The sequence below is a fragment of the Amphiprion ocellaris genome, chromosome 14, assembly GCF_022539595.1.
Source record: "Amphiprion ocellaris isolate individual 3 ecotype Okinawa chromosome 14, ASM2253959v1, whole genome shotgun sequence".
NCBI classification, from domain to species: Eukaryota; Metazoa; Chordata; class Actinopteri; family Pomacentridae; genus Amphiprion; species Amphiprion ocellaris.
In genome coordinates, this window is record NC_072779.1 from 31831768 (window position 1) to 31975946 (window position 144179).

General features: G+C 36.0%; 2 protein-coding genes across 3 annotated transcripts; both read left to right on the top strand.

Annotated features, from left to right (window-relative positions):
* Positions 1-2080: 2080 nt before the first annotated feature.
* On the top strand, positions 2081-30543 carry LOC111571320 (hexokinase-4-like). Its single transcript, XM_023274432.3, has 11 exons — positions 2081-2340; positions 7600-7716; positions 15237-15399; positions 20436-20584; positions 21016-21135; positions 24585-24680; positions 24902-25001; positions 26494-26677; positions 28075-28230; positions 28329-28562; positions 30011-30543. Exons 2-11 carry the CDS (start codon positions 7600-7602, stop codon positions 30210-30212), a joined length of 1521 nt encoding a protein of 506 aa, XP_023130200.1. The 5' UTR covers positions 2081-2340; the 3' UTR covers positions 30213-30543.
* A 12094-nt stretch (positions 30544-42637) lies between these two features.
* zgc:77151 (uncharacterized protein LOC337153 homolog) lies at positions 42638-110324 on the top strand. Of its 2 annotated transcripts, none has more exons than XM_055017099.1 (12): positions 42638-42997; positions 69572-69724; positions 77381-77488; positions 91251-91464; positions 93951-94184; positions 95487-95593; positions 97624-97771; positions 98768-98820; positions 101458-101555; positions 101660-101810; positions 104078-104275; positions 105894-110324. In XM_055017099.1, exons 1-12 carry the CDS (start codon positions 42977-42979, stop codon positions 107013-107015), a joined length of 2607 nt encoding a protein of 868 aa, XP_054873074.1. In that variant the 5' UTR covers positions 42638-42976; the 3' UTR covers positions 107016-110324. The 2 variants fall into 2 exon arrangements, with proteins under 2 accessions (XP_054873074.1, XP_054873073.1); XM_055017098.1 differs by having other exon boundaries at positions 42641-42997; positions 101660-101840.
* The last annotated feature ends 33855 nt before the right edge of the window (positions 110325-144179 follow it).

Consider the following 144179-nt stretch of genomic DNA (forward strand, 5'->3'; position numbering starts at 1 on the left):
GTTTTAAAGGTTTGTTCCAACAAAATAGTTTTTAACAAACTACTGATAGTTTTAACAGTTTATTTTCCGCAAAATGCTACTTTCTGTCGAAGCATTTATAGTTTTAAAGGTTAATTTGGTCTGATATACTAACAGAAGTGTTGCAGTTTTAAAGGTTTATTTCACCAAGTATACCATTTTTTTCTGCAACCATTTAATGTTAAAAAAGGCATATTCCACCAAAATAGTTATTTTTAACAAACTACTGATGGTTTTAAAGGTGTATTCCATCCAAAATACTACTTCTACTAATTCTGAATTTCCGCTTTAAGGTCGTAAACTGTGCAGCGAGCATTGAGTTTTCCCACTGAAAATGAATGCAGCAGGGTAAATGTGGCCTTGACATGTCGTTTTAGAATTTGTTTGAAGCTAAAAATGATCAGATTTGCACTAAATCTGCTCAGATGTTCTTTAAAAGTGTTCTGAAAGTGACTTGTTTTTGTTGGGGGACGACTTTTATCAATCGCTGACAAAAAACAACGATAAATGTTGTAATTTCTCTACGTTTTCTGTACTTTTCACTCTCTGTGTCTGCACTTTTGATTGAAATTTTCTTGCAGTTGGAGTTGAGGTTTGTGTTTCCTGTGAGAGTCGGCTGTTTTGTAAGAATCTGACACAATGTTCAGTTGCACCAAACGGGCCAAAGTTTAGGAGAAAAAACTGGAACTGAAGTTCAGATGAAGAAACTGAGAGAAGTGGAGTAAAAACTCACAGATTGTACTCATATTCTAACATGCTGAGCTGCTGTAGGACGACAATGAAAACACTGATGGAGAAAATATTCTTTTATTATCAGTTTTTATGGAGAGAAATCATTTCATTCTTACAGTTTCAGTCTTTGTCAGCACTTTCATTCTTCAGAACCTGCAAATACACAAAAAATAATAATATTTAACTGCTTTTTTTGCATAATTCACTGGTCTTTTACAAATTTGCCCTGTTTTATTAAATTATAGATAATATCCAGAAAAATCACAGAAAATAATATTATTATTGTTAATGTTAACTGTTTTCTTAAGGGTCAAAACTGTGAATATAATTGGATTTTTTGCAAATGCTAATTTGGTCTTTTATGTTGTCTGACCATAAAATTGCACCATTTTTAGTGTATATACATATTTTTTTCACAAATCATTATTTTACAGAGATTCACCATTATTTTAAAGGAAAAAATGTGTATTAGGGTTTGAAAAATGGTAAATATTACTATTTTTTTAGACTGTTATTTTAGAGTTGTCCTGTTTTGTTAAGCTACAAATAATTTCCAAAAAGAAATGTACAATTTCTTAAAATAAAATTCACAGAAAACACGTAGTAATTTACATGTTGACCATTCAAAATTACAAAAACAAAACAAACAAAAACCCAACAAATTTTAAATTGTATTGCATGTATATATTTAGAGTATATATAGAGATATTAGATATGTTATTATTTATAAAAGTTTATAAGGATTGAAAAATGTTATTTTGCAGATTTTTACATGTTGACTAAAGAAAAAGTGTGTGACACTAAAATTCCACTTACTGTATTTAAATCAGATAAAAATATTATTAATTTATGGATATTCTGCATTATTTATCATCATTTTTTGTAGATTTTGAATGTTGCGGTATTCAACTGTTTATAACTATTTTTTGCAGTGTAGAAAAGAAAAATATTTTCTCATGTACATTTAAATTGCTGCACCAGATTTTGAATAAAATAAAGTGTATATTTTATCTAAAAAATATATGTATATAATAGAGGTTTAGAAAAGATAAAATGCTTTAGAATAAGAGAAGTAGAATTCCTGGTAAACTGTCTGTAGTGGTCTCAATGATAAAAACATGTATTTACTGTATGATTCCGTGTTTTACTGGTTCCCATCATTCTTCAGGAGGTGTAGCTCTAAATGTTAACCTGTGTGATGATTAATTTTTTTTTTAATTGTCTTTAATTTCACTTGAAATGAATCACAAACAGGTGGAGCCTCGTGACTGAGCGAGTTGCGGATAAATTCAGCTGCACTTTTACGCAGAGAAAACAAAAAAAACAAAACAAAAGCAAACAGACGCAAATCCGCTTCAGATTCACTTTGGATTCTCGACAAACTCGGTTTTGTTTCGGCAAACTTCGGCTGCAGGTCAGTTTTTTACGTGAAACCAGCTGTTTGGGCTTCGTGCCGCCGCGCGTAAAAATGATCCACGGAAGGACGAACACGGAGCGTCTCCTGTTGCGACACCCGTGAAGTGGGAGGAATCTCACCAGCCTCATTCGTTGAGGAAGTTCACTGTCAGTTGGAGCAGCAGGACGCAAAAGGTGAGTTCCTTTACTCATTATTCACATCAGAGGAGCTTTTTCTAAAGAGAATCTGTCAGATTTTTATTGTGTTTCTACAAGTTTGAGCTCAGAAAAGCATCAGACTGGTTGGTTTCATCCTCAGAGCTCCTCAGCAGCTTTTAGAGCTGCTCCTCCACCTGACGCTGTTTTACATGTAAAGTTGTCACAGTTTGAACATCTCAGGATCTTGTCAAGAACTGGTTTGGTTTGTTTTCTGTCGCCTCGGATCCAGAAGTGGGGATAAAACGAGGCTCAAGAGTAGTTCCAGGTGTCAGATTTAAAGACTGTCCAGGTGGTAACCAGGTAGTTTCTGCTAACCTGAACTCTAACACATGTTCAGGGTTGAATCTGGTGACGTGACGAGGCTGCAGCCTCCACATACTTCATCAGGTGACAGAACATTCAGCTTCAGCTGCATCAGCAATAAGTTCTCTAAGTCCAGTAACTCCTCACTAAAAAGCAGCACAAAGCTCCACAGATGTCACAACGTCTTCAGGGGATTTCTGAGGGTTTTACTGACCTGAGCAGCAGATTACAGGAAGTTACAGTCGGCACTTATTGTGGAACTGAAGCCTAAATCCACCATTAAGACCCACCGATGAAATACTGGTCTGTTAAATCTGACAAGTAAGAGGTGAACTTAAGATTTTTTTTCATATTGAAAGAGCAAAAACAAATCAAATGGTGGCTTTAAACAGCTGAAGTCGGCTTCAAATTGTCGTGTTTAGCATATTTTATGAAAAAACGAAGGTAAACTGGAGGCAATTATAAAAAAAAACCCCACTTTTTTAAAAAGGTTATTCTTTAGAAAATGGAATTCTTTTCCTTTTTCTTCAGCTTTAAAAGATGAGTCTGAGCTAAAATAACAATGAAGTTCAATCTTATATAACCTGAATGTTGATGTTTTTGGTGGTGGAGACAAAAACGGAGCAAAAAGGGCAAATATTGAATTTAGAGGGGGAATACCAACAACTTTTGCAAACACATTCAACTTAACAGTTGACTAAAGTTTGATTTCTCTTCAATGCATTTTCAGAATTTTACTGACTTAAATTAAATGTACAGGGGGTCCTCGACTTAAGGCGGAGTTCTATTCCTACGACCCGACTTAAGTCGATTTTTGTCATAAGTCCGAACTCCATCAGAAGAGTCTGGCTCATGCTTGGCAGCCATAATGAAGAGCAAAAAGTTAGCAAATGTAGCCATCCAAGGTGGCGTACAACCAGTGAATGTAAACAAAGCCATCTTATAGCGCCACCTAACGATGAGTTCGTCTGCTCTGCTCATCAACTAGTTCCACGTAACCAGTTCCAACGTAACAACAAAATGCTGTAGGACGAGGACGTCATAAACCGAGGACCCCCTGTACTTATTATGAAACTGAAGCCTAAATCCACCATTAAGACCCTCTAAACCCCCTTTTCGACCGGGGTGGAGCCCGTTCGGAGTTGGAGCCGGCGCCCGACTTGGCGCCGGTTTTTTGTGTTTCGACCACCGGAGCTGCGGCTCCGGGCTCCAAAAACTGGGGCCGTTTTCGGGCACCAACTCGTTGCTGGGCCAGAGGTGGCCAGAGTTGAGAGCCGAGCATGTCACGGGCAGAGGGCGGGGTGACATCTAAAAACATCTAAAAAGATAAACATAGATATGATCATCAACTTATTGCGCGTGTTTAACCGCTAAGTAATCAATGCAAGCGTAGTCGAAGCTAAGTAGCTAAGCTAACGCTAGCACGTTTATTGTTAAGTATCCAAACGTCTTTGATAATTACCTTTCTTCTCAAACGTGATCGCCGGGCATTGGAACGGCGACGCCGATGGGTAACCCCTAACAGAAGGTTTTGCTGTTCAGCGATGGCGAGACACACTAGCAAAGCCATGTACACCACTCCAATGAAGTCCTCCATTGTTGTTGTGTGGGTTTCCATACGGCGTGAACGCTGTTGAACGGCTACGTACGCAGTATGTACACACGTTTTGTGGTGGCGCAATGACGCAGCTCCAACTTTGCTCCTTGAGTGGAAACACAAACCCGTTCTGGGGCGGCACGAGATTTGAACCAAAAAAGCACTGGCTCTCAACTTTGAACCAACCTAGCACCTGGTGCTCTTTGGTCGAAAAGGGGCCTAATAAAACCCTCCCTGCTAATTTACAGGATCTGAGCTGTCAAAGCTGACAAATAAGAGGCAAACTTTGATTTTTTTATATTAAAAGAGCAAAAACATGACACACAAATCAAACAGTGGTGTTAAACATCTGCAGGTGGCTTCAAATTGTCATATTTAATATCCTCTAACAAAAAACAAGGAGGTAATGTAGAGGAAATTATAATAAAAATAGCTCATTTATTGATATTATTTTTGAAAAAACAACCGGAATGTGGATGTTCTTACTGATGGAGACCAAAAACTGAGCAAAAAGAACAAATATTGGACAACCACACACCAAAAAAATTAAACAATCGTTGCTGTCACTGTATGTCTGCTGCATGATCAATATTCTCAATTGAAGAGGAGAAAAACACAATTAAATCAGCTGTTTCCGTTCTTTTATCATCCAGTTTCACCTTAGAGGTGATTTCTCGTGATTTCAGAGACTTTATTTAGCTCATTCTGGAAGTGGAAGCAGCCGTCCTCAGAAATAGAAAGATTTTTAGTTTGATGAACTCAGGTGAGGACGCTGGCTGTTTTAATGCTTTACAGGTGAGTTTTGTTGAGTCTTTATAGAGTAAAATCAAACCTGTGAGTTTCATTCTTGTTTGTATACTTGTTTATTTTGACCTGTTTGATTAATTATCTCAGGATGAGCTGGTGGAAGTGAAAGAAGCGTTCGTTCCTCTTTCTTGCGTCGCAGCATCTTCCTGTTTGTGGACTTTAAACCACCTTTAACCCTCCTGTTGTCCTCATTTACGGGCACCAAAAAATATTGTTCCTTTCTCTGAAAAAAATCAAAAAATTCAGCAAAAAAATGCCCCAAATTTATTTAAAAAAACAATTGCAAAATCTTCAGGAAGGAAATTCCATAAATTCCTTAAAAGTTGTATCTTTTAAAAAAAAAAAAATAAATAAATAAATAAAATAAAATAAAAAATAAATAAAAATTGGAAATATTTTCAAAAAATTTGTAAAAATCTTCCAAAAATTTCCTAAAAATATATAAAGTGATTACATATTTATCAGTAAACTTCTCAAATTTTCTTTAAGAACATTCAGAAAAAAACAACCAAAATCCAGCGAAAAATCGATTTTTTTAACATTTCTTTTTTTCCACCAAAAAATGTTAAAAAATTTCCCAAAAATGTTGAAGATGTGGAAGTTTTCACTGTGAAAATATATATATTTTCCCACATTTTCAAACTTTAAAGCGGGTCAATTTTGACCCGCAGGACGACATGAGGGTTAAATCTGTCTGACTTTCAGAAAAAAACTGATTTAGTGTCTTTAGTTGTTCCCTTCATGGGAAACTTAGCAAACACTGCATCTTCTCGCTAGTGTCTTTCATTGTTCAGTCAAGAGTGATTAACATTAAATTGGCATCGTTGTTCAACATGCTTACAGTGGCGATGCCGACATCCTGATGAATTAGAAAGCCAGAATTTCTGAGTTTCCAGTCTGAAAATTTAACTGTTAGTTCAATCTTGACCAGTAGTTGGATTTCAGAACCTCACCAACCCCCAAAATCAAAGATGGCCGCTCCACACTTAAACTGTAGTCACAGCTGTAGCTATTTGCTGCTGAGTAGCACTTTTGTCTCATTTGTGTCTGACTAAATAAGTTGTAGACAAAGTACTGTTCAACTTTTATCTGTGGACGTTGCTACGCTGTTTGTGTGCGTAAAACACAGCGCAAAGCATTGTTACAGTATTAGCTAACGATGGCTAACCTGAAGACTTTCTGGGAGATGGTTATTTTTTCTTTTCTGACTTGTACTGCTTAGGTGTGACGTCTTTTCTAGCTCGGAACATGGTGTCTGTTTAGCATACTTTATTTTAGCATGTTACTGACAAATTAGCAAGGACATAGCTAGCTAAAATCTAGTCCCTGTGCAGATATAACAGTAGTTGGTCGAACTGTTTTTCATTTCCTTCATGGCTGTAGGTTTTATTGTTCTGGACAAAAAGCTAAAAGAATAATTCTAGTTTGGTTTTTATTGGATTTATTTCATAATAAAGGACGATTGAATACGAGCTGATAAAAACAAAATGGGTTCCAGACAGTAAGATGAACTTGTTTGTCAGTTTGTTTATTGCTTCTTTTACAATGATTAATGATTGATTAAAAATAATGTAGTAGAATGTGTTTTGCTCTATTAAAAGAATATCATTATTTACAGATAGTTGCTGGTATTTTCAGGGTTTTTAAAAAAAAAAAATTATCGTTACAGTATTCCAACTTTTTTTTTTAAACATATTTTTTCTGGCATTTTTGATGTCAGATTTTTACCTTACTATAATCTGAATTTTTTTTTTTTAATAGTGTGTGTATAATGAACCCATGCGATTAATAAGGACTATGTATTTTTTCCTTCATGGCTATAGGTTTTATTATTATATATATATAAGCAAAAAAGGTTTTTTATTGGATGTATTTCACAATAAAAAGAAGCTAGTGAAAACTTAATGGCTTCTTGACAGTATGATGAACAGTTTTATGGATATTTGCTGATATTTTCAGTGTTTTTTTACTTTTTTTTTTTTTACAGCATTCCACCATATTTTAACATATTTTTCTGGCACTCTTGATGTCAGATTTCTACCTTTTTTAACAGATTGTTTTATACAGTGTGTTTAAAAGCAATAAATAAATAAAACTAAACCTATGACCAGCCCTAGATGGAAAGTCAAAGGATGCTAAAGCATTGAGGACCAATATTGATTAAAGGAGAGTTCACACACAGTTGGTGAAGCAAATATTTAACCATCACGCTAAACCACAGCTACTGAGCAATGGCGTTTATAAAATACAGTAGTAGTGTGGTTTTGGTTGACATGTTTAAATAATTAAACTGTAAAAATGGGACATCCAGCCTGCTCACATTGTCAAAAGTCAAAACTGAACTTGGATGAGCAACAAAAGACACGTTAATATTTATATTTTGTTTATTCTATCTATGTCTTTTATGTTCTTTATTTTCTCTGGCTTTTTATCAAATGCACAACTAATGACTAATGTAGATAAATCACAAACAACATGACTTGCATTTGCAGTTTGAGTGAACTGACCCTTTAACCTCTTCTGTCCAGATGAGCAACATGGAGGCAAACAGCAACAACAGCATTCAGATTTCAAAGAAGCGAAAAATGAGTGGCGACACTTCGACACTTCACCTGGACGGCATCCCTTTGGACACGCTCAGTGAGGTACCCGAGAGAGAAAACCTGTTTTTTGTTGTTGTCATTATAAGAACACTGCATGGAACCCCCCAAGAAAATGGCAACAAAAAGTGTTTTTCTGGTCGTCATTGGGTGTGTTTCATTTAAAAAACACAGGATAATAACAGCTAATTAGCACTGAATAAAGCACAGCTGAATTTTGTGGGAATTTCTTTAGTTCTGCAATTATTTGGAGGTAAACTTAAGTATGAGACCGATGAAAATTTTGACCTAAAATTACTAAGGTTGCGCCAAGTTTCACAGCTGTTTATTCCAGTAGGAAAAAAAACCTGAAGATCACCAAACTCAGTTGGATAAATTGTCTTGGAACCATTAGGATTTGCACCAATTTTCATGCCATTCCATCAGGTAAATGGATGACAGCGAAGTACAGAACTAACGACATAGAAAGAAGCTAACTACACACCTAAAGTCATACAAAGGTGCTAATTACACAGCTAATGTCATAGAAAAGCACTTACCACACAGCTAATGTCATAGAAAGAATCTAACTACACAGCTAAAGTCATAGAAAGACGCTAACTACACAGCTAAAGTCATAGAAAGGTGCTAACTACACAGCTAAATTCATAGAAAGATGCTAACTACACAGCTAAATTCATAGAAAGAAGCTAACTACACAGCTAAAGTCATAGAAAGGTGCTAACTACACAGCTAAAGTCATAGAAAGAAGCTAACTACACAGCTAAAGTCATAGAAAGAAGCTAACTACACAGCTAAATTCATAGAAAGAAGCTAACTACACAGCTAAATTCATAGAAAGGTGCTAACTGCACAGCTAAAGTCATAGAAAGGTGCTAACAGTAATATCTCTATTATACAAAGATAAATACAGTCAAGCGTTGTTTGAAAAACTGCATTTTGTACTTAAATTGAACCCAAAAGAGGAAAAACTGAGATCACAAATAAACATTATAATTAAGACAGAGCAAATTCAGCTATTAGACTTATTTCTGAGGCAAGCTGAGTGAAAAGACTCCAAAAAGAAGTTTCCTGAGCAGCATTAGTGTGATTACATCAGGACTTTTGATGGAAATCAGGAGTGAGCAGCAGGTTTTAGGAAGTCGGCGTCGCTGCTGGGAGGATTCTCAGATTGAGAAACCACAGATGTGATATTAGTGTGATTCATAAAGGAGGATCAGTCACAGGAATGCTATGTGACAGACGAGCGGTAATGACTCCAATCACGACTTTATGACGCTACTTCTACAAGAAAAAACTTCCAGTGTTTGGCTGCGTGACAGGCAGGTTCACCAGGTTTACTGAGACAGAGGAATTCCTATTCATTGCTAGAAAACCTCCCATCTTATTGTTTTTTTTTCTAATTAAGAAGTGTTATTTAAAGGATTTGATGTATTACACAGAAAAAAGAGCATTTCTTCTCTATCAGCAGTTTATTTAAGGTTTTCTGGCTCGTTGTTGAATTTAGTTAAACCTCTATGTAGCTTTATATACATCATTATAGATCAATTAAGACAAATCTCAGCTTCATTTGAGCAGTTTTACGTTAATATAGAAAGAACCGTTTAACACGGGTTCCAAAAGTAGCTGAACACTTGGTGGTGAAAAGATTCTTAGTTAATTTCACCCTGCTGAGAAATATACATCTTTAACACAAAGAAGAAGGTTTTATAAGTAAGTAGACACACATAAGATAAAAAAAACAAAAATGCAATGGTGCCAGAAAAGAACATTAAAAATTGATGGAATACTGTAACATTCAAAAACTGTAAAAATAACGACAAATATGTTAAATAATATATTAAAACAGTGTAAACGCATGGTCACACACAGTAAAAAGAGCAAATAACTATTTGTAAACACATAGATTTTTGATGTTATATTAATTTTTTTTTTACAACTTTTTTTGACAAAATTTTATTAGATATTATCTGCAATTTAACAAAAAACTCTGTAAAATAACAGTTAGAGAAATGAAAGACCATTTTAAATCCTTGATATACATAATTTTTCTTTCAAATAACATCAAGTTGTAATATTTTTTAAATATATTCAAATATAAAAGAACAAGTTTGTAAAAATGCAATTGTTTTTGAAATATGGATTTTATTTACAGTTTTGGCCTGTTTTTTAATGCTTGATTTGCAAATAAAACCTTTTATTTTTATTATTTTACAGCGAAGTTGTACATTTATACTTTTTTCTGTGATTTTTATCGTTCTTTTCTGTAATTTAATGAAACAGGCAAAAACATGCACCGTTATTCAATCCTCACTATGAATATTTTTTTCTTTAGAATTGCATTAAAGTAAATATCTGTAAAATAATATTTTTGCTGTAAATGTGGTCTAATTCTTTGCTCACACATAAAAGAAAGAGTGATTTTTTTCAGTGTTTGCATTATTTACTGTTTTGTTGTTATTTTTACCACTTACGTGTAAATTAAGTTTTTCTCAGTGATTTAACGAAACAGGAAAATCTGTAAAATAACAGGAAATCGTTTGAAAACATTAAAACCAAAATACTTTTTTTCCCCATAGAAAGAGTCTGTAAAAACGGACACATCCGACTGCAATCCCCTTTATTTTAATACCTTTTTTAGTGTGATTTTTTTTAATGCTGTTTTGGTTGTTGTTTACATCTCCTCCCTCCGTTACCCTGTCAACTCACCATCCACTCTGTTACCAAGCTTCCTGGTGTTTTCTTGTAGAGTTATGTGTATAATTTTACAACTTTTACAATCCTGAGTAGTTTATTTATCAAGTTTTAGTCAGTGTGACTCGTAGCTAACTTCATTAGTGAGTTAATGCTACTAATACATTTAAGAACATGACCAGTCTATGGGGGTAGAAGGTAGCGACACAAATATCTGCAGGTTATTTTATTGTTTTTATGTTCGGAAACATGTCCACCACACATCCTGCAGAGCTTTCCTGACTTGCTGAGTGATTTCCTGTGCTCCTTGGTGTGATTTCTGCTCATTTTTTAACCCTCTTTATTATCTTCTTTAGTTTTAAACTTAGTTTCACCTCAACTATAAACTGCAGCTCTCTGTTGAATCTGAGCCAGCTGATGTTGAAACTACAAAATAAACATCTACCGTGGTTGTCAGTTACGTCTGAAAACCTGCAGTTAGTAATAGTTATATGGTCTATATCTATCTAGCACAGTTCTTCCAATACTGATGTAAATCTGCACAAAGTAAAGCTGAGATTTGCCACTTTAATTGCATTGTATTTTATTAAATGTACTTAAATGCACAACCACAGGAGCAAAAAAATAGGAGCTATCCAAAGACTTATGGCCTAAAATAGCCTGTTTTATCCTCAAATAACAACAGTTTGCATGTCCTTTAAGTGATTTTCTTTGTCGTAAATGATCTTTTGCTGTTGCTTGGTGATTCTATAGACTCCCTTTTTAAACTACCAGAGTCATGATGGAGGAATGAAGTCAGCCTCGCCTCCTCTGATGTAAAAGCAGGAACGAGCATGTACAGACAAGAGGCGGAGGAAACTCACGCCTCTGGAAAATTACTGCAACTCAAAGGGGTGGTGAACGTCTAATCTGATCCTGATCTGCAGCCGTGTCTGCCGTGTGTTCCTGAGCTTCACTTATAAACACCATAGCAGCTGATAATGAGCAGTTTAAAGACTTTAAATGTCACTTTTAACACCGTTCATAACAGCGATGATCGGGAAAACATTGCAGACCAGACAGAAAAGTTGTCTTCAGTTGTGTTGTTAGCTTCTTTCTATGTCTTTGCCTCTTTAGTTATTTTCTCTCTGTCCCTTTAGCTATGCAGTTAGCTGTCATTCTATGACTTTAGCTGTAGTTAGCATCTTCCTATGACATTAGCTGTGTAGTTAGCTTTTTTTCTATGTTTTTGGCTCTTTAGTTAGCTTCTTTCTGTCCCTTTAGCCATGCAGTTAGCTGTCATTCTATGACTTTAGCTGTAGTTAGCATCTTCCTATGACATTAGCTGTGTAGTTAGCTGTTTTTCTATGTTTTTGGCTCTTTAGTTAACTTCTTTCTGTCCCTTCAGCTATGCAGTTAGCTGTCATTGTATGACTTTAGCTGTAGTTAGCATCTTCCTATGACATTAACTGTGTAGTTAGCTTTTTTTCTGTTTTTGGCTCTTTAGTTAGCTCCGTTCTGTCCCTTTAGCTTTGCAGTTAGCTGTCATTCTATGTCTTTAGCTGTGTAGTTAGATGCCTTTCTATAACTTGAGCTGTGTAATTAGCTTCTTCTTATGACATTAGCTGTGTAGTTAGCTCATTTCTATGACTTTACCTGTGTAGCTAATTTTTGTCTATAACTTTAGCTGTGTAGTTAGCATCTCCCAATGACTTTAACTGTGTAGTTAGCTTCTTTCCATTACTTTAGCTCTGTGGTTAGCCATCTTTTTGTGTCATTAGCTGTGTAGTTAGCTTCTTTCTGTGACTTTAGCTGTGTGGTTAGCTTCTTTCTATAACTTTAGCTCTGTGGTTAGCCATCTTTTTGTGTCTTTAGTTGTGCACTTAGCATCTGTCTATAACTTTAGCTGTGTAGTTAGCATCTCCCAATGACTTTAACTGTGTAGTTAGCTTCTTTCCATTACTTTAGCTCTGTGGTTAGCCATCTTTTTGTGTCATTAGCTGTGTAGTTAGCTTCTTTCTGTGACTTTAGCTGTGTGGTTAGCTTCTTTCTATAACTTTAGCTCTGTGGTTAGCCATCTTTTTGTGTCATTAGCTGTGTAGTTAGCTTCTTTCTGTGACTTTAGCTGTGTGGTTAGCTTCTTTCTATAACTTTAGCTCTGTGGTTAGCCATCTTTTTGTGTCTTTAGTTGTGCACTTAGCATCTGTCTATAACTTTGGCTGTGTAGTTAGCGTCTGTATGCAGTGAGTGCAGTATTTCTGCAGTGTAGACAAAAGTGCACAAACTGCTCTGTTTTGTTGTCACTGAACAAAGTGTTTTCACAGAAACTGCACAGTTCTTTATCTTGATATTTTTCTCTAAGATCTCAGGAGGTAAAATTCAGGTTAAAATTCAATAATGACAAATATAGTCACAGTGTTTTTCCTGTGCAGACCAGCAGCAGCTGTTGAAACTTGTCTGAGGTATTTTAGACACTTATAATAAAGCATGTGTGATGGTTCGTAAAAAAAATGAGGACCAGACTGCCAAGTCAAATATTCACCGTGAGAACATCTCGCCACACACAGCCTCCATGTTGAAACCTGGATGTACAGACGCATTTCACAACAGTTTCACCCTCAGAGGTTTCAGGGTGTGTTTGGAGCAGATTAGAGGCTCCAGGTGGATTCAGTTTACTTCATGTGGCCTGATGATGCAAAAATACAGCAGAACTACATGAAACAAACACACAGTTTATATAGTTTTAAAGAGATCCACACAGTGTAGATGGCATTAATAATAGAAGAAAAGAGATAATAACAGAAGAAAGACTAAAGATATTTTGCAGTTTGTGTGTGAAGGATTTCTGTCTTCTTTTTATTTTTGATCCCAGATTAATATTCAGGAACATAAACATGCAGTTTGTGCTCTGAGCTTCTAAAAACTGGAAAATTGTGCGGTGTTTTTGAAGGAAGCAGGAAAACAGGAAGAGAAAAGTGAATATAAATAAAATTGAATTGAATTGAATTGAATTGAATTGTTGTGGTCATCCCCAGAGAATCATAAGAAAGGAAACGTTTCATTCAAAACAAACTACTGTGCAGGGAAAAGTCATATAAAACTGAGCTCTTCCTTAAAAATAAATACAACAGTTAAATGCAGCGTCGCTTTCACACCAATGAACTAATAAACTTTTCAGTACAATGTAATATGATAATAAACCTACAGTTGAGTTATTTCTGTTTGTCTTGTTAAAAGTCAAAATTTGTGGTTTCACATTTGATCCTTTACGTCCAAAGTTACCCAATATTTCACTTTTTTTTGTTGCTATTTTTCAATTTTCTTTCCATTTTTTATGCACTGTGGAGACATCTATTGAACTTTTGTTTCCCCTTCTAGCAAACAGCTTCATTATACGTGTTTGAACTGTTTTCTGAAGGATTTACTCCTTTATATCATCATGATCTCCTCCTTCATTCTCGTACCATATTGTGTCCGTCGCTGCCGTCTTTTAAAGATAACGAGCTGCTGTGAAGAATCTCGAGGTCAAGCCACTCTTTTCTCCTGCTCTGTGTACAGCGTGTTCGTACGAAACTACCACAAACACATGAGACAGCCACAAAGAAATGCAAACTGACCATGAAAAACACACAAAAAGACCAAAGAGACACACATCAACCACAAAGAAATGAGCAGTGACCATCAAGAGACGAAAACAATCACAAGAGAAAAACTACCCAAAAATGACTGCAACGACACAAAAACTGAAAAGTGATGAAATCTGCCACAAAATGCAAAAAACCCAGCAATATAGACATAAAGAGATAAAAAAAAAAAATTCAAAGAGAAACAAAAAGAGAATAAAGACACCAAAAACTACCATCAAGATGCCAAATGACTACAAAGGTGAAACACCCAGAGACACAAAACAACCACGAAACGGACAAAAACCACAAAAACACACAAAATAACTGCAAAAAGAGACATAAAACGACCCGAAAGACACACAAAAATACTATAAAGTTACACAAAATTACCACAAAGAACAGCAAAATGACTATTGAGACAAAGAATGACCACAAACAGAAAGCAACAGAAAACAACCATAGAAACACACAAAATTATGACAGAGACAGAAAATAGCCACAAATACACACAAAATGACAGTGAAGAATCACAAAATGGCCTCAAAGAGACACAAAACAACCGACTGAAAATTCCCACAAAGCGATGGAAAAAACTACAAAGATATGCGAAATGACCACAAAGAGACACAAAACAACTACAAAGAAGCACAAAATGACAATAAAGAGGCAGAAAACAACCACAAACAGTCAAAATGACAACAAAGACAAACAGAATTAAAATGAGCTACAAACAGACAAGATTAAAAAAGACACAAAATTACAATAAAGAGTCAGAAAGTGACCTCAAAGGGACACAAAACAACTACAAAATGACAAAAAAAGACTACAAAGCAACAGAAAACAACCACAAAGAGACACAAAAAACTACAAAATGAACCAAACACACTAAAAAGCAACAAAACACAACAATAAATGGATGAAAACCGACCTTAAAGAGACACAAAATTACAAGAAAAAGTCACAAAAAATCACAGCAAAGATGAAAAACAACTACAAAGAGATCCAATAAGAGACACACAACAATCAGAAAAGGATGATTCTTTAGAGAATTTAGTTCTGGAAATCATCTCTGCAGCGTTTTCATTTTGAACTCAGCAGATTGTGATGAAACGTCGCCATCTGGTGATGAATCCAGGAATCACAGCTCTGGTTTCTTTACTTCTACAATAAAACAGGTTTTTATCTGCTTCATCTGCTGTGATTGTGGATAAAACGACACATCCACGTCTGAATCTTTGACTCTAAGGGTTTCACTGATTGTTTCAGGTGGAGAAATACCTGGAGCCTTTCCGTCTGTCTCTGGAGAAGCTGAAGGAAGTTTCCGTCCGGCTGAAGAAGGATCTGATCCGAGGTCTGGGGAAACACTCGCATCACAGAGCCGCCGTCAAGATGCTGCCCACCTTCGTCAGGGCCACGCCGGACGGGACGGGTCAGTTCACCTGCAACACCAGACCAGTTCAAGGAGACAAACTTTACAGACATATTCAATAAACAAACTGTTCAGAGAGATTCAAACATTCAATCTTTAACCCTCTGAAAAGTTTTTAAAGATAACATGTCGTAGTTTTTGTTTCTTTTTGGTCATTTTGCAGATCTTATGGCTGTTATGTGTTTTTTTCTTGTTTGATTTCCATGTCCCTGTGGTCATTTTGCGTCTTTTTGTGGTTGTTTCCTGTTCCTGTTTGCTTGTCTTATGCCTCTTTGTTGTGGTTTTATGTCTACATTTGATCCTTATTTTGCAGATTTTTTATCTTTCATCTGCGACTTGCAGTTCCATCGGGAAAATTAACCAGAAAATAGGTTTAAGATAAGATAGTCCTTTATTTCTCCCCACGCCAGGGGAAATTCACTTTGTTACAGCAGCTTATGTCGCAATAAAGTAAAATTAAGTACAGCCTCAAATCGACCGCGTGTCACAGTGTAGAGAGACACAAAACGACAAAAGATAGATGTAAGACCACCACAAAGAGACGCAAACTGGCCAAAACTGACCAAAAAGACACAAAACCATTACCAACAGACAAAAAAGTACCACAACTTGGTCATAAAGAGACAGAAAACCACCATAAAGAGATGCAAGCTGACAAAAAAGACACAAAACCACCACAAATACACAGAACACAACCAAGAAGAGACACAAAATAACTACAGAGATACAAAAGCAGTCAGAAGAAGACTCAAGAAGACCACAAAGAGACACAAAACAGCAGCAAAGACATGGAAAATGGCAAAAAGATCAATGCAAAACCACCACAAAGAGACAAACCCACTGCAAACAGATAAACAATGACCATAACTTGGCCATAAAGAGACAGAAAACCACCACAAAGATATACAAGACGACCGCAAAGACATGGAAAAAGACCAAGAAAAGACTCACTATGATGACAAAGATACAAAAGCAGTCACAAGAAGACACACAAAGCAATCACATTAAGGACTACAATCATTACAGACAAAAAATTGCCACAACTTGACTATAAAGAGGCAGAAAACCAACACAGAGATGCAAAACAACAAAAGATCGATGCAAAGCCACCATAAAGAGATGCAAACTGACAAAAAAGATGACCACAAAGACATAGAAAAAAACCAAGAAAAGACTCACAATGACAATGACTGCAAAAGGAGTTACTCCAGAAACACACAAAACAATCACAAAGACACACAAAATGACCAAAAAAGCACAAAACTATTGCAAACAGTCAAAAAATGACAACTTGGTCATAAAGAGACAGAAAACCATACAAACCCAAAGAAAATAATCAACAAGCAACACAAAATAATGACAGAGATACAAAAGCAGTCACAAGAAGAATCAAGACGACCACAAAGACAAAGAAAAAGACCAAGAACAGACTCACAATGACAACAAAGATACAAAAGCAGCCACAACAAGACACACAAAGCAACCACATTAAGGACCAAAATCATTACAAACAGACAAAAAATTGCCACAACTTGGCCATAAAGAGGCAGAGAACCAACACAAAGAGACACAAAATGACCACAAAGACAAAGAAAAAGACCAAGAAAAAACTCACAGTGGCAATGACTGCAAAAGGAGTTACTCCAGAAACACACAAAACCACAAAGAGACACAAAATGACAACAAAGACACAAAACCATTACAAACAGATAAAAAATGACCACAACAGACAGAAACCCACCACACACACATGGAAAACAACCAAGAAGCGACACAAAATAACAACAGAGAAACAAAAGAAGTCACAAGACTCAAGATGACCACAGAGACACAAAACAACAAAAGATTGATGCAAAACCACCACAAAGAGACAAAAAGGACACAAAACCACCACAAACCTATAGAAAACAACCACAAAGAGATGCAAAAACCCCAAAACACACAAAACCATTACAAAGAGACAGAAAAATTACCACAACTTAGTCATAAAGAGACAGAAAATCACCACAAAGAGACGCAAGCTGACCACAAAGATATAGAAAAAGACCAAGAAAAGACTCATGATGACTACAAAGATACAAAAGAAGACACAAGAAGACACAAAAAAGGCACAAAACTATTGCAAAGGGTCAAAAAATTGCCACAACTTGGTCATAAAAAGACAGAAAACCACCACACACCCATGGAAAACAACCAAGAAGAAACACAAAATAGCGACAGAGATACAAAAGCAAACACAAGAAGACTCAAGAAGACCACAAAGAGACACAAAACAGCAAACGATAGATGCAAAGCCACCATGGAAAAAGACCAAGAAGACACACATTTCTGTTTCTTTTTGCTTGTCTTGCATCTCTTTGTTGTGGTTTTCTGACATTTGATCCTTATTTTGCCAGTCTTTTTATCTTAAAATAAATTACCAAAATGACATCGTTTATTAGAGGAAGAAACTGTAAAAACCCAAAAGAAATCTGCAGATCTTCACCTTCAGTGGTCTTCTACCTGCCATTCCTTTGGGAAAATTTACCAAAATTCAAGCTTAAAAACGTGATATTTCATCAAAATCCAAACATTTCTGTGTTCTGACGAGACGTTTCATTAATAATTTAACTCCTGGTTGTTTTTAAATCTGCCAGAAGGAGGATTCCTGATCTCAGGGTTCCAGGTGGTTCTCGTGCTTAATCTAAATATATGTTTTAATTTTGATTGTAACAAAATGTCTTTTAGCCACTTTTCTTCAAATCCTACCAGCAGCTTTCCTCTAATAGTCTGTAAATGATCAGTGAAGCTCCATGGCCCTCAGAGAAACGTATGATTCACTCCTTCTTTTTAATTGTGTTTTCTGGATTAATGAGCAAACGATTCCACAGTTTCGTAGTTATTAAACAAACGCTGTCACATATTCACCTGAGCACAGATTACAACAGTCAGTTGCTGCTGATTTTCATGTAAATTTCCTTCATATGAGCCCAAGGGCTCCGTACAGTTCAGATGGTTCATGATTATTAACTTCATGCTGCAAAACACAATGGCCGGATGGAACTTTGCTGAGTTTTCTGAATTTTTCTCCACACAGCTTTTATGAAAAAGCCAGAAAAATAAAAACAGACCCTGCAGCAGCGAGAGATTCTATTGGCTTTCGTGCTTTCACTTGTTAGACGACCTGTAGACAGAACTCAGGGCTGTTTTACGGTCGGAATAATGTTGTTTTTCTGGCATTTTTTTATTTGCAACATTCTCCTGAAAAGATGCTTTAATTAAAAGTCAAAGATTAGACGCTAAAACAGAGTCAGTAGAAGGATATCTGCATTAGTTTCATGAGTTTAAGTAAAATCCACAACAAAGAGACTTAAATCGACTCCATATGACATTGTAGAGTGACACAAAACAACAAAAAAGACACAAAGCTGACGAAAAATGACCATGACTTGGTCATAAAGAGACAGAAAACCACTACAAAGAGATGGAAGACGACCACAAAGACATGGAAAAAGACCAAGAGGAGACTCACAATGACTATAAAGATACAACAGCAGCCATAAGGAGACACGGTTACTTCAAAAACACACAAAACAACCACAAAGAAATGCAAAATGACAGAAAATCTATGCAAAACCACCAGAAAGACAGGCAAACTGACAAAACAGACACAAAACTATTATAAAGACACAGAAAAATGAACACAACTTGGTCATAAGGAGTCAGAAAACCACCACAAAGAGACATAAGACGACCACATAGACATGGAAGAAGACCAAGAGGAGACTCACAATGATGAAAAAACTGCAAAAGAAGCCACAAGAAGACACAGAAACACACAAAACAACCACAAAGAGACACAAACTGACAAAACAGACACAAAACCACCTTAAACAGACAAAAAATGACCACAACTTGGTCATAAAGAGACAGAAAACCACCATAAAGACATAAAAAAGACCAGGAACAGACTCACAATGACTACAAAGCAACAAAAGCAGCCACAAGAAGACACAGAAGATACAGAAAACAACCACAAAGGGACACAAAATGACCACAAAGAAATGCCAGATGACAAACAGACCCTACGTTCTTTCGCATGTAAGATACTGCTTGACAAGCTGGAGTCGAACAAATAAAACAATTTTACAGTCGGTAGAAAAAATCTATAAACAGTCTCTCAAGGTGTTGGATAAAAAGCATAACTCCTATCATCACTGTCATATTCTTTCTAAGTATAAATTCTTTAGTTGGAAGAATATTATAAAATTCTATGACATAGTATTTGTCTATAAAATAATTAATAATCTAGCGCCGCCTCCTCTGCGGCAATTTATCCATCTAAAAACAGGTAGAGCAACACGTTCTCAAAGCAGAGGAGACTGTAACATTCCCTATAGAGACTCCAGTATTGGTAAGTTGAGCCTCTCTGTGAGGGCAGCTGAAACATGGAACACTGTTCCATCAAACATTAGGAACTTATCAACTCTCAAATCCTTCAGTACAGCTCTCAAACTCTGGCTCCTGGACAATCAAACCTGCAGCCATAGCGAAGACATGTAGTGTATTAATCTAATGTTACTAATATCTATGTGTTTTTTTTCTTTTTTCCTATCATTAGTATTACTTTTTATTAAGGTCTGTGTATTGTTTGATTATGTCTTATCTTTGCTATCTGCATGTAAGTTTTTTCTTTTCAATCTACTGTCTACACTGTCTTTGCTCTTTAACCTTTTAACTTTTCTGTTGTGTGGCCTTGTCCTGTGTCATTTTAACATCTACCTGCCCTGGGACTACAGATGAAAATTAGCCCTCGAGGCTAAATCTGGCATATTTACATGTGGACATTTCTTGACTCATGTTGATTAATATGCACTGTCCCATCTTAAATAAATAAATAAATACAGCATCAGGCGATTCTATTGACTTCAGTGGTTTCCGCTTGTTAGACAACCTGCAGACACAACTCAGGGCACAACTCAGGGCACAACAACCAGTTTTATTGTGATTCCTTCGACTGATATGAATCCATCAATAGTTGATTCTTCTCCCTGCAGAAAAAGGCGACTATCTGGCGTTGGATCTCGGCGGGACGAACTTCCGAGTTCTTTACGTTCGTGTGGTGGAGGAGCAGCAGAAAGTGGTGAAGATGGACAGTAAGATCTGCAGCATCCCACAGGAGATGATGCTGGGAACCGGAGAACAGGTGACAGGAACATGTAGAAATAGTGAAACAGTCGATGAATACGACAATCTGACGGAAACAAAAGAGACTGAAGGAAGTAAAAAACACCAGATTCAGCCAATTTTTCAGTGCTTGTTTTGACTGAACCCCAAAATTCTGTAAAATCTTCACAATTTTTAATGCTGAAATATGAAATATTTAATATTTATTGTTTAAAAATGTCTAAAAACTGAAACACTTTCTATCAGATGCATTTGCTGTTAACTAAACATCACGTATCAGGAGCTCCTTGTGAGTTTTATTAGCAGAATTTGTAACTATAAAGTACAAAAAAGATCAATATTCGTCCCTCTGAATTAGAACTATAAGGTAGCAGAAACAGCAAACTTTTAGTGGAGAACATTTCCAGATGTGAGAGAAGCTGAACAACATCTGTCTGTGTGTCCATCCAGCTGTTCGACCACATCGCCCAATGTCTCGGTGAATTCCTCGAGTCTCAGGACCTGAAGGGACAAACTCTTCCTCTGGGCTTCACCTTCTCCTTCCCCTGCGAGCAGAAGGAGATCGACAAGGTGTCACACAGCAAACACACAACAAACGCACAACAAGCACACGACAAGCACACAACAAGCACACGACAAGCACACGACAAGCACACGACAAACACACAACAAGCACACAACAAACACACAACAAGCACACGACAAACACACAACAAGCACACAACAAGCACACAACAAGCACACAACAAGCACACAACAAGCACACGATAAACACACAACAAACACACAACAAGCACACGACAAACACACAACAAGCACACGACAAGCACACGATAAACACACAACAAGCACACAACAAGCACACAACAAACACACAACAAGCACACGATAAACACACAACAAGCACACAACAAGCACACGACAAGCACACGACAAGCAGACAACAAGCACACAACAAGCACACGATAAACACACAACAAACGCACAACAAGCACACAACAAGCACACAACAAGCACACGACAAGCACACGATAAACACACAACAAGCACACAACAAGCACACAACAAACACACAACAAGCACACGATAAACACACAACAAGCACACAACAAGCACACAACAAGCACACGATAAACACACAACAAACGCACAACAAGCACACGATAAACACACAACAAGCACACGACAAACACACAACAAGCACACGATAAACACACAACAAGCACACAACAAGCACACGATAAACACACAACAAGCACACGATAAACACACAACAAGCACACAACAAGCACACAACAAGCACACAACAAGCACACAACAAACACACAACAAGCACACGATAAACACACAACAAGCACACGATAAACACACAACAAGCACACAACAAGCACACAACAAGCACACAACAAGCACACAACAAACACACAACAAGCACACAACAAGCACACAACAAGCACACAACAAACACACAACAAGCACACGATAAACACACAACAAGCACACAACAAGCACACAAGCACACGATAAACACACAACAAGCACACAACAAGCACACGATAAACACACAAGCACACGATAAACACACAACAAGCACACAACAAACGCACAACAAACACACGACAAGCACACGACAAGCACACAACAAACACACAACAAACGCACAACAAGCACACGACAAGCACACAACAAGCACACAACAAACACACAACAAACGCACAACAAGCACACAACAAACACACGATAAACACACAACAAGCACACGACAAGCAGACAACAAGCACACAACAAGCACACAACAAACACACGATAAGCACACAACAAGCACACGATAAACACACAACAAGCACACAACAAGCACACGATAAACACACAACAAGCACACAACAAGCACACAACAAGCACACAACAAGCACACAACAAACGCACAACAAACACACAACAAACACACAAGCACACGACAAGCACACGATAAACGCACAACAAACACACAACAAGCACACAACAAGCACACAACAAGCACACAACAAGCACACGATAAACACACAACAAACACACAACAAACACACTACAAGCACACAACAAACACACGATAAGCACACGATAAACACACAACAAACACACAACAAGCACACGATAAACACACAACAAGCACACGATAAACACACAACAAGCACACAACAAACACACAACAAGCACACAACAAGCACACGACAAACACACAACAAGCACACGACAAGCACACAACAAGCACACGATAAACACACAACAAGCACACAACAAGCACACAACAAGCACACGACAAGCACACAACAAACACACAAGCACACGACAAGCACACGATAAACGCACAACAAACACACAACAAGCACACAACAAGCACACAACAAACACACGACAAGCGCACAACAAACGCACAACAAACACACAACAAGCACACAACAAGCACACAACAAGCACACGACAAGCACACAACAAACACACAAGCACACGACAAGCACACGATAAACGCACAACAAACACACAACAAGCACACAACAAGCACACAACAAACACACGACAAGCACACAACAAACACACTACAAGCACACAAGCACACAACAAGCACACTACAAGCACACAAGCACACAACAAGCACACAACAAGCACACGACAAACACACAACAAGCACACGATAAACACACAACAAGCACACAACAAGCACACAACAAGCACACAACAAGCACACAACAAACACACTACAAGCACACGATAAACACACAACAAGCACACAGTTAAACAGTTAAAAATGACCAAAACCAGAAAGAAAATGACCATAAACTGAAAAAATACCATCACAAAAAGATACAAAACCAACACAAGGACATACAAATGTCCAAATGTCAAATCATAATGAGAAAGCCTACTAAAACAAGACACAAAAGGACCACGAAGAGACACAAAAGGACAATAAAGAGAAAAACAGCCACAAAGATGTAAAAATGACACACAAAAGGACAATAAAGAGAAAAAAACTACTACGAAGATGCAAAAATTAGACACTAAGGGCAACAAAGAGACACAAAACATCCACAAAAATGTACAAAATGTCAAGAAAAAAAGAAAAAAACTGCAACAAAGATGCAAAACTTAGACACAAAATGAGCACAAAGAGACAAAATGATAATAAAGGGGAAAAAACTACAACAAAGATGCAAAAATGAGTTACAAAAAGACAATAAAGAGAAAAAACTATCACAAAAATGCAAAATGAGACACAAAATGATGACAAAGAGACAGAAAATGATAATGAAGACAAAAAAGGGCACATAGGGTCACAAAGAGACAAAAAAGGAGCAAAAGAGACACAAAATGACAATAAAGATGGCAAAATAATACACACAATTACCACAAAGAGACACGTCAATAATGAGAAAAAAACTACCACAAAAATGAGGCACAAAATGGCCACAGACACAAAACAGCCCCAAAAATACAAAAATGAGACACAAGACAACCACAAAGAGACAAAAAAGTAGCACAAAATACACAAAAATGACAATAATGAGAAAGAAATACCACAAAGATGCAACAATGAGACACAAAACAACCACAGAGAGACAACATGATGATAAAGAGAAAAACTACCACAAAGATGCAAAAAATGAGATACAAAACAACCTCAAAGAGACAAAAAAATAGCACAAAAAGACACAAAAATGACAATAATGATGCAAAAATTAGACATAAAAAACCCACAAAGAGACACAACATGTCCATAATGAGAAAAAACGACCACAAAATGAAAAAATGAGACACAGAAGGACAATAATGACAAAAAACTATCCATTCCAACAAAGAGACAGAATTTAATCACAATGAGAACAGAAGTGCTTCAGAGTATGAGTTTGTCTTTTAGGATCAGAATCTGTAGAATCAAAGCAGCTGAGGATGCGTCGCCTTCACATTCACACTGGTTGAACTGCAGGACGTTTCATCTTTTGTGTTAAATCGTGTGTTTTATTTTCTTTTTTACTGCACAGAGCATCCTGATCCGCTGGACCAAAGGCTTCAGCTGCTCCGGTGTGGAGGGACAAGACGTGGTGAAGCTTCTGAAAGAGGCCATTCACAGGAGAGGGGTCTGTGTTTTCATAAAAACTCTGAAAATAAAGAAACACAGCTGTTTAAACGATCACATTTCATCCTCCACCTCTCTGCTTCCTGTTGTCTGAATGCAGCCGATTAAAGGCTCTCCGACGCTCTGCGATGCGACCTAATGTGTGTGTAGGCAGGTTATTAGACATTATAAATAGGAGAGACGTAAACACACCTGTCTGTGTGTGTTTCTTCTTCGCTGCAGGACTACGATATCGGCTCGGTTGCCATGGTGAACGACACGGTGGGCACGATGATGAGCTGCGGATACAGGGACCAGAGCTGTGAGATCGGCATGATCATCGGTAAGCACACATCTGAACGCACCACGCCTGGCTGCTAGTCTGGATGTGGGGAGGAAGATATCTGCATTAGTTTCATGGGTTTAAGCAAAGCCCACAACAAAGACACTCAAATCAACCGCATGTCACAGTGTAGAGAGACGCAAAACGACAAAAGATAGACGTAAGACCACCACAAAGAGACACAAACTGGCTAAAAAGACACAAAATCGCCACAAACAGACAAAAAATTATCACAACTTTGTCATAAAGAGACAGAAAACCACCACAAAGAGACGCAAAACAACAAAAGATCGATGCAAAGCCACCACAAAGAGATGCAAACTGACAAAAAACACATAAAACCACGTCAAACCCACAGAAAACAACCAAGAAGAAACACAAAATAACTACAGATACAACAGCAGTCACAAGAAGACTCAAGAAGACCACAAAGAGACACAAAACAACAACAAAGACATGGAAAATGGCAAAAAAAAATCAATGCAAAACCACCACAAAGAGACAGAAAATGCCCCAAAAAGAGACAAAACTATTACAGAAAAAAGATGACCACAAGTTGGTCATAAAGAGACAGAAAACCACAACAAAGAGACACAAGCTGACAAAAAAAGACACAAAACTACCACAAACACATGGAAAACAACCAAGAAGAGACACAAAATGACCACCAAGAAATGCGAAATGACAAAAAAACCAATGCAAAACCACCAGAAAGACACACAAACTGACAAAAAAGACACAAAACCACCACACACTCACAGAGAACAATGAAGAAGAGACATAAAATGACTACAGAGATACAAAAGCTGTATGTATGTATGTTTGCAATATTTCCTCTAGGATTTTTTCCAGCAGCGGCGGCAGGCTCTCCGGAGCCGTGACGCAGATTGCAGATTTTACTTTTACAACCTATTTATTGAATGGCCAGTTGAAAATGGCGACTCAGGGACACTGAGTTGGCACCGGGCCCAATTAATTGAAGCTACCGATATGCTACGTAACGTTAGCTGGACATCAGTATTTTGCGAATCTCTATTTAACTTGTAAAATCTATTATGAGTTATCTTCAGCTAATAACTTTTCTCCAGTAAGTCGCTGCTCTATTTTCCAAGACGTCACTCCTCTGACTCTCTGACCTGTTGCCTCGTTGCTTAACGTGACGTCACTTTCAAGGCCGCACTCTTGCGAGTAATTCACGTCGTATTAACCGACGTATCAAAGACTAGATACTGAGATGATAGTTATCTGTAGTTTACCTTAGTACTCACGAGTACCTGACACAGTGCAAAACTCTGCCATGAAGGTGGAGACATGCAGCAGTGGTGTATTTGCGACAATAACAAAAAAAAAAAAAAAAAAGGAAATTTGAAGGAGCGGCGGCTAGGATTTAGGAATGGTGGGCCGCCACTCCTAAATGAATGTAGAGGAAACACTGATATGCATGTATGTATGTATGTATGTATGTATGCAAACTGCTCCTCTTCCTCTTCAGGGACGGGAACCAACGCCTGCTATATGGAGGAGATCAAGAACGTGAAGCGTGTGGAGGGCGAGGACGGCCGGATGTGCATCAACACGGAGTGGGGCGGCTTCGGAGACGACGGCTCCCTTAAAGACATCCTGACGGAGTTTGACGAGGTGGTGGACCAGACGTCCATCAACCCTGGTGTCCACACGTATGTAGGATGATCCAGGGGATGCTATGCTAATCTAGGCATGCTAGTGACAAGATTAGGGATGTTTGTGGACAGCCAAATACGCTATTGGTTAGCTTAGAGATGCTAGTGAAGAGCCACAAAATACAAGTCACTAGTTTAGGGATGCTAGTGACTAGCATAGAGATGCTATTCACTAAACCAAGAATGGTAGTGGTTAACCAAGGAACGACTACTAGTGACTAGTACAATGATGCTAGATACTAGGCTAGGTATGCTAGTAACTAGCCAAGAGATGCTATTGGCTTGGTTGGAGATTATAGAGAATAGCTAAGGAAGACTAGTGACTAGCTCAGCAGTGCTAGTTGCTAGCACAGAGATTTTAGACACTATACTAAGAATGCAAGTGACGACCCCGGCAGTGCCAGTGATGTTAATGCCAATGGGAATGTTCCTAACAACCAATGGGGAATGCTAGTGACTAAACAGCATTGCTAGTCACTAGCTTAGCAAAGCTAGTTGCTAACTTATGGATTCTAGACTGGGAATACCAGTTGCTAGCCAAAGGATGATAGCCACTTACCTAAGGATGCCAGTGACAACTACAAAATTATATTTGATAGACTAGGGATGCTAGTGACCAGTCTAGAAAGGCTACTGACAAGTTTAGAGATTTTATAAATTAACTTATATATACTAGTGAGTAGCACACCAATGGTAGTTGCTGGCACAGAGATGCTAGTTACCTGTAGTATGAATGCAAGTGGCAACCCTAGCAATGCTACTAATGGATTGCAATGCCAGGGACTATCGTAGGAGGGCTTGTAATTACCAAAGGGAACGCTAGTGACTATGTAGGATTTTTAGTCAGTAGCCTAGGAAAGCTAGTTGCTAGCTAAGGGAGTCTAGTCTTGGAATGCTAGTTGCTAGTGATGTGATGCTATTGACTAGCATAGGGATGTAAGTGGACAGCCTAGAAATATTGTTGATTAGCTTATGGATGCCAGTGATTAGCTTAGGGATGCTAGTAGCTAGCACAGAGATGCTATTCACTCGACTAGAAATGCTAGTGGTTAATGTAAGAATGCTAATTGCTAGACAAAGGATGATGGTCACTAGCCTAGAGATGCCAGTGACGAGTGCAGAAGTAGAATTGTTTAGCTTGGGACACTAATGACAAACCGAGAGATACTGGTAGATAACCTAGAAATACTATTGACTAGTTTAGGGATGTTCCTAAAGATTTTAGTGACTAGGACAGAGATGCTAGTCCCTATCCTAGAAATGCAACTGACCATTCTACTAATGCTAACGCTAATGACTACCAATGGGAATGCTAGTGACTATCCTAGATGTGAGTTACTATCTTCTAGATGATTTGGTATCTTTTCTGTCCTAAACATCTGTCTCTTCTGTAGTTTTGAGAAGATGATCAGCGGTATGTATCTGGGGGAAATAGTCCGGCTGCTGCTGGTGAAGATGGCGGAAGACAAACTGCTGTTTAAAGGAGAAACATCAGAGGCGCTGCTGACTCCAGGACAGTTTGAGACAAAATACATCTCTGAGATCGAGGAGTGAGTGGCCTTGTCTTCTGTGTCACTGTTAAATGTAATGATTTGACCGATAGTGTCATTAGTGACTGAGTTTTTCCTCCATGTTCCTCGTGCTTCAGGCCAGACAGCGGTCTAGAAAACGCCCAGAAGATTCTGACGGCGTTGGGTCTGAACTGGGATCCGGTGGACGCCTGTGTGGTGCGTCTGGTCTGCGACACCATCTCCTCACGCTCTGCACGTCTCTGTGCTGCTGCCTTGGCAACCATCTCCAACCGTATCCGTGTCAACCGTGGGCTGGACCATCTGAAGACCACCGTAGGGGTGGATGGGACGGTCTACAGAAAGCACCCCAAGTAAGATTTAAGACACAGATAAATAAATAAAGCAGTGACAAGTTGTCAAGAAAACGTAGTTATGTTTCAGCTATACAAAAACACAGAGAGGTATAACAATATTATTTTATTAAATCTGCGTATTGATGATCAGAGTGATCAGAGACAGAACACAGAACAGCTGTATGAGATGTGACTTACCATAAATCATGGCCACTAGCCTAGAATGATGGCTAGTGGCCATCATACTATAATGCTAGTCCCTGCCAGAGCTATTCTAGGGATGCTAATCACTAGCTTAGAGATTCTGGTGACTAGCCTCAGGATGCAAGTCTGTACTCTTGACATGTAGCTTTAGGATGAAAAGGAACACTTGGAACTAGTTTGGGAATGCTAGTAGACTAGCCTTTAAAAAATATATCGCCTACTGTAGGGATGCTAATCAATAGACAAAGAATATTAACGGCTTGGTTTGGGATGGTAATGAACAGCCAAGGATTGTTGGTGACTTGCTTACGGATGGTAGCCACTACACTAGGAATGCTAGTGGCTTGTGGCTAACTAAGGAATGCTAGTTGCTAGGTTAGGGATGATAGTCTAGAAATGCTACTGGTTACTTTAGGAATGTTAGGGAATCACTAAGGAATACTAGTAACTAGCTTAAGGATGCTGTTGACTTACAAAGATCTAGGAATGCTCATAACTAGCCTTGCATTGCCAGTGTTTACCATACGTATACTAGTTACTAGACTAGCATTGATAGTGGCTAGCATAGGGATTCTGATTGCTAGCCTAGGGTTGGTAGTCAATACCCTTTAGATGCTAATGTAGGAATGTTGGTGACTAATCCGGGGATTCTGTTCGCAAGCCGAAGGATACTAGTGTTTGTCTTAAGGATGCTGGGGACTCAGAGTTGTTGGAGAGTGACCTGGGAATGCTAATCGCTAACTGAGAAATGCTATTGGCCAGTTTAAGGATGACATGGAATGTTAGCAACAAACTTTGGGATGCTAGTGGCTAGCACAGGTGGCTAGCCTCAAAATGCTATTGCCTAGCTATTGGCTCGTGCTAGTGGCCAGGCTCGTAGTTGTAGTTGGTAGTATAGACATGCTATTGGATAGTTTAGGGATGGTAGTGACTAGCTTAGGGATGCAAATTGCTACACTAGGAATGCTGGGTGTCTCGTGAAGTTAGTTTCATAACCAGTGAGTTGCTGAATAAACAGTAGAGCTCAATGACCAGGTCACTCATGCTGCCACAGAGGCCTCAACATTAGAGCGAATCAATGTCCTCGACTCACCTGCCTCAGACCGAACACCTCAAATGTTCATCTGTCTCCTAATTTATAGAAAATGAGTTTTTATCGGACATCCTGTACAAGGCGCTCAGTCTCATTAAATCTCCTCTCCCTCTATGATTTGTTAAATTTCTGTAACACGGACCATTAAACGCCTCCTTCCTCCCTCCAGTTTCAGTGAGGAGCTCCAGGCAGCGGTGCGCCTCCTCGCCCCTAAGTGTGACATCACCTTCCTCGTCTCTGAGGACGGCAGTGGGAAGGGCGCTGCCATGGTAACAGCGGTAGCGCAGCGGATAGCTCTCCAGTCCCGGCTGTTGGAGGACAGCGACGGCGAGGATGAGGAGGATGAGGATGAGGATGAGGAGGATAAATAGGAGGCAGAACAAATGGATTTTTTTTTACCATCAAACACAAAAGTGTGAATCTTTAATCCAGCTGCAGCTTTAACATTATGTAAACTAAGGTGGGGGAAGGATTTAGATGTTTTAATACTCATGACTTTTAAAATTGTACTTGAATAAAAGTGTAATAATCAGAATATATAGTACCAAAAGTAAAAGTACTCACTATGCACAACAGCCACTTTTAGAATCAGCATTAATGTGTCAGGTGGAGGTACATTTTATTACTTTATATGTTACTGTGCAGCTTGTGAATTTCCACCAGGGGTCAATAAAGTCTTGTATAAAATATACTTAAAAAGAATTTATTTGTTGATTATATTTTGCATCAGTAATTTCAATCTGTAACTATGGTGGAAAAATATAGTGGAAAAACGTTATATTTGGAGTTGAACTGCAGCAGAGTATAAAGTAACAGAAAGCAGAGTAAAAGTACGGTAAAGTTTTCCTCCTGCAAAACACAATGAGGACACAGACTCAAGACTCTGCTGGTTAAAGTGAGAACAGGTTTAGTATCAGTCATCGCTTTACTTGACTGGAGATTCCTGATTTAATGACATGAATATGAGCAATATCAGTACGAATGTTAATTTCAACAAAGTTAAAGCCTTCACTGTGTCAACAAATGTAAATTTAAATAAGGAATTGTGCCAAATTAATCAGTATCTGTTCTTTTTGTTGACTACTGTCACTAAATTACTGTGAAACTGAAAAAATGTTAAAAACTTAAGGCAACTTCAAAATGCGCCCATAGAGGCTAGTCACTAGCCTAGCTGTTGGCTAGCCTAAAAAGGCTGGTGGCTAGTTTAGGGAGGGCTAATGACTTGCCTAGAAATGCTAGTGGCTTTCTAGGAGATGCTCGTCGCTATCCCAGTCACAGTAGTTGCTAGTTTTGGGATGCTAGTGACTAGCACAGGAATGTTAGTGGCTACTTTAGGGATGTTTGTTCCTCACCCTGGGATGCTAGTGACCAGTCACAGCTAGCATAGGATGCTAGTTACATGCCAAAAAATGCTGGGCACTACCCCAGTAATTCTAGTAACTAGCCTAGGAATGCCAGTCTAGGAATGCTAGTGATGTCCCAAGTGGCTAAATCAACTCCTTAAGCTAGCCACAAGCCTATGAAGGTTAGTCACACTAGCCTATGGATGCTAGGTGCTAGCCTAGAATTGGTAGTTCTTAGCCCTGGAATCCTAGCCCCTACCCCAGAGATTTAAAAAACTAGCCCTGGCTAGTTTTGGAATACTAGCGACTACTTTAGGGGGGCTATGACTCCAGGGTAATGACTAGCATTTCAAGGCTATTCACCAGATTTCTAAGCTAGGAATGCTAGTCATTACCCCAGGGCTTTTAATAAGTCAGCCAGTCTAGCATGTCTAGAGATGCTAGGTGCTAGCTGAGGAAGGCTTGTTGCTAACCTAGGGCTAGTAACTAGCTTTTTTAGGCTAGCTGCAAGCTTATGAATGCTAGTGGCTAACCTAAGAGGGATTCTAGTTGCTATTGTAGTAATGGTAGTAGCTAACTTAGGAGTGTTAGTCGTTACTTCAGGTATTCTAGTACCTAGCCTAGCCTAGGAATGCTGGTGACTAGTCACGGAATGCTAGTCACCTCCCAAATGACTAATGTCAACTCCTTAAGATAGCCACTAGCCTAGGAAGGTTAATCTATGGATGCTAGTTGCTAGTCAGATCGGTCTTCCCCTGCTGGATAGGATTCTTAGTAGTGCTTCGCCCAGGAATCCTAGCCCCTAGTCCAGGGATTTAAAAAACTAGTTTTTTGAATGTTTGTTTAGGGGGACCATGACACCAAGGTAATGACTAGCATTCCAAGGCTATTCACCACATCTCTAAACCAGGAATGCTAGTCAGTACTTCAGGGATTTTATTAAGTCAGCCAGTCTAGCATAGAGATGCTAGGTACTAGCAAGGAGTGCTTGTCACTAGCCTAGGTCTAGTCACTAGCTTTTCTAGAGGGATTCTAGTCGCTATCCTAGTAATGGATAGCTAGCTTAGGAATGTTAGTCACTACTTCAGGTATTCTAGTAACTAGCCTATGCTAGCATAGTCAATACTGCTAGTGGCTACCTGGCTGCATGCTGAGTTTCATTTTTTTGCCCATATTTGTTTACATTTAGTAGCCAAATTAGCAATAAACAGCTAACAGTTGGAATTTCATGATTCTGATTCACAGTCACAGCCTGATCTAGATTATGAGACAGTTGGTTTTCTTATAATTCAGAATAATGTGCAACAGATACAGTGGAGCAGGAATAGAAGTGATAGTTGTCAGTACATACAGCTGTGCAAACAGCTGCTGTTATTAGCAAATTCTGTGTACTTAATATTCCAAATTGTACATAAATATAAACCAAGGTTCATGTTATCATTAGATTAGACTTAACCTGTTTTCATAATTACAGGTTTCTGATTGTGTTTCTATATGACACAGACTGAATAATAATGACAACAGATCACATTACAGGTTCATTCTACTGCTCTGATGCACAGGGAAACGTGTTGCGCTGCTCATATGTTTCTGCAGCTTTAATTGCAGTTAGTTGCTTGTTGCTAGGAGCTTTGAACATTCGAGGTATCCTAAAAAGCTTCCGCCATGCCGCCATAGACAAGAAATGAGTCAGACAGATGTGGATGGGAGGAGGAGGATGAGGAGGAGGATGATGTGTTACATAATGTGTTTTAGTCTTTAAAAATGCTGCTTTTCCAGGTGCCAAAAATCCTCCTGCTGTTTGTTTCGAATGAGAAATAAAGGGAGCGTTTGGTTAGTTGTGGCACCGATGCACTGAAATTTGCATTTTTAGTTAAGTTATATAATAGGAGCAATGAAGGCTGCAGATAAATAAGTAAAATGAATGAAGCTTCCAGTCAGAATGTGTGTTTTTTGGGGTTTTTTTGCAGCTGATTTTCATTCATGAGCGAGTTGTTTTGTGTGATTTGAGGCACAGAAACATGCACAGTGTTTCTACATGCATCTCTGAATGTGTTTTAAAGCTTTCAGGTCTCATGTTTGACAACTGTCTTTATTTTTGACGTGACAACAGGATGTTTAGGCCAAGATTTCTGCATCTTTGAACGCAGATGTGTGGTTCTATTCATAGTACAACAGGTAGCAAAATGCTATGCAAAATGTCTCGTTGCCACTCATTTCAATACAAATAAACACTCCTCGGTATGCTCTGAAAAGCTGTGACTTTGCACTTTTCACAGGATAAAGCAGCCAGTTACAGCTTAATCCTCCTGTTGTCTACATTTACGGGCACCAAAAAATATTGTTTCCTTGTCTGAAAAAAAAATCCAAAAATTCAGCAAAAAAATTCCCCAAATTTCTGAAAATTTGCAAAACCTTCAGGAAGAAAATTCCAATAATTATCCCTTAAAAGTTTTATTTTGAAAAAAATCCCACAAATTTTTTCAAGAAAATTCTTGTAAATATTTTCAAAAAATTAGTTAAATCTTCCAAAAAAATCCTAAAAATATCTAGTGGTTACATATATATCAGTAAAACTTCTATATTCTTCTATTTTTTCAAAAATAACTCTTTTTATTTTTTGTGATCAGGTATTTCATAATAAAAAGTATTCTGTGTGTTTTGTTTTTTTTTAAATATTGTGACATTCAACAACATGATTTAGAACAACCTGCATTCTTCCTCCCAGCCAGCAGGGGGCGACCAATCCGGCTGCAAAAAAAAAAGTCTGTGAGAACATGAGCCTATTTCTCAGTCGATTTATTATCTCCATAAACATTTTCCTAATTAATTTATGGATTTATTTGTATGTTTATTTGTATGTTTCAAGTCTCCTTCAGCACAAAATGATGTTTATTTAGTAAAAAAAGGCATTAAAGCATGTCTTTCACTCCTCGCTCATCACGTCATGTTTCAGAAAATGTTTCCAATTATGAAGCTTAAAAAACAATAATGCACAAACCAGTGGATCTGTTGACCTCTTATTACCACTTATTAGAGTCACCTTTTCAAACTATTTTTTATTGCTGAGACTGTGATTAATTTTAGCATTTGTCTTTTTAATAACGTTTTATAAATTTCTGTATTTATTTGTTCCCATATCTCTGTTTTCTTCCTAAGTTGACCCATTAGACCAAAAAAAGAAAAAAAAACAACTAAAAGAGATAGAAAATGACAAAAAATGAGTCAAAAAATAACAAAAAGATTGAAAATGACAAAAAAATTGACAAAAAAACAACTAAAAGAGATTGAAAATGACCATAAAACATTCACATAAAAACCAACAAAAATCCAGCGAAATTCACTGGATTTTGGTTGATTTTTATGTGAATGTTCTTACAGAAAATATTAGAAGTTTTACTGATATATATGTAATTACTTTAGATATTTTTAGGATTTTTTTGGAAGATTTTTACTCATTTTTGGAAAATATCTACAAGAATTTACTTGCCAAATTTGGGGGATTCAAAAAAAATCCTTCAAGGAAACCTTGAAGGAATTATTGGAATTTTCTTCCTGAAGGTTTTGCAAATTTTCAGAAATTTGGGGAATTTTTTTGCTGAATTTTTTTATTTTTTTCAGACAAGGAAACAATATTTTTTGGTGCCTGTAAATGAAGACAATAGTAGGGTTATAATATAAAAATAAAATTAAATAAATAAACATGTAAAATCTCTTCCATACACAGAAATTCTCCTTTCATTCACTGGGCATTAAATTGTTTTTAATTTGCAGATGCAGCAGCTGCTTTAATCAACAGCCAGTTTTTATTAATAAACGGCATAAACACTAAATGGTGCCGTTCACACGGGCATGACGAGTCTGGATATTTATTCCTGCAGCTTTAATAATGGATACACACTTGGCTGACTGATTGCTGAAGCTGCAGCAGTAAAAGCTGCAGCCGGAGCGTGGTGGCATCCTGCTGCAGCCCGCTGGCATGCACAGGACAAACCGCTGCAGCCTGCTGGCATGCACAGGATAAACCGCTGCAGCCCGCTGGCATGCAGAGGACAAACCGCTGCAGCCTGCTGGCATGCACAGGACAAACCGCTGCAGCCCGCTGGCATGCAGAGGACAAACCGCTGCAGCCCGCTGGCATGCAGAGGACAAACCGCTGCAGCCCGCTGGCATGCACAGGATAAACCGCTGCAGCCCGCTGGCATGCACAGGATAAACCGCTGCAGCCCGCTGGCATGCAGAGGACAAACCGCTGCAGCCCGCTGGCATGCACAGGATAAACCGCTGCAGCCCGCTGGCATGCACAGGACAAACCGTTGCAGCCCGCTGGCATGCACAGGACAAACCGCTGCAGCAAACTGGCATGCAGAGGACAAACTGCTGCAGCCCGCTGGCATGCAGAGGACAAACCGCTGCAACCCACTGGCATGCAGAGGACAAACTGCCGCAGCCCGCTGGCATGCAGAGGACAAACTGCCGCAGCCCGCTGGCATGCAGAGGACAAACCGCTGCAGCAAACTGGCATGCACAGGACAAACCGCTGCAGCCCGCTGGCATGCAGAGGTCAAACCGCTGCAGCCCGCTGGCATGCACAGGACAAACCGCTGCAGCAAACTGGCATGCAGAGGTCAAACCGCTGCAGCCCGCTGGCATGCAGAGGACAAACCGCTGCAGCCCGCTGGCATGCAGAGGACAAACCGCTGCAGCAAACTGGCATGCAGAGGACAAACCGCTGCAACCCACTGGCATGCACAGGACAAACCGCTGCAGCCCGCTGGCATGCAGAGGTCAAACCGCTGCAGCTTGGTCCTGCCGCTCGCCTCATCATTCAGGTGTGAAAGTCAGCCGCCGCTCCAGCTGCTGCTCCTCTGCACGGGGAATTTATTCAGCAGCCAGACGATGCAGAGTTTCACATCAGGATCACGGAGCCTCTGGCAACGTGTGAGATGTTAGTGCTGCTGCAAATTAACCCTCACAGCAGCTTCCTCTCTGCTCCCGTCACATTTTTACTCACCATCGGCTCATTTTTCTCTGCAATATAAAACCTGCACCTCCATGGAAACAGAACAACCAGGACTAGAAGCAGAGAAGACTCAGGAACATCTTCAGTAATGTATTAGACGGATATAACCACATAAATCAGAGCAGAAGCTGAATTTGTTTGAACATTTAATAACATTTAAAAAAAAATAGAATCAACATGAACAGAATTTTTCCAAGTTGTAAAAACTGTTACCAGCTCTGGAGGAAAAAAAGGTCCTTAACCCTCGTGTCATCCTGCGGGTCAAATTAACCCATTTTAAAGTTTGAAAACGTGGGGGAAAAAATATATATATTCACAGTGAAACTTCTGATGTCCACATTTTCAACATTTTTGGGAAATCTCTGAACATTTTTTGGTGGAAAAAAAAGAAATGTTAAAAATGTTTCTTAAGAACATTCACAAAAAACTCAGCCAAAATCCAGTGAATTTCACTGCATTTTGGTTGATTTTTATGTGAATTTTCTTAAAGAAAATATTGGAAGTTTTACTGATATATATGTAATCACTTTAGATATTGTTAGGATTTTTTTGGGAAGATTTTCACTCATTTTCTGAAAATATTCACAAGAATTTTCTTGCCAAATTTGTGTGATTTAAAAAAAAAAACTAAAAACTTATCAGGGAAACTTTGAAGGAATTAGTGGAATTTTCTTCCTGAAGGTTTTGAAAATTTTCAGAAATTTGGGGGGGGTTTTTTGCTGAATTTTTGGATTTTTTTTTCAGACAAGGAAACAATATTTTTTGGTCCCTGTAAATGAAGACAACAGGAGGGTTAAGATATTTCACTGCTCAGATTTTTAATTCATTTAATTCGTCTCCTGCAGTTCATCTGAAAACTCTGAATTTTTGTCATGTGACTGTTAGTCACAGCTGAGTCAGTAATGGATTCTCAGTTGTTTCAAGAAGTGCAGAATTTTTGGTTTCTTCCAGAATCTGATTATTGTACAGTTTATTTTCAAGTGTTCACATTTGTTAGGACAAGGGAGAATAATGGTGGATCCACATGCTGAAGATGTTTTAATATTTACAGTTTTATCATCTCTACAAACTGAGTTTCCCACATTATTCTGCACCATAATGAGATGTTTCACCATGCTGGATGTATCTCCAACAACCTGCTCCTCTGTTCACTGTTTCTGAGCCATGCTGCATTTATTTTATTGATCCAGTTTGTTTTATTTCCTCTCAGTACAAATTTGTCCAAAATGTCCAAAACAACCTGAAAACTGTCCTAAATTACTGTAAATTAGTTTAAAATGACTTAAATTTTTGTTCAAAACAGCAACTTTAGAGTAATTTTGGATCATTTTTAGTCAGGTTTGAGTGAACTCTAGAAAGATGTTTCACCATGCTGGATGTATCTCCAACTACTTGCTCCTCTGTTCACTGTTTCTGAGCCATGCTGCATTTATTTTATTCATCCAGTTGGTTCTATTTTCCTCTCAGTCTAAAATTGTCCAAAATGTCCAAAACAACCTGAAAGCTGTCCTAAATTACTGTAAATTAGTTTAAAATGACTTAAATTTTTGTTCAGAACAGCAACTTTTGAGTAGTTTTGGATTATTTTTAGTCAGGTTTGAGTCAGCTCTAGAAAGATGTTTCACCATGCTGGATGTATCTCCAACTACTTGATCCTCTGTTCACTGTTTCTGAGCCATGCTGCATTTATTTTATTGATCCAGTTTGTTTTCAATAACATGATTTTGATGAAATATCACAATTTTAAGCTTAAATTTGACAGTTTTTTTTTTTAGACAGAACTATACGTAACATGTGATACATTCAAGGGACATCAGACAAAACCGTATATGAAACGTGATTAGTTCAAGAACAGTCAGAAAGCAGAAAATCCGAATTTTTTTTCTGTTTTTACAGTTCCTGGTTCTGATAAATGGCTCTATTTTGGTGCTATTATTAAAGACAACATGTTTTTCAAACACGCTGGTGAGTTTTAGGGTTTGGAGGGTGGATAATTTGCCGTCTAAAAGGCTGTTTCCCGCTTCAGGAACTTACCAACTAGAACTTGAACTTAGCTGAACTTAGTTTTCCAGTGTGCACTTTGAAAACCAGCTCCGGGGCTAAATTTGGCCTCCGTTCAGGACGTGGCACTAAATCAAGACTCAGGGTTGCTGCTGTCGCCTGGTCGGACACATTTCACTTCTGTGTGCGCAACGTTTCATAATGACGAACGACAGAGAAAGAATCAGGATGCATGAGTCATCCGCCTGCTCTTATGCACCTCGGTTACCTCGGAAACCACATAGTAAAGTCATACATCCTGTGACGTTTTCACTGTTTAAATCGGACAAAAACATTCATGAGTTGTTTTGAAACGGCAGAAAATGGTTGTTGATGACAAAAATGCTAACATACAAGTTACCACTAGTAAACAGACATGCTAACATATATGCTAACACACAAACTACTACTGGCTAACATACATGCTAACACCAGCTACCATAAAAGCTACCATTGGCTAACCAACAGGATAACACCAGCTAGCACACAAGCTACCACTAGCTAACATAGATGCTAACCTGGCTATTATACAAGCTAAGATACAGGCTAACACCAGCTAACATACATGCTAACATACAGGCTAACACCAGCTAGCACACAAGTTACCACTAGCTAACATAGATGCTAACATACAAAGTACCACTGGCTAACATACAGGCTCACACCAGCTAGCACACAAGTTACCACTAGCTAACATACATGCTAACATACAAACTACCACTGGCTAACATACACACTCATACCAGCTGCCACACAAGGTACCATTGGCTAACACACAGGCTAACACCAGCTGGCACACAAGTTACCCCTAGCTAAATTTGATGCTAACATACAAACTACCATTGGCTAACATGCACACTCACATTAGCTTACATACATGCTAACACTGGCTATTGTACAAGCTAACAGCAGCCAGCATACAAGTCAACTCTAGCAAATGTACACACTAGCTAAAATACAAGCTAAGATTGACTCACATGCATGCTAACACGAGCTAACATACCATCACCAGCTGAAATACATGCTACCATGCAAGCTACCATTGACTATCATACAGGCTAACAAATGCTAATATACAAGTTACCACTAGCTAACATACATGCTAACATTGGCTAATATACAAGCTAACATACAGGCTAGCACTATCTAACATACAAGTTATCACTAGCTAACAACATGCTAACATATAAACTACCACTGGCTAACATACAGGCTAACACCAGCTAGCATACAAGCTACCACCATACACACTCACACCAGCGAACATACAAGCTACCACTAACTAACATGCATGATGCTACTACTTTACCTACATGCTAACACTGGCTATTATACAAGCTAACAGCAGCTAACGTACAAGCTAACTCTAGCAAATGTACACACTAGCTAAAATACAAGCCAAGACTGACTCACATGCATGCTAGCACTTGCTAACATGCCATCACTAGCTGACATACATGCTAACATCAAAGCTACCACTGACTAACATACGCACTCACACCAGCTAACATACAGCCTACCACTGGCTAACATGCACACATCAGCTAACATACATGATACCACTACCTAACATGCACGCTAACACTGGCTAGCATACAATAGCCAGTGTTACTGCTATGCTAACAGAAGCTAACGTACAAGTCAACTCTAGCAAATGTTCACACTATTCAATACTTGAGTGAATTTACTGAATTACTCTCCACTGCTGTTTATACTGTTGATTTATATCTTGTTTTTGAACCAACTTCTATGAAACTATTCATAGTATGAAGGTAAAATTTTATATTTCTTCATTAATATACTAAAGTTTTGTAGATCAATAAAAATCTGCTGATTCTAAATTGTTCAATCAGTAATATTCCTATAGATACCCATAATAATTTGATTTAATTTGAGTAAATATCATCTCTTTCTGAACTGTTGCTATTATATTCCTTAAATGTATTAATTTTCAATCAATATTAATTTGACTTTTTCTATTTTCTATATAAAATTCTATCAAAATATTAGCAAATGAGACTTTTATGTACCTTTAATACTATTTTAACACTCATTTAAGGGTTTTAATTAATAAAAACACACATTATCTGACTTAATGTTGTTAATCTGATTATAGTGCGATATTATTACTTTATTTTATTATTTGACGTTAATATTCTTATTCATATTTTGTCTGCAGTACAACAGAAGTGAGTTCCTAGTTTCTACATATAACTCTTTAACTTTCCGATAATATAAAAATATATTAATTTATTATCCAAAAAAAAACTTTACGTACGCATATTATGCCTAAAATACTTATATTTAACACTCCCATCATGATTTATATTAAAGAAATACCTATATTGTCTGATTTAATAATGTTATTTATCTGATTATAGTGCAATATTTTTACTTTATTAAATATTAAATAAAGTAAAAATACAATATATATAAGATAATATAAAATATATAAAAAATCTAAAAATTAAATAAAACACAAAAATCTATAAAATATAAGAATTAAATTAAATAACATAAAATATGCAACAAATATTAAAAAATAAATAAAATAATTCTCATATATATATATATAAAAATAAAAAATTTAAATAATATAAAAATATATAAAAAATACAAAAAATAAGTAGAATATATACAAAAATATACATAAAATATAAAAATTAAGTTAAATAATATAAAAAAACAAAATAAAATTAAATAATATAAAATGATGTAAAAAATTACAAATTTAATAAATGTAGCATTAAATATATTAGTGAGCACATTAATTCTTAAAAATAATCAACATACTGCTTTTATTTTTAATATGATATCTTGTGCATAATATGGAGTGAGCATTTTGGTTTGTTTTATGATTCGTCCTGACTTTTCTGCTGATATTTAAATCACAGTTTAATATCAGCAACAGTTTTTGAAGCAAGCAACAACTTTTTAATATATATTTTTTAACAATGTAATAATAAAATTCTAAATCTGGGAGTTTTTTTTTCTATTCTCTGGTTTTTATTTTAATATATCCCAGTGTTTCTAGTTAAAGTAGGTAGTAGCTTTCTGGGTTTTATTGCCACTAAACTGATAAATAAATCTGTTAAATATAGTAGTGAGCATATTAATGGATGATATGATATGGAGTGAGTGTAACTTTTCTGGTGATATTTATTAAGAGATATCAACGTTTTTTGAAGAAAAATTCTTCAGCAGCAACAACTTTGGAATATTTTTTGGGGGAATTTAATGAGAAATCCTAAATCTGGGACTGTTTTTTTCTCTTCCTGATATTTTTATTAATATATTCCAGTCGTTCAAGTTAAAGCAGGTTGTCGCAGGATGGAATCGGGGCAGTTTTTTGGGGTTTTATTGCCACGAAATTGTTAAATAAACCACTGAAATATACTAGTGAGCATACTAATTCTTAAAAATAGTCAACATACGGCTTTAATTTTTTAATATGATGTCTCATGCATTATAGTCAGCGAGTATCTTCCCTTATTTTGTGATTTGTGCTGAATTTTCTGAAGATATTTAAGTCACAGTTTAACTTTAGTAACATTTTTTGAAGCAAGCAACAACTCTGGAATATATATTTTAAAAGAATTTAAAGAGAAAATCCTAATTCTGGGACTTTTTCATCTTTTTGGGTTTTATTTTTACATATTCTAGTTATTTCAGCTAAAGTAGGTCATCACAGGATGAAATCAGGGGCGGTTTTTTGGGTTTTACTGGCAATATAGCGGTAAATAAATCTCTTTAATATATTAATTAGCATATCAATTCTTAAAAATGATCAATATACTGCTTTTATTTTTTAATCTGACATATAATACATAATATGGATTGAATATAACTTTTCTGGTGATATTTATAAACAGATATCAACATTTTTTTAAGCAAAATTCTTCAGCAACAACAACTTTGAAATGTTTTTTTTGAAGAATTTAATAATAAATCCTAAATCTGGGACTTTTTTCTGTTCTTGTTTTTTTTTTTTGTTAATATATTCCGGTTGTTCCAGCTAAAGTAGGTCGTCGTAGGATGAAATCAGGGGCAGTTTTTTGGGGTTTTACTGCCACTAAATTGATAAATAAACCACTGAAATATACTAGTGAGCATAGTAATGCTTAAAAATGGGTTTAATATGATGTATAGTGCATGATATGGAGTTAGTATCACTTTTCTGGTGATATTTATTAAAAGACTAACTTTTTTTGAAGCAAAATTCTTCAGCAGCAACAACTTTGGAATATTTTTTTGGAAGAAAAAGTAATAAAATCGTAAATCTGGGACTTTTTCTGTTCTTGGGTTTTTTTTAATTTATACCTTCCGGTCGTTCCATCGTTCCAGCTAAAGTAGGTCGTCACAAGATGGAATCGGGGCGGTTTTCTGGCTTTTATTGCCACTACAGCGATAAAGTTTTTAGATATCTGTTGTGATTTCGACTTAAACCCCGCCCACCTATTCCGCCTCAGACGGAAGTCACATGACCGCCGTCTCTGAAATATGCTGTTTTTTCTTTCTTTTTTTTTCTTCTTCACGTTAACATTAAGTTTTAGTCTGTGGCAAAAAAAAGTTTAGCCACACCTAGATCTTGTGTGTCCCATTTACGTCCACATTAAAAAAAAAAAAGTGAGAGAGTTTTTTTTTTTTCGTGGTGCGTTTGTTTGTGTGTCGGCGAGTCCCGGCGGTGTAACCGGAGAGGGGCCTCACACAGAGGGAATGCAGGACTGCAATGGAGCACAATGCAATACAGGTAAAGCCGATTTCATTTCCAAATAAACGCCGCTTCTTGTCGCCCGTAAACGGCCGCTTTGTGAGCACTTGGCGGCGTGTAAAATTCTGACCGTGTGTCGCTGATTTCGGAGCCGGAATCCGCGTTTTATTTCATTTAGTTTGGCGGCGTCGTATTGATTGTTTTCCCATATCAGCCCACCGAGAGTTGCTCCGACTGCAATTACAACTTTATTCGGGCAACTTTTTTTCTTCCCTCTCCTTCCTCCCTCGGCGGAGAAACAAACCGATAATATTTGCGTTTTTGTCGGGCTTTTTTTTAAACGGTCGTCGGTGGCAGCCAGCTCCCGTCGCCTCGCTCGCGCACCGGAGCCTTTTAGCCGTTAAATTCCAGTTTAATATTTCTGATATTTTCGCCGCGTTAATGATTAATTTCTTTGTGTGTCGTGTCGACAGCGTCTCCCCCGGCTTACCAACCCCCACCCGGCCGCACTAACGAGCCACATTAGTCGGGTAAAATTTAATTTTTCCGGCCGTTTTCTCACCGCCCCGAAAATATGAGGAAAAACTTTTAAGCTAGTCCGCCTTTTGGGCTAAAAAACTGAGCTAGCTAGCAAAGCCGTCGCGTCGACAGTCTCCATTTTTTTTTTGGGAAGGAAAAATTAATTAAATTTGACGTGATATTAAATATATTTTTTTTAATTTTTCGACAGGGACTATGTGGAGCAGAAGTCTTTGGTTATTGTAATAGGAAGCATATTGATATTTCATTATTAATAATAATATTTTTTTAAAAAATCAAATCCCCACCCCGACATTTTGTCTCTTTTGTGAATCAGTTTTTAGTACTTGGAGGAAGTAGAAAAACAGCTAGTATGGGAAAAAAACAAAATTATCTGCATATTTGTTATTGTTAATATTTTTAAAAAATCAAATCCCCACCCCGACATTTTGTCTCTTTTGTTAAAATACTTGGAAGAAGAAGAAAAGGATGAAATAAACTAATTAATCTGCATATTTATTGTTATTATCATTGTGCCTGTGCTGTTTAAATATTAATTTATTGCAGCATTGACTTCAGGTGAACTTGTGAGCTTTTTTTCTCTTTTCCCCCTTCTTTGAATAACAGGATATACACCAAGGTCAATACTGTGAGGCTTATTTATTTATTATTGTGAAAAGAGACTTTTTTTCTTCTTCTTCATAATTAATTCTTCCTTCCTGGACTTGAAAACTGTGATAAAAAAAAAAAGAAAAAATCTGACTGTATTATTCACAGAAATATCACGAGAACTGACGCAGGCATGGTGCAGATTAAGGGTTTCCATCTTAAATTCCTGTGTGTGTGTGTGTGTGTGTGTGTGTGTGTGTGTGTGTGTGTGTGTGTGTGTGTGTGTGTGTGTGTGTGTGTGTGCGTGTGTGTGTGTGTGTGTGTTCACATTTTAGACAGAGGGCTGCCTCTCACTGCTCAGATTATATTATGTGGCTTTTATTTTTCCTGCCTTGCCGCTAGGCTGGAGCAATGCTTCAGCTGGCCCTCCCCCAGGGCTACACACAGAAACAAAAAAAAAAACAGAAAAAGAGAGAGACTGGAGCTGTGTGATGTTCAAACAACGCTGCTATAGTGGATAATAGCATGTTTAGGATGCAGAGCGCTCGCTGCACGCTGCCATTTATCATATATTCTCACTGTAATCAAGTTAAACACACGTGTGCTGCTCGTTCTGGTGTCTGCGTCGCGGAAATACTGGATTTATGTCACTTTTCTCACACATAAACTCCACCCGAAAGGATTAATCAGTTGGTTTGATCACAAGAGAGCAAAATTTACAGCTTTTAAAGACAAATGTCAGCTGGATTTCCCTTAAATTACTAATAAATTAGACGGTCTTAATGTTGATAATCAGTCAAGACAGCTTGTAAAACGTTAACAAATATTATGTTTATGCATTTTTTCCTGTTTATATGTCAAAAAACTTTGAGCTTTGATGATTATTTGATATAAATGTAAGATTTTTCTTTCTTTGAATGACAAATTCAGCAAAATTTTCTCGTGCAGGCTGGTTGAAAGGGAGCTGAATAGTGGATTTATGTCACTTTGCTGTTGTTTTTCCTGCTTATATGCCCATAAAAGGATTAATTGACTAATTTAAGGGCACAAATTAATGTGTAATTCAGCAAAGTTTTCTTGTGCCAGCTTGTTGAAAGGGAGCTAAATACTACATTTATGTTTATATGTTTGTGTATTTTTGCTTGTTTTTTATGGTAATATGTCGAAAGAAGGCAACCATTTTGATGGTCAATTCAGCAAAATTTTCTTCAGTCAGCTTGTCAAAAATTAGCAAAATATTGGATTTATGTCACTTTACTCTTGTTTTTCCTGCTTATATGTCTAAAAAAATTGGTGCTTTGAGGATTAATTGATTAATTTAAGGACACAAATTAATCAACAGCCATTTTGGTACTTAATGGAGTAAAATTTTCTTGTGCTAGCTTGTTGAAAGTGAGCTAAATAGTGAATTTATGTGACTTTTTTGTGTTACTTTTGCTTGATTTTTATGCTTATATGTTGAGAAAAAGTTGGAATTTCAAGGGAGGCAAACATTTTGATGATCAATTTAGCCAAATTTTCTTGAGCCAGCTTGACAAAATGAGCTATATAGTGTTTTTATGTCACTTTGCTGTTGCTTTTCCTGTTTATCTGTCCATAAAAGTTAGTGCTTTAAGGATTAATTGATCAGATTAGTTTAAAATTAATCATCATCAGTTTTGATTTTCGTGATTTTCTGGTTGCAGTTTGTCAAATATTTGTTGAATGATGAATTTTCTTGAGCCGGCTTGTTGAAAGTGAGCTAAATAGTGCATATATGTCTATATATTTGTGTATTTTTGCTTGTTTTTTTATGGTAATATGTTGAAATAAAGTCAAAATGTCAAGGAAGGCAAACATTTTGATGGTCAATTAAGCAAAATTTTCTTCAGCCAGCTTGTCGAAAGTGAGCTAAATATTGAATTTGTGTTACTTTTATGTTGTTTTTCCTGCTTATATGTCTAAAACGGTTTGCGCTTTGAGGATTAATTTACTAATTTATGAACAAAAGCGTGTTGGCAACCATTTTAGTAATTTATTGAGCGAAATGTTCTTGTGCTAGCTTGTTGAAAGTGAACTAAATAATGAATTTATGTTACTTAGCCGTTGTTTGTTTTTGTTTTTCCTACTTATTTGTACATAAAAGTAGCACTTCAAAGATTCAATGATCAAATTAATTGAAGATTAATCATCAGCTGTTTTGATTTTCATGATTTTCTGGTTATTTTGTATTTGTTGAATGACAAATTCAGCAAGATTTTGTTGTGCCAGCTTATTGAAAGTGAGCTAAATAGTGGATTTATGTCACTTTGTTGTGTATTTTTGCTTGTTTTTTTTATGTGCATATGCTGAGAAAAACTTTTTGAAGACGAATTAAGCAATTTTTTCTTCAGCCAGCTTGTTGAAAAAGAGCTGAATAATGCATTTATGTTACAGTTTTTTTTCCTGCATATCTGTCCAAAAAACATTTCGATAATTAATTGATTAATTTGAAGACACAAAGATATCGGCAACCATTTTAGTTATCGATTGAGCAAAAACTTATTGCACCAGCTTGTTGAAAGTGAGATAAATAGTGGATTTTTGTCACTTTGCTTTTGTCTTTCCTGCATGTCTGTCCAAAAAAGTTGACTCTTAAATAATTAATTGATTAATTTAAGGACAGGGTATTATAATATTGTTTTTCCTGCTTATATGTCCATAAAAGTTAGCACTTTAAGGATTAATTGACCAATTTATGGACACAAACATATTGGCAACCATTTTAGTATTTGATTGAGCAAAATTTTCTTGTGCCAGCTTGTTGAAAGTGAGCTAAATATTGGATTTATGTCACTGCGCAGTTGTTTTCCTGGCTTTTATGTCCAAAGCGTCGAGGATTAATTGATTAATTTAAGGACACAAATTAATCAACAACCATTTTGCTACTTAACTGAGCAAAGTTTCCTTGTGCCAGCTTGTTGAAAGTGAGCTAAATAAGGAATTTAGGCCACTGACTGTTTTTTTTCTATGTTTTCATGCTCATATGTTGAGAAAAAAGTTGGAACGATTGGAACGATCAATTGAACAAGATTTTCTTGCGCCAGCTTGTCAAACGTGAGCTAGATGGAGCATTTATGTTAGTATGTTGTTATTTTTACTTGTTTTCTGCTCATATGTTAATACAAAGTTCATGCTGTATCGATTGATTATTTTGAAGACACAAAATATATCAGCAGCTATTTTGATGACGATTTTAGCACCATTTTCTTGCTCTAGTTTGTTAAATATCCAAAAATAGTTTATTTTGGTGTGTTATTTTCTTTTGATTTTCATGCTCGTGTCAATAAAAAGATCGATCGATTAGTTGATGAACACAAGTGAATCTGCAACCATTTTTGTAATCAGTTAAATATTTTTAAGCAACAATTTTCTTGCGTCAGCTTGTCATAATAGCAAAATAGTACATTTTTATTCCTTTTTTTTTGTTATTTTATCTTTAATTTTCCTGCTTATGTACCAGTGAATGTACAGATTTTAAAGAATTAATAGATTTGTCAATGGACACAAGCATTAATTGACTTTAATTTTGACGAGTGATCAAACATTTTCTGCCAAATCTTGTCAGATGTGAGCTAAATGGTACATTTATATCGCCTAGTTGTGCTATTGTCTCTTGATTTTCCTGCTTATGTATACCTCTAAATGTATAGAATTTTAAGTATTATTAGATGAGTCAGTAGACACAACAATAAAATAAACTATTCACGAAAACGATCAAACATTTTAAGCCAAATTTTGTCAAATATGAGCTAAATAGTGCATGTATATTTCTGTATTGTGTTATTTTCTCTTGATTTTACTGCTTATATTTCAATAAAATTTACAGATTTAAGAATAATTGATTAATTAATTAACACAGAAATAACATTCTCACAATTATTTAAGCAAAAACTGTTTTTGTGTTTGTAAAATATGAGTTAAAAAGTGACTTGAAGTAATTTTTTGTTGTTTTTTCTTGCTCAGATGTCAATGAGCGACAGAAATTAATTGATTCGTTAAAGGATCTTAAATAAATCAGCAACAGTTAGCTTTTTTTGTCCAATGTGAGCAAAATCGTATGTTTTATTGTTGTTTTTAAAAAAAATTTCTGCACATATATGTACAAATATCGAAAACTCAAAGAATTCATCAATCAGATAATCAATACTAACATATTTCTTAGTTTTTTTTGCTCCTATGTGTCAAATGAACTAGTGATATGTCATCATGTTGGGTTATGATTTTCCTTCTTGTATAAAAAGTTGAAGTGACAAAAATGAATTGATTATCAGGAAATAAATCAGCAACAGATTTGATTATGATTTTCTTGAATTTTGTTAAAAAAACAAAACAACGAGCTAAAAGTACATTTATGTTACTTTATTGTGTGTTTTTTTTTCTTAACAGATTTTTCTGCTTATTTTCCAATAAAATGTTTGAACTTTTGAGGATTAATTGATGAGCTGATGGAAAACAAATAAATATCCACTATTTTTTGTAATAAATTTAACATTTTTAAACATTTTTCTTTCTTGCACCAGTTTGTCAAATGTGAGCTAATCTTGCATTTGTTATTTTCTGTGATTTTTTTTCAAATAATTTTTTGCCCATGTAGCTACAAATATTGTGATTTTACGTTTTAGGCAAAAAGTTTTATTTTTCAGCTCGTGAAATGTGAGATATAAACAGTATTTTTTAAATTTTTCTTGGACGTGGTATGATTTTCCTCCTCATATGTATGAAAAGTTATAGATTTAATAATTGGTTAATTAGTTCACTGACAGAAAATAAGTCACTTTGAGGAGCGATTTAGTGCAATTTTTTTGATTTTAGTTCATCTAAAGTGATTTTATCTCACTTTGTTGTGTTTTTTTTCTTAATTTTTTTTGCTTATGCATCTAAAAATATCTACAACTCAAAGGAATTATTGATTAGTAACAACTAAGAAACATTTTTAGTAATTGATGAGAGATTTCAGTGGTACTGAACAAGCGTACACATTTGCATTTGTTATCTTGGACAGGAGGAATTTTAAAATGAAATTTAGATATTTTTTATTATCCTATATTTGTTAAATTTAACTTTAATATAAATTTTGGGTGCTGATGTTTTGTCTGTGAAGCTCAACTTTTTAAGTTTTTCTGTTTTTCTCTTGTTTAGTGTCCAGCTACTGGCAATAACAGTCTCGTTTGTCTCACATTATATTGAAAATCATAATACTTGCTGTTATATTATTTAAATATGTAAACAATATTCCAGTCTGCAGAGCTAAATTTAAAAAATATCAGGCAAGTTTATGTTGCTTTCTCTTCATAGTTTCGCTTTAAATCTCTTTAATATTCCAGTAATCTAAAATTAGACTCCGTTACTAGTAAATAAATTGTTTATTCACCGTATTAAACTTATTAATCCTTTAAACAATCTATAATTCTGCTTTAATGTAAGTTAGATGTTTTTTTTTACCTACTTGTTATTAGTCTTATTATGTTACAAAAGTAGTACTTACAGGGTTTGATATTGAGTAGTTATCTTGTTTTCTTACATTATTTTCATTAATATTCTAATAATATTCTGTTAACCGGTCTTATTTTGTTTGTAGGAGAGTCTTTCTGATAGTAAACCAACCTATAATATTCATATAGGGACCCAAAATAATTAGATTTAATTCCTTTATGGCGTTATTTTTTTTAAATGTCTCAACATTATGTGTCTGTGTGTAGATGAGTTTGTTAATTTCTCTTCCTAGGTTCCACTTAACTCTCTTTAATATTGCTGCAATGTAAAATTACATTAAATTATTAGCAAATATGTCCCTTATGCACCTGTAATATACCTATTATATTACTTTAGCACCCGTTATCCTACTTTACTGTGTTATTAATCCGACTATGGTGCAGTAATTTGATATAGATATCTGTATTACACCTATAGATAGATAGATTAGATAGATTAAACCTGTATTGATCCCACAGCGGGGAAATTTACAGTGTACAATGAACACCCTGAAATTTCTGAAGAAAAGTGCTATTTCAGCAACATTTCACCTCAGTTTATCATTTCCACATTACAACTTCCAGATCACAAAGTATCTATAAAGGAACAAAGCATTTAGTCACAGGTATCTGGAAGTTAACAATATAGTATTTTACTTGATGATCAAAACGACAAAAATCAGACAAAAAAAGGACAAAAAAAATAACAAAACCAAGACAAAATATTACAAAAATGAGACACAAAATGACAAAAATGAGACAAACGACACGAAACAAAAAAGACAAAGGTTGATAAAGTGACAAAGCGACAAAGAAATGGACAAAAGCGTGACAAAAAATCACACAAATGAAACAAAAATGTCAAAAAATAGACACAAGTGAGACAAAAAACCATAAAACGACAAAAAATGACAAAAACATGAGACAAACAACAGAAGCCAGACAAAAAAAGACAAAACAAGACAAAATATTACAAAAATGAGACACAAAATGACAAAAGAACAATCTAGTATTTTACTTAATGATCAAAACAACTTGTCATGGTCTAGAAATTATTTAAAATTTACAGTTTTACAATTTGCAGTTAGTGTCTTCTCTGTAATTTTTACACTTTGAGGGCCGGATTGGACCCTCTGGAGGACCGGTTTTGGCCTGCGGGCCGCATGTTTGACACCCCTGCCTTATAGTTCATGATTTTGAGTGATTGCTGCCTAATTTGTCGTTAATATTCTTAGATTTAGTCTTTCTGATAATAATAAATCGACCTGTAATATTCCTATAGGGACCCATAATAATTAGCTTTAATTGGATATTATGGTGTTCTTCAGGCATGTAGCTGTAATATTGTGTCTCTGCTGCTCTTTCTGCAGCTCTTGTTCTTATTAAAAACTGTTTAATATTCCAGAAGCGTGTTTTAGGTGCTAATACATACATTTATGGTTGTATTAAAATGTGTTATTATAGCGGCTCATGCTGCCTTTGGGGTGATTTTTATTGAACCTAATGTCCTTTTTCTGCTCTTGTATGAGTGTAATTTTAAACATCTGCACCGCATGCTAATGTGCCTGTGGTCATTTTAATATACTCAATCACCTATTTAGCGCTAAATTACAAGTCTAATATCTTCATATGGGCTTGAAATGCCCCTCTGGGATCTGGATATTCCTATAGGGGCTGATTGATCGCCTCTGCTGGGGTTATTGTGCCGTATGGAGCTTTGTGTCGGGTCTTAAGTGTGTTTTATTCTGGGCTGTAGCGGCGCTGCGACGCTTCCTGCAGGGGCGTTTCATTGAATCTGCTGTGCTTCTGTAATTTCACTTCCTATATGCTGAATATAGTTTGACATTCAGCCGCGACCTTGTTTACTTTTAGCTCAGCTGCATCTGAATAACTCAAACGTCGTGTCGCTTTTGTCTGGTTTATTCTAGCAGAGACCTAATTAAACGTCACGAATCTGAGCCCTGGTGAAACATTTTGATGTACGTTAATGGAATAGATGTGATTATTCAGTTAGTCTAACAAAATAAAATTAAGAACTGACAGTTGTACAAATTAAAATTAAACACCAGCTGAATTTTAAAAAAACATATATTTTGAGTTTTCTCAAATATGAAGATTTACTGTGGGGACATTTTTATAGATGTAAATAAATTTTAATTAAAGCATACCCTGCAGGTTATGAAAATGACATTTAAAAGATATCTTAAAAAATCTAGATATTTAATTGGAAATAAATTTAGCTTTTTCTCCATAATTAATTAATTATATTTATTTATTTTATTAGCAAATAATTACTTTTATGCTATTTTAATGAAAACAAGGCATTTGGACTGCAGGGACATTTTATAGATGTAAATAATCAGTTAAATAAAAACATAATCTTCCGTTTATGAAAATTAAAATTAATCAACAGCTGTTTTATAGATGTAAATAAGCAGTTAATTAAAAAAAGAATATCTACAGTCTATGAACATTTTAACTGATGAATGAACTGTACTTTTTCCCCCTATTAAAGAAAAGTTAATTTAATCAGTTTTTATTTTTTTAACCTTTTTTCTCCATTTTTAAAATTTTATTATTATTTTTTTTTATTTTAGAAAATTTTAAACCAGATTCTCCAAATATTTCTACTTCTGTTTTCTCAGATATGAAGGTGTACTGCAGGGATGTTTTAGCGATGTTAAAAAAAAAAAAAAATCGCTTTTAATTTATTTAATTTTTTTAAGCCAAAAATTTTTTTTATGCCGTTTTAATGAGAACAAGGCATTTAAAGACATCACTTTGGCTTCAGGGACATTTTTAGATATGTAAATAATCAATTATTTAAAAAAATAATCTGCAATTTATAAAAATGAAAAATTATCAGCAATTATTTTTAAAATCTGTATGTTTAATTGAAAATAAATTTTACTTGTTTCCACATTTAAATTTTTTTTTTTTTTGCAAATGCTTCAAATAGTTTCTGCTTCTGTTTTCTCAAGTATGAAGATTTAATGTTGTAATAAGTAAAATTTAATGAATTTTACACCTTTTTTATGACAAACAAAACATTTGAAGACATCACTTTGGGCTTCATGGACAGTATTTAAAAAAAAGTGTACAAGTAAGTAATTTATCGATCAGTTAATTAAGCTAGTTTATAAATTTGTAGAAATTTCTTTTACTGTTTTCCCCTTTTTTAAGCAAATATTTTCTGCCTGTTTTTTTCAAATGTGAGGATTTGCTGCTATTCTTTGTCTAATATCACAGCACAAATTGATTAAAATTTTTCCCCCCAATTTAGTTTCAAAGAACGACTGCAATTGGCTTTTAAGAATAGTTTTTTACAATATATTTATTGTTTTGTTTGCACCGGATTATCAAATGTGTGCTAATTTTGCATTTTATTATTTTTATTTTAATAATTTTCAAGTTTTTTTATTAATTTTTTTGCTGATGTACTTCTGATATTGATTTTCTTTGTTTAATATTGTAGCAAATACAAATATTTATGGCTTTCAAGCTGTTTTAAAGCATTTGAAGACATCAGTTTAGGCTGCAGGGATTTTATAGATATGATTATTCAGCTACACTTATTTATTTTGTTCATAAAAATTAAAATGAATCAGCAGAAAATAAGGTGGACTTTTTTCCCCAACTAGTTTTTTTTACTTCAAATGCAGCACTCCTGTGTGCTGCTTTTCTTTACTTTGCTTTAATAATGTAGAAAATAAACATTTTTTGAGTTTGAGGCTGTTTTAAGGCATTAAAGATGTCACTTTAGGCTGCAGAGATTTTATAGACGTAATTAATCAGGTAATTAAAAAAAAAAAAAAATCTGAAGTTCATTAAAATTTAAAACAACCAGCAGAAATTAAATTGGACTTTTTCTACAATAAATATATACATAAATAAATCAAAGAAAGTAATATTTTTTCCTTCTCTGTGTGGCTTTCCCTTGTTTAATATTGTAGTAAATAAATCTTTTATGACTTTTAGGCTGTTTAATGACAAACAATTAGCTGCAGAGATTTTATAGATGTGATTAATGAGTAAATAGAAAAAATACTGCAGTTTATAAAAAAATTAAAACAACAGAAATTATATTAGACTTTTTTCACAAAAAATAAAAAATGAAAGAAGCTAAAGGAAAAGCTTCTTTCATTTATTTTGAATTTTTAAATAAGGTAATAAGTTTTTTTAATGACAAAACAATGACGTCATTTTGAGCTGCAGGGATTTTATAGATGTGATTTATCAGTAAATCTAAAAAAAACAAAACAAAACTGCAGTTTATACAAAAACTAAATAATCAGCAGAAATTAAACTTAAAATTAAAAATAAATGAGAGAAAATATTATATAAAAGTAATACAATTAAAAATAAATAAAATAAATAATAATTAAAATTAAAACTAAATTAAAGAAAATACTTAATCTAAATTATTAAAATTAAAAATAAAGAGTTGTTTAACATTGCAGTAAATAAATCTTTTATGACTTTTGGGCTGTTTTAATAACAACACAATGACATCACTTTGATGTGATTAATCAATAAATCTAAAAAAACTGCAGTTTATACAAAAATAAAATAATCAGCAGAAATTGAATGGAATTAAAAATAGAGAAAAAGATTATATAAAATAGTAAAATTACTAATAAATTAAAGAAAATAATGAAATTATTAAAATAATAATTGAAGAAAATAATTAAATGAAATTATCGAAATCAAAAATGAATTAAAGATAATAATTAAATTATTAAACTTAAAAATAAATTCAAGAAAATAATTACATTATCAAAAATAAATTCAAGAAAATAGTATTTTTTTCATCTGTGTCGCTTTTCCTTGTTTAATTTAGTAATAAGACATTTATGACTTTTAGACTGTTTAATGACAAAACAATGACGTCATTTTGGGCTGCAGGGATTTTATAGACGTGATTAATCAATAAATCTAAAAAACAGAACAAAACTGTAGTTTATACAAAAATTGAATAATCAGCAGAAATGTAATTGTTCAAATTTAAAATAAATTAAAGAAAATAATTTAATGAAATTATTAAAATTAAAATAAATTATGGAAAAAATATTAAAATGAAAAGTAAATCAAAGAAAATAGTGTTTTTGGCTTCTCTGTGTTGCTTTTCCTTGTTTAATTTAGTAATAAATAAGATAATTATGACTTTTAGACTGTTTAATGACAAAACAATGACGTCATTTTGGGCTACAGGGATTTTATAGACGTGATTAATCAGTAAATCTAAAAACAAAGCAAAACAAAACTGCGGTTTATACAAAAATTAAATAATCAGCAGAAATTAAATAGGTAAAATTAAAAATAAATTAAAGAAAATAATTAAGTGAAGTTATTATAATTACAATACATTATGGAAAATAAATTCTTACAATCAAAAATAAATTTAAGAAAATAATTAAAGAAAAATAGTTAAATTTTTGAAGCTAAAAATAAATTAAAGAAAATAATATATATTAAAAATAAATAATTAAATACAACTATGAAAATTAAAATATGAAAATAATAAAGAAAATAATTAAATTATTAAAATTTAAAATAAATGAAAGAAAATGGTATTTTTGGCTTCTCTGTGTTGCTATTTGTTGTTTAATCTTGTAATAAATATTGGGCTGCAGAGATTTTATATACGTGATTAATCAGTAAATCTAAAAACAAACAAAGCAAGACAAAACTGCGGTTTATACAAAAATTAAATAATCAGCAGAAATTAAATAGTTAAAATTAAAAATAAATTAAAGAAAATAATTAAAGAAAAATAGTTAAATTTTTGAAGCTAAAAATAAAGAAAATAATATATATTAAAAATAAATAATTAAATACAACTATGAAAATTAAAATAAAATAATAAAGAAAATAATTAAATTATTAAAATTTAAAATAAATGAAAGAAAATGGTAGTTTTGGCTTCTCTGTGTTGCTATTTGTTGTTTAATCTTGTAATAAATATTGGGCTGCAGAAATTTTATATACGTGATTAATCAGTAAATGTGTAAAAATCAGCTGTAATTTATCGAGTGTGTTGTGCTTGTGTAATTTCTCTTCCTATATGCTGAGTATAATCTGACATTCAGCTCCGACCTTGTTTACTTTTACTACCGCTGCATCCCAGTAACGCATATATTCTGCAGTTTTGTGATGTTTTTTATTTCCCACTGGGCGTTTAAAGGAGTAATTAAACATCACAAATCTGCATCCTGTAACATGGCGTCTCGTTTTGTTTTTTTATTCTATTTTTTGACGCGCTGTAGCCGCTTTCTGCCGGGACATTTATTCAGGATCTTTCTAAAAATTGATCGGCTGCTGCAGCTGGTCTGCAGAGCGCCGGCTGGTGGGGGAGGGCTGCCTGTCGGGGGGAGGTGGGGGAGGATCGAGGGAGAATTTGAGATTATTCTGCATTTAGGTGGCAGGCGGGGAGGTGAAGGGCAACAGGCTGCAGCTACAGGACCAACAGGAAGGACTGGTTGTCGCAGGAGAAGCTGCAGCTCGGCGGCAGAACATTTTATTTAACGAATCTTCTATCGCCACTAAATGGATCACAGCTGCAGCGGCGGCCACACCCCGAGACTATACACTCTGCCTTTTATTTCATGTGGATAGCCAGCTTTATTTTAATTCCCTAAACATGGAAAAAAAAATTAAAAAACACCCGTCCATGTGGCTCGTTTGAAATATTAGAGCTGCAGCGATCAGTCCATTAAGGCCAACCAGTTATTAATGTGGATTTTTTGCTGCCGCCAGTTACTCAAATATGAGGATTTGCTGCTTTTCTTTGTTTAAAATTGTAGAAAATCTAATTTTTATAAGTTTTAGGCTGCTTTAATGAGAAATGGACGTCACTTTAGGCTCCAGAGAGACTTTATTGACACAATTAATCAGTTAATCTAAATAAATAAACGAAATAAATAAACTCTAGTTTAATATCAATAATTAATATCAAACATAATTAAAATTAAAATATAATTAATATTAAATAATATTAAATATAATAAAAATGTAACATCGATAATATGCAATATGAAATATGTAATAATCAAAAATAGTTATTTAAAAAAAATAACAGGTCCAGATTTTTTTCATATTTCTTTACAGCAGATACTCATATAATAATAATAATACTAATAATACTACTACTAATAATAATAATAATAATAATAATAATAATAATAATAATAATAATAACAATAACAATGATAATGATAATGATAATAATATTAATATTAATAATATTATTGTTTTGTTATTGTTATTATTAGTAGTAGTAGTAGTCACTACAAATATTTTCTTCTTCTGTTTTGAGGATTTGCTGCTTTTCTTATTTATTTTCTTTATTTAATTTGCTAAATAAACAGCTCCAGTTTATAAAAAAATACAAATCCACAGAAAATACATTAGATTTCTTCATATTTCTTTAAAGCAAATACTTGTGCAATTAATAATAATAGTAATGATAATAATAATAATAATAAGAAGAAGAAGAATTAATCAGTACAAATATTTTCTATTTTCTGTTTTGGGAATTTGCTGCTTTTCTTTATTATCTTTATTTAATATCATAGTAAATTAAATTTGTATGATTAATCAGGTAATTTATTAACTTTATCCGTAGTTTCTGAAAATTAAAATGAATCAACAGCTATTTTAAAAATCTGTAATTTTCCCCCCGATTTTTAAAACAAATACTCAACAATTTTAGCATGTAAAATATGAGTATTTGCTGCTTTATTTATTAACACAGTGAGTTAACTTTTTATGAGTGTTAGATGGTTTTAATGACTTAACAAGTCATTTGAGTTGCTGAGAGATCTTATGTCATTAATAATCAGTTAATCAAAAAAAATTGAAAAGTTTGTTTATTTTATTGGAAATAAATTTAGAAAAAATATGCCGTTTATGAAAATTTAAGTAATTTTAAAGCAAATACTCTATCTCATAAATGAGGAATTGATGTGTTTATTCCTTTGGTATTTTTGTAAGTTTAATTTATTAATTTTTGCATTTTTTTTAAACCAAAACTGTCATTTGAAATTTGACGACGTCACTTTTTGTTGCCCAGCTCATTTTATGGATGTGATTAATCAATTAATCTAAAAATAATCTACACACTAATGAAAGGAATAATTAGTTCCAGCTCAGACAATTACCTTAATAATTTATTAGTCTGGAAATTAAAATGAACCAGCAGCCATTATAAAAATCTCCAATAATAATAAAAAAAAATCCCTTGTTTTTTTTATTTTAAAAAAATACTTCAAATATTTTCTATATGAAAATCTTAAAAATAGTTTACACATCAATAGAATTAATTTAATAAAATCACCAGAGTACTTTATTTGTCAGAGTAATCAGCAGCTATTTTGATAATCTGTATATTTTTTGAAAATAAATTACACTCTATTAAATTTATCTGTTCTTATTAGAGCAAATACTAAAATATTTTGAGCAAAATGGAATTTTAATAAATTTTTGACTGTTTTAGTTTTTATAAATTATAAAACATTTATACATCTGTTTAATCGCTTATTTAATAAATAATCTGCAGATTAATAAAAATAATAATTAGCTTCAGTTCAAACAATTACCTGAATGATTTATCAGTCTGAAAATTAAAATTGTGCAGCAGTTATTTTAAAAATCGGTGATTATTTTTAATAAATGTCTTTCAGCACTCCAAATATTTTCTGCTTCTGTTTCTCAAATATGACAAAAATGACAGATTTTCTTGGTTTAATATTACAGTAAATAAAAATCTTAGTTAATTAGAACCCTGTTAGAGCTGTAACAGTTTGTCATTTTTTTTGTTTATAAAACATTTAAATTAATCAGCATCTATTATAAAAATTCGGAATTTTAGATTTTTATAAAGCAAATCCTCCAAATATTTTGGGCTTTCAGTTTCTCAGATATGAGGATGTGCTGCTTGTCTCTGTTTGATATTGTAGGAAATTAAAATTTTATGAGTTTTAGCTTAGTTTTAGTTTTAATGTCAAATAAGGCTTTCAGCAGCTTCAATTTGGGTTGCAGGGATATTTTATAGATGTTATTAATCAGTTAATTAAGAAAGATTTGGCAATTTTGATCATTTATTATTCAATTTAGCTGTTTTTGAAACACAAATGCCAGAAATTCCCCCTAAAGCTCATCTTAAATTGAATCAGGGCTGCAGCAAACAGTCGTTTTGATTAATCGGTTAAGTGTTCTGACTGTAAAATAAAGTAAAAGATGCTCATCATGCCTTTCTAGAACAAAACGTGATGTCCTCACATTTCTTTTTTTTTGTCCGAGCAGGAGCTCAAAACCCAAATATGTTCAATTTATAATTACGTTAAGATAAAGAAAGGCATCAAATTCTCACAGCTGAAAGGAGAAACAAGCATTTTAGATTTAAAAAAAAGATTTAAATGAGGGATTTTGAACAAAACAGACGTCATTTTCTCCTGCATGATCACAACAGACATTTTCTTCACCGCACGCTGACATTTTACAGTTTAAAGGATTAATTGGCACATTATCAAGTCATGACTCGCCTCGTTTCAGGTTGAATTTCAGTCTGAGAAATATTTGTTTAATATTTCAGGTCATTTGCAGCTGTGGCGCTGCATCTTGTGTTTCATGCAAAGCTGTTGTAATTCATTTTCCCCCCCTTTCTTTGCTTCTGGCTCCGAGCAGAGATCAGAGCCGCGAGGCTTCGTGATGGATTCAGTATCAGCAGCTTTTTCATGGCTGCGCTGTTTCCAGTGTCGGGCTGTTAAAACTAGATCATCTGGTCCGCTGTGCTCCACATAAAACAGCTTTTCGCTTTCCGTCGTAGCATTTTAAAGATTTACGTCTTCAGCAGGAACCAGTGAAGCTCAGAGGTGGATTCTTACATAGGATCCTGTTTTTATTCATTCTCCAGTGATTCTTCTGACGCCGCAGATTAGAGCTGAAATGAGAATTAACAGATCAGCCGACAGATAATTAACCCTCTGAACTCTGAAACCGGTTTGAAAGGCAAGCTGTCTTTCAAAAATCGTCCAAATGAAAACATTTACCAGAAAGAATCGTCAGATATTCAGCTTTCCGACTATTTTTGACTTAAACAGATTTAAGCTTTAATATACATGTGGCATTTAAAAATTATGTAGAAGACCAAAAAATCTGCATTTTTAGCACAAAAATGAATAAATTTAGCAGAAAAAAAATCTAAATTTAACACAAAATGTAAAAATTTTGCACAGAAATTCATAAATTTAGGACAAATTCAAAAATTTTGCACAAAAATGAATACATTTAGCACAAAGTTTAAAAAATTTAGCAGAAAAATGTAAAAATGTAGAACAAAATTAACAAGTTTAGCACAGAAATGTAAAATTTTTGCACAAAATTAATGGATTTCGCACAAAAACTTAAAAATTTTGGCAAAAATTAATCAATTTAGCACAATAGTAAAATTGAACACAAAAAATGTAACAATTTTGCACAAAAGTTAATAAATTTAGCACAGTTTTTTAAAATCACACAAAATTAATTACTTTTGCACAAAAAATTGCACAAAAATAAGTTTAGCACAAAATTTAAAAAAAATTGACACAAAAATGTAAAACTTTAGCACAGAAATATAAAAATGAGCATAGTAATGTAAAAATTTAGCACAAAAATGTAACAAATTGCACAAAAATGTCACATTTTGTAGCTACATTTAAAAATTTTGCACAAAAATAGTAAATTTAGCTGAAGTTTAACACAAAAAATTAAAGATTAGCCAAAATTACACCATTTTATTCGAGCAAGAATCTGATTTTAAAAAAAAATTCTACTTTTTAATGGTCTTAAATAATCAGCTGTGATGTTTGATTCTGCTCTGAACTAAATCTAAACAGTTTTATTTAAACAGTCACAAAAAGTAAATCATTTATATCAACATAATTTTATAAAAACAAAAAATTTTAACCTCCTCAGCACAACTTAGAATCCATGAGTGTCTCGGCTGCGGTCAGACAAAAATTCTGAGTTTTTAGGTGAACTGCAGGCAGTGTTTCCACAGAGCAGAGAGGAAAGTAAAACAAGCTGGATCAATACATTAAATGCAGTGAACAGAGGAGCAAGTTGTTGGAGATACATCCAGCATGGTGAAACATCTTTCTAGAGTTGTAAATTGTATGTATAACCCAACCCAAAGATATTCAGTTTACTGTCGTAGAGAAAAATATTCATGTTTAACCAGCTGCAAGAGAATTTTTGTCTTTAAAAACTACTCAAACTGATCATTCATTTAACAGAATAATTTACTGTCAGTACAATAATGTACCCAGAAAATAAAATGCCTGGGCGGTGTGTTTGTTTTTATATTTAGTGTTGGTTCTGAGTGTCACACTTCCCTGTAGAAAAACAGCGTAATCAAATCTGCAGGTTTATTCACCCAGCAGCAGCAGCAGCAGCACAGACGATATTGGCTTTCAGATGTACGAACCCTCTCGAGGTGCGTTCGATTTATTGTTCCTGCTACAGACGGCCACCCTCGGCTGCCCGTGAGCTGCGACGAATGGAGCGCTCCTTGTTGTGTCCGGAGCGTAAACACACGGGATGCTGCAGATTAAATATCTCGACATGAGATTCATTTTCCTGAAGCACCGGCCTGCCATTTTGGGGACAGAAAGAGGAAGCTGCTCGCTCAGAAAGCTGCTGCCAGAACGCCCATTTTAAAGCTTATTTATTGATCATTAAAGCACGTTTAGCTGCTGAAATGGGACATTTTGAAATGCAAAAAATGCACAAATTGGATTTTCACTCACTTTCTTATCATCATGTTCAATATTTTATCACCGTTATGGATTCATCTGATGATTATTTTTAGAATGAACATGTAAAATCTTGTAAATAAACTTGAAAAAAAGTCAAATATATCCTCTGAGAAGGCAGCGTGTCTCTAAAACCAGGTCTCTGCTTTGTTTGAACCTAAAATGGTGGATGTGTCATCGGTATAAAGTTTCCCACAGCCTCAGGCGACGTCTTCAGATAGACTGCAGTGTGAAATCCAAATACATCGAGTTTATTATCCTAGAGGAAGAGAGAAAATCACAAAATATTACCATTTAAAAAGCTAGAGACGGTATTTTTTACTTTTATTTCTTTCAAAATCTACTTTGCTGCTAGTAAATCAGTAACTCAACTAATGAGTTTGGTTTTAATATGTTTTAATGTTCCATTAGCTGAATCACACAGATGCATTTTTCATCCCTGTAGCCTCGTTTTTCACTGCAGTATAAACTCTTATACCTCTAAGGAAACAGAACAAACACAGACATGTCAGTTAAAATGACATAAAATAGAGAGAAACATTTTAAAAGTGGAATTTCTTTGGTTATTTATTTTAGAAAAAAAACAAAAACATTTTTCCAAGTTGACAAAATTGTTACCAACATTGTAAAATAAAAATAATAGCAGCTCTACATCCTCAAAATAAGTTACAAAATGTATTGTTTTTTTACAGAATCTAGTCAGTACAAATGGTTTACTTTTGGTGAAAGCTTAAATAAAACATGTACAGTAAAGTTTAGGTTTAGTTTCTCACAGAACTGCAAATAACACCTGATTAATTAAAAATCATCGGAAAGCTTAATATATGATGATTTTTAAATTTTTCTTTGCAGTTTCTTGTTCTGTCTAAAAACATTATTATGTACTATAACTCTATGTTTCACCATGCTGAATGTATCTTCCAACAACTAGCTCCTCTGTTCACTGTTTTTGAGACATGCCTTATTGAATTTATTGATCCAGTAATCAAGAAAATAACTTGATAATGACTTTTTTCTTTCATTCTTTCATATTCTAGTCAGTATAAATGGTTTACTTTTGGTGATTAATAAAACATGTACAGTAAAGTTAGAACAGTTGGAAAGTTGAAGATATGATTTTTTCCATTTTTTTGCAGTTTCTTGCTCTGGTAAATGGTGTCATTCTGGCATTTTTTTATAAAAAGATCTGTTTTTTGAACACACTTGTGGGCTTTGAGGGTCAACAATCTAATTTTATTCCTGATTACCCATTAATGAAATTATTTCTACTCTAATATAACTCAGATTGGGTTTTAATAACAACATTTGGGAGTTTTTACAGAATCTGATTATTGAAAACAGTTTATTTCTAAGTACCCACGTTTGTAAACAACACTGGAGAATAATGGTGGATCCACATGCTATAGATGTTTTAATATTTACCTTTTTACCGCCTCTGCAAACGGAGTTTTTCACATTTTTCTGCACTATAACTCAATATTTCACCATGCAGAATGTATCTTCTGACAATGTGCTCCTCTGCTCACCATTTCTGAGCCATACCACATTTAATTCTCAGTTTAAAATGGTCCAAAAATGATTTGAAACTTGTCAAAAATAACCTGATAGTAACTATTTTCTTTCTTTCTTACATAATCTAGTCAGTACAAATGGATTACATTTGGTGATTGTTTGAATAAAACATGTACAGTAAAGTTAGAACCATCAGAAAGTTGAATATATGATTATTTTTTTTCCAGTTTTTCACATTTTTTTTGCTCTGGTAAATGGTGTCATTTTGACATTTAAAAAAAATATATGATTTTCTAACACACTGGTGGGTTTTGAGGTTTAAACTGTTTATTTTTGGCCATTTTTTACATGTAGAATAAAAAGGTTTTAAAGAAATATTCTGATTTTAAGCTCTGATATTGGCAAGTTTTTTAATACGAGTTGGAAAGCTGAAGATTATGAGGTTTTTGTCTGTCATGAATGGCGTAATTTTGGTGATTTCTTTGGAGCCTGCCAGTGGGATTAAATGTGCATTAGGGTTGAAAACATAGGAGTCTTTGATTACAAAACACCTTTAAAGCCGATGAGTTCAGGGTCGTGTAATCAAATTCAGACCTGGGAATGCCTGAGTCACGTGGTGGAAGTGTGCAGTAGTTAGCAGGAAACGTGTCGCTGTAGCGTTTCCTAATTTACACGTTGAATCCTCCACAGCGTCAGATCCTGAATGATTAACTGCAGCTGATGATTTTATGGTTTTCTGGGCCTCCATAATGTGCAGCCAGGCGAAAGTAAAAGTCAAAACAGCAGCATGGCGTCTATTAATTCAGCTGTTTGTGTGCGCATTAATTTCTTCCACCAGGGCAGGGCTACATGCATTTTAAATCAGCCTGCTGTTTTCTGAGAATTCATGTGGAAATCCAGAGTTTGCAGGCGTCCTTAAACTCAGGCCTTTTTTGTGATATCAGGGGCTTCGGATCTGCTTCGACAGTCTGAGGAGTTAATTTTTAACATTTCCCCTCCGAGTTGTTTAATTTGTTACAATATCCTGCTCTTTATACGTGTGAAAATGCTGCCCAGCTGCAAGATGGTGCAACGTTATCGTCAGAGGTGTCGATGCCAGAGGAGGCTCCTGCAGAATTTATGGCCGCGAACACACCCTTGAAAATGCTGCGAGCTCCACCCAGGTGTTTAATTCTAATTGTTGTCATCGCTGAGGCATTTTCCCTTTTTTTTAAGCATAAAAATGTCTAAATTGTAGAGAAAAAGATGAAGCTGGATTCTAAAACTCATTTTATTTCTGGTAAATGTCAGTAAGTTTGCACATATATCAGTGAAATATCTCAATATTTGAAGCATATTAGGGCTGCAGCTATTAATTATTGTAGTAATCGAGTATTCGGTCGATTATTCTGGCGATTAATTGAGTAATCAGATTCCATGCTTGTATCAAAACAGGAAATGAGCACGCTGTGCAACAGAAATGACCGTCCTGGTGGAACACGACAGATATCTGCGGTGTATAAAGTGATTAAAGTGATTTCCTTCATTATGAGACAGTGTCAGACCTACATGCACTTCAATACAATAACATGTTTGAATATATGAAGTTTGATAGTTTTATTGTGCAGCTGTCTGTTAGAAAAAAACAGCTGTACTGATCGGTAAAATACATACATTAACGCACATTTAACAGTTTTCTGCCAGCATTGTTGTCGTACATAGTTTCCCGTCACTACTTTTATCGTCATAAATTATGTTTCTCATTGTTCTCCATTAAAACAACCTGTTTGCACAAAAAGACAGGAAAATGACACAAAATAATGCTAACATTTAACACAAAAATGATAGAACTATGCTTAAATAACGCAATGGCACAAAAGATGCATAAGTAACTAAAAAAAAGATGCAGAAAGATACAAAAGGATGGTAAAATAACAAAAAATGACAAAAAGACACAAAAGAATGCTTGAATAACTAAAAAAGCACAAAAATGACAAAAAATGTGGCCAAATTTGACACAAAAATGACAAAACAATGCTTAAATAACACAAAATGAAACAAAATGACGGGCTGCACAGTGGCGTAGTGGTTAGCACTTTCACCTTGCAGCAAGAAGATCCCTGGTTCACGTCCCGGCTTTCCCGGGATCTTTCTGCATGGAGTTTTCATGTTCTCCCTGTGCATGCGTGGGTTTTCTCCGGGTTCTCCGGCTTCCTCCCACAGTCCAAAAATATGCTGAGGTTAATTGATCATTCTAAATTGCCCGTAGGTGTGAATGTGAGAGTGATTGTTTGTCTCTGTATGTAGCCCTGTGACAGACTGGTGACCTGTCTAGGGTGTCCCCTGCCTTCACCTGAGTCAGCTGGGATAGACTCCAGCCCCCCCATGACCCTAGTGAGGATTAAGCGGTGTATAGATAATGGATGGATGGATGGAAACAAAATGACACGGAAGCATGCTTAAAAGATGAAAAAATGACACAAAAAGACACAAAAGAACACTAAAATAACACAAAAATGACAAAACAATGGTTAAATAACAAAAAGAAACAAAAATGGCACAGAAGCAGGCTTAAATACTGAAAAAATGACACAAAAAGCGTGAAATGATCGTTAAACGCTCCTGTTTGTTGAAGCATAAAGTCTGACTTGACAAAGAAAGCTGAAAACCACCTTCATACCTGTTAACGCTGACTGAGGTTTTAGGTTTTGCTGACTCACTCAAAGAAAGTCTGATGGAGGCCCAGCATTGCATTGTGGGTTGTTTGTAGCTTCGATGTTGCTAAGCTAACAAGTGTTTCCAGTGGGTTTGTAGTGAGTCTTTCAGAGTCAGTCGACCCTAAGTGTTTTCTTTGTCCAGTTTAACCTGCAGGAGTTTCTCAGGAGTCAGAAAAACGAGTTTAGCCGCCACAGAGGAGATAAATGTGGAAAAATAATGTATTCTGTCATGTATGACGACATTAAAAAACAGAGAGACAGAATGTGCTTCACTATTGTTTCTAAATACTGTTTGTGTTCCCTGTTGTGTTCGTGTTGTTAGTTTAGTGACTTCAGTTCTGTTTAGTCGACCTTTAAAGGATCCAGAATTTTATTTATAAACAGAGAGCAAAAGAAGTGCATTAAAAACAGTATTTGCATTTATTGGCTCATGAATGTGATTTTTACTGTAACAGTTCAGGTGTTAAAAAGCTGCAAACTTTCATGAAGAACAGATTCAGCCGTTTATTCTCAAGTATAAATAAGGTTTGAGCTGTTTTGTCATTTTGGTTTATTTAATTAAATTCATAAAATGTCAGACAGGAATGAAGATTAATCATCCCGGCCCCTCAGAGTCCAAGGAGATGCAGTCGTGTCTTTTTTGTTTGTTTGTTTGCTCAAAAAAAGGAAAAGTTTCAGCTGTATAAAAACTGAGAAAAACAGGAAACCTTCATCTTTGAGAGACTAAATCACATTTTTGCCTAGATTGTTTAAAATAAAAATGCTTTCATTTTATTTATATTTTCTTTTATTTTTTAGGATTTTTTGTCAAATTATTGCAGATATTTTATTCAACAACAATGTTAGAGTTTGTTTATATAATTTTTTAATGAGATTTTTGTACATTCGCAGATATAAAAACAATATCCGGCTCCTAATTTCTCATTTCTTATTTTCTGCTGCTCTTCAGTCTTACGTGACTTTATCAGGAAGCTGTGCTGACATTAACTCAAGTATAGATTATGGATCGAGTGATGGAGGTGTTTCGGGGCCGATCCTGATTATTGGTATTCAATAAAGGCAGATAACAGATATTTGAAGCCAGTATATGTTTAATGTTTTAACGGCATGTAATAGCAGGAAGCTAGGAGTTATTAAATTATCTCCTGTGTTTATGTGGATTGACTGACACTGATCAGTTTGTCTCCTGCTGTTCTTTATTGTCCACTAAAGTCCAGATTTTAAATCATTACTAATTATTGTTTTCAAGACTCTGTTTCAGTTTAATCTGTGGCTGCCCTCTAAGTTAGCCGCTAGTCGTTAGCACAGCATTAGCCACTGTAGGGCTGGGCGACAAATCGATTTTATCGATTAATTCGAGTTTGTACTTAATGCCGATTTGTTTTAATGAAAATCGATTTTCTCATCAACATCCGCCACCAACGCCTTCCCGCTGGGCTCCCGTAGTTCAGAGTGCTCCCCCCTCCCCCCCACGCTTGATACACAAACAACATGGCGGCGAGCGGTGCAGATCTAAAGGCGCGTGTCCACTAGATGCGATTTTCCCTCACGGCAACGCACCACATCTGAAAATGGCAAGGACGGTGGTCACTAGCGGACCACAACATGGTCACATGACAGCTCTGAGCAACAGCAGGCCGCTACGTGGTCACATGACAGCGCCGCTACATGGTCACGTCACCGAGCTTTCAGCTGGACAGTCAGACAATTCGGATAAACACAGCGGCTCGGCTGCAAACTTTCCTTTTTATTTCAAAAAACACGTCAGCGAAAAGTATTTCTGAAAGCATTTGAAGCGAGAAATAATCTGCAGCAGCTAAATCTCTCCTCGTTTTAGGTCACTGACGCCTAGTTTAGAAGTTTGAGGACAGTTTCACGATATGTGGAATCTCCGCACGCCGCAGGCAATTTGCATAAAGTAGAAGTCAGTCTATTTTATGCAAATGAGCTGCAGCCCTCTCCAGGTAAACACACCGGATCACAGCTGGAAACGCACTGCAACCGGACCAGCATGCAACATGCAGCGCATTTCCAGCTGCGATCCGGTGTGTTTACCTGGAGAGGGCTGCAGCTCAATTGCATAAAGTAGACTGGACTCCTGCCTGCAGAGATTAGGTAGGGGGCAAAAAAAAAAAAAATCGGATAAATCGTGAATCGGGATTTTTTGTGAAAAAATCTGAGATTTTTTTTTTTAGGCCATATCGCCCAGCCCTAAGCCACTGTGAGAAGGTAATTTCCTGGTTTGTGGCGACGACTCGAGACATTTCTGAGACCACAGACCTCGGGGTCAGACCTAAAGCCAAAAATGACAACAATCAAAAAAGCCAAATTTCATCTACGATAATTACTCCGCCAAGGAACGATGGAGTTATGTGATGATCGGTATATGTTTGTCTGTTAGCAACATTAGTCAAAAATGGATTTGGATGAAATTTTCGCGATATATATCACGATATACTTTGACGAGGTCTGGAAAGCTGTCCTTCTCAACTACATACATGGGAGCCATGCCTTTACAAATGTAACGCGAGATGGCACGTGATTTGTTTATGGCGCTGGGATGTTTTCTCATACGGCGTGCCTTGTGCGAAAGACTGCTTTATCTTCGGCTGGCTATAGTTTTTCTTTTCGCAACTTGCCCCCGCTGTTCCACAACTTGGTTTAGCTCGGATTTTTTGGATTCTTGTGTATTGTTCTTTTTCGTGGACCTTCTTTAGGTGATAGAAGAGGCTTGTTGTGTTGGCATCGGGTGCGGGAATAGTCTTGTTGCATAGTTTGCATATGGCCGTGTTCTGCTCCGTGTCGGACCTCTTGAACCCAACATGTAACCAAATCACAGACGTACCCCCTCTTTTCGGTTAAAGTGCTTCTTCTTGGGCTGCCTGCATAGCTGTCTCTGTCTGTTGCGACTCCGGGCATGAAACTTCAACCTGTTGCGCTTCCATCGTACAGCACTCATGAGTTAAGTAACGCAAAGCATGTCGCAAACCTGCGTGAGAATCAAAGAACGTAAAGCAGCGTCATGTCGCAAAACCACAAGACGGAGTTTCTTTGAGAAAAATCTCTTTTTTATTCTTCTTTATTTTCACTTATATAAACTTAGAGTATGCATAGTGACAAGAAAACACTAATACAATCGTCGCAGGCTATTTAATGATATATTTGCTGTAATAATTGATAAAATTAGGTTCGAAACGATAGAAGAGAAATGGCACGATAAACACTTTTCTATCGTTCCCACGATATGTATCATCATATCGCCCAGCACTAACCACCGCTGCGGACTTTTCAGGACTTATCCATCAGAAATGATCCAAGGAACAACTGGTTAAATTGTGAGGGTGTTTCTGATTCCCATCAATTTCCGCCACCCGCTACATATTTAGGTCACGCTATTCGGTATTTGTACATAACGTACACATGCAGAACACACGCCTGTGCTCAGTGCAAGGTCATTTTGTTTGAGGGTACATCTATATTAAATGGACACATTTTATGTTGCTGTGATTTCTGATCATCAATAACTAATAAACAAATGCTGCTTTTCTACAAAAAATGCTGCATTTCTGACAGTGCCATATGGGGGAATGAGCATCCTTGGCAGAGTACTGTGCTCTCTGAGTGATTTTCTAGTTAGTTATTGTTTTCCAGACTCTGTTTCAGTTTGATCTGCAGCTGTCCTCTAAGCTAGTTGCTAGTCATTAGCGTAGCATTAGCCACTGTGGGAGAAGCCAATTTCCTGGTTTGTGGCGATGACTTGTGAGACATTTCTGACACCACAGACCTCGGCGTCAGACCTGAAGCCAAAAAAATAACAACAGTAAGGGGAAAAAAAAACCCAATTTTAGTCCACAATCATTGGTAGTCTGTCCATCCCAGCTACGGATGCTACTTCAGGTTCATGAGGGTAAAATTCTGGTGTGTGATGGACCTGCAGAGCTCGTTGAAACCTCTTTCTCATCATCGTCACCTTGTCTTTCTGTCCTGCAGTGGTTGGGTGCTCCCTCCTGCCAGCGAGGCAGCTACGCCTTCTACAAGTCGGTGAGCAGCAGAGCTCAGCCCGACGGACCCGTCCAGGTCTGGAAGCTCGGGGAGTTTTACTTCATCCGCTGCCGACCGCAGGATCCGGTTTGCATCGCTGAGGTAAGAAACCTGCAGAGGATAACCGTCACTGACTCAGCTCTGCAGAGGTTTATGGTGTCTTGTAAACTCATTATTTTGGTTTTTTTTTCTGACCTCAAACTTCACTGTTCTGGTTCAATCACCTGCTCTCGTGCTGTTTTGGTCCAAAGAACCTGATATTTCCCTCAGGAGTTGGACACCAAAAACAGTTCAAAGACAGAGAATACTGGACTTTATTCATCATGTTGGCACGAACACGACTTAATAATAAATGATAATGTTGCTCTGTAACAGCTGGATGTGTGGTTTAGTAACACTTTTGCCATAACAACTTTGTAAACTTGCTCTAGCTGGTCCAAAAAAAAAGAGTTTTAAAAATCAAAAACAAAATTCAACCACTATCCAGAGCTAGAAACTATAGAAACAGACAATATCCTGATGTTATGTATGGTTCTGTCCTCAAAATTAACCAAATCTAAGCTTAGAGTTGTGATATTTCATTAAAATCATTTCTGTGTGTTTCAATCGAAAAAATCGCCAAATATAAACTCTTCGCACTAAACAGATTCTGTGAAAACAAAAAATTCTGAGCTCCTCGACTCAACTGAGAATCCTCGACTGATTCAGCTGCGACCAACAGTCACGTGACAAACATTCTGAGAGTTTTCAACTGAACTGCAGGAAGTGTTTCCACAGAGCAGGGAGGAAATAAACCAAACTGGATCAATAAAACAAATGCAGCATGGCTCAGAAACAGTGAACAGAGGAGCAGGTTGTTGGAAGATACATCCAGCATGGTGAAACATCCTTCTAGAGTTGACTCATTTAAGTCAGTTTTAAGTTAATTTACAGTAATTTAGGACAGTTTTCAGGCTAGTTTAGACATTTTTTTGTTTCTTTCGATGAAAGTTGTTATTTTAGAGAAATTTTAAACCATTTTTGGACAATTTTAGACTTAGAGGAAATAAAACCAACTGGATTAATAAAATAAATGCAGCATGGCTCAGAAACAGTAAACAGAGGAGCAAGTTGTTGGAGATACATTCAGCATGGAGAAACATCTTTCAAGAGTTGACTAAAAAAATGTCTGAAAATCATCTAAAATGACTCAAAAAATATCAGTTTGAGCAAATTCTAAGTCATTTTAAAGTAATTTACAGTAATTTAGGGCTGTTTTCAGGTTATTTGGAGATTTATTGACAACTGAAGAAATTTCTAATTATTTTAGGCAAGTTTTGGACAATTTTAGTTTGTTTATATTTTAAGAAATAAAACTAACTGGATCAATAAAATAAATGCAGCATGGCTCAAACAGTGAACAGAGGAGCACATTGTTGGAGATACATTCAGCATGGTGAAACATCTTTCTAGAACTGACTCAAAACTGGGCTAAAAATTGTCCTAAGTGACACAGAAACTTTATTTTTTGATTCTTTTGTTCAGACATTAGGTGAATAGATAGATGTTATATACCTTGCTTGACAGTTTGGGCGAACACTCTCGCCTTCCTCAGAAGTATCTCGCTGACAGCGTGACGTGTCAGCCGGCAGATTTTGACAGCTGGCATTTGCGGCACGCCCAGTAGAGTCGCCAGATGCGCCGGGCCGACCACACCCACGCCGTAATGGCATGTCGTGCGGCATGCTTGGTGGGATGGTCGGGTCCGTTGGGCTCACCATGACATGCCATTACGGCATTTTTACCTAATGTCTGAACAAAAGAATCAGAAACTAAAGTATCAACAAGAAGACATGATGAACATTTTTGAGCTGACACAAAAACTGTTGTTTTCCACAGAATTTAACTAATTTCAAACTAATTTGCGGTAATTTCGGACAGTTTTCAGGTTATTGTTTACATCTTTTGGCACTTAAGACAAATTTGAAGTTATTTTAGAGAAATTTCAAGTAATTTTTGACAATTTTAGACTGAGGAAAAAATAAACTGGATCAGTAAAATAAATGTAGCATGGCTCATAAAACAGTGAACAGAGAAGCAAGTTGTTAGAAGATACTTTCAGCATGGTGAAACATCTTTGTAGAGTTAACTCAAAACTGTAGAAAAATTGTCCAAAATGACTCAAAAACTGTTTTAAAAAAAAATGATAATTTAAAACAAATTTACAGTAATTTAGGACAATTTTCAGGTTATTTTTGCACAATTCTTGAGTCAGTTTGGACATTATTTGTTACTTCTTGGTATTTTAGACAAATTTCAAATCATTTTTGGACTGTTTTAGACTGAGGAAAAATATAACAAACTGGATCAGTAAAATAAATGCAGCACGGCTCAGAAACAGTGAACAGAGGAGGAAGTTGTTGGAAGATACATTCAGCATGGTGAAACATCTTTCTACAAATGATGAGCAGAGTAGAGAAGAAAAGTTTTCAGAGATTGTAAAAGTGTAAGTAGTTAAATGTCTATAATATGTAGAGTCCTGCTACACCAAAAACATTGTAGAACCGAATTCATTAGTTGAGTGTTTGATTAATCCACTGACAGGATATTTACTAGCAGCAATTTTTAAAATTATTTCATTATTTTTGAGCATTTTTTGAAAGGAAAAACTCCCAAATATCTCGTCTCTGCCTCCTTAAATGTTAATACTTTGTGATTTCCTCCCTCCTCTATGATAATAAACTCAGTATATTAGGATTTATCACTGCAGTTTATCAGGAGATGTCGCCTGAGGCTGTGGGAACTTTTATACCGCTGACTTATCCACCATTTTGGGTTCAAAGAAAGCAGAGACCTGGTTTTAGAGACACTCTGCTTTCTCAGAGGATATATCTGACTTTTTAAAAAGATTTATTTGCAAGATTTGATGTGTTAATTTTCTAGCTGGATGAATAAATAGAGAAAATAATCAGCAGATAAATTTATAATGGTAATAACTGTTAGTTAAAGCCCTGATTTGGCTAATTATAATTGTCATTTCCCACTGCTTTTGCTTCCAATTATTGCAATATAATCTATTGGCCTAAATTATTTTAGGTTTTTGGCCATGATTTAAAAATCTGGGAACAAAGAGGTTGTGGGAACGGACATATTTACAGTTACAGCTGCTGCTACAAAGCGTGAATATTCATTATAGTCGTGTTTGTGTCCATTTGTTCTCTTTTAGCTCCATTTTTGGTCTCCACCACCTTTTGAGGGAAACATCTGACTCTTTAGCTGCTCAAAGTTTATTTAGCCGATAGATTTTTGTCGGTTTATTACTACCGTCATAAATTCTTATCTTCCTCATTGTTCTTCATTAAAGCAACCTGTTTGCACAAAAAGACACAAAAATGACAAAACTATGCTTAAATATTGCAACAATCGCGCAAAAAGATGCTTAAATAACTAAAAAAAGACAGAAAGACACAAAAGGATGGTAACATAACACAAAAGTGACAAAAAGACACAAAGGGATGGTAAAATGGCACAAAAATGACAAAAGGATGCTTAAATAACTTAAAAAATGACTAAAATATGGGCAAGTTTGACACAAAAATAACAAAACTGTGCATAAATAACAACAATGGCTCAAAACGATGGTTAAATAACAAAGTAATGACACAGAAAGACATAGAGATGGTAAAATAATAACACAAAAATGACAAAAAGACACAAAAACGACAAAAAATGTGGCCAAATTTGGCAGAAAAATGACAAAACGATGCTCAAATAAGACAAAAAGAAACAAAAATGGCACAAAAATGACACGGAAGCAGCTTTAAAAACTAAAAAATTATCCAAAAAGACACACAAAAGAACACTAAAATAACACAAAAATGACAAAACGATGCTTAAATAACTAAAAAAATGACACAAAGCATCAAATGATGCTCCTGTTTGTAGCTGTTAAGCTCTGTTTTTGGTCTCACCACCTCCTGAGGGAAACATCTGGCTCTTTAGTTACTTAAAATTTATTTAGCTGATAGATTTTTGTCATTTCTTTACTATCAAAGACCCCTTTAACACGTGTCATGGTGAAAATATTGATTAGAAAAATGAATAAATTCTTCTTAAATTTTGGCTTCAAAAACACCAAAATAATGTCTCCATTTAAATTTGTCTGAATGAGAGGGGAAAAATCTCCAATAACCTCAAAGAGAAGCTTTTTACTGAAGCTCATAGGAATAATAATACAATAATAAATAATAAAATGGACCAACAAACCCAACAAATAGTTTCTTGAGGCAGCGTCTTGAGCTCAAACGTTCGTCCACCGTTGCAAAGACGACAAATCCCAAAAGGTTTAGTGGTGAAGTGTAATCCAAAGATTGGGCTGCTCTACTTAAAAACTAAAAATTGGTCAAAATAATAAAAGAAAACTGTCGCAGAGCCTCATAATTTAACTTTATAGTGAATTTTCTTTGCCTGACAAACACTTCAGACGTTCATTTTCGAGAGACGAGTAAATTGGGCATTATTTTAAAAACAGTCGTAGCGTCCCTTTAAAGAACCCAAACTGAACGAGTCTGACGCCGTGGATCGAACCTTAAATGGGTCATAACGGTCCACATGAGCTATAGAAGACGGATGCTGTGTTTTATTGAAGTCTACATCCCACGGCAAGGCTAATTTTAGTCAATTTAGGTCGTGAGCTGAAAAGCTAAGGCCACATGTTAATGAGGCTGTATTGTATTCTGGGCTGACGGTATTGATTGGTGGGAACCGGATGTTTTTGGGTTCGTGTAAAGGCTTTTAGTCGTAGCTACGGCGATATCGGCCCATCTGTCTGTCCACCACTTTGGAAACGTCTTCATCCAGATATCCAAGCACTAGTGATCCTCTGTCTTTCCCTGTAGCGCCATCATGAGGCTAAAACTCTCTTGTAATAAAATCAGGCGTTTATATAACTCTCAGAATTAATGATATCCTGTGACTTAACTCATGTTTCAGTTTCTCCAGCTTCACTGTCAGCAGTACTTTGTGTTTCGTGCTAATCAGGTAGCGTGCTAAAACGCTACACCAGGGGTGTCAACCTTGTGGCCCGCGGGCCAAAACCAGCCCTCCAGAGGGTCCAATCCGGCCTGCGGGACGACTCTTTAAAGAGTAAAAATTACAGAGAAGACTGTAAATTAAATTAAAACGTAAACCTATAAATTTGAGATAATTTCTAGACCATGACAAGTTGTTTTGATTATAAAGTAAAATACTACATTGTTCATTGTTCTTTTGTAGTTTTGTGTGTTATTTTTGGAATATTTTGTCTTGCTTTTGTTGTTTATCTCATGTTTTTTGTTGTTTTGTTTCTCGTTTTTGTCGCTTTTTGTCTTGCTTGTCTTTTTTGTCTATTTTTTGTCGGTTTGTTCCTTTTTTTCCATTTCTTGTCACGTTTGTGTCCATTTTTGCCAAAATTTCTCTTTTTGGTTTGTTTTGTGTTATTTGTCTTATTTTTGTAATATTTTGTCTTTTTTTGTTGTTTTATTGTCTGTTTTTGTCTGACTTTTGTCTCAAGTTTTTATTGTTTCTCGTTTTTGTCATGTTTCCTTTTTGTCTTGCTTGTGTTTTTTGCCTTTTGTCATTTTGTGTTTTGTTTAATTCGTGGTTCTGTGTTGTTTTTGTCTTGCCTGTGTTCTTTGTCTATTTTTTGTCGCTTTGTAACATTTAGCAAATTTTTTGTCTGTGTCATTTGTGTATGTTTTTGTCTTGTTTTTGCCTTTTTTTGTTTAACTTTTGTCATTTGTCTCATGTTTTTGTTGTTTTGTTTCTCGTTTTCGTCATTTTGTTTCCTTTTTGTCTAACTTGTTTTTTGCGTTATTTTGTGTTTTGCTTTATTTCTTCTTTTGTTTCTTGTTTTGTGATTTTGTGATTTTTTTTTTGTCTTGCTTGTGTTGTCTATTTTTTGTCGTTTTTTTCTTTTTTGTCATTCTGTCTCATTTGTGTCATTTCTGTAATTTTTTTGTCCCGTTTTTGTAACATTTATCAGAATTTTTTCTCTTTTTTGTTTTGTCATGTTGTTTGTCTCATTTGTGTCATTTTGTGTCTAATTTTTGTAATATTTTGTCTTGTTTTTGTCTGACTTTTGTCGTTTGTCTCATGTTTTTGTCATTTTGTTTCTCATTTTTGTTGTTTTCTTTGTCTTGCTTGTGTTTTTTTGCCTTATCATTTTGCGTTTCACTTTATTTGTTGTTTTGTGTCTAGTTTTTGTCGTTTTGTGTTTTTTTGTCTTGCTTGTGTGTTTGTCTTTTTTTGTCATTTTGTTTCTTTTTTGTCATTCTTTGTCTTGTTTGTGTCATTTGTGTAATTTTTTGTCTCATATTTGTCAATTTTTTTGTCGCTTTGTAACATTTATCAAATTTTTTATCTCTGGTTTGTTTTTTCATTTTGTTTGTCTCATTTTTGTCCCTTTTTGTCTCATTTTTGGAATGTTTTGTCTTGCCTTTGTTGTTTTTTGTCTTTTTTTGTTGGACTTGTTTTTATCATAAAGTAAAATACTAAATCCGAACCCCCAATCACACAATGTGATGATGTAATTATTATAAAACTCACTTTTCTCAGTGCTGTGTGAAAATATTAAACCTTCATGGATTAAAAAATATAATAAAATAAGTAAAAACAGACTTATTTTGCAGTTGGAGGCGAGTCTGCATTATATTCTAATAAACTGACGAGACATGATAAACCACAGGAATTAAAGATCCAGTAATGATTGATTTTGTGGGGGAGTGCATCTACAAAAAAAAATAGAAAATAAAGTAAATAACAAAATCATGAGAGAGCTTCCAAAGTTTTGGTCTCTGTGGCATTCAGGCATTCAGAGCTTTGTGGTGCAGATTTTAAAGGTCAAACAAATAATTCTTGTTGCCTCGCGTGACGGCAGCAGCAGCAAAACACAGCCGACAGAATACCAGTTTTTGATCCGCATCGTCCTTCCTGCAGCTGAAGTATTTCTATACACCTTTCTTTTTGAAGCTAAATCTTCCTTTTCATTGTTTCTCTGATGTTTCTCATTGATTTTACTGGACATGTGGAGCCTGAAAGTTATCAAACTCTGTCTTTTTAAATATAGTTGGAAAAAAACAAAGCTCTGTATAGCCAAGAGCCCTTAAATTGGAGTAAATTATGTTCTACCAGACTTTTCTTGTAGCTTAATCATGGAAAATGAGAACCATGTGAGATTTTATTTTGCATGAAGCAGAAATAAAGTTGCAGCGTAACGTGTTTGAGTTCATTTGTGTTATTTTTCATTGCACTTCCTACAATGTGAGTGTTTCCCATGTTTATTTGCTGTAACTTTAGTCTCCTCAGGCTTTGTGTCGTCACATGGGAGTTGTGTTTTGTGTGATTTTTTTTTTCCCCCTCATCATTTAATGAAATGCTGTGAATGGTGGCACCAAAACTAATATCTGAGGAGACAAAATGGTTGTTTTTGAACTGATCTCACCCCAAAGACAAACTCAAAAAGACTGGGAGACACATCACACCGTCATCCCATAATGACACCTTTTTGTGCAAACAAAATAATTGCACCTTCATTTTTCAAATGTATGATTTTACACTAAAACTTCCAGCACTATTTAACTTGAGGTAATGATGTTGAACAGGCTACTTTTTAGCCTGTATGCTAAAGTGTGAGCAAATATGTCTCTATTTGATCTTCTGGTGTTTAATTGTTGCACAAAAACTTCCAGATTTGTGCTCGACACAGCTTTAAATTAAATGCCTCTTCTTCCTCATGTGAAGGTGACCTTACTGTGGGAGGAGCAGACCCGGCGCCACCTACTGGCCAGCACCAGACTCTACTTCTTGCCTGAAGACACACCGAAGGGTCGGACCAGGGAGCATGGAGAGGTGGGTCAAAGGGTGGTGGGCTATTTTATCAGTCAGTCAATATATTCGTCTACATATGGCTGTGGTGTGGTTGTTAGAAAAAGATACTATCTGTATTTGTGTAGCGTAGTGATCAGAGAGCCTTCCTCTTCTTTCACGTGTTGAACTTTTTTTTTTTTTTTTACATTTTGTTATTTATTTAGGCCTGCAGTAGCTATCTTTTTAATGCCCTAACCCCTCGGCTATCCCATAGCTGCTCTCTTTTAGCTCTGTTTTTGGTCTCCACCAACTTGTAAATGGAAATATGTAGCTCTTTAGCTGCTAACGTGATGAATCTAAGTCCAATCTTGACTCTCTTTTAGGTTTGTTTTTGGTCTCCACTGACTCCTGAGGGAATTAATTGAGTCTACAGCTGCTAACATGTTGAATCTAAGCTCTTTATTTTTGCTCAGCTTGCAACAAAAATATTTAGCTCTTTAGCTGCTAACTTAATGAATCTATGTCCAGTACAGGCTCTCTTTTAGCTCAGTTTTTGGTCTGAACCAGCTCCTGCAGGAAATATTTAAGTCTATAGCTGCTAAACTGTTGAATCTAAGCTCAATGTTGATTTTAGCTCTGTTTTCAGTCTCCACTGACCCCTGAGGGAATTTTGAGTCTGTAGCTGCTGATCTGATTAATCTAAGTTCAATGTGTACTTTATTTTAGCTCTGTTTTTGGTCTCCACCAGCTCTGAGAGAAATACAAGTCTAAAACTGCTAACCTGATGAATGAAAGCTCAGTAATCACCTACTTTTAGCTCTGTTTTTGGGCTCCACCAATGTCTAAGGGAGGCATATCTTTATAGAAGGTAATATGAGGTATCCAAGCTCAATTTTTACTTTATTTTAGCTTTGGTGATCTTTTAGCTCTAGTCTGGTCTTCACCGATACCCAAAAGAAAAATTTGCCATGATAGCTGCTAACCTGATGAATTCAACCTCAATATTCTCTTAGTCTGTGCTCTATTTTTGGTCACCACCACCTCCTAAGGGCAATAACTATTTAACTGCTTACCTGATCAATCTAAGGTCAGTTTTCACTTTGTTTTGACTTTAGTTTCACAGATTCTACAGCAAATATCTTAGTCTTCAGCTGGCAACCTGTTCAATTTCACTATATTTTTGCTCTATTTTTGGTCTCCATCAGCTTCTGAAGCTCATATCTCGGTCTTTAGCTATTAAACTGATGAATCTGAGCTCAATGTTCACCTCCTTTATGCTCTGTTTTTGGTCACCACCAGCTCCTAAGGGTAACAGCTAATTATTTAACAGCAAACCTAATGAATCTCAGCTACATTTCACCTAATTTTTGCTTTGTCTTTGGTCACCACCAGTTCTTAAGGATAGTGTCTTACTTTTAGCTGCTAACCTGATGAATCTAAGGTCAATTTGAACTTTATTTTCACTCTGTTTTTGGCCTCCACCTGTTTATACGAGAAGTATTTTAGTCTTGAGCTGCTAGCTTGTTAAATCTAAGTTTTCACTATATTTTAGCTCTATTTTTGTTCTCTACCAACTTTCGAAGGTCCCATGTCAGTTTTATCTGCTAACCTGATGAATCTAAGCCCAATATTCACTAATTTTATGCTGTTTTTGGTCACCACAAGCTCCTAAGGGAAATGGCTAATTATTGACATTTCATACATTGTTAGTGTGAAAATCTAACATATAGCTGCTGTAAATTAGGCTTATTTTTGCTTAGGACAATCCAATATACATGATGAAGCATAAAAAAAAAACAGTCGTGTCTGTCTATAATTCCTGTAGACTCTTTTCCCTGCTAGTGAACGTCTTCCTAATATAATCTGAGGAACGTTTTAAGAACATCTATTAATAACCTTGTCACAGGAACACTGCCTCCTTTTTTATCCAAACGTCTTTGGCCAGGAATCCAAACAGGTTAACCTTCAGACGACGCCTCCTGTTGTTGATAAAACACCGTCTTAGGCCAACCTTCTTTTGTCTCCGGCTACAATGTCTTAATTAACGGGAAAGACGTCGTTTTCGTCTCTTTGTGGTCTCATATTGTTTATAATTAATGCTCCGATCTCTGCAGGCAGGAGATTCAGTGAAATACCGAATAAAAAACTGGTGAGGTAAAGGAGCATCAGATGTGTTTTTGATTAACACAGTTCTCATGAAAAGCCCCCTTTGAGGATAATGTATTACCCAAATGTAAATCCTATGACTCGCTTGAAACCAAACTTTCCACATTTTCAGCTTGGATATTCCACCGTCTCTACGCAGAGGTTTAAGTATTCCTGCTTGTGAAATCAGCCACCCAAAAGGAATTTTTTTCAATTGATATTGAGTTTATTTTGATTTATTAAGAGGAACTAAATCTTTACGGTCTGTGATGTGATATTTCTGTGAAGCTCAGGTTTCGTTCTTTAGCGTTACCTGCCCTGGTCAGTGATATTAGTCCAGTCTGCGGTACATGGGAGTCATTCTTCACCTGCTCCGTAGTAATAATTAGAGCAGAAATGACCTTTTCGCTCGTCTTCAGTGAACTGGCTGAGCTGCCTGGTATTTAAATCCAGTCTGGAGACATGTTCTTGCATTAAAAAGTGTTTTTTTTCTCCTTTTTTCGGTGTGAAATTTGTGGGGGAAAAACGAGGAAGTGGAACACGGTCGTATTATTGTCAGCCAGCGTAACGAGGAGAGCCAGTTAACAGGAAGATGCTCTCTTACGATTCCTGTTTTTAGCTCCATATTTGTTTACATTTCGGAAAACCGATGGCATTTAGAAATGCGCAGAATTAGCCATTAGCAGATTATCGTGATACTCAAGAAAAGCTAAAAATATGATAATTCTCAGGTGGCTTCTGAAGCCTCCAAGTGGATTTATTCAAGTTAATGAAATGAAAGTAGCTGTGCAGTCAGAAATATATGCTTTTGAAGAGATTTTTTATGATTTAAACATTTATTTCCATGTCTGAAGCCCGTTTCCTCGTCTGGATGTGGGGGGATTGTTGAACTATAAGCAGTTTGTCTGTTTTTCTTCACTGTTGTTTCATTTTTCACTGAAATGTTAAGTCCTGTACATCTTTTGAAACTGAAAAACCAGGATTAGAAATAGAGAAAAATTCCGAAATGTCTTCTGTGCCAAATGATGTGACAATTTTGATTTCTTTCAATTTTAGTTTTACAAAAGCAGGCAAAATCTGGAGTGCACACGGGGGTAACCCATGTTGACAAAAATGGTAGCTTTCCATGCAATAGATATTTCACATTTTACATTTTTACAACCTTTATAAAGTTTTTCTCTCTGCTCTGCACATCGTCTGTAGAAAGATGTTTCACCATGCTGAATGTATCTTCCAACAACTTCTTCCTCTGTTCACGGTTTCTGAGTCACGCTACATTTATTTTATTGATCCAGTTTGTTTTATTTCCTTTTTTGCCTGCAGTTCAAACAAAAACTCTCAGAATTTTTGTCATGTGTTTGTCACAGAAGAGTCACTCATGGATTCTCAGTTGTGCCGAGGTGTATAAAATCTTTAGTTTTTTACGGAATCTAGTCAGTACGAATGGTTTGCTTTTGGTTATTGTTTAAATAAAACATGTACAGTAAAGTTTAGATTCAGTTTCTCACAGAACTGCAAATAACAGCTGATTTATTTAAACTGTCGGAAAGTTGAATATTTGATGATTTAAATTTTTTTTTTTTTTTTTACAGTTTCTTGCCCTGGTAAATGTTGTCATTTGGGCATTTTTGTATAGGTATATCTTCCACTGGTGAGTTTTAAGGATCAACAGCCTAATATTATTCCCAATTAGCCATTAATTAATTACTCATTTTGGCTCTTAATTTCCCTCAGATCAAGCTTTAATAGCAGACATAGGTATTTTATTGATTCAGAGGAAATTTTTGTGCAGTACTTTTTCTTTTTTACAGACTCCAATTGTCGCAGTTTATTTCTTGTGAATTTCTTCATAAATATTTAGAATAAAGTGATTTATTGAAATATTAAGTAGCAGTTGAATCAAAAAGTCTCTGATTTTTTTTTTTCACGTTGGATTCTCAGTTGAGCTGACAAGGACTTGGTAAATGACACATGCAGAAATGAAGGGGACTTTGATGAAATATCTCAACTTCAACTAAGATTTGGATAAATTTCCAAACAGAACCAAACATAATTTTTGTCACATGATGGTTGGTCACAGCTGAGTTGTGGATTCTCAGTTGTTTCAAGAAGTGCAGAATTAATTTTTTTTTTTTTTTTTTTTTTTTTTTACAGAATCTGATTATTGCAAACAGTTTATTTCTTGGGAAAGTGATTTTGAAGAAATATTATGATCTTCAGTAGCAGTTCAAGCAAAAAGTCTCAGAATTTTTGTCGTGTTGGATTCTTAGATGAGCCAAGAATTTTAGAAATATTTTTTTAAATTTAATTTTATTGCAGGGTTTGGTGAAAACTGTTTATTTTTGGTGACTTTTTTGAATGACACATGTAGAAATGAAGGGGATTTTGATAAAATATTTCAACTTTAAGATAAGATTTGGATACATTTCCAAACAGAACCAAATGTAATTTTTGTCACATGACTGTTGGTCACAGCTGAGTCAGTCATTGATTCTCTGTTACTTTGAAAATTTTTTTTTTAAATTTTTTTTTTTTTTTTTTTTTTTTAACAGAATCCGGTGCAAATCATTTTTTTGGGAAGTGATTTTCATGTAATATCACAACTTCAAGCTGAGATTTGGTTCATTTTTTCTGATTTATCTTCATGTCTCACATGATGCATTCAAGGTTTGTCTGAAAGCTGCCATTCTTTTCCAGTTTGTGGCTCTGATAAATGGTGTAATGTTGGTGTTTTCTACTCTCTCTGTAGCCGGCGGATGGAACTTTTCCTCCTGTTTGTTTAGCATCTGGTGCAGGACGAGACGTGTTTGTGTTGTTAGTTATATAAGGAGATTTTAGCAGGAGCACTAATGTGGGTTGTTCAGAGTGACGAACGCTTACCTTCATGCAGCGTTTGATAAAGTCTCAGTGGAGACGAGGATGGATAACTAACGGCATGAATTAATGCCAGGCTGCTGCCATAATCTCAACTGTGGCTATATGATGTTTTTCTCAAGGCGCCCCGAGTGGTTTTCCGGAGTCGATGCTGCAGCAGAGGAGAGAAAAAAAACAATTTAGGTTCAGTTGAGGACTTTAGAAATGTTTGTTCAGGACTCCTGCTGAGGGTAAAAGCTCCTCTGCAGTGCTAATGAGCTCACACCTGGCTGCTGCAGGAGCAGGAATGTGAGGCGCTCTCACCTGGCGGCGGCCCAGGGGGGTGTGGAGGGTGTTTTTTGGGGGTTGGGTTTCGTCGTCGCTGCCTGGAGGAGCATCGCAGCCGACAAACTGGAAAGGGAGGAGGCCCCGGCTGCTCCACCTCAGGAAGTCAAAGGACTGAACATGTAGATGAGCTGCAGTTCGCCTCATTTGCATCAAGCGCCGCGTGCTGTTGTGCATATCTGATCAGTAACGAGCAGGAAAATCGTGTTTTCTGCTGCTGAACTTTAAATTAATTCACTGAAACACGTCTGTGAGGAGAGCAGCTTCTACTTGAGCTGCTGTGAAACACTCGAATACTCAGACAGAAAACAAGATGGGGAATTTGAATGCATGATTTATTTTTTTGTATTTGCTGCAGATTCTTTGGAGTGTTTGTGTGTTTTCATCTGGTAGTCTGATAATGTGACGCTGCAGATTCTTTAAACCTCAGACGTTAAATTTCAGACACAGTTTCCTCTGCTGCAGTGGTGATAAATCAAGTGTTTGTAAACCTTTCCATTCCCTCCATACGCTCTCTGACTTCTATATTAGCTGCACACATACAGTCTAGTGCAATCATCTGTGTCAGAGAGGAGCTTAAATCGATGTTTTTTACTCATTGTCTTTATAATAAAGCAGGGGTGAGTGAATCTGCCTCCATGCAGGTAAAATATCTCGATTTGTTGTGTTTCTTAGCAGCAGTGTTTCCTGTGGGAGAGAATAACTCCCTTTTTGGGTCTTGTCAGTTTCTAGACCTTTTACATGCACAAAAAAAGCATCTATAACAAGAAAAGCACTCAAAGCGCAGCACTCCGCCAAGGCTGCTCAGTCGTATCATTTCCGACAGATGAAATCTTTAAAAAAGTCATGGCACAAATCACGGCAACATAGAATGTGTCTATTTAACATAGATGTACACACAATCAAAATGACCTTGCACTGAGCACAGGCTTGTGTTCTGCATGTGTACGTTATGTACAGATACTGAATCACGTGACCTAAATATGTAGCGGGCGGCGGGAACTGATTGGACTCAGAAATATCTCCACAATTTAATGAATTATTTCTTGTATGATTTCCGACAGATAAGTCCCAATAAGTTTGCAGCGGTAGATTTGTAGCAGGATCACAATTATGTGATCATCAGCAGGCAGCTGATGTAGTGTTCACTTGTTGTCATGGTTACAGTGACACTGCCACTATCTCGCAATAATACAGAAATCTTTAACAAATCTGTGGATCCAGACTATGAGCCGCATCACTGCCAAAATCTAATCACTTGGTCCTTGCGTCATTTCTGACCTTCCCTGAAAATTTCATCCAAATCCAGTCTGTTTTTGAGTCATGTTGCAGACAGACAGACAGACATTGTGGTTCAAATACAGCCTCAAATTTTATGTTTTATTTGTTTTTTAAATGGAACAGTTCGTATTAATGAGCATTTACACCTAGATAGGAGAGATTATAGTCATACGGCTAATTTCCATCTCGAGTGCCATTAGCAGGTTAAAAATAAATATAAATTACAAATAACATGATACCATAACTGAACAAAGACATACAAAAAAAAAAAACAAGCGATAAGCAATAACACAGTGTACACAATCCGACAAAATTTCATTGTGTGGAAAAAAGAATCTGCTAAAAGTGGGTTAGGGGCCAATTGTTACTAAAAAATATTCTCTCGTAAAGTACCTGAGACAGCCATCTAAAATTTTACAAGTACGATTTTTAGTTTCTAGAGTTTGTGCTGGAAAAGTTCAAGCAAATCAGAATCGGTCAAGAAGAATGATGATTTGAGATGGGCTTATATTCAACATTACTTTCACAAAACAATGAAAGAAATGTGCCTTAAATGGAAATTTAAATAAATAAAATGGAGCTGTGTTTTTAGAGTGAGTTAACAGATGTTGCTGAAGTAGTAATAAACACCACAATCTTACAAAAACACAATCAGTTTCCATGTTACACAAAAAAAGCCCTCCATATTTCACGTTTTGGTGCAGCTGGAACTGATTCGGCTGATGATGCCAGGCTAATGCTATCGCTGTCAGGCTAGCTGTGCCTTTTAGTGATATCTGGAGCACCGTAGCATCTTTCTAAAGTCAGTTTAACTTAAACAATCTTTTTAAAATCACAAAATCGCCTCTCCAGTAGAGAAAGGCTAGGCTAAGGCTATTGCTGACAGGTTAGCCGTGCCTCTTAGCAATCAGCTAACGCTAGCTGGAGTAAATATTCAAAATTTGTGATGAAAAAAGTCTTAAGCAAATTAGAGATGGTCGAGCAGTAAAATGATTTGACATGGAATAACTGTAAGAGGTTAGCCATGCCTCTTAGCGTGCGGCTAACGCTTAAATACATAAAATGGAGCTGTGTTTTAAGAGTGAGTTAGCAGATGCTGCTGAAGTTATAATAAACACCACAATCTTACATAAACAGACTCAGTTTCCCTGTTAGACAAAAAAAACCCTACATAATTCATTTGTTGGTGTCGCTGCTGCTGGAACAAATTTTGCAGATAGGCTAAGGCTATCGCTAACAGGTTTGCCATGCCATTTGGCATGCGGCTAACGCTATCTGGAGTATTCAGAAATTATATAGTATTTATAAATATTCAAAATTTGTGATGAATAACAGTGTTTCCTCTAGGATTTTTTCCTGCAGCGTGCCACCACCACACAGACACACACACAAAAAAAGAGTGGCTACTGAGAGCACCACAGTTATCTGTAGTTTACCTTACTACTCACGAGTACCCGACACAGTGCAGGACTGCTGTGAAGGTGGAGACATGCGGGGGTGGTGTATTTGCGACAATTAAAAAAAATAATAAAAAATTTAAAGGGCCGCTGCTGCAGAATGAATGTAGAGGAAACCCTGAATAAAGTTTCAAGCAAATCAGGAATCGGTCAAGCAGAAAAATGATTTGAGATGGAATAACTATAAGAGGTTAGCCATGCATCTTAGCGTGTGGCTAATGCTTTTCTGGATGCCTTAACGTCTTCTTAAAGTAAGATTAACATTAACAATCTTTCCAAGCTCACAGACACATCTCTCTAGCTGAGAAACAACCTGAAAAAACTGAACAAAAGCCTATCGCTAACTATCGCTAATGCTACGCTAATGGCTAATTTAGCTTGCAGCTACAGATTAACCTGAAACAGAGTTGGAAAACAATAGGAAAAAATACTTTAACATACATATATTACAGTAATCCTTATTAATGAAGCAACCGAGCAGTGAATTACAGATTTCCTGCTATCATGCTGATTAATAAATAACATTTCAGTTCCAAAATTATGTTGTTGGTCTTTTTGATTACTAATAATCAATATTAGCTCTGAAATACCAAATCAGTCGAAATCCATCTAATTCCACTGACTTCAGATTTGCTATCGAACTGTATTCTACCTGCTGAGTGTGTTTTATTATTTATTATTAATATTTATTTTGTACAAGCCGGACTGAACTTCCTTCATAATCTGTCATAAACTCAAAACTGATAATATTTTGCATTTTAACGACGTCCAGACAACACTGATGCATCTTAAAACTGATGAGCATTTTTCAGTCCTGTGTGGATTTCCTGCATGAACTTCCTTTTTCATTTCTTAGCGTTGCGTCACGTGTTGCGTTACATCATCGCATGTCGCTGATCGACACCAAAATGTGACATTTCATAACAAAGAAACACTAAAAATTCAGCAGTTTCTGATGGTTTGTGTGGATTACGCAGACAGTTTTTCAGCTGGTCAGGTGTGGTTTTTTTAGATAATTTGAGAATTGTTGTCGTTCTCAAAATGAATTTCTCCTCTTGATTTCTGGTTCTGTTGGCGTCACATTTCAGCACGCAGAAATGTCGTCTTTTCTGCTGTAAAGCCTTGTTTAAAAGGCTCGGCCTTATCGCTCTCACTCTGCAGGTGTGTTTTGTGTCGTCAAGTAAATGTCAAGACTGCCAACAAACCGGTCGAGACATTTGCTTCAGTTAGAACACGTTCAGCTCGCTGTGTTCAGGTGATTAGCAGGAGGAGCTGCAGTGGCTTTATATTTATGGCATTTACAGGACAAAAAAATGGCTTTAAAATCTCATTTAGAAACTCAAAACTAGAGTCAGACTATGTAGGACCAATACGACTGGTGTGATGGTAAAATATATTATGTCATTATCATGTGTAGTATTATTTTACTATCTATTCTGGCCTTATTTTGGTTTACTTATTCTATTTTTTAATATTGTATCGTACTTATATCTTATTGCTTTTCTACTTTTCTGCAGCTGCATTTCTTATGTTATATCATCTTCGTCTTATCTTACTGGTAATGAAAGAAGAAGAATAACTGATATTTGAAAGCAGTATACATTAAATGTTATATATTATCAGCATGTAATAGCATGGTACTTTTTATTTATAGCTAAACTACTTCATCAGTTATAATAATTAATATATATAGTTAATATTTCACCGTTTGTCCCCTTTTATTTGCCCATTAAGGCCCAGATTACAAAGTATTACTTCGTTTAGTTTTTCAGACTCTATTTCAGGGTAAAGCTAGCCATTAGCATAGCATTAGCAACTGTGAAAGCAGAGGATCTGTTACTCATTACTAGGCTACTTCATTATTAAGGATTACTGTAATATATGTATCACAATGCATTATTTCTTTTTTTTCCCAGACTCTGTTCCAGGGTAATCTGGAGCTGCCTCTTAGCTGCTAACTAGCCATTACCATAGCATTAGCAACTGTGAAAGCAGAAGATCGTTTACTCATTACTAGGCTACTTCATTAATCAGGATTACTATAGTATTATATGTGTTATAAAGCATTACTTCTTATTGTTTTCCAGACTCTTTCAGGGTAATCTGTAGCAACCTCCTAACTTAGCCGCTAGCTAGCCATTAGCACAGCATTAGCAACTGTGAAAGCAGAGGATCTGTTATCCGTTACTAGGCTACTTCATTAATAAGGGTTACTGTAAGATTGTATGTATCATAAAGCAGTATTTCTTATTTTCCAAACTCTTGTTTCAGGTTAATCTGTAGCTGCATGCTATCATGCTAACTTAGCCGCTAGCACAGCCTTAGCCACTGTGAAAGTAGCTAATTTCCTGATTTGTGGTGACGGTTTGTGCTTTTTCTTCAGTTTTTGGAAGTTGTTTCTCAGCTAGAGGTGTCTGTGAGCTTGAAAAGATTATTCAAGTTAATTTTACTTTACAAACAAGTTAAGGTGTCCAGAAAGTGTTAGCCGCATGCTAAGAGGCATGGCTAACCTCCTAGAATTATTCTATCTCAAATCATTTTTTCTGCTCGACCATCTTTGATTTACTTGAAAATGTATTCATCACAAACTTCAAATATTATATATATTTTTTTGATCACTCCAGATGCATGCTAAGAGGTGCAGAAAACCTGTTAGCGATAGCCTAGCACCGTCAACAAGCTGAGTCTGTTTGTAAGATTGTGCTGTTTATTATAACTTCAGCAACATCTGCTAACTCACTTTGGAGACACAGCTCCATTTTATTTATTTAAATTTCCATTTAATGCACCTCCGGCATGTTTAATTTCTGGTTTATTGAAATGATGATGCCGACAATTGGAAAAGTGCAGAATATTTGTTCAGATAATCTGTCCTTTACTAGTCTAAACACTTCAGCAGAAACTGGTGTTGGGCTGCCGTTGCCTTCCAGTGCATTGTTGGAAAAAAAATTATGTATTTTATGGGTGTAACTGTGCCTCAGATCCAAACAGTTCAACGTCCGTTTATGTCGAAATCCTCCCCCAAGTTCACCGTAGAGCAGCATTTGTTGTGCTTTAGCTACAGCATGCTAGCAGGGCTATTGTTGTGTATCTTGTACGCCACGCTGCACCGTGCCTTTTAATTCCTGCAGCCATTCCCTGCTCGCACTGAACACGTGTTCAATAAAAGTTATTCAAACCAGATGTTGACAGAAAGGGAGAAAGGCAGCGTTAATTTGTGCAGTTCTGAAGTACTACTTCATTTACAACCATCTTGTAATTGTTTAATGGACGTTTTAGCTCCTATGTTACTTTATTAAACTTTTCTTTTTGTTCTTATTGAAAGTTTACAGCATGTTTTTGTCATTTCAGTATAAAATCACCAGATTCAGATGATACAATATGCTGCAAATATGAGCTTTTAATGTCAATTTTGGCAAATAAGGCTACAGGTGGTTTCCAGTTTACCATAAATTAATCACACAAATTTAAATATTAGGGTTAAGAAACTATATTTTTATTTGTGTGCTTTTTCCAGAGTTGTTTTCTTACTTTTTATTAAAACCGTACAAAAAGAATATATAAAATGCTACCTTTTTCCCCCTATAATGCACTCCAAGGCTGAGACAATACAGTGCTTTTAATTATAGAGAATTATTAGTGTCTAATGCACCTTCTTCACCCTCATTTTTCATTTCTAATGTTAAACAACGGCATGATTCCAGATGTTTAATATCAACCAAAATGTCTGCTGATTATTTAAGTTTCACACTGGACTCCTATTGGCTCCAAGATAGTTGTGATGTCATGAATCCTGCTCAGGTTTTAAATTGAAATATAAAGCGAAGAAACTCGCAGTAAAGGATCAAATCTCACCTCTGTGTTCTCATTATTCCACATTAGCTCTCTATCCTCAGATTAGCAGCAGCAAACAGAAACACAATCGATGCCTTGTCTCAAGAACCTGGAAAACTAATCTACAGAGCCCAGAGCAGGAAGTAATGCGTGACTGTATACAAATATATACGTAACCTCATTAACATGTGCTCTGGCTAACCTTTGTGCCTTCAGGATCAGTGCTAATTCGGATAGAATTCAGAAAAAATGTTGCTGCACCTTCTCAGATTTTATTCATATGCAGTTTCTGTAAAATATTTGGGCTAAATTTGGAGAATTTCATGTTTTCCAACCTGAGAATTTTTGTCTTTTCACCCTCGAAAAACCTCTTAGCTCAGTAGCCATTTTAAGATTTAGCTATCTCTGGAAATAAAACTCCCACAGCCATGAAATGTGGTGAGGATGCGGGCAAAGTTGGTACCAGAATATCCCAATAATTAAATGGCTCCAGCAGAGGCTGAATTTTAAATTATTGGGGAAAAGAGTGCAAATTTTCCAACAAAGATGGGGTTGAAGGTGAACTTCCTGCTGTACAGAATGGCTCGCAATTTGGCCAAAATTCCTCAAATTCAGTCAAAATATGATAAAAATGTGGCCCCAGAAAGTTCCTGTAAGTGTGTATGTATGGATGTAGCCATGGTTCCTACTAAAAATACAGTCTTTGGTCGACATTTCACCAACTTGTGAGGCTCTAGCATCAGTAGAAGTTTATTAGTGACAAGTTTGGCAGGACAAGGTTCCAGTTTGTTGCAGTTTTGACTTGGAAACTACCAAAAATGGTTCATTGTTTGTCTAAAATGACTAGAAATGTGTCCAAAATAAGATAAAAATGTTCAAAATATTTCAAATTGACAATAATGAAAAAAACATGCAAAATTTACAATATAGGTTCATACTGTGGCCCAAGAAAGTTCCTCTAAGTGTGTATATATGGATGGATTCATATTTCTTACTAAAAATGCAGCTTTGGTCGACATTTCACCAACTTTTAAGGCTCTAACATCAGTAGAAATTGATGTGTTGCAAATATGGCAAGGCAGGGTTCCAGTTTGTTGCTATTTTGACTTGTCAGCTGCCAAAAATGTCCAAATTTTTTCAGAATGACAATAATGAATAATTATTGACCATTGAAAATGGAAAAAAAAGCAAGATTCAATATTAGGGTGCTGTTGTGATCCAAGAAAGTTGCTCCAAGTGTGTGTGTGTGTGTGTGTGTGTGTGTGTGTGTGTGTGTGTGTGTGTGTGTGTGTTTGTGTGTTTGTGTGTATATAAATATATATATATATATAGCTAACTATAACATATATAACTGACTCACGTTTGTCCAAAATACGATAAAAATGTTTCAAAAATGACAATAATGAATTGAATGAATGAATTTTTTTTGTCGCTTTGTTCCTCACTGTTTGTCATATTTTTGTCATTTTGTGTTTTGCTTTATTCGTTGTTTTGCGTGCCATTTTGTTTTTTTGTCTCGTTTTTGTCATTTATCCATTTTTGTTGCTTTGTAACTTCTCTAGTTTTTTGTCTCTTCTTTTTTTTGTGTTGTCTTGTTTTTTTTTTAAAGTTTTGTGTCTCATTTTTGCAACATTTGTCTTGTTTTAGTTGTTTTTTTTGTCTTTTTATCTGACTTTTGTCGTTTTGATCATATAGTAAAAACTGGTCCGGTCCACTTGAGATCAGACTGGCCTGAATGTGGCCCCTGAACTAAAATGAGTTTCACACCCCTGCCGTAAATTAATATTCGCATTGCAAACCTGCAGCAGACGTCAGATTCCTGCAGTTTGAGTCCAGATCTGTTCGGTTTTAGCTGTAACGGAGCTCTTCTTGGTGTGTGCTCGGTTCAGGATGAGGTTCTGGCCGTGTCCAGGAAGATGGTGATCCGGGTGGAGGATCTGGTCCGGTGGGCGTGTGTCGAGCCGGCAGGTTGGAGCAGCAGCACGAAGCCGCCGCCGCCGCCCATCAGCGGCTCCAACGGCCTCCACAAACCTCCACAGAGCAGCGACGGCAACAACAACACACCAGACAAGAGCAGCGAGCCGCTCAGAGACAAAACGGACAGTAAGAAACACTTCCTGGTTCTGACTGATCAATGATGCTGATTGGAAACTTGCCTGTTAATAAGCTCCACTAGCAGATAACACTGTTTATAACCACTAATTAACAGCTTCTACATTAAGATAGTTATAATTAATGAATGCTTGCTGTGCTGATGGAATGCCTGTAAGATAATATAATTAAAATAGAAGCAAATGAGACTAAAGATTGAAAATGAGCCCAAAAATGATGGAATTTGCATGAAAAATGTCTGTAAGTACTGAATTTAAAAGTTCGTCAGCAGCAGCTGTAGACAGATTTAGTTGGACGTCTTCTGCTTTAGTAAATATTAGGATAAAATGTAGAAACATTGTCTTTAGTCCTGTAACTCCAACAGTTTTTATTTTTATCCTGCCGGCAGAGATGAAAAATAAATGATAATATAATAATAATAATAAATATTAGTATTATTATTTATAATAGTAATAATTTCCAATAGCCGATCAGAATGAAATCTGAAAAAAAAGTAATTATCCAAAAAATATCTGCAATATCAAAATACTGATATAATAATAGAATAATTACTGAATAATAATAATAATAATAATAGTAGTCATGATCATAACAACAATAATAATGGTAACAATACTAATATCTATTATTATTAATAGTAGTAATAATAATAATTTGTATAATCGTAATTATAATTATTAATATTACAAATATACTAATTAATTAGAAGAAGAAGAAGAAGAAGAATGATAATAATAATAAGAAGAAAAAGAACGATAATAATATTAATAATAGTAATAAGAATGATAATAGTAAGAAGAAAAAGAATGATAAGAAGAAGAGGAAGAAGAATGATAATAACAGTAATAATAAGAAGAATGATGATAATAATAAGAAAAAGATCCATAATAATATTAATAATAAGAATATTAATAAGAAGAATGATAATAATATCCAACAGCTGATCACAATGAAATCTGAGAAAAAATTTGGATTATAAAAAAAAATGCGATTTTAAAATACTGAAATAAAAAGATTCCACGCTCAGATCTGCTGCAGCTGCAGAGAATAACACAACAAAAAAGCAGCAAAGAAGAGTTTAATCTTCTGTTTTAATAAATATTTGACCAGTTTCATGAGATAACGAGCAGCTTCAGAGAAACTGTAGATTCTGACCCAAAGTCTGCTACTGTAATACTAATTTAATATTTTTCTATCTTCTAATGGTTTTTGATGTAGATATGCTTTAAAACTGTCCAGAGAATTGAGGAAGAATGAATTCTTTAAATGTTTAGATGAAGCTGACAGAAACCAGATGAGTGATTTTCAGTGAGGATGTTCTGCTGCTTCTTCCAAAGTATATCAGCGATAAACATGTCTGGATTAAATGTGGATTAATCAGCTCCTCTTTCTAAACAAACATCATGTGGATCAGTGTTTGTTTGTTTATATGTGTAGAATGTAAATCATATTAACAACCATCACAGATAGACATGTAAATATCCACTCCTGATTGTTTTTCTGCAGTATTTCCTGTAAAATTAGATTCTATTATAGACCAGAGCTGATTAATAATTCCGTGAACAAGGAGCTGCAAATATTTAACTGGTTTCTGGACTTACTGAGAAATTAAATAATAATTAAGAAACATGTATTTATTTTTCTGTCCTTTCTTTGTATTTTATTTTCATTTATCTTTTGTTCTTTCTTATTTTTTCCTTTCTTTCTTTGTCTTTTTATACTTAATCTCTTAATCTGTCCTTCTTTTTCTTTCTTTCTTTCTTTTGTCTTTTTCTTTCTTTCTTTCTTTCTTCTTATCCTTCATCTTTATTTCTTTTTCCTTTTTACTTAATAGTTTTCTTTCTTTCTGTTTGTACTTCATCTTTATTTACTTTTTGCTTTCTTTTTACTTTTTTACTTAATCTTTTTCTTTCTTTCTTTCTTTCTTTCTTTCACTTGCCCAGTCACGTTTATGTCTCTTGCTTCTTTCTCTTGTTTTAGTTTTTTCTTTCTGGTCATATTATTTATTTTCTTTTTCATCTTTTTCATTTATTTTTTTACTGTCTTATCTTCCCCTTTTCATGTCCTGTCTTGTCTTTCCATTTATACTTATATCGGTCTTTCTATTCTTTCTTTTTCTTCCTTCTTTCTGTCCCTTTGTTTTTTTCTTTCCTCATTTTCCTTTTTGTCTTTCCTTTGGATTTTCTACCCTTTTCTCTTTGTCTTTCCTCTCTGTCCCTCTGCTCTGGGGTGAATCTTACATGTCCTTCTTGATATTTTAGAAAGTCTGCAGGTTTTGATGTGTTTTAACCCTCATTTAATCAAACTGAGATTTAAAATATTTTTTAAAGAAGAAGCAGCAACAGTTAGAGAGCAACAACTTAATTTTCTACATTCTTTCTGTCCTGTCTTTGAAGCCTCCACCTGTAGATGCTGTTCCGACCTCTGGTTTTTCTTCTGGATGTTTCTGATCAGTCTGGTTTGTTTTTGCCTCTCAGACGGGTCGGTGGCGGGGCGTCAGGCCGTCAAGGTGCTCAGCTACCCCCAGTACTGCCGCTATCGCTCCCTGCAGAGGCGCATCCAGGACGGGGCCAGGGGTCCGGGGCTGCAGGACCCCCACCTGCTGGCCCTGGGAGGCATCAAGGTGCTGCCCAGCACCCGACTCATGTACTGCAGGGACACCTTCAACCACCCGACGCTGGAGAGCAGCGCCAGCTTCGCCTGGCAGTTCAGTGAGTGTCGGACGTAACCTAGAGAAACAGGCAGATATCCTCATGTCGTCCTGTGGGTCGAAACTGACCCGTTTTGAAGTTTGAAAATGACTAAAAAATATATATTTTCACAGTGAAACTTCTGATGTCCACATTTTCAACATTTTGGGAAATTTTTGAACATTTTTTTGGTGGAAAAAAAGAAATGTTAAAAATGTTTCTTAAGAATATTCACAAAAAAATCAACCAAAATCCAGCGAATTTCACTGGATTTTGGTTGATTTTTATGTGAATGTTCTTAAGAGAATATTAGAAGTTTTACTGATATATATGGAATCACTTTAGATATTTTCAGGATTTTTTTGGAAGATTTTTACTCATTTTTTGAAAATATTTACAAGAATTTTCTTGCCAAATTTGGGGGATTTTTTTTTTTTTTTTAAATAAAGCTTTAAAGGGAAACTTAAAGAATTATTGGAATTCTCTTTCTGAAGGTTTTGCAAATTTTCAGAAATTTGGGGAATTTTTTTGCTGAATTTTTGGATTTTTTTCAGACCAGGAAACAAGAATTTTTTGGTGCCTGTAAATGAAGACAACAGGAGGGTTAAACACAATGTGAAATATTTTCCTCTTGTTTTTAAAGTCGGTTTGGGAGTTGTAGAGATGGCAGCATCATTATTTGTCCAATTAAAACAGCTGCAAGAAGCTCGCAGGTTTTCTGTCGTGAACAAAAGTTTACATCTGACTGTCTTCATTCTTGAGTTTCCAATGCCTCCTTTTACTCCTTAAACCCTTAAAACATGAGCATCTTGTCATGAAACAATCCTTCATAGATTTAATACAGATATTCCGAAAACATGACAAAATCCACTGGCTCAAAAACTGGCAGGATGTACTTGTCTTTACAAGTTGATGGAAACTCTTGTTCACGACTGTAGTTTTGTTGTGTTTTTTAACACAACACAAAAGGTTCAGACTTCTAGTTTGCATATAGCTGCTGTTGAAATGGATTTATCTTTCTGTAAAACTGTAACCTCACGCTGAAAGATGAAACATTTATGTGTAACCTAGAAATCTATTAAAATACCTTAGAACCAGTTTTAAAGGCCTGTTTGTCTGTAAACTTCCTGCTGCTGTTTGTCTGCAAAACGCTGCCACCTGCTGGAAAGTCCTCAGACTTCCTGAGCTCCTCTGGGTCTTTTAGAAGTGTCCAGCACTAATCCTACCAGTTTGTCAGCTTAGCAACTCCAGAGCTACACGTTCTGATTGGTTCTCAGTGTTCTTCTTGCTTCCTCGTCCTTGAATCTTTGTTTCTTTCTCCAGGATGTCCGTCTCTCAGTCTTCGAGGACGACCTCGTAAGAGGAGAGGCCGTGACAGCAGAGACTCCCCCAACTCCAGCCAGTCGGAGTCCTGGATCGAGAGGATGAAGGTTGGTTCTTTCTTCAACATCACACACTCCTCTGTTTGTTTCGTTGAGAACAACCATGAAGGTACCAGATCTTTTAAAAGCCTCTCTGTTGGAGAACCATTAAGACATAAGTAGAGAAAAACATCGATGACAGAAATGATGCTCGAGTTTGTTTCCTGATAACAAGTGTGATGTTCTGTGATGTTCTGTGATGATACCTAGTGTGTAATGTTCTGTATTACCCAGAGTGTAAGGTTCTTTGTTTGTGCCTGTTTTGTGTGTTCTGTATTGGTACTTTCGGTGTAATGTCCTGTGTTGGCACCTTGTGTATAATGATTATGTGTTAGTGCCTGTTTTCTAATGTTCTATATTGGTACAAATGTGTCTGACATTCTGTGTTGGTATCTGTTCTCTAACGTTCTGTGCTGGTACCGGTTTCCTGATGTTCTATGCTGGACCTGGTTTCTAACATTCAGTCTTGATACCCATGTTCTAACGTTCCGTATTGGTACTCGTTTCCTGATGTTCTGCATTAGTACCTATTTTCTAACGTTCTGTGTTGGTACCTGTTTTCTGACCCTCTGTGTTGGTACCTGTTCCTGACGTTCTGTGTTGGTACCTGTTTTCCAACGTTCTGTGTTGGTACCTGTTCCTGACGTTCTGTGTTGGTACCTGTTTTCCAACGTTCTGTGTTGGTACCTGTTTTCTAACGTTCTGTGTTGGTACCTGTTCCTGACGTTCTGTGTTGGTACCTGTTCCTGACGTTCTGTGTTGGTACCTGTTTTCCAACGTTCTGTGTTGGTACCTGTTTTCTAACGTTCTGTGTTGGTACCTGTTCCTGACGTTCTGTGTTGGTACCTGTTTTCTAATGTTCTGTGTTGGTACCTGTTCCTGACGTTCTGTGTTGGTACCTGTTCCTGACGTTCTGTGTTGGTACCTGTTCCTGACGTTCTGTGTTGGTACCTGTTTTCTAATGTTCTGTGTTGGTACCTGTTTTCTAACGTTCTGTGTTGGTACCTGTTTTCTAACATTCTGTGTTGGTACCTGTTTTCTAACGTTCTGTGTTGGTACCTGTTCCTGACGTTCTGTGTTGGTACCTGTTTTCCAACATTCTGTGTTGGTACCTATTCCTGACGTTCTGTGTTGGTACCTGTTTTCCAACATTCTGTGTTGGTACCTATTCCTGACGTTCTGTGTTGGTACCTGTTTTCTAACGTTCTGTGTTGGTACCTGTTCCTGAAGTTCTGTGTTGGTACCTATTCCTGAAGTTCTGTGTTGGTACCTGTTCCTGACGTTCTGTGTTGGTACCTATTCCTGACGTTCTGTGTTGGTACCTGTTTTCCAACATTCTGTGTTGGTACCTATTCCTGACGTTCTGTGTTGGTACCTGTTTTCTAACGTTCTGTGTTGGTACCTGTTCCTGAAGTTCTGTGTTGGTACCTGTTCCTGAAGTTCTGTGTTGGTACCTGTTCCTGACGTTCTGTGTTGGTACCTATTCCTGACGTTCTGTGTTGGTACCTGTTTTCCAACATTCTGTGTTGGTACCTATTCCTGACGTTCTGTGTTGGTACCTGTTTTCTAACGTTCTGTGTTGGTACCTGTTCCTGAAGTTCTGTGTTGGTACCTGTTCCTGACGTTCTGTGTTGGTACCTGTTCCTGACGTTCTGTGTTGGTACCTGTTTTCTAATGTTCTGTGTTGGTACCTGTTTTCTAACGTTCTGTGTTGGTACCTGTTTTCTAACATTCTGTGTTGGTACCTGTTTTCTAACGTTCTGTGTTGGTACCTGTTCCTGACGTTCTGTGTTGGTACCTGTTTTCTAACGTTCTGTGTTGGTACCTGTTCCTGACGTTCTGTGTTGGTACCTGTTTTCCAACATTCTGTGTTGGTACCTGTTCCTGACGTTCTGTGTTGGTACCTGTTTTCTAACGTTCTGTGTTGGTACCTGTTTTCTAACATTCTGTGTTGGTACCTGTTTTCTAACGTTCTGTGTTGGTACCTGTTTTCTAACGTTCTGTGTTGGTACCTGTTCCTGACGTTCTGTGTTCTCCAGGAGAACGTGATGGGCAGCGTGGAGGTCGGCTGTGAGGGCAGCTGGCTGCCTCACCCCGAGGAGCAGCTGTTTCTGGATCAGCTCTACGCCTTCATGGACCGTCAGGGTTCTCCCATCCACAAGGTTCCCAACCTGGGCTTCAAGAAGAGTGAGAACCTTCATGTTCTAGATGTTGCGTTTTCTTTTCTTTCTTTAACTTTGTCCAGTCTTGGCCCATTTTTTCCCATCATGTTTGTCTTTTTCTTTCTAGTTTTGTGTTTTATTTCTTTTTATTTGGCTTTTATTTTCTTTTTATTTGCATTTCTGTCTTTTCTTTGCCTTTTTTCTTTTTATTTGTTTACTATTTATTTCCTTTTTTCTGTCATCTTACTTTTTCTCCTGTAGCTTTTCTTTTTCATTTTTATCACTTGTCTTTTATTTTACTTTATTTTCATTAATATTTCAGTCCTTTTTTGTTTTCTTTATTTTTTGTCTTTTGTTCTTTCTTTCCTTTTCCTCCTCATTTCTTCATTTCTTTTTATACTTCTAATTCCTTCTTTTGTTTTCTCTGTCTTTCAGTCCTCTTTTTAAATTTCTTTATTTTTCTTGCTCATTTCTTTTTCTTTCTTTTTTTTTACTTTTTCCATTCTTCCTTTTTCATGCTTTATCTTTTTATTTGTCTCTTTTCTTCTCCTTTATTTCCCTTTCTGTCTTCTTTTCTGTTTTTCTATCCTTTACTCTTTTCATTTCTTTCTGACCTTTCTGTTTTCTTTCATGTCCGTCTTGACATTTGAGAAATGATAAAGGTTGCATGTTTAATTCTTCCCGTCGTGTTTTTGTCCTTAAACCTTCATTTAACCAAACTGAGATTTGAAATATTTTTTTAAGAAGCAGCAGTTAAAGAGTGACCACCTGATATTGTTGATTTGATGTTAAACATGAGCTTTAATCGCATAAAAAAAAATAAAAACAGTAGAGTAGTTTTTTAAATTTGGGTTTTTATAATCGAGACACATTAAATCATCCATGCAGTTTGGCTTTATTTGTTTAATCAAACTGTCTAGTTAGAAACAATGCAGGTGTTCTATTCCAGACTCACCACCTGATTTCCATTTTATGTGATCTGTGTTTGCATGTCTGATTTCTGCTGCTTTTCTGTCCTCAGTCGACCTTTTCCTCATGTACTCTGTGGTCAAACGGCTCGGAGGCTACAAGAAGGTGAGTCGCTTCATGTCTGTTCAGGTTTTATTTCAGATGGCAGTTTCTCATTTGTCTTCTTGCAGAGATTTACATGAACCACTCTCATGTCTGTGTGTTAAATACGAAGCTACCAGGTTAGCTCAGATTAGCATTAGTACTAGAAACTGTTTAGCAAAGTGCCTTTCCAAAACTCAACGGAAAAGGTACAACTGTTGCAGTGAAATTCATGAAGTTTTCAGCATTTTTTCAGCGAATTTCTATTAATATCAGTCCTGTATGAGTCATTCTCTGGAGAAAATGTTGAGCTGAAAAGATTAATCAATTAAATCCGAACAATTAAACTCTTGACGTGAAGCATGGTGGTGGCGGCATGATGATGTGAAGCATGGTGGTGGCAGCATCATGATGTGAAGCATGGTGGTGGCAGCATCATGATGTGAAGCATGGTGGTGGCAGCATCATGATGTGAAGCATGGTGGTGGCAGCATCATGATATGAAGCAAGGTGGTGGCAGCATCATGATGTGAAGCATGGTGGTGGTGGCATCATGATGTGAAGCATGGTGGTGGCAGCATCATGATGTGAAGCATGGTGGTGGCAGCATCATGATGTGAAGCATGGAGGTGGCAGCATCATGATGTGAAACATGGTGGTGGCAGCATCATGATGTGAAACATGGTGGTGGCAGCATCATGATGTGAAGCATGGTGGTGGCAGCATCATGATGTGAAGCATGGAGGTGGCAGCATCATGATGTGAAACATGGTGGTGGCAGCATCATGATGTGAAACATGGTGGTGGCAGCATCATGATGTGAAGCATGGTGGTGGTGGCATGATGATGTGAAGCATGGTGGTGGCAGCATCATGATGTGAAACATGGTAGTGGCAGCATCATGATGTGAAGCATGGTGGTGGCAGCATCATGATGTGAAGCATGGTGGTGGTGGCATGATGATGTGAAGCATGGTGGTGACATCATGACGTGAAGCATGGTGGTGGCAGCATCATGCTGTGAACCTGAGAATTTTTTAAAAAGAGAACAATAACCTTATTACAGCTTTTCAAATGTGAACATTTTCTGGTGCAATATTAGTAAAGAATTCAAAATCTGTTTATTCTACCAAAAGAAAAGAATCTGTGCAATAATAATGACTTTATTTGTTATTCTCCACATTCAGAGAAATCTCCACAATATTTAGATTCTGTACATCTATAACAATCTGTGCAATATCAACAATGCTGTCTTGGTAATTTTGTATTATACCAATGTTCCCTATATTTTTGCATTATGTTCTTTGCTGCATATTTCTCCCGCTTGTTGGATCAATATAGTATTATCTGTAACAACTTATTGATTAATCTAGAAAATAATTCATAGATTAGCTGACAGTGAAAATAACTGCAGCTTTGGTTAAAAGTAGCCATGAATTAGTAAATCTGCATCAGTACCACTGACAACAATTCTCAGCATCAAAAACACTAAATGACAGTACTACAGTAAAATATGTTGTACTTCTACACACTGAACAGTATTGAGTAACAGTAGGAGTACAGGGCTGCAACTGACAGTTGTTTTCCTGGTTGACTGTTTTCATCGTTGAAACCAGTTTAACCGGCAGCAACTCCGATAGTGAAATGTTGATGCATCACTTGAATATGCAGATAATAGTGTACACATGTAGAATTTAAATGCCAGACTTTTAACTTGTAATGAAGTATTAATGTGGGTTTTTCCTCAGCAGTTTACAGTAAATAAACAAACAACAGCAGCAGCTGGTAAATAAATGAAAACAGGCGGTGCGGTTTGAGCTCGGCGCCGCACAACAAAAGACTCGCTGTACTGAACAATAGTGTATTATACAACACAGTGTATGTCACACCCTTAATCACACACTGCAGAATGTATGTAATTGTTTCAGCCGTGCCACAAACGCACAACGCTCAGCAACAAGGCTTTTTCAAAAGTATGAAGTCCACATTGATTGCAGTTTATCCTGAAGTACATCCTCACTGCACAAACAAGCAAACAAAATCCTATAGGATAAATAAAACTGAAAAAATTAAAACATATTTCTACCAAGTAATGTCAATTAATTAAAAATGAATGAAATGATAATGCATAAAAACCTTCAATGTGAACAAACGCACCATCCCTATAGTGAAGCATGGTGGCAGCATCATGATTGAAGCATGGTGGTGGCAGCATCATCACTCACAATCCCCATGTAACCTTAAGGAGGAGGAACAGTGTAAAATTCACTTATTTTATGTTTTATTTTTAATTGATTGGTATTATTTTGTAGAAATATTTTCTTTCTTTGACATGTCTTTTCTTTGTTGAAAAAAAATCAGGCTTATTTTGTCTTGAACTGAGCAGAGAAACTAAATTCTGCAGAAGTATTGATTTAAACTTAGTTGTGGGTTAAAAATGACAAATAAGTGAACTGAAAAAGTCTCACAGAGGAGGTTGTTTTATTTTCCATATTTTACTGTCGGTCTGCTTGGTTTTCTGTCATTTGCATTGTGGTTATTTTACTTTGTTTTCCATATTAGGTGGTTTGTCCTCCTATTGTTTTCCCTGTATCACCTTACCAGCAGGTGCATTTCTTCAGGAGCTAAAATCTGATCGATTTCCATGTTTTTTGTGTCGCAGGTGACGACAGATCGCCTCTGGAAAGTGGTTTACAACGAGCTGGGAGGATGCCCCGGCAGCACCAGTGCCGCCACCTGCACCCGGAGACACTACGAGAGGTCAGACAGAAACAAACAGCTGACAAAACCCTGAAAACATTCATTTAGGCCAAAGAAACCCACTAATGAAGAACCACTAAACCTCCTTTAACTGTGTGTTTAAGGCTGATGCTTCCTTATGAAGAGCACCTCAGGGCAGGAGGAGCAGAATTCAAAGTCCCAGAATCCCCCCTGCCACCGAAACCGAGAGTGATACGAGGACGGAAACCACTTCCCAGAGGCAGGAAACCAGGACCCAAAGCCAAGGACAAGAAGGTGGCCTCTTCTGCTCTTTCTTCTCCTTCTGTGAGTGAAACCAGGAGGCTGAAAGTGTCATTTTACTGTAGGTTTATAGACAAACTTTTCATTCAGGTTGAAGGTTTTTATTAACAGATAGTCTGACTACACAGGAATTCTTGTGAAGGGCTCAAGTAAAGAATAAAATAAACACCAAAACACAAAACAAAACACTCTACAAGCGTAATAATAGATGAAATGCAAAAATATGATAAATATAAATGCTACAAGTAATTAGTATTGTACTAACAAGTGTCCAGGAATCTCCTCATATTGCACAAGAGATTTTCACATTATTACTGTGTAACTTCCCTTTAAAAATACATCCAGATTAACACGTAAACAGATAAGAGAATATCTTCTTAATAATACAATAGAAACCTTTTTAGTTATTTGCTAAAGCAGGTTGACTTTATTGATCTTAAACCTGATTCTTGTGTTTATATTAGTAGTGGAATGTGATTAAAACAATGAATCTAATTAATTAGAGGCTTTATCATTAATTAATCACGATTAATCGTATTTTTGGTCAAATATTTGACACAATAAGTCAAGTTTTTCAATTCAAATAAATGTTGGTTGACGACTAAATCGATGAATAGACATATAATTGAACTTAAACAGCAAAAATGTTTTTCATTTCTATTTATCTGCATTTTTCATCTGTCTACTACATTCACAGATTACTGCAAACTCAAAGTGCAATTAAATTGATTATATTCAGCATTTTAAGACTTTTTGTAAACTCAAGAACTTTCAATGCCTTCTAAAGTGGTCTATTATGGGATGGCTACACCGTTAGCCGGTACTAGGATTGTCGTAGCTAATGTGTCCACAGGATCGCCAGTTTCTCGCACCCCATTTATTCCTCTGCCAAGGAACGCGGCGCAGTTATGTGACGATCGGCTTACGTTTGTCAGTTTGTCTGTCTGTCTGTTAGCAACATTACTCAAAAACGGACTCACGGATTCAGATGAAATTTCCAGGGAAGGTCAGAAATGACACAAGGACCAAGTGATTAGATTTTGACAGTGATGCAGCTTATAGTCTGGATCCACGGATTAGTTAAAGATTTCTGTATCACTGCGAGATAGTGGCACGATGTCACTGTAACTATGACAAGTGAACACTACATCAGCTGCCTGCTGATGATCACATGATTGTGATCCTACTACAAATCTACCTCTGAGGACTTATCGAGACTTACCCGTTGGAAATGATGAAATTGATTAAATAGTGGGGGTGTTTCCGAGTTCCATCCATTCTTGCCGCCCGCTACACATTTAGGTCAGGCGATTTGGTATCCGTACTTAACATACACATGCATAACACATGCCTGTGCTCAGCGCAAGGTCATTTTTTATTTAAGATTTCATCCATTGGAAATGATACGATTGAGCAGCCTTGGCGGAGTACTGCTCCCTCTGAGTGCCTTTCTTGTTGTCCATGTGAAATGCACCGCATTGCACGCTGGTTGTGTTGCGGCGCGTTTCGAACTGTCATCTGGAGCATCGCCCCAAAGCTAATTGTTAAACGTCTAAACTAGCCGTCGTTCAACTAAAACCAGGACAGATTCAGCAGCTTATTTCTCGCCTCAACTGCTTTCAGAAATACTTTTCACTGAAGTGTTTTCGTAATAAAAGAGAAAGTTTGTGACCGAGCCGCCATGTTGGTTCGACGCTTCTATCGGACTGCAGATCTGAAGGGCTGTCATGTGACCACCTAGTCGGCCACTACTGACCTGTGCACCAAGCGGCGATATTCAGATGCAGTTTCCATGTGAGAAAAAATGGTCCTGTGGACACGTAGCTTGTCGTAGCTAACGGTAGCTCTGATGTCCATGCTAGCGGTAACATGTTTTGCCTTGAGGTGATCAGAAAAGTCTTTGTTGCAAAATTTGCTCACAACCACGCTTTTATCCAAGCTGCCATCGGGAAGTTTTTAAAAAGAAAACTTTACGCCCAACAAGTTCAGTGCGGTCTCGTCTTCCTTCACTGTTCACCGAACTTTCTTGATGTCACTCAGTGAGTCCTGTGAATTCTTTTGTTTAGTGTGATTTTGACTCCCATTTTTCTTGTGTCTAAATTTAAGCATTTTGGTTCTTGTTTTCCTTGTTTTTGTGTGTTTTTTTTGTTCTTTTTTACTCATCTTTGTTATTTTTGTCTGTCTTCTGTGATTTTACGAAGTGCAGCAGTCGTAAAAGGAAAAGACTTTGACTCTTGTTCACTCTTCTTCTCTCCGAGCAGATCGTGAACCCAAACGGCTCCATGGTGGTGAAGAGAGGTCGAGGTCGGCCGCCGGGAACCCGGAACAAGGCGACACTGATCGCTCAGGCCAGACTGTTGGCTCAGCAGCAGGCCAAAGTCAAAACAGAGTGTCAGCCGCAGAACCCTCTGATTCCAGGAAAAGGCAGAGGAGGACCGACGGCCAGCAGCACACACCGGGTAACAGGAATACTACACTTATTGTTCATCTGTAGCAACTTTAGTAGATTTGAGGAAGCCAGATGGAGATTTACCTTCATATTATATATATTTTCAGCGTTACAGGCATTTAAAGTCCATAGAGGAGGGTTGAAATTCCATCATTTCTGAGCCTCAGAACTTCATCAGTTCAGCACAGAGACTCATGACATTTTAGGAAGAAAAACACATCTGAGTTCTGGTAAAAACTGACACTAGATCAGTTTTACATCCACTGCAGGCGTCACAACCTAAACACTAAATCTGGTTTCACTTCATTTCTTCTGGAACCAACTTTGAGCATCAGTATTATGGGATGTATCATAGTTTCATGTCACAAACAGACAAGACTCTCCCAAAGACGTATGAAATGACTAAATGTCACACTAAACGGCAAAAATGAGAGACAAAACAAGAAAAACAAGACACTAAATGTCTAAATCTAGACAGAAAACAAGGAAAACGAGAGACAAAATCATACAAAACAAGAGAAATGTGACAAGAAACGCCAAAAACCAGACACAAAACAATAAAAACGGGACAAAACAAGAAGCAAAAATGACTAAAACATCAAACAAAATGACCACAGTGAGAAAAACAAACAAAACAACACAAAACTGATGTAAAATCACAGAATGGAGACAAAGATGACAAAGAACTGACAAAATAAGAAAAGAGAGGCACAAAATGTTCAGCCAGATCAGTTTCACATCCATCCAGGTGTCACAATCTAAACACTAAATCTGGTTTCTGTTCATTTCCTCTATAACCAGCTGTGATCATCAGTATTATGGGATGTATCCTAGTGTGAACAGTTTAATGTCTATGACATAGTCATAGAAACAATCATTGGTTCCCTGGATGTGTTTCTGTTTTCTGATAATTCACCAGAGAAAACTTTAAAAAGTGCATTCTGGGTAAACTTTCATTTCAGCATGTTGGTAGGTGGTTGGTCAGAACTATTAGAGATAATGAAAGGAACATTTTTACACACATTTTTGATCATTTTTGGGTCATTTTGGAGAAGTTTTTGTCATTTTGGGCCAAAAATTATTAAATTTGAAGGTGAGTTTTGGGGTTATTTTGGACATCTTTTGACTAATTTCATGCAGTTGTTGAGTCGTTGTGGACAAGTTTAGGGGAAGAAGTGCATTCTGGGTGAACTTTCAACGCTCATATCATCATGTGTGATCGGTGGTTGGTCAGAACTATTAGAGACAATGAAAGGATCATTTTTACACATAATTAACTGCATTATTTCTCCTGTGGCAGAAACATTCTTGTGTTGTCTGCGTTGAATATTTCAGATTTTTTTTAGGAAGTTATGAGGCTCAGAAATGACAGAAAAAGTAAAATGAATTAAAGTCTGAAATTTAGAGCTGCCCTCATGCGCTTTAAAGGTCTAACTTCACAGTATGAAGGTGAAATTTTGCTTGGTTTCATTAAATATACTAAAGTTATTGTAGATAAAAGCTCAGCTGATTCTGAGGACGTCATGTTTGAGGTTTTCCACATTTGGTTGATCTCACATGAATGCTCACCAGTAGATCTCCTGATAGAGCCCAATAATGGCAGCGTTCTTCTTCTCTCGTCCCTGCAGCCCATCCAGCCGGCCATCCTGCCCGTCAACATGCCCCTCACCCCCGACCTGTCCCCCATGTCCACCCCCTTCCTCCCCTTCCAGCCCAAACCGAAGGACCTGAAGCCGGACCGAGGCCAGTGTGGACCTCCGGGCGTCCTCCTCTCCACGCTGCCTCGCCACTTCGTCGGAGGTTCTCTGGGCGGCTTCAGCCCCATCAAAGGCGTTTGTCCTCTGGACGTCTTCAGGAGCCGTATCAGCCTCCAGCGGGGCCCGGAGAGTCCGGCGCTGACGCCTCAGGACCCGACGCAACTCCACCCGACCATCTTCACCCTGCAGCCCAAAGCAGGAAGCCCCGACACGCCTCACCCCAGCGGGGAGCAGCCTCCGCCCCACCAGCTCCACCAGCACCACAACCGCTGCTCCGGCTGTAACCTGGACGACGGCGGCCAGAGGGGAGGCGGTCGGGACCCGAGGAGCCGGCCGCCGCTGCCGCCTCTCCGGGTTCTGCCCCTGAACCTGGACTGCAGCGTTCAGGTGTGTCAGCTGATGAGGACTCGTTGTCTGGACTCGTCTCAGCTACAGAGCTTCACCCGCCGCCTGTCTGAGGCCCTGTCTCAGGACCTGAGCACCAAGCCACCCTGCTCCCCCATCACCCCACCGCCCGAGCAAGCGCTGCCCCTCAACCTCAGCAAGCGCTTCGTCACCAAGAGACCCGGAGCCGAGGGACCCGAGCCGAGCCGGGCCGCCGTCAACGGAAACACCGAGCAGCCATCGTCCAAGAGACCCAGAGCCGGATTCACGGAGCAGGCCGAGGACTTCAGCCTGGGGGGGAGGTCCAGCTCCACAGGGGTAGGAGGGCAGGAGGTGGAGGCCAAGAACCAGGAGGAACCGGCGGACCTGAGCTCCCCCAGCAGGATCCGGGCCTTTCTGCTGGGGCTGCCCCCCTTCCAGGTGAAGCTCGAGGAGGATCTGAACGGAATGAGGTTCGACAAGTTTCTCCCGTCAGGATCCGAGGCCGAGATGCAGATGGAGGGAGGCGTGAAGACAGAGAATGAGGAAAGAATCAAGTCTGAGCAGGAGGAGAGAGATCCGGGTTCTGAGCTGAAGAGAGCCGGGAACACAGACACACACTGTTTTTAGCATTAATCTGCTCACATGTTGGATCTGAAGACCGTCGGATCAGTCGGGTTTTTGGAAAGAGGAGCAGGGATGTTTCTTTTCTTCTTTGAGAACATTTTAACTTCGGTTATTTCTTTTTGTTTCGCGTCGTTGATTGAACTTTACAGACCACACATGACAATCACACACCAGTTTCTCTTCCTTTCCGTTGGTTTAAGGTAAAAAAAGAAACAGAGGAGTGAGTTTTAAACACTGCCATAACCTCCATAACACTATTAAACTCCACTATTCAATGTTCAGCTGAAATATTGAATAAGATCCACGACTCAAAATAAACATCACATCTATGGGTGATGCTATGCATCAAGACGTCATTGACTAGCATCCAGAGTGTACTGTAGTTTGGTAGTTTCATTTTTAAATTGTACTCTACTTCTGTAGAGAGATAGTTATTTTCTGATAAAGTGTTTAGATGTTATCTGGAGCTCGGAGTGAGAATCTCGGAGCTCGGTCTTCACGCTATAGCTCGTTAAGTGAAGCGTTTCTATAGTCCTGCTCGTTAGCTCAACTTATATAAACTTTTCTTACACATACGTGCCTTAATCGGCCTGCGATCTGCTTCATCGCTGGCTTCAGATACATCCACCTAAAGAGATACCTTGATGTTGGACCAGTTTAACTTTCGCTCCTTCCTCCGCAGGGCTGCCCGAGACGTACAAACACGTTTTCCGGCCAAACTTTTAGGTTTAAATCGGTTTGAAGAGACTTTTGATACCAGCTTCCAGTGTTTAGGTTCGACACTCCTCACATTCGTCATCGCTGCCGCCGTTCAGGTTAGACTTCATGACATGTAGCCCCAACATTCAGACTACCTCAGGTTCTTTTTAGCACGTTGCTTCCCACCGGCTTTATCTGTTTCAGGGGTGGAGCCTCTCCCAGCATGCACTGGGGCAGGATGCGCGTCAGACTGGTGTTAAAGGAAAAGGCTGGAATTCGTCAAAAAGACCAAAACCAACATAGGAAGCTGTGCGGCTGTCTGGGACTGTTTTCAGATTCATCCACATTTATCGCTGGTTTTGGTCTTTTCATGACATGAAAGTCCAGATTTCTCCTTTAACCTGCAGTCTGTGTCTGTATGTCATGTTTGCTTGGTGTTGATTTGCGTCTTTTAGTGTCCATGCTGACCTCCTATCAGGTAGTCAGGCAGAGCAACTGTTAGCCTCATGCTGCTGGTTTTTCCTTAGCAGAGGAACGAATCATCTGCCTGGAAGAGGTTGGAAATACTGTCAGAGTAGAAGATCGACGCCACGCTCACGTCTGAACACAAACTCTGTCTCAAACCACAATTTGTAGTTTTACGAGACACTTAAACTCCTTCAAAACCTTAAACTTTTGGTGTTTTTGCACAAATTCAGCAAACATAGCGAAGCCAGCGTGTTTCCTCTCTTTTATCTGTACCTATAAAGCTACATACAGGAAGTAGCTTAGCTCAGCATGAAGACTGTAAACCTGTGGAAACAGTTAGCATGGCTCTGTTTAATGTAAACGGTTGTTTGTTTTGAAGAGGTTTTTGGCAAATTATTTAAATGAGAAATGTAGAATAAACTGATGAAATATCTCAGTTTTAAGATGAACTTTGGTCAAGTTTTCCCAAATAAAAGATGAGACATTCAAAAAGCAGTTTTTCTTCAAATCAAAATCAAAATTTTACAGTTTCTGGCTGAACAATGGTGTCATTTTGGCGGTTTTGTTTCGAGGTTTGCAAAGTTTGCATTCGACTTTGTGGCAGTTTGAAGAAAATGCAGTCGAGTAAATGTTCAGTAAATGTTGAATAAGTCAGAATTTGCTATCTCAGTTAAGATTAAATGCTATAAAGGTTAAAATAGTAGTTTAATCTTTAAATGTAGAGCTTTTCTTGTGAAAGTAAAACCCCGTAGATGCCCCAACTTGACTTGGGAGAATTTTGTCTCAGTAAAGTGAATTGATGAACCAGTCGAAACCACAACAAAAAATCATGATGCTAAGCTAACCACCTTCAAGCATCAGTTATTCCCAGGACTGGTGGAAGTAATGGTGACTCACCATATTATAAATATTTTTCTACATTTTTGCTTTGTGTAATCACTGCCTACAGTTCAGCAGAAAAATATAAAACTTTTTGTATCGTCCCTGTTGGTCACAGTTGAGTCAATCATGGATTCTTAGTTGCATCAAGGAACACAAGCTTTTTTCTTTTTCATTTTTGGTAAACTTCTCAAGATGTGTCGAATAAATCACCAAAATATCTAAGTTTTTAGCTGAATTTTGGTAAACCCAAATTGTGTCAAAGAAAAGTCATCAAAGAAGTAGTTTCTCTTTCAAATCAAAATCAAACCAAATGTCTGCAGAGGAACGATTTTACAATCTCAAAAAAGTTAAATACTGTAAATCAGTGGTTTAATCCTCTGAAGTTAAACATTTCTCATGAAAGTAATAAAGTCAATTGACAAATCAGTCGACACCACAACAAATAATCAACATGCTAAGCTAACCACCTCCGACAATAATTGTTACCAGGCCTGGCAGAAATGTTAATGACTCCTATAAATATTTTACTGTAGTTTTACTTGGTGTAAACACTGCCTGCAGTTCAGTCCAAAAATCTCAGAATTTATGTCTCATCCTTGTTGGTCAGAATTGAGTCGATCATGGCTTTTTTTGTTGTGAGAATTTTGTCTTATTAGAGTGAATCCACCAAGGAGTTGACACCACAACAAATAACCAGTATGCTAAGCTAAGCTAAGCTAAGCTAACTGCCCCCACATGTGAGCGTGACCTCAGATCTTCTCCTCTGATTCTGACTTGTGACCTGTTTATCTGATAATGAAATGACTGTTTTCAAACCTGCAGCATTTTTTTTTTGCTTCACTTCACCAAAGAACGTTTTAGCCGCTCGCCTGCTTCCTCCTCGTCTAAAGTGCCAACGCAGCGACTCCGTATTGTGTAGCTGAAAAAATAAACGCCACAAAAACATCAAGGTATCCCTTTAAAATCGCAGCCTTCTGTTTGTTTCTCCACACGTTGGTTCAGATTTGCACACCTACTGTACTCATTTGCTCTCCCGTGGTATATTTTTAAAAATATTTCCTCCTTCGTTCTGTCTGTTTGTTATTTTAGAAACACCGACGTTAAGTGGTGCTGTTTATTCTTAGTTATTGCCATATTGTTGTTGTTGTTTGTTTTTTTTATTTTGATAAAACTGCAATTTCTTCTCATCGTGCCGCAAGTCAGTAAAAGAGAGTTTTAAAATATTTTAAAAAGAATTAAAAGAAACGGTGACTTGTTTATGGACACACTTGCAGTTTTTTGGGTTTTTTTCCTCTTATTTTTCTGTTTTTCTTTGTGAATGAATGCATGAGTAAAGAAACGGTAGCCGAGCAAATGCACCAAAGTCCTCCACAAATACAGCCAGTCGGTGTTTCAGGATCAGCTTTAAACGTCTGTTTTCTCAGCAGTAACGAGGAGAATTCGTCGATGCAGTATCTGACAACAGGGTAACTACTGTGAGCGTCTCTCTGCTTCATCGTGTCAGTAAACATTTATTTATTGTCGAGTGTTTCTGAGCAACGGCAGCCTCGATGTGCTTCAGAGAAACCAGTTTGTGCGACTGAAGTGTGAGTTTTAGCCGCTCGGACGTCCACGCTCGACTTTTCGAACTTTTGCACAACAATATTTCCACAAAGTGCTTTAAATTTGTGTTTTGTTGCCACAAAAATGGAAATAATAGTGGTTTTAGCCCTTTTATTTGCTTAAAAAGTAACCTAAGTCTGTAAAAACATGTTGAACATTTCAGGTGTTTGAGAATTTATTGGTTTATTGAGATTAGACCTGCAATTAACTATTACTTTTATCAAGAAATCGATGAAGAAAACTAAAAGATTTAAACACTTTAGAAGCTGGAATGACTGAATTTATCCCAAAAGGTTTCTGTGGAATCGATTCAGGTCTGAAAACTCAAATCCATCCATTTATTCAGGATTACTAATCTGCGGAATGATATAAATCAACCTGAAAGTGACTTTCTTGATTTGTTTAATCTCATTAAAATTTAAGTATTTCTGACAAACAAACCAAATATTAGTTTAAATACAAATAAGAGCAAATGTGAATGACTGAAACTTCTCATTATTGCTGATTAATTTCTTGCCTATCAGATATTTTGGATGTTTTAGTAACAAAAACCTTCATTATCATTATATCTGCAGCTTTTTTTCTTGGTTAAACAATGTTTTTAGTTTGTAATAATGTCCAAAATGTGAATTCTTTTTATTAACAAAAACTGCATGAAATTTGGGTTTTTGTTCATTCTGATGTTACAAACTCAAACAGGTCAATGGTGATGCAGACATTCAGGCGTTTTACTCGATTTTACGCAAGAAAAAGTGACAGAAGTAGTCATGTAAAACCAAAAAGTCAAATTTTTAAATGTTCGTGGACCTGCTTTTGACGGAGCTGAAACCTTCTGCTACCTTTAAGACATCGAGGGTGTTTCTAAAAACTGATCAATTGAACTGAGATTTACATTTAAAATCTATAAAAATCAAGCACAGTTGAACATGTTTTAGCTTCTGTCACATTATTTTTCTTCACTGTGAGGTCATTTTTCACTGCAGTATGACGTTCTGAACAACTCCTGTGTTGTTACAACATCTTAAATCTTCAACAAAACAAAAACAAAAAAGTAGAGGTTCTTAAAAAAAAAAAACTCAAATTAATATGTCGATTGTTTTTCCAAATGCCCACAGCTGTTACCAAGACTGGAAAAATAATAGCGACACTGCATGTTATAGATATTTTACCATAATTTTATAAACACTGCCTGTATTTCAGCAGGAAAACCTCGTCCCTGTTGGTGACAACTGAGTCGTCGTAGTCGCATCAAGGAACGCAAATTATTGCAGAATCTGGTTTATTTTTGGCTAATTTTGAAATGAGAAATGTAGAATAATTCAACGGAATGTCTCAGTTTGAAGCTGAAACTTGGTTAAGTTCACAAAGTAGTTTCTCTTTCAGATCAAAGTCATATCAAACGCCTTTATTGTCGCTACAGATGAAAGATTTTTGCTGCCTCAAAGGTTAAATGCTATAGAGGTTAAAATAGTGGTTTCATCTTTTAACGTTAAGGTTTTCTCATGAAAGTTAAACCCCATAGATTCCCCAACTCGTGAGAATTTCGTCTTAATAGATTGAATCGTTCAACCAGTCAATACCACAACATATGATCATTATGCTAAGCTAAGCTAACCACCTCCAGATGTGAGTCTTTACCAAGACTGAAAGAAACAATAGTGATTCAACATACCATAAATATTTTCCTACATAAGTCTGATAAATTTTGTCTTGTCCTTGTTGGTCACACTTGAGTCGATCATGACTTATAACTTGCATCAAGAAACGCAAACTTTTTAGTTTATTTTTTAAAGAATCTGGTTTATTTTGGGCAAATTTTTAAATGGAAAATGTAGAATTATTCAACGAAATATCTCAAATTTATGTTGAAACTTGGTCAACTTTTCCCAAATCGCGTCGTTCACAAAGTAGTTTCTTTTTCAGATAAACATCAAGTCAAATGCCTTAATTGTTGCTGCAGAGGAAAGATTTTGCCAACTCAAAGGTTAAATGCTAGACATGTTAAAATAGTGATTTAATCCTTTAATGTAGAGCTTTTCTTGTGAAAGTGAAACCCTGTAAATTCCCCGACTCGTGAGAAATTGGTTTGTTTTCCCAAATCAAAGATGAGTCATTCAAAAAGGAGTTTCTCTTTCAGATCAAATGTTTTTGTCATTGCAGATGAAAGATTTAGCTGCTTCAAAGGTTAAAATAGTGGTATAATCCTTTAATGTAGAGCTTTTCTCGTGAAAGTGAAACCCTGTAGATTCCCTGACTTATGAGAAGTTGGTTCATTTTCCCAAATCAAAGACATGTAGTTCAAAAAGTAGTTTCTCTTTCAGATCAGATTCCTTGTTGTTGCAAATGAAAGATTTTGCTGCTTCAAATGTTATAGTGGTTTAATCCTTTAATGTAGAGCTTTTTTTCTTTAAAGTGAAACCTCGTAGATGCCTGACTGTGACAATTTGATTTGTTTTCCCAAATCAAAGATGAATCGTTAAAAAAGTTTCAAATTTTGCAGTTTCCTGCAGAAAAATGGTGTAATTTTGGTTTTGGGATTCAGAGGGTTAAATTCACAGTATCTGTGCTGTTTCGAACTTTATTTTTGTGTTTTTTTTGGCAGTTTCGAAACCAAATTTCAGCATTTTTTGAGCGTGTTGGACCAACGGACTTTAACTGAAATGTTCACGAAATTACTTCAGTGGCGCAAACTGGTTTCCTCCCAGTCAGACCGGTTTCCTCTTTAACAGGACTTTATTTTTCCTGCATGTACCGACGAGGAGAGGGGAGCTCTGGTAGTTTAGCGGCATGTTCAACACAGCTGAGTTTTTCTTTGGTTATTTAAGTTTGAAAAGGTTCCTGTAGTTATTATTTCCTTGTTCTTTTCCTTTGATATGTTTTTAAATGTTTACATTTTGTTATGCATGTTCAGCAGATCTCTCATATCCAGTGTTTTGCACACTTCTCCAGCATCTCCATCGGCACCCCTCGCTCATGTAAAGGTCTTTAAGCTAAGTGCCTGCGGTTGGAGTTTGTCGGCGAGCAGCGACTGTTGAGGCCGCTGGAGGTTTTGTTGTCGACCTGCAGAGACTCCTGGTGACGTTCACCAAGATGCATGATCAAATTAAAGGTGCCGCATGTCGCATTTTAACAGCGTCGCATTCGTTTAACTCCCAAAACGACCGATCAAGTCTGTGGTTTTTACATCTCGAGAAATCTGAGAGCTTCGATTCGTAGTTTAACTACGACAAACGATTATCATGATTATTGAAAAATGTGCAGAACAGTTTCTTAATTCAACCGTTTTGTGTAGAAAATGTTGGAATATAGTGAAAAGTCCACCAGCAGATTGTCTTTAGGAACTAAACTGAAGGAAAAAACAGCAGATTTACACACTGGAACCAGTACGTTTGTCACATCTTGGATAGAAAGTGAAAAATAGTGAAAGAAAAAGGTCTACAAGCAGTAAAAAGATTGTCTTCAGGAACTCAAATGAATGAGAACTTCTGTAGATTTAATCTTGTTGGGTTGATTTACACGTTTAAAAACTCAACAAAATTTGTCTTTGGATTTGTCAGTTTGCAGAATTACAAACTCAACCAACTGGAACCAGTGAATTTGTCGCGTTTTTGTGTTAAAAGTCAAAATAATGGAAAAAAATGACCAGCAGCTGTCCAAATATTGTCTTTAGGAACTAAACGGAAGAAGAAATTCTCGAGATTTAATCTTACTGGTTTGATTTAGACATTAGAAACCCAATGAAATCTGTCGGGTTTGTAAACCTGCAGAATTACAAACCCAACAAAGTGGAACCAGTAAATGTGTCGTGTTTTCATGTTAAAAATCTATTTAGTTTGGTTTAATTACATTTTACAGACCCAGCGAAACCCAACCGAACAAACTGGAACCAGTAAATTTCTCACATCTTTGGGTTAAAAAGTGAAAATAATGAGAATAAAACATCCACCAGCAGTCGAAAGATTATCTTTACAAACTAATCCAAAGAAGAAATGTAGCAGATTTCATCTTTTTGGGTCGATGTAGTCATTACAAACCCAACAACATTTGTCTTTGGGTTTGGAACCAGTAAATATGTCGTGTTTTCATGTTAAAAAATACGTTTAGTTTGGGTTTAATTACAGTTTACAGACCCAACGAAACCCAAACAAACAAACTGGAACCAGAACATTTTTTTGCATTTATGGGTTAAAAGTCAAAATAGTGGAAAAAACCAAACCCATCAGCAGATTTTCTTAACCCTTTGATGGGCGGAGTGGGTCAGGAGATACTCATTTTCTTAAGGCCGTCAGTGTTTTTCAGAGACTGGGCAGTAAGAGAACCAAAATGAACGGAGATTTGGGTCACTTTTGAGCCATGTTGTGCATCAAGGGGTTAAAGAATTACACTGATTAAGAAATTCAGCAGATTTAGAAACCAACAAAACATGTCAGATTTATATTTCTGCAGATGTAGAAAACCAACAAACACCAGTTTATCTGGTTTGTACATTTCCAGAAATGTTTCATTTACAATTAAAAAACCCAAGAAAATGTAAATTCTTTAGAATATCAAACCCGACAAACACAACTTCACCCAAACTAAAACTGTTTTTAACACGAAAACGCCACAAATTCATTGGATCCAATTCGTCGAGTTTGTAAATTTATAGAAGTACAAACCCGACAAATGTGAATTGTTTGGGTTTACTTAAAATTTACAGACCCATCAAAACTTGTCTGGTTTCTAAATATCCAGAAATCTGTAATTCTGCTAATCTATAAAAGAGAGAAAGTATAAATAATGAAAAAAAATGTTCACAGCAGTAAAACTATTGTCTTTTTCAGCTAAAATTAGCAACAAATTCTGCAGATTTAGTCATCGGGTCGATTTAGGTGTCAAAAACACAATGAAATATATCAAGTTTGTAAATCTGCAGAATTTAAACCAACAAACTGGAACCAGTAAATTTGTCGCATTTTCTAGTTAAAAAAATCTATTTAAAATCCAATTCTGTTAAGTTTGTGTGCCGACTTCAGCTTTGTTTTCCTAAACAATCTTTAAATCCGCCTTTTATCGAAACCAGTAATTCAAATATAATAACAAAACCTAAGAAAAGACCTAAAATCTGAATTTATCTCTGATTTTCTGGAGTTCCTTTAAAATTCTCCGATTTTTGTGGCCTTAATCTCACCTGTGCAGCAAACAACTGTTAATATTTTCACTTTAGAAGGTAAAAAAAAAATCTGTGAAACTTGAGTGGAGCTCTCAAGAGAGCTTGAATAAAATCTGTAAAAAAGTTTGTAAAATTTGGGTGTAACTCTCGAATAAAATCTATGAAAAAGTTCATAAAACCCTCGAGAGTTTGTAAAACTTTAAACTAACTTTAAAAGTTTTACGAACTTTTTCATGGATTTTTTACCAAAGAGAAATCCAGCAGATTTCCTCACCAGCATGCTGAAGATTTGACTTTAAATCTGAATTATTGCTGCGGATTCGAATGTTTTAAACTGAAAAAGATGACAGAACGACCGAATGTTTGGACGATGAGAAGCTTCTCGTTTTCCGGATGTTAAATCGCTGCATGTGGCACCTTTTTACAAACTCCTGGATGTTACCAACTGATGAATGTTTTCGTCAAATCTTTGTTTTTGGTTTCATGTTTTTGCCTTTTTTTTTTCTTTAAATGATCCCGGATCAACGCAGCATCTTTGGCTTCTTTTCTCCACAAACTTTGCTGAACTTTCGGACGCTTCCGAGGAGTTTTGATTCTCGTGTTCGAACGATTTGAAACGAAACTCCGCTTTTAGTTTTTTTTGTTTTGTTTCTATAAACGGTAAACGGCTGGCAGTGTCAGGTACCATTCCATTTTAACACTGTATATTTATAATAAAAGTAATCTCTTAATAACCTCTGAGTGCTGTTGGCTTTTATTTTACTTTATATTTTATTTTGATGCAAATTTTGCAGAATAAAACATCCGAGTAAGTAAAAGTTAAATTATGAGGGGAAAAAAGAAAATTATAAAATTTAAATTTAAAAGAACCTTTATTAAATCTAAATATCTGAGGAAAACTACTTTGAAAGAAAATTTATTTTTACGAGAAATAAACTAACAGAAGAATGAAGTCATAAATTCAAAGTGAAGTAAAATTTTGAGGCGTAATTGTATGAAAAGTTAAATTATTCCAACATAAAGCTAGAATTTTATACAAAAATGAACATTTTAATTTGAATTTATTATTAAGATATTTTAAAAAATGTGATAAATTTAAAATTAAATCAAAACTCTAACGATAAAAATGTAATTTTGTGAGGAAAAAGAAAATGGAATATGAGAATTAATTCTGAGTTTCAAATTAAAGATGATAATACAAAATGAAATTTCTAATTTTGAGGCATAAATGTATGATTATTATTATTATTATTACAATGAAACCAGAATTCTAAAAAAAAAAAAAAATGCAATAATAAATTTGAGATTAAAAAAAAGAAAACTTTTAAAGAAAATTACATTAAAGAAATTAATCCCATAATTTCTAAAGACAGCAACAAATTTAAATATAAATTAAGTCAGCCTTTATTTTTTTATTTATTTATTTTTTGTAAATTCTGTCTTTATATCGTAATTGCAACAATTTGGCTTTAAAATTATGACGGAGTTTATTAAGAATTTAAATAAAAGTGCTTTGAGAAGAAAAATTAGGAGAATATGATTGAAATTTTTAAAGAAATGCGGTAAATTTCAGATTAAATGAAAATTAAGTTTATGAGGAAAAATAAAGTGTAATGAGAATTAAATTGTAATTTCAATTTATGGTTTTAATTTTGAGCCATAATTGTGTGATTATTATCATTATTACAATATAAAGACATAATTTTATACAACATTGGTGAATTTTGTTAAGAATTTAAGTAAAAACTACTTTGAGAAGAATCATGATGAGAATAAAGTTTGAATTTAAAAAAAATACTATGAATATGTCAGGACAAAACATCCTTTATGAAAAATATATCTTTTTTGAGAAATAAATCATTACATCAAAATTAAGCCGTAGGTTTTTTTTTTTTTAAATTAGAGTTTCAAATTATTACTGTATAAATCAGAATTTTATGCAAAAATTACTGCTTTTGTCTAAATTTTAAGATAAAGTATTTTGACAAAAGTCACGATGAGATTAAAGCAAATTTCGATGATTTCAGGTAAATTATCAGGACAATACATTTTTAAAAAATTTAATTTCATGATGAATTCATTTTTAAGTAAAAGTGATTAAAGGAGTAAAGTTTTAATTTTGAAGCGAAGTTTTATGAAAGTAATAACAGTAAAAAGTCAGAATTCTGTACAAAACTGAACATTTTAGTTTAAATGTATTATTTTAAGAAGAGTCATAATAAGATTAAAGTTGTCGTTTTAGAAGTTGTCATATTAAATATTTATAAAGCTAAAAAACTCAAAACTTTAAGTCAAGTTCTGTTATATTAATGCATTGAGATCATTTTTAGTAAAATTCTGACTTATGTGTGTTTTTAGATGAATTTATTGGTGATTTTATTTTTTAAGAAAAGACAAATATGTGATTTATTAGAATTTTTTTGACTGACATTAAATATCAAACACATGACATTCTCATATAATAAGGATAAAATACCCTCACATTACTTTAGATATTAATAAAGTCGCTGTGATTCCACAGATTGACCACTAGGTGGAGCCAAAGATCTGCAGCACAAAACCTCATCAGCGTTTATTTGCTGTTTTTTTTTCCTCAGTTTTGACATAAAAGTCTGGGGTTTTTTTGTACATTTTCAGTCTTTAGTCCTTCTGATCCCCTCCTCCAGCTCCTCATGCTGTTTGTTTTTGTTTATTTCTTCCTCAGGTTGAAGCTTGAATCAAATCTTCACGCTGAAATTCTCAGATTTCCAATGTTTTCTCTGCCAACGGGGCTCTGAAGAGTAAACACTGACTGTGAGGAGGAAATGAACACATTCCTCAGTCTGCTGCCGGACCTTTGTTTCCCATTCTTTCTGTCTTAAAGTTGTTTTTTTGACCTCTGAGACCAGATTCAAACACCAGTTTTTCAAGTAATTTAAACAGAAACCTTCTTCTTCAAATTATTTTCAGTTGTTAAAAAAAAAAAAAAAAACGTCTACTTTCATCTGTTATCATGATATCATTTTTCTAAATATACCCAAAAATAAGAACAAAACTGTTTCAATCTGAAAAAATAACATCTAAAAAATAGTTTCTGTCTTTAATATACTCCATTTTTCTTTCAACAAACAGTAAATATTTGTAAAATAATTATATTTCCTGCTGATTTCATCCCTTGAGGAGACACAGATGGTAAACAGACTTTTTCTTTCCTTTTGTTACATCTTCTGTCGTCCTCCCAGTATAGAAGCCGATCAATAAATCGATCGATTCCCCTCTGACTCGGAGGACAAGAGTCGATTCTTGAAGCACAAAGAATAAACAAACAACACAACAACTAATGCAGCATTTCCTCCGGTTTGTTTGCTAAAAACGACAGAAAACAGGAAGTCAGAAAATCCACAGAAACGCCAGAGAACAGATCAGGTTTTATCTCCTGTCTGGGTTCCAAGTGGTTTGTTTGTCTTTGTTTCTTCTAAAAGAGGCTAAAATCTTCACATTACCAACTTTAATTGGATTAATAACCTTTTTGCCTTTCAGCCAAACAGCTGCAAATGCAAATATCATGTTTGTTTTGTTTTGTTTTGTTTTTTTGTCTTTTAGAGAAGTTGAAGTAAGTCAACACATTTAGAGGTGTCTTGTCTGCTTATTTCCATTTATGTAACATTAATCGTCTCCGCCCCTCCCTCACCCCTCATACCACGGCCATTCTAGTTCATAGCCTCGTCACCTCCCGTATTGATTATTGTAACTCCCTCCTCTATGGTGTCCCCCACAAATCCCTCCATAAACTCCAACTGGTTCAGAATTCTGCAGCCCGCATCATCACCCGTACTCCCTCCTTTCACCACATCACCCCCGTCCTCCAGCAGCTTCACTGGCTCCCGGTCCAATTCCGCATCATATTCAAAATCCTGTTGTATACATTTAAATCCATCCACAACCTCGCTCCCCCCCTATCTGTCCGATCTCCTCCACGTTGCCACTCCGTCTCGTTCCCTCAGGTCTTCCTCCTCCTCCCTTCACCTCTCTTTACCTTCTGCCTTCCTCAGCACCATGAGGAGCAGAGCTTTCAGCCGCTCTGCTCCCCAACTCTGGAATTCTCTCCCACCAGACATCCGTAACATTGTTTCTTTACCCCAGTTTAAGTCGAGACTCAAAACTCATCTGTTTAAATCTGCATACTCATTGTAATTTCATTGTCTCTTTTAACTGTTGTGTTACTTTTGTCTGCTGTTTTGTTTTATTTATTTTACTGTGTTTTATCCTCTGTAAAGTGACCTTGGGTGTTTTGAAAGGCGCTGCTAAATAAAATGTATTATTATTATTATTATTACTTGTACTGACTTAAAATTAGATTAAAATGAGATTTTTCAAATTTAAAGTTAGTTTTCATCAGTATGCAGGTTACTTAAACAGTCCTTTTTATGGAAGGATGTAATCAAGCAGTGGAGTTAAACGTCTGCTGTTGGTGTCGAATTGTCGTATCTAACATCTTTTTTTAAAAAAAACAAGCAGATAAACTGATGGAAATTATAATAAAAACAGCCCATTTATTGACAAATTATGCGTTTTTAAAGTTTATTCCTGAAAAAAGATGAGTTTGAGCTAAAATAACAATAAAATTCATAACTTGCTGCACTATCTGACTTTGGAGACCAAAAACGGAGCAAAAAGAGCAAAAATGGGGTTCAATGGGTGAACCACTGCTGATCATTTTTTATTACTGGCTAATCAATAAAATGAATCAGAAATCCAAACAGATTTTCAAACCTAAGAAGCTAAATCCAATGAATTAGTCACATTTTAGTGTTAAAACTGAGACTTAATCTAATTTAACTTGACGGTTTAATCAAAGCCAACAAATAAGAGGAGACTTGCATCAACTTAAAGTCTGATTAAAAAATTTTAAAGTTATGTTTTTTTTTCAATTATTTGGCAAAAAACCATGACCGCACAAATCAAACAACGGAGTTAAACAGCTGCAGTTGCCTTCAAATTGTCATATTTAACCAAAAAGCAGCAGTTAAAATTTTGGAAGCTACAACAAAAACACCTCATTAATTGACAAATTACACTTTTTTAAGGTTATTCTTTAGAAAATGGAATTCTTTTCTTTCTTCTTTAGCTTTAAAGATGAGTTTGAGCTAAAATAATGCTGAACTTCTGCATCATTTTACCTGAACGATGATGTTTTTGGTGGTGGAGACCAAAAATACAGCAAAAAATGCGAATATTGGATTCAAACAGAAAAATGAAAACAGTTTGAGTAGTTTTTTCTCTGACTGCAGCTTCTAAAATAGAAATATTTTCTTTCCTGCTTCATGATATTAAACTGAACATTTATTAATGACTGAACAACTAATTGATTAATTGAGAATATAGTTTAATCGACAAGGAAAATAATCAGCCTTTTATTTATTAAAACACAAGTTAGAAACCTACAGAATATTTCTGATGTTTGTAGTTTTGGGCTTCAATTAATTCTTATTTTCATCATCAATAATCAGTAAATTATTTCTTGAATAAACCATTAAATATTCAAATATATATAATTTTCCTGACTGATGATCCAAATATAATCGTATTGCAAGAGTAAAAACTTTAAAAGACAAAAGCCAATAAATTTGATTTTATTAATTCAAATAATAACTTATGAAGTCCATCCATCCATCCATCATCTATACACCACTTAATCCTCATTAGGGTCATGGGGGGTGGAGTCTATCCCAGCTGACTCAGGTGAAGGCAGGGGACACCCTAGACAGGTCACCAGTCTGTCACAGGGCTACATACAGAGACAAACAATCACTCTCACATTCACACCTATGGGCAATTTAGAATGATCAATTAACCTCAGCATATTTTTGGACTGTGGGAGGAAGCCGGAGTACCCGGAGAGAACCCACGCATGCACAGGGAGAACATGCAAACTCCATGCAGAAAGATCCCGGGAAAGCCGGGACGCGAACCAGGGACCTTCTTGCTGCAAGGCGAAAGTGCTAACCACTACACCACTGTGCAGCCCACTTATGAAGTCTTGAAACACTATTTTTGTGTTCTAGATGAGGGCTGAAGTTTCTCAGACATACATGACAGTACAAAATAATCTTTATTTACAACCCTAATAAATGTCACAGCGACACTTATTTCTAATTTAAATCCTCAGAGTGTCCACAAACATTAAAATATTCTGTGTATCACAGTTTGTTGTCTGAGAGGTTTAAAATAAAATTATTTTCATCGTTAAATAGTTCAGGAGACAAGTTTCCTTCCAAAAAGCTCAAATTGCCGCTAATCTTCTTTGGTTTCCAGCAGACTCTGACCTAATTCTGCAGGATTTATGGCTGCTCTTCGCTGGATTAAAACGCTCTGCTTTTCTAAGTGTTATTTATTCCTTCCTGGAGCTGGAAGTAGCAGCGATCTGCAGCCTGACGGCCTAATTGGTCCAGTCAGAGCCTCCATTCAGAAAGGCAGTTTACTGTCAGTTCATTCTGCATCTCCGTCAGAAGAGTTTTAGTGGATTTATTCCGTCAGAAAAGACAAACAACAAGTTTGATTTTCAATATTATTTCTGCTGCGAGTTCATCAAGAAGAAACCAGTCATCCATCCATCCATCCATCCATCCATCCATCCATCCATCCATCCATCCATCCATCCATCCATCCATTATCATCCATCCATCCTTACATTATCATCCATCCATCCATCCATCCATCCATCCATCCATCCATTATCATCCATCCATCCTTACATTATCATCCATCCATCCATCCATCCATCCATCCATCCATCCATCCATCCATCCATCCATCCATTATCATCCATCCATCCATCCATCCATCCATCCATCCATCCATCCATCCATCATCCATCCATCCATCCATCCATCCATCATCCATTCATTATCATCCATCCATCCTTCAATTATCATCCATCCATCCATCCATCCATCCATCCATCCATTATCATCATCCATCCATCAATCCATCCATCCATTATCATCCATCCATCCATCCATCCATTCATCCATCCATTATCATCATCCATCCATCCATTATCATCCATCCATTATCATCCATCCATCCATTATCATCCATCCATTATCATCCATCCATCCATTCATCCATCCATCCATTAAACTGCCTTAGTCGGCTCCATTTGTTATAAAGGAGCAACAGCTCTTCTCTGAGTTCCCTCCAGATGTCCAAGCTTCTCACCCTATCTCCAAGGCTGAGCCCAGCCACCCTACAAAGGAAGCTCATTTCAGCTGATTGTACCTGCAGTCTCGTTCTTTCAGTCACCACCCAGAGCTCATGACCACAGGTGAAGGTTGGACCGTAGATGGACTGGTAAATCTTCATACTATAATGCCTGCAATACTGCTGATGCTGCGCCAATCCTCCAGTCCATCTCTTGCTCTATTTCCCCATCGCTCATGAACAAGACCTCGAGATACTTAAACTCCTTTGCTTAGGGAAGCAACTCCCCTCCAACCCTGATCAATCCACCAGTTTCCGGCAGAGAACCTCGTACATGGAGGTGCTGATTTGCATCCCAGCAGCTTCACAAAGCATCCCAGTGCTACTGAAGGTCACAATCTGAGGAAACCAACAGAACCACATCATCTGCAAATGCAGTGACGGGATCCTGAGGTCCCCATACCGGACACCCTCTTCACCTCGACTGCACCTTGAGATCTCGTTCATGAACACCACAAACTGGATCAGAGTCAAGGGGCAGCCCTGGTGGAGTCCAACACCCACTGGAAACATGTCTGAGTCTGTGCCATGAATGTGAACAAAACAAAATGTCAAAAAAAAAAACACAGAGAGGGAAAAACTTTTTTTTCTAGTTTAATTGGCTGCTGTTAATTTAGATTCAATCGTTTGCTGTTTATAGTGAATTATTTAGTTTTACGTCGCCTGAATGACAGAATAAAGTCACTGATGAAGCAGCAAAAGTTAAAAATCCAACATCTGAAAAGTCTGTCTGTAGGATTAAAGCTCAAACAGGAAGAAGTCGATCAGTTCCTGTCACTTCAGAGGACGTCATGTTGACTTTCTTTCATTTCCTGGTTACTATCTGAACTCAACCTCACACCCAAATTAAACCCTGAAACTAAATATTTCTCTCTCCAGATGCTTCCAGAGGTGTTTGTCTCCACGATGAGGAGAAAAGTTCCAAACGTTTGCAGTAAAACTAACAGAAAACTGAACGTCTGCAGGAAGTGAGACAGATTAATTAACGATGGAGGAGAGGCTCTGGGGGCAGAAACTTAACTTAGTGGTGCGTTCAGGGTCAGTCAGGATAAATAGAGCTGCCATGTCGCCTCCTGTGATGTTTATTTTAAAGCATTTAAGTTAAAATAATCACAACTCACTGGATGATTAACAAACTCCTGATGTGTCCCAAAGATAGATGAGATTTAGTGAAATTTAATCAGAAAGATTTCATAAACTTTAAAATAAAAAATACAATTCACAATACTCATGTCAATGTAAGATTTTATTGTATTTTTAATTTAAAAATGTATGTAATCTTTGTTATTATAAACTATCTCTGCATTAGTTTGTATTTAAAATAATGCTTGTATAAATATTGCTGCAGCTGTTCAAAAATTCTTCTTTTTTGGTGTGGAACCCTGCATTTTGAATTTAATAAATAAATAGATCTGTAATTAAACAGAACAAGGAAAATCTATAACATGTCAGTTTAATACATTATTTACAATTTTTAATTCCTTAATACACATTATTTTTTCAAAGGAAGGGAAATATCTGTAAAATAAAAGACTTTTCCTTTTTCTTGCTGATTTAAACAGTAAAAGTCACATAGAAGTAGTCTGAACAGGTGTTAAACTAAAAGACAAATAAAGCTTTATTAAAAATATATAATAAAAATAATTTATAATATTTCTGATAATTTATATTAATGCACAACGTGATTTTTATTAATATAAATATTCAAAATTCTAATTAATTATATTAAAACATTTTAAAATATTGTGAATATATTTAAAAATACTGTTGAAATATATATTTTAAATAAAAAAATATATGAAACCTTTTTATTAATTAAAATGCACTGCATATACAATATACAAACAATCTTTAATAATATAAACGTTCAAAATTATAATCAGAACATTTTAAAATATAGTTAGTATATTTTGAAATATTTAGAGAATATTTTTAATTTAAAAATATATAAAAGTTTTATTGATTTAAATTTATTACATATATTATAATTAACTGCATGTGCATGTATGTGTAGCTATAATGTGTAATTGTAAAATTATATTATTTTGTTTTGTTTAAATCAACTACAAATATGATTATTTTCAGATATTTGCTGTAATTTTAAATGTTAAACTATTCCATTGTGGGGTTTTTTTTTCAGATTTTCAGCCGTTTATTACAGAATCTTTTTATTCTTTTTTCCTTCTGTTCCTCCAGAGTTTCTGAAACCTTGTTGGTGAAATATTTCAAGTTATTTATGATCCACTGAAGCAATAATCGTGTTGAAAGTGGAAATCAACGCATTTATTTGTCAGTGAACTCTAAGGAGGTGAACTCTGGGTTTGTTTTGTTGGTGTGTGAATGTTTGTGCTGGTTGAAGCCCAGTGGAGGTATGTGGGCTCGCTGCCAAACACCGGCCGCCCCGGTGGCAGCCGGGTTACCACGGCAACCGGCCACCGCCGCTGCCAGCCGAAGGGAAAAACCTCCCAAATGTCAACTTTTCCAGGAAACGGAGGAGAAAAGCACCTCATTTTCAGTCCATCACACAAAAAAACCCACTAAAAAAAGAGTCTTGGAGAGGAATTCCTGCAGCATCGGGTCATCAGTTCCGTTTTATTTCACATTTCAGGCATTGTTAACCTTCAAATTCAAACCATTTTGGTGTTTTTTTACAGGTATGTGACAGAAAAATGACAAAAGAAGCTTCACATTAAAGAAGAGGTGAGCATTAACTAAATTACAACAGACACTGTCTTTAAAAAGGGACTCCATTACCCAGAATCCCATCAGTTCCAACATTACATCACTTTACCTACAAGTTCTAATAACTGTTGAAACTAAATGTTTTAATTAATTTCCACTAATGTTCCTGTAAAGTTGCCATCATGTTCTAATATCAACATTCAGATTCAGTTCCATGATAAGAACCAACATTTAAAAACTGTTTCCAGGTGATTTTAATCAAACGTTCCTGTTCTGTAACAGATTCATGGATGATTTCTGATCGGCTTGAAGTTCAGAAAGTTTTTCACAGATGATGATCTGAAGTCTGTTGACTTTCTGTTCCTGCAGCTGATGCGTCTCGTTGACCAATCAGAGCTCTGAGATGTCAGAGTTCAACAAATCAAGGTTGATGTTTAAATATTTCATGTGGTTTTCCTTCTTCCTCCAGCTCTGATAAAAGATTAAAGATGTGCTGGTTGGTGGTCGTCTGTCTGGTCTGTTCACCTTTAAAACACTTTAAAAACATGTTTTAAAACACTTTTAATGCACTTTAAAAAACACTTTGTTAAACACTTTTAAAATACTTTAAACACTTTTAAAACACCTTTTGAAACACTTTTTAAAACATATTTTCAAACACTTTTACAATGCTTTTAAAGACACTTTTAAAACACTTTGTTAAACACTGTAAATCCTGCTTTAAAGCTGCTGCATGTAGATGAAAGTTTGCTTATTTGCTTTAACCCCCCAAAATGAATCCAGAATAATCAGCAAAAGGTAGTGAAGTTTGCATCGCTTTGCTGCAGTTTTTAATGTTTTTGTCATCATTTTGCATCAATTTTCAGTTGTTTCCAGTCTCTTCTAGTCGTGTTGCATCTTTGCAAGTCTCCGTAGTCATTTGGCAAATCTTTAGAATTATTCTTCACCTTAAAAGTCGTTTTTTTTAAAAAATCTTTGTAGTTGTTTTGCATCTTTGCCGTCAATTTTATCTTACTGTAGTCATTTGCAAGTCTTTGTGGTCATTTTCAGTCTCTTTCTAGTTATTTTAAATCTAATTGTGGTTTTGCATCTTTGTTGTCGTTTTGCAAGTCTAGTTGTCCTTTTCCATCTTTGCAGTTGTTTTGCATCAATTTTCTGTCATTTTACATCTTTGTCGTCATTTCCAGCCTCTATTCATTTTAAATCTCGTAGTCATTTTGCATCTTTGCAGTTGTTTTGCAGGTCTTTGCTTTATGTTGCTTTTACTCTCTTTGCAGTCATTTCATGGATTTCTTGCAGAACTTTAGCATCTCTGTCTCTTAGCGTGTCTTTGTGGTCATTTTTCATGGCTTTGCTGCTATTCTTAATGTCTTTGTCATCATTTTTGCAGTTTTGTTGTTACATTGTAAAATAAAGAAAAAGTGTAAAATTATAAATTTTGTCTTGATGGTAAATTAATAATATTTATTTTATGGTTTATGTGTGAAAAAACAGCATTTCTACTGATGTCTATAGAGAGATATTTGCATTTTAAAAACACAGAAACTAATGTCATGTAAACTGTATTTATTTTTTAAATGTGATTGTGTGTTTTAAAAAACAAAGAACATCCTCATGTTCTGCAGTTCCAGATGTGTCTCCACAGTTTGGCTCCAGGAACCACCAGACCGTCAGGCGGCGCTAGGACCCGTCGGACACGGAGCCTCCCCTTTGTCTCCACCAGTCGGAGCCTCCTCTTCCTCCTGCTCTTCCTCCTGCTCTTCCTCCTCCTCTTCCTCCTCCTCTTCCTCCTCATTCCGTGTCTGTCTCCAGCAGCAGCAGCGGTCTGATGCTCGCAGGGAATCATGGCTGTGAATCTCGCTAAGAACAGACTCTCCCTGCTGACCGCCTACCAGGACGTCATTGACGAGACCTCGGACACCGACTGGTGAGTCCCTCCGCCGGCCTGCCTCCCCTCCTCTCTCCCCCTCTCCCCTGCATCCCTGCTTTTCCTCCCGGTTCTCGGTTTTGTTGTCCGGCTCGGTGCGCGCTGAGGATGCAGCACCGGCCGGAGCGCACCGAGCATCACCGGTGCCAAGTGTCGAGACGCGGCCGGAGTTCGGACTCTGCGGCCGGCCGGCTGTCAGAGGCGACCCGCTGCTCTCCGCCGGAGCCCGGAGGAGGCTGTGGTCCGGTGAAAGTGAGAGTTTACCGAGCTGCCCCGCACTGCAGGGTCCGGGGCAACGTGCGCCGCCGTGCAGCGCCGTGTGCGCACCGGACGCAGAAACGTGCAGCTCTGCGCCGCTTTGTTTGCGCTCCGTCGGGACCAGCTGGCGGTGGTTTGGGGGCCGTTTGTGCGCTGCGCTGCGGCGGAGGGTCGCTGAGGAGGAGGACGGGCCTGGTCCGGACACCGATGAGCCCCTGCATCCCTAAAGGAGAGGGGCGAGGCCGCAGGGGGAGGAGGGGAGGGAGGGAGGGAGGAGGGGAGGGAGGGAGGGAGGAGGGGAGGCTCCATCAGCAGCCTTTGTGGCCTTAAATCACCCGGAGGACTGGAGCAGGTTCACAAAGTTCACCAACACCCTGGATCTGGCTCCACATGCCCAGGTTTTATAGTAAATCCAGATATTTGTCGAGGGAATTTAAAGGTTTGGTGCAAAAACAAAACGTTTCTGCACTTTTAATGGATAAATGATGGAGGTTTGGTTTGAAGGGAACCAGGAAGTTCTGGATGTTGGAGTTTCAGAAGCGGAATTTTAGAGGTGAATGATGAAGAAAATAGCAGGTTAATATGTCCAGAGAATATGGAAAACAACAATGAATACCAGTTTGTAGTTTACAATGATGGAAATCAGGTTCAGAAGGTTCATAAACATCCTGGATCTGGCTCCACATGTTGACATTTTGTCTTAATTCCAGACAAAAAACTACACTTTTGTGTTTTTAATGGATAAGTCGTGGAGGTTTGGATTGTAGGGAACCAGGAAGTTCTGGATGTTGGAATTTTTGCAGCAGAAGTTGGAATTTTAGAGTTGAATAATGAAGAAAATAACAAAACAGGAGAGTCAATGTGGCCGAAAATGCTAAAATATAACAATAAATCCCAGTTTACAGTTTAAAATGATGGAAATCAGGTTCAGATTTGGTCATACATGTTGAAGTTTTGGTGAATTTGGTGCAAACACAACATTTTTGCACTTTTAATGGATAAATCATGGAGGTTTGTTTTGTAGCGAACCTGGAAGTTCTGGATGTTGGAGTTTTAGCAGCAGAAGTTGGAATATAGAGTTGAATAATGAAGAAAATAAGAGATTAGGACAATTATTGTGGCTACAAATGCTGAAAAAATAACAATAAATACCAGTTGAAAATGATGGAGAGCAGGTTCAGAAAGTTCGTCAACATGCTGGATTTGGTCACGCATTTCGGGATTTTGGTGGATTTAGTCCAAAAATACAGCATACAGTTTAATTTTTTGCACTTTTAATGGATAAATCATGGAGGTTTGGTTTGTAGGGAACCAGGAAGTTCTGGATGTTGGAGTTTCAGCAGCAGAAGTTGGAATATAGAGTTGAATAATGAAGAAAATATCAGGTTGATGTGGCTAAAGAGTCTGAAAACCAACAATAAATACCAGTTTGCAGTTTAAAATGATGGAAACCAGGTTCAGAAAGTTCATAAACACACTGGATCTGGGTCCACATGTCCAGGTTTTATGCCCAATCCAGATATTTGTGGAGAGAATTGAAAGATTTGGTGCAAAAACACAACATTTTTTCACATTTAATGGATAAATCATGGAGGTTTGGTTTGAAGGGAACCAGGAAGTTGTGGGTGTTGGAGTTTCAGCAGCAGAAGGTGGAATTTTAGAGTTAAATAGTGAAGAAAACCACAAAACCTAACAGTTAATGTGACTGCAATCGCTAAAAAACCCCCCCAAAAAAACAGTTTCTGACTGGGAGCAAAAACACAAGTTTTAAGTTGATTACTCATAAAAATGAATTTTTCTGCGTCACCGTTTTAGATTTAAATACCAGAATTATGACCAGAAGTTTATAAGTTGACATATTACAAGAAAAAAGTTGCTGTGATGTTAAGTTTGGGATGAAACTTATTTTTCCAGTTTCAAGGTTTCTGTTACTTCGTTAAACGTAGTTTTCAATCAACTAAAGCAGAAATTTGAGTTTGACTGAAACATAATATTAAGTTGAGGCAACATAATAATAATTATTTCAGCTTAACCAACAAAATGATGTTTGTAGTTTAAAACGTTAGTTTAAATCTGAAAATTAGAGTTCTCATGCCACACATTTCATTAAATGATGTGAAAAAGTCCCTTGAGTTACTTTTTATATTGTAAACATTTCCTTCCTGCTTTGTTTTTTATTTTTACGTCATTATTTTTAATCACTGATTTGTTTTACAGTGTAAATCTGGTGATAAATTATATAAATAATGATAAAAATTGACTATCTGTGTCACTTTTGTTGCAAAAACCTCAGAATTTATCAAAGGTATCTCACATTTAGGAGGCTTTAATGCTCCTAAAAATGTCAAATTTTCTTAAAAGTTAAAAAATATTGACATTATTTTACATTAGACACATAAAGTCAGTGTTTTTCTGTAATTTTATTGGTATTTATGTGTGTATATGAGAGGAAAGCAGTTGTGAAATGATGATAAAGTTGTAGTTTCAGGAGCTGCTGCAGGTTTAGGAGTTAATGAACGGAATGAAGCAGATTCAGGAGGAAATATTTGACTCTGAGCAGCGCTGAAGGTTTGAAGTTAAACTGTAACCGGCTGTCGTTGACGGAGATAAACCAGAAAATACCTGGTTGATGTGAGAAAACATTGAGCTTCATTAATAAACGAGGTTAAAGTGTTGTTGAGTCTGAAGGAGGTGGAAAACATTCAGCAGTTCTGCTTTCAGTTTGTCAGAGATTCTGGTTTCGGTTCCACATTTTTATCTGATTGAAAGTTTTTATTTCTGTGTGTAGAAACTTGATAGCGTTAACAGAAATGTAGGTTTATTTATCTGCTGCTGTTTCATTTTTAATCACCGTGGAGTCATTTTTCTCTGCAATATAAAGTCCTGAACCTCTATGGAAACAGAACAACCATGAAAAATGACAGGGAATCACAGTTTTAATGCCATAAATCATTAAAAAAAGAGTTGAATTTATTTAAAATATGGAATCTGCCATATTTTTCCAAATGTCCACAGGTTTTACCAAAATTCAGACACACTTTGGATATTTAACTATTTCCATTTTTACAGCTTCTACAATCTCAGTATTTTCATTCTAAACGCTTCACCATCCTGGATCTATAGGTTTTATTTCCTCTTAGTCTAAAATTGTCCAAAACTTGCCTAAAACAACTCAAAATTTCTCCAGAGTTGTCAAAAAAATATCAAATTTTGTTGTAAATGATAATTTTTTAGTCATTTTGGACAATGTTTAATCAGTTTTGAGTCAACTCTAGAAAGATCCAGTTATTGATCCAGTATGTTTTAATTCTTCTCTGTTTAAAATACTTCAGAATTATTTGAAACTTCATTAAAAGTACAAAAAAAATCTCGAAAATAACCTGAAAACTGTCTTAAGTTACTGTAAATTAGTTTAAAATGACTTAAATTTTGTTGAAAACAACAGTTTTTAAAACATTTTGGACAATTTTTAGTCACTTTTGCGTCGGCTGTAGAAAGATGTTTCACCATGTTGGATGTATCTCCAACTACTTGCTCCTCTGGTCACTGTTTCTGAGCCATGCTGACTTTAGTGATCCAGTAGTTGTGATTTTCTTCTGGTGATTATTTTTGGACAATTTAACAGGTTTTGAGTCAATTGTAATATTTTTAATAATCATTTTGGACAATTTGAGAGTTTATTTTGGACATTCAGATGTTTTGGTTCATTTTGGACGTGTTCTTGTCATTTTAGACTAATTTTGAGTGATTTTGGGAGATTTTATGTCAATTTGACAATTTTTTCAATCTTTCTGGACAATTTTTGAGTCATTTCATAATAAATACTGACAACCCTCCTCAAGCTAACCCTCTCTACGCTGCTCATCAGCTATAGAAAGACGTTTCACCATGCTGGATGTATCTCCAACAACTTGCTGTGTACACTGCCTGCAGTTCAACCTGAAAACTCTCACATTTTTTGTCACATGACTGTTGGTCTCAGTTGAGTCACTTATAGTTTCTCAGTTCAGCCACAGAGCTCAGAATTTTTTGTTTTTACCAGATCTGATTGGAACAAATGGTTTATTTTTGACAAATTTCTAAATTAAATAAGTAGAATAAAGTTCTTTTGATGAAATGTCTTGATTTTTATGCTCAAATTTGGATGATTCTTCCTGACAAAACTGAAACATCACAAGAGATGCACTAAGAGGAACGTTAGAAAGTTGGAACTATGCTGATTGTTTCTGTTTTTACAGTTTACCTTTGATAAATAGCGTCATTTTGGGGATTTTTTTTAAAACAAACAATATAAACATGATATAGGCTTATTTATCTCTTTGCGGTCGTCGCATTTTTCTTCACTGTTTTTTCGCATTTTTTCACTGTAATATAAAGTCCTAAACCTCTATGGAAACAGAGCAACTATGGCTGAAAGTAGAAAGAATATTTTTGCACCATAAATCATAAAAAAGACAATTTTTGATAATTTTTATTTAGCAAAAAATGGGGGTAAAAATGGGAAAGTCCAACATTTTCCCAAATGTCCACAGGTGTTACCAATACTGGGAAAAATATCTTTTCTATAATATACAGTTTATGACTTACATTTTCATTTGTTTCTGTGTTTGTCTCTGCTCTGTGGAAACACTGCCTGCAGTTCAGCCGAAAACCCAGAATTCTTTTAGTTTTTGCAGAATCTGGTCGATGCAAACGGGTTATTTTCGGCACATTTTTGAAATTTCACGCTGACTTGGTTCGTCACACATGATTTTCTCGAGGAATGTTGATCAAAATTGTAAAGTTTTCCAGTTTCTGGCTGATAAATGGAGCCGTTTTGGTGATTTTGTGAGTTTAGAAAGTTAAAAAAAACACTGATTTGTTGCTAGAGGAAAAATAATCTGTGATGACGGTGAAACTGAGGACTGAAACAATTCGCTGATTAATTACTTGCTGAACTCAGCATGTTCAGTTTTTTGGCTGCTGGTTGGACACAAGAAACTAACAGAAGCATTTTGTTTTTTTTCTGACCTTTAATTGAGAAAATAATCGGTGGATTCATTGAAAATGAAAGCAGGGTTAACAGCAGACAGATTGGCAGTGAAATTGCATATTTGAAGAGCTGAATGATTGAATTTGAGGGTTGTTAAATGGGATATTTCAGAGAGAAACAAATACTTTGACAGGTTTTTTGCTTTGTGCAGCTGATAACAGACAAACTGGATTGCAGCTGAACATCTGTTGAAGGTTTTTCAAGCCAAAATGGCAAATATGTTCCAGTTTTAGCTTTGAAATGTGAAGATTTTGCTGATTGTGTTCGTTACAGGCATCTGAATAAGACAACACTTTAGCCTGAGATATGCAAACCTTTGGAGCATCCAAAAGGTACAATTTGACGGTTCTGACACCAGATTTTGGGTTTTAAACAGGTATTTTGAGGGGTTCCACACTTTGTTCTGAATCTGTGAACAGGTTTTTGATTTACGAGGCCGGTTTCTCAAGCAAAAACTGCAAATATATCTTCATTTTATCCTTGTGAAATGTGAAGAATTTGGTGATTGTTTGTCAGATGAGTTGATATTGAACACAGTGTTGGTGGAGATTCAGTGAATTTGAATATATGCTGCATTTTGTGTGGAGATCGGTGGTAAAGTAAGATATCTGGAGATTTAGTTCTTGTCCCAAGTGTAGAGATGGAAACAAACACTGTTGGAGGTCATTTTGGTGTCTGGTTTTGTTTTAAAACGGAGGAGAAAACTTAGAAAGATTCATATTTAGTGGTTTGTCAGTTTTTTTTTTCTAATTTTAAAAAGTTTTCTTACGTTTTTACCGACTTGAACCTCTTGGAATTAGTGAAGAAACAACAACCTGGACTAGTGGTGAAGTGAAAACCAAGAATCCATGAAGAGCTGCTGTTTCCACCACGTTCTGCTGGACATTATTGATTGTTTAATTATGGTCTGTTACAAGACTAAAGTTAATGAAGACTGTTGCGGCTGTTCTTTATCACTAAAGTCTCATTTTGACTTTTACTCACCGTTTCTCACTCAGTGTTTGCTTTTCAGTCAGTGTTTGGTTCATTTTAAACTCCAGATCTACTCGGTTCAGTTAAAAAACCAAAACTACTTGGTTCAATTTAAACAACAAAACTACTTGGTCAGTTTTACAGACCTAAACTATTCAGTTAAGTTCAGGCAGCACAACTACTGCATTTAGTTGAGGTTAGAAACCAAAAATACTCAGTTCATTTTATTCACTAAAACTACTCGGTGAGGTTTTGGCAAGAAATTACTTGGCTAAGTTTAAAAACCAAAAGTACTAAGTTAATTTTAGCCAATCTAATTGGCAAAGTTTGGAAAATTAAGGTATTTGGTTCATTTCTGGGCACCAGAACTACTCACTGAGGTTTATAAACTAATGATACTTGGTCAAGTTTATTAAATTGAAATATTTGACTAAGTTTTGGGACCAAAACTACTTGGTTATGGTGAGAAAATTGAACTACTTGGTTAGGTTTAGGCACCAAATCTAATTGGCAAAGTTTAGAAAATTAAGCTACTTAACTTCTAGTCACCAGAACTACTTGGTGAGGTTTGTAAACCAATGATAGTTGGGAAAAGTTAGAAAATCAAGCTACTTGGTTAATTTTAGCCAATCTAATTGGCAAAGTTTAGAAATTTAAACTACTTAAGTAATTCTAGGTCCAAAAACTGCTTGAAGTTTATGAAGCAAAGCTGATTGGTTAAGTTTAAGCACCAAATCTAATTGGCAAAGTTCGGAAAATTAAGCTACTTGGTTAACTTCTAGTCACCAGAACTACTTGAAGTTGATAAACCAATGTTTCTTGGGTAAATTTAACCCGCAGAAGTAGTTGGTAAAATTTAGAAAAACAAGCTACTTGGTTACGTTTAAAAACCTAAACAATGTGGTTCTGTTTGGGAAATGAACTGTCTTGGTTAATTTCTAGTCACCAGAACTACTTGGTGAGGTTTATAAACTGATGTTACTTTGTTAAGTTTAGAAAATCAAACCACCGGGTTCATTTTAATCTAATGGGCAAAGTTTAAAAAAATCAAACTACTTGGGTAAGTTTAGGCACCATAACTAGTTGCTGAAGTTTAGAAACCAGTGCTGCTTAGTTAATTTTAGAAAATCAAACTATTTAATTAATTTTCGGTTGGTGAGGTTTCGGCAACAAAACTAGTTAGATTAAGTAAACACAATCAGTTGGTTAAGTTTAGAAAATTACGCTAATTGGTTAAACTTAGCTATTAAATCTACTTGATTAAGTTTTATTTACTTACTTATTTTAAATAACTGACATTACTTTGTTTTCACTTTGACATGAAAGAGTCTTTTTGTGGTCAATAAAGTCAAATCAAATTCATTGAAGAGCAACAAAAGAGTGAATCCTTTAAATAGACACTTTTTATGAAAGTTCTTCTTAAATTTGATCCAAACATGAGCAGATTCATGATTTAAACGAGGGAATTGCATCTTTAAAGAGCAAATAAACAGGAATTAATTTGAGTATCATCAACAGCAGCTTCTCCTGTTCTGCTGTTTGGTTTCGTCAGCGATAGAAACGTGAATTCAGGACGTATTGATGTGATTTCAGTCTTCAGGGAGCCACAAACCTCATCAGCTGCTTGTTAAGTCGATGATCCAGACAGGAAGTGATGTTTTTTCCCTTTTTTTTTCTTCCTCTCGGGGCTTCAGAGCTGTCGGAGTGTAACTAACGCCTGGTGTGGTGTCGGTGTGACGGAGGTTAAATCCTCCTTTAGAGTGTTTGCTTATTTAACGGGACGATGATGATGAGGAGGAGGAGGAGGAGGATGCTGGGGGCCTCACGCCTGCCCCCGTTTTTCACACTTGACGGGATTCGAACAAAGGCGTAGATTTCCAAACACTGCTGACCCCAAACAACACTGGAAACCCCCCGGACCGCCGACACCCGCTGGCCTCATATCTGGAAGCTCTGAGCTCCACGACGGCGTTTAATGACCCAGTTGGTCAAAAAAATCCACCAATCAGAGCGCAGCGGACAGGATTACACCTTCATCTTCACCTTTACTCTCAACTCCAGCAGTTTTGACTTTTTTTTTGTTTCCTCCTGTCACATTTCTTCTCACTTTGGTTCATTTACTCAAGTCCTGCAAACAGAACAACCATTTTGAGGGGTTTCACACATTGTTTTGAATCTTCCAACAGGTTTTTGATGTACGCAGTCAGTTTGTCAAGCAAAAACTGCAAATATATCCTCAATTTTGCTTTGATTTAGTGGATTTTGTGTGGAGGTTGTTGGTAAAGTGAGATATCTGGAGATTTAATTGCTGCACCAAGTGTAGGGGTGGAAACAAACGCTGTTTTGGTCGTTTTGGTGTCTGGATTTGTTTTGAAATGGAGGAGAAAGTTTCATATTTAATCATTTGTCTGTTTTTTTCTTTACTCCCTTTAGTCCATTTACTCAAGTCCTGCAAACAGAACAACCATGGAAAGAATGAAAAAAGAACTCGAATGTACCTTCTCTATGCAATAAATTCTAAAAAAAAAAAAAAAAAAAAAACAACTAAAAATGAAACTTTAATTGTCTAAAATCACTGATTTGCAGCATTTTCCACAGGTGTTACTAAAACATTGGTTCTACGTCCTTTAGATATTTAAATATTTCCATTTTTACAGCTTCTTCAACATCATTTTGTTTTGTTGACATAAAATTTCTGCTTTAGTTTATTTAAACTTGACTTCAGGTTGAGGTAACTTAATAAAATTGGTTCGATAACTTTTAGGTTTTATTGATTTCACGTCTTCTTTGCTGATGATTTTACATATAACAGCTTGTGTTCATAATTCTGGTTAAGTACAGGAAACTTTAAAAAAATATATTTAAATAAGATTAAATCCAACTTAATTTATCTGATTTTCACAACTAACCAACTAAAAAGTTACCTTATTGGTATTTTAACATTACTTTGATTGTGGAGGACAAAATAATTCCTTTAGTGTCGTGTAGTTCATTAAACATTATTTATAAACTATATCCAGTTAGTTTTGTTTTCTGTCTTTACACTACCTGCAGTTCAACCTGAAAACTCTCAGAATTTTTGCGACTTTACCGTTTATCGCAGCTGAATCCATTTTAGTTTCTTGCTTGAGCAGAAGAGCTCAGAATTTTTTTTGTTTTTCACAGAATCTGATTAAATGGTTCATTTTTGACAAATTTCTAAATGAAACAAGTAAAATGAAGTTATTGCAATGAAATGTCCTGATTTTTAAGCTTAGATTTTTAGTATTTGTTCCTGAAAAAACACATATAACTAAAGATACACTCCAGGACCATCTGAAAGCTGATAATCCGATGATTCTTTCTGTTTTTACACTTTCTGAGACTTACACTTTTCTAAGAAATGGAGTAATTTTGCAGATTTTTAAAAGATAACGTCCATTTCAAACCATCCAGAGGTTTTCAGGTTCAAAAATGGTTAAAATTCCTTCAGCAGGATGTAAAAAAAACACTAAAACAAACCTGCCAAGTTCTCCTGAAACGAGATGAAATCATCTAAAGTGAAACAAATTTAAATGAAAGGAAATGAAAGGTTTTGACACCGAAGGAACAAATGAATCCGTCAGTTCGGAGCTAATGGGCATTTTTCACTGTTTTACTCCCAACATGATTAATGAGAAAAGTAATTAAGGAGCAGATTATTAGATAACAGAAGTTAGTTGGAGCCTGAAATGAAACGTCTGACACGTGAGAAATGGCAAAAATTCACCCCAAAAATCTCATTTTTCTTCTTCAGCAGCTGAACTTTCTACAAACTCATTAATCTGCTTTTTAATTTGTGCAGCAAACAAACAGAATCAGAGCCCAAAGTCAATTAAATGAACAAATCAGCAGCAGATGTGACCAGAAATGAACAGTTTGAGTCACGTTTCCGGGAAAAATGCCAAATATTTTTCATTTTCAGCTTTTAAACTGTGGGAACTTCAGGGATGAATTTGTCTTTGAACAGTTAATGAATATTTTTTGGACTAAATCAGCAGTTTTGTGAAGCTGTGATGTGATTTAAAGAACGTTTTCACAGGAAATTGCTTCACGTATTTCATTAAAGACACTTAACTTTGGATCTGATTTCTCTTTCATGTGTTTTTTCTTCTTCTTGTGTTTTCTGGCCTCCAGCAGAATCAGTCACAAAGCTGTGGAGGTTTATTCGTTAATTCGTATAAAAACGTCGTCAGATTTATTTCATCATGTCTCATCCGGCTCATTCAAACTTCTAAACAGTTTCTGACAGATTTTCTAAAAGGCAATATGCTTCTTTTCAAAGAAATCACCTCAGTTCCACCATTTATCAGCAACAAACTGTAAAAACAGAAAGATTTTCAGCCCTCAGTTAATCTAAATCTCAGCTTTTTGCATTTTATTCTACATCTCATTAAAAAAATCACCAAAATATGAAATATTTCTTCTAATTATCCTGCAAACAACAAACAAAAAAAATCAGTTTTTCCTGGTGCAAGCGAGCAAACATTTGTTTCTTAATTACTTTTATCATTTTTGTGAGTAAAACAGTAAAAAAAGCACGTCCCAAAACCTTCAATTTCTTACAAACATTCACGTTTAAGAAGCTGCGTTGTTAAAAATAAGTATGATTTTATTTGAAGTTTTTCACTTTATATGATTTTACTTTGCAGGTTATTTATTGGAATTTAGATGTAATTTTGATCTTCGGAGGCCAGAAACCAACCAAAAAACCAACATTTATCAATCAGAAACTGTAAAAACATAAAGAATCATCAGATTTTCAGCTTTCTGATGGTCTTGGAATGTATCTTGTCTGGAAAAATGATCCACTTATGAGCATTAAAATCCTGATATTTCATTAAAATTATTTTATTCTAGAAATGTCAAAAATAAACCATTTGCTGTACGCAGGTTCAGCAAAAAATTCTGAGTTCCTCGACTCAACTGAGAAACTAAAACTGATTCAGCTGCGACCAACATTCATGTAGCAAAAATTCAGAGTTGTCAGGTTGAACTGCAGGAAGTGTAAAGACAGAAGACTAAATAAAACCAAAATTAGGTAAAATAAGTATTTGTTAAAACTGTATTTTGACAGATAAACAAAGCTTTTTTTATTGTAGATGGATGAAAAACAGATTTATTCAGCAGTTTTGGACTTAAAATGTCATAAATTTGTGTTACATTAGATATATAAAGTCACTGTTTTAGTTTATTTTAATGAAAAAGTGTAAATGTAAATTACTCACAAAATTAAATTTGCATAATTATTAGCATTAAAATGTCAAAACAACTTTTCAAAACAATGTTTGCAGCTTAAACTTAGCAGAAAGTCAAAGTGGGAGAGGATTTATTGATTTTTAACAACAGATTTATGTTTTGCAGTGTAGATATGATTGTAGATAGATTAATAAAATATCTCATATTTTGACAGAAATTTAGCTTTTCTGTATTTTGACAGATAGACAAAGCTTGTAGGTATTTAACACAGATGAAAAACACATTTATTCAACATTTTCAGACTTATAATATAAAAAAAAAGAATTATATTACAGAGTAGTGTTACATTAGACGGGTAAAGTCACTGTTTTAGTTTTTTTTAAAGCAAAAAAATTCACTTACAGTGTTAGGATGGTGTAATTACCAGTATGTATGTCAATGTTAATGTGTATATTTAATTATTTACTGAATAAAAAATGAATTTTGACAGATAACCAAGGCTTTTTGACATTATATGCTGATGATACACATTTATTTGGACTTATGATGTTCAGAAACGTAGACATTTTATATTAGATATGTAAAGTCCCTGTTTTACTCTTAATTTTTTTAAACACAAACATTTAAGTTTAAGCTTCTCACAGTATTGAAATCATTTAATTACCATTTTACTGTATTAGTGTGTCAGGTAACTATTTTGACAAATATCAAGAAATTTTCGATATTATATGCTTTTTAAAAACACATTTATTTGACATTTTTGGACTTTTTCCTCTTAATATTAAATTGTTCTAATTACCTGTATTAATATGTCAGTGTATATATATATAGATAAAAAACAGCTTTTTGACAGACAACCAAGGCTTTTTGATATTAAAAGCTGATTTTTTTGGGCTTAAAATGTTGATAAATATAAATGTTTTACATTAGATATGTAAAGTTTTGGTTATTTTAGTGATATTTTTCAAAATACGGGGGGAAATAATTCTTGAATGACTGTTTAGAGAGAATATGTGGACTTTAAATTATTCTAACATGAACCAAAACCAGTTCTATCTTCAGACATTGATGTGCAGGAGGAAGAATAAGTCCGATTACATAATTTTAAAGCTTGAAGGTTTAAAAACAAACATGGATGGATGTTTAAATTCCTCGTTCAGCTGAAGTCAGATTCACTTTCCAGCCGGTTGTCATTAATTCATGAAGCCCCCGAAGCCCAAAGAAGAACCTCCTGAACCACAAATGTCAGACGTCTCCAACATCAGACATTAGATCACCTCTCGCTGGCCTCTGATTGGCCGCAGGCTGCCGTCACATGACCCCCGACCCCCCTGCAGGAAGCCATTACCTGCCAACTCACCTGAAAAAGGACAAAATGGAGGCGGAGGGAGTCGTGTCTCATCAAAAACAAGCTGCAGGTCGTTTCTTTGTGAGCCGCTGACACACTTTGCTCCCGGTTTGTGATGTTTGTTTAACGTTTATTTACCCCCCTGGGGGGAAACTTCCTGCTCACGTCTGGATTCAAGGTCGGAGACGCCGGTTGAGGTCAAAAGAAAAACAAAAACACTGCAGAGAGAAAAACAACTGCTGGCGTCGTTCGTTGGTGTTCTTGCTCGTAGAGTTTTTATTTATGACCTCAGACGACAAATCAAAACAAAACCAGAACTGTTTTAATGAAAGCCTGGTTTAACAAATCCAGGCTTTAGTTAGCAGGTTTAAGAGCTACGAAGTTACTGCAAACTTGTAATGAAATTATGTTCAACCAATGATGATGATGATGATGATTATTTTATCGTACCTTGTCTTAGCTTAGTTTATTTTGGCTTTTTCTTTCTTTTCTTAGCTTATGTTACCTTAGCTTATCTTATTTAATCTTATTTCAGCTTATCTTATTCTAGCTTCACTTGGCTTAGTTTATTTTATTTTAACTAATGTTATCTCAGCTTTTCCCAGTTCATCTTATCCTGGTTTAACCTAAAAAATTAGAGCCAGGTTCTGCTCAAGGTTCTTTTCCCTGATAAAAGGGTGTTTTTCTTGCCATTGTGGCCTTAGGGCTGCTCTGGGAGTTCAGGCATATGGGTTCTGTAAAGCGTCTTGAGACAATTTGACTTGTAGTTGGCGCTATATAAATAAAACTGAATTGAAAATTATTTTATCATGCCTTGTCTTAGCTCTTCTTATCCTATCTTAGCTAAACTTATCTGACCTTGTCTTATCTTAGCGTGTTTTATCTTTATCTTTTTTGGCTTAGCTTAAATTTTCTTATCATACCTTGTCTTAGCTTAGTTTATGTTAGCGTTTCTTAGCTTAAGCTATCTAAGCTTATTTTAGCTAATTTCTACTTTATTTCATCTTGCCTTGTCTTAGCATAGGTTAGCTTTTTAAAAAAAATATCTTAGTTTATGTTATTTTTGGCTAATATTAGCTTATGCTAGCTTAGCTTAACGCGGGTTAGCTTATCCTTTTTTATCTCACTTCGTCTTTGCTTGTGTTACTTTACTTAGCTTATCTTAGGTTAGCGTAACTTGGTTTATATTATTTTATCGTACCTTGTCTTAACTTAGCTTATTTTAGCGTGTCTTATCTTGGTTCATGTTATCTTAGCTAATTTTGGCTAATTTTAGCTTATCATTTCATAGATTATCCTCTTTTATCTTACCTTAGCTTAGCTCATGCTAGCTGTACTTAGCTTATCTTAGGTGAGCTTAATTTGGCTTAGATTATCGTATTTTATCTTACCTTTGCTTAGCTTAGCTTCTTTTCAACCGATCTTTGCATACTGTCTCTACTCCATACATTCTATCAGTATTATGTCAAATCTAAAATGAGTTTTGTGGTTTTTTTATCTGTCCAGAGTCGGTCTTTCCTCCCTAAAAACAGCTAATTGGAATAAAACAGATTAAAACGTTGACGCTGAAACTGAGCGTCCTGATCACTTTATTGAGATTATTAATGAATCTTTGGACTTGAAACACATCCTCCAGTCAGCTTCATATTTCTATTTACAGATTCTCCATCAGGAAGTGGAGTTTTGACGTCCTGAATGTGTCGTTCTTCCTCCTTCATCATCATCGTCTATTTCCAGTGTCGACTGCATTAATCTGCCTTGAAAGCAGTTGTGTTGTTTGTTCTCCGCCTGCACTCTCTCAGATTAATATAGAACAGGGTCAGTAGTACAGCATGAAAAAAAAACAGGCTTTTACTTTCATCTTCTCAGCTGTATGAAACGGTCGTCCGTCATCGAGTCGCTCCGTACATTTACACAGCAGAAATACACCAATAGACCAGATTATAAGGCCTTAAAAACCCACGCATTTATAGTTACCATCATCTTATAAATCTCTAGATGGAAAAATGCTGAAGTTCTATCATTGTTTAACACAAATTTAAAAAAATAGTGGTTCATACTATATAATGTTTCACCATGCTGAATGTATCTCCAACAACTTGCTCCTCTGTTCACTGTTTCTGAGCCATGCTGCATTTATTTTGCTGAATCTGTAGGTTTGATTTTCCTTGTAATTCACCTGAAAACTCTCAGAATTTTTGTCATGTGACTGTTGGTCTCAATTGAGTCATTCATGGCTTTTTGGTTACACAGATGAGTGCAGAATTTTTGTTTTTTTGTCAAATCTGTTTGGTAAAGGCGGTTTATTTTTGGCAGCTTTCTGAATCAAACATTTGGAATAATGTTGGATATTTTTACTGATGGAACCACACGTCACATGATACATTTGAGTACTCGAGTAAAGCTGAAAATGCAACTATTCTTTAAGTTTTTATACTTTCTGGAGCTGATAAATGGTGTCATTTGAATGATTTATTTTAAAGTAAAGATGCCTTTTAGATCAGATGGCAGGTTTTGGAGTTCATAGTGACTTTTGATAGTAAAAAAAACTGCCTGCAGTTCACTCTGAATTTTTTGTCATGTGATTGTTGGTCACAGTTGAGTCATTCATAGCTTTTTGGTTGCAGTGAGGAGCTCAGAATTTTTCGTTTTTTACCTTATCTATGTGGTGTAAATGGTGTGTTTTTGGCAAAGTTTTGAATAAGACATTTGGAATAATGTTGGATATTTTTCCTGATAGAAATGCATGTCATGTGATATGTTCCAGTACCGTCGGAAAGCTGATAATCCGACTATACTTGGAGTTTTTATGGTTTCTTGGTCTGATAAATGGTGTCATTTGGGTGATTTATTTTAACAAAACGATATCATGTTGTGTGATGTGACTGTGGTTTTCCGTTTTGGTTAGAGGTGCAGAATTTTTCATTTTTTACAGAATGTTTTTACCATAAACGGTTGATTTCTGGTGAATTTTAAAATGAATCACACTTGACTTTTCTCCTGACAGAATCGAACATCACACATGGTGCATTCAAGGACTGTTGGAAAGCTGAATATGTTTGTTTTCATAGTTTCTGGCTCTGATAAGTTTTTCTCTAGATCTTTTTAAAGGCTTTTTAAACATATTTGTAGTTTTTATCGTTTTATAAAGCTTTACTTGAGGAGGAAAAGAAAGAAAAATGTTTCAAATGATCGTTTTTTTTCTTCACATAATGAGTTTAAATTGATGTTTTCTCATCCTGTCAGACTCCAGATCCAGTTTCTATTCATGATGTTTGACGGTTCTTCCTCCTCCAGCGGTTTATATTTACGACTGAAGCAGAGAGACGATGACAGCTGCTGCTCTGGAATCAGATTAAATCAATCAGGAAGCTTCTCTTCTCCTCTAAACGGCTCTGATTTCATTTAAAAGTGGTTCGTTTCGGTGGATTCGAACAAACTCGACCTCTGAGGGACGGATTCCAAAGTAAAAGCAGCTTTACGTAAGAGGTCAGAGTTACGAAACAGGAGCTGCTGCAGAGCTGTAGGGTTTCAGCAGGTAGAAAAAACACATTTCTTTCATTATTTTACACTTTGCACAACAACAGCAAAGAAAAGAAACCCGAATTCACCATAAATCATGTTTAGATGCAACAAAAACAGCGTTTCTACGGCTGAATTGAGTTTTCATTTCAGGAAAATCTGCT

Coding starts and splice junctions, on each gene's coding strand:
- LOC111571320 (XM_023274432.3), top strand. CDS start 7,600: ATGAGCAACATGGAGGCAAACAGCAACAACAGCATTCAGATTTCAAAG. Junction 24,681..24,901: donor AGGCCATTCACAGGAGAGGG/GTCTGTGTTTTC, acceptor TCTTCGCTGCAG/GACTACGATATCGGCTCGGT. Junction 25,002..26,493: donor TGAGATCGGCATGATCATCG/GTAAGCACACAT, acceptor CTTCCTCTTCAG/GGACGGGAACCAACGCCTGC.
- zgc:77151 (XM_055017098.1), top strand. CDS start 42,977: ATGGAGCACAATGCAATACAG. Junction 94,185..95,486: donor CAGCTTCGCCTGGCAGTTCA/GTGAGTGTCGGA, acceptor TTCTTTCTCCAG/GATGTCCGTCTCTCAGTCTT. Junction 104,276..105,893: donor CGGCCAGCAGCACACACCGG/GTAACAGGAATA, acceptor TCGTCCCTGCAG/CCCATCCAGCCGGCCATCCT.